This window comes from Daphnia pulicaria, chromosome 6 (assembly GCF_021234035.1).
Source record: "Daphnia pulicaria isolate SC F1-1A chromosome 6, SC_F0-13Bv2, whole genome shotgun sequence".
Classification (NCBI taxonomy): domain Eukaryota; kingdom Metazoa; phylum Arthropoda; class Branchiopoda; order Diplostraca; family Daphniidae; genus Daphnia; species Daphnia pulicaria.
Genome location: NC_060918.1, coordinates 23,885,260 through 24,016,169, shown reverse-complemented (window position 1 = coordinate 24,016,169; position 130,910 = coordinate 23,885,260). Strand labels below are relative to the sequence as shown.

The 130,910-nt window shown below is 39.6% G+C and overlaps 22 protein-coding genes and 3 long non-coding RNA genes across 46 annotated transcripts in view; 7 read left to right on the top strand and 18 right to left on the bottom strand.

Annotated features, from left to right (window-relative positions):
* Nucleotides 1–15,181: 15,181 nt before the first annotated feature.
* Nucleotides 15,182–18,672, bottom strand: LOC124342224 (F-box only protein 21-like). Its single transcript, XM_046795187.1, has 8 exons — nt 18,515–18,672; nt 17,989–18,219; nt 17,751–17,883; nt 16,609–16,692; nt 16,396–16,526; nt 15,923–16,328; nt 15,623–15,854; nt 15,182–15,240 (listed from the first exon to the last, which is right to left on the bottom strand). The coding sequence occupies exons 1-8, from the start codon at nt 18,670–18,672 to the stop codon at nt 15,182–15,184; spliced, it is 1,434 nt and encodes a 477-aa protein (XP_046651143.1).
* A 14,917-nt stretch (nt 18,673–33,589) lies between these two features.
* LOC124344038 lies at nt 33,590–35,483 on the top strand. Of its 5 annotated transcripts, XR_006919518.1 has the most exons (7): nt 33,844–34,120; nt 34,185–34,260; nt 34,330–34,375; nt 34,446–34,571; nt 34,635–34,892; nt 34,971–35,199; nt 35,254–35,483. It is a non-coding gene; the product is annotated as an uncharacterized LOC124344038 (long non-coding RNA). The 5 variants fall into 5 exon arrangements; XR_006919517.1 differs by lacking the exon at nt 35,254–35,483 and having other exon boundaries at nt 33,590–34,120; nt 34,185–34,245; nt 34,314–34,375; nt 34,971–35,115; XR_006919514.1 differs by lacking the exon at nt 35,254–35,483 and having other exon boundaries at nt 33,590–34,120; nt 34,971–35,115.
* Nucleotides 35,484–38,969: 3,486 nt separating this feature from the next.
* On the bottom strand, nt 38,970–42,019 carry LOC124342632. 3 transcript variants are annotated; one of them, XM_046795691.1, is made up of 8 exons: nt 41,598–42,019; nt 41,108–41,450; nt 40,427–41,034; nt 40,218–40,363; nt 39,937–40,160; nt 39,507–39,824; nt 39,438–39,473; nt 38,970–39,361 (listed from the first exon to the last, which is right to left on the bottom strand). In XM_046795691.1, exons 1-8 carry the CDS (start codon nt 41,825–41,827, stop codon nt 39,260–39,262), a joined length of 2,007 nt encoding a protein of 668 aa, XP_046651647.1. In that variant the 5' UTR covers nt 41,828–42,019; the 3' UTR covers nt 38,970–39,259. The 3 variants fall into 3 exon arrangements, with proteins under 3 accessions (XP_046651647.1, XP_046651648.1, XP_046651646.1); XM_046795692.1 differs by having other exon boundaries at nt 39,438–39,824; nt 40,427–40,611; nt 40,861–41,034; nt 41,598–42,016; XM_046795690.1 differs by having other exon boundaries at nt 39,438–39,824; nt 41,108–41,449; nt 41,606–42,017.
* A 179-nt stretch (nt 42,020–42,198) lies between these two features.
* Nucleotides 42,199–51,388, bottom strand: LOC124342544 (transient receptor potential cation channel trpm-like). Of its 8 annotated transcripts, none has more exons than XM_046795519.1 (12): nt 51,040–51,171; nt 50,882–50,976; nt 49,002–49,713; nt 48,354–48,845; nt 48,011–48,274; nt 47,006–47,942; nt 45,600–46,934; nt 44,978–45,537; nt 44,070–44,893; nt 43,559–43,991; nt 43,168–43,493; nt 42,199–43,096 (listed from the first exon to the last, which is right to left on the bottom strand). In XM_046795519.1, exons 3-12 carry the CDS (start codon nt 49,036–49,038, stop codon nt 42,698–42,700), a joined length of 5,607 nt encoding a protein of 1,868 aa, XP_046651475.1. In that variant the 5' UTR covers nt 49,039–49,713; nt 50,882–50,976; nt 51,040–51,171; the 3' UTR covers nt 42,199–42,697. The 8 variants fall into 8 exon arrangements, with proteins under 8 accessions (XP_046651475.1, XP_046651482.1, XP_046651476.1 ...); XM_046795526.1 differs by lacking the exons at nt 50,882–50,976; nt 51,040–51,171 and adding an exon at nt 50,044–50,830 and having other exon boundaries at nt 42,199–42,335; nt 42,691–43,096; XM_046795520.1 differs by lacking the exons at nt 50,882–50,976; nt 51,040–51,171 and adding an exon at nt 50,044–50,830 and having other exon boundaries at nt 49,002–49,186; nt 49,273–49,713.
* A 1,185-nt stretch (nt 51,389–52,573) lies between these two features.
* On the bottom strand, nt 52,574–56,484 carry LOC124342222 (SWI/SNF complex subunit SMARCC2-like). Its single transcript, XM_046795186.1, has 9 exons — nt 56,319–56,484; nt 56,052–56,236; nt 55,811–55,983; nt 55,604–55,754; nt 54,978–55,543; nt 54,809–54,912; nt 54,589–54,732; nt 52,988–54,523; nt 52,574–52,909 (listed from the first exon to the last, which is right to left on the bottom strand). The coding sequence occupies exons 1-9, from the start codon at nt 56,430–56,432 to the stop codon at nt 52,574–52,576; spliced, it is 3,309 nt and encodes a 1,102-aa protein (XP_046651142.1). The 5' UTR covers nt 56,433–56,484.
* Nucleotides 56,485–56,559: 75 nt separating this feature from the next.
* On the top strand, nt 56,560–58,604 carry LOC124342723 (NAD kinase 2, mitochondrial-like). Its single transcript, XM_046795852.1, has 6 exons — nt 56,560–56,826; nt 56,891–57,059; nt 57,122–57,429; nt 57,488–57,694; nt 57,769–58,045; nt 58,114–58,604. The coding sequence occupies exons 1-6, from the start codon at nt 56,743–56,745 to the stop codon at nt 58,347–58,349; spliced, it is 1,281 nt and encodes a 426-aa protein (XP_046651808.1). The 5' UTR covers nt 56,560–56,742; the 3' UTR covers nt 58,350–58,604.
* Nucleotides 58,605–58,887: 283 nt separating this feature from the next.
* Nucleotides 58,888–60,153, bottom strand: LOC124342896 (protein NATD1-like). The gene is made up of 5 exons (XM_046796106.1): nt 60,025–60,153; nt 59,735–59,900; nt 59,600–59,659; nt 59,491–59,537; nt 58,888–59,413 (listed from the first exon to the last, which is right to left on the bottom strand). The coding sequence occupies exons 2-5, from the start codon at nt 59,880–59,882 to the stop codon at nt 59,285–59,287; spliced, it is 384 nt and encodes a 127-aa protein (XP_046652062.1). The 5' UTR covers nt 59,883–59,900; nt 60,025–60,153; the 3' UTR covers nt 58,888–59,284.
* An 8-nt stretch (nt 60,154–60,161) lies between these two features.
* Nucleotides 60,162–62,530, top strand: LOC124342646 (FAST kinase domain-containing protein 4-like). Its single transcript, XM_046795713.1, has 7 exons — nt 60,162–60,675; nt 60,736–61,071; nt 61,138–61,402; nt 61,469–61,753; nt 61,811–61,897; nt 61,957–62,194; nt 62,259–62,530. Exons 1-7 carry the CDS (start codon nt 60,280–60,282, stop codon nt 62,470–62,472), a joined length of 1,821 nt encoding a protein of 606 aa, XP_046651669.1. The 5' UTR covers nt 60,162–60,279; the 3' UTR covers nt 62,473–62,530.
* Nucleotides 62,531–62,693: 163 nt separating this feature from the next.
* LOC124342629 (polyubiquitin-C) lies at nt 62,694–66,608 on the bottom strand. Of its 2 annotated transcripts, XM_046795684.1 has the most exons (9): nt 66,473–66,608; nt 65,718–66,054; nt 65,310–65,537; nt 64,919–65,146; nt 64,537–64,764; nt 64,140–64,367; nt 63,749–63,976; nt 63,357–63,584; nt 62,694–63,188 (listed from the first exon to the last, which is right to left on the bottom strand). In XM_046795684.1, exons 2-9 carry the CDS (start codon nt 66,046–66,048, stop codon nt 62,830–62,832), a joined length of 2,058 nt encoding a protein of 685 aa, XP_046651640.1. In that variant the 5' UTR covers nt 66,049–66,054; nt 66,473–66,608; the 3' UTR covers nt 62,694–62,829. The 2 variants fall into 2 exon arrangements, with proteins under 2 accessions (XP_046651640.1, XP_046651641.1); XM_046795685.1 differs by lacking the exon at nt 63,749–63,976.
* A 498-nt stretch (nt 66,609–67,106) lies between these two features.
* On the bottom strand, nt 67,107–71,509 carry LOC124342562 (probable ATP-dependent RNA helicase DHX34). Its single transcript, XM_046795554.1, has 8 exons — nt 70,727–71,509; nt 70,294–70,661; nt 69,800–70,229; nt 69,659–69,738; nt 69,344–69,601; nt 67,779–69,277; nt 67,569–67,711; nt 67,107–67,494 (listed from the first exon to the last, which is right to left on the bottom strand). Exons 1-8 carry the CDS (start codon nt 71,358–71,360, stop codon nt 67,346–67,348), a joined length of 3,561 nt encoding a protein of 1,186 aa, XP_046651510.1. The 5' UTR covers nt 71,361–71,509; the 3' UTR covers nt 67,107–67,345.
* Nucleotides 71,510–71,650: 141 nt separating this feature from the next.
* Nucleotides 71,651–72,995, top strand: LOC124342858 (protein pygopus-like). Its single transcript, XM_046796051.1, has 4 exons — nt 71,651–71,795; nt 71,875–72,057; nt 72,127–72,652; nt 72,720–72,995. The coding sequence occupies exons 3-4, from the start codon at nt 72,186–72,188 to the stop codon at nt 72,838–72,840; spliced, it is 588 nt and encodes a 195-aa protein (XP_046652007.1). The 5' UTR covers nt 71,651–71,795; nt 71,875–72,057; nt 72,127–72,185; the 3' UTR covers nt 72,841–72,995.
* LOC124342783 (solute carrier family 35 member B1-like) lies at nt 72,965–74,569 on the bottom strand. Its single transcript, XM_046795945.1, has 7 exons — nt 74,332–74,569; nt 74,152–74,255; nt 73,961–74,091; nt 73,704–73,898; nt 73,502–73,628; nt 73,335–73,441; nt 72,965–73,270 (listed from the first exon to the last, which is right to left on the bottom strand). Exons 1-7 carry the CDS (start codon nt 74,412–74,414, stop codon nt 73,064–73,066), a joined length of 954 nt encoding a protein of 317 aa, XP_046651901.1. The 5' UTR covers nt 74,415–74,569; the 3' UTR covers nt 72,965–73,063.
* Nucleotides 74,570–75,180: 611 nt separating this feature from the next.
* Nucleotides 75,181–75,931, bottom strand: LOC124342865. Its single transcript, XM_046796067.1, has 2 exons — nt 75,646–75,931; nt 75,181–75,581 (listed from the first exon to the last, which is right to left on the bottom strand). Exons 1-2 carry the CDS (start codon nt 75,843–75,845, stop codon nt 75,221–75,223), a joined length of 561 nt encoding a protein of 186 aa, XP_046652023.1. The 5' UTR covers nt 75,846–75,931; the 3' UTR covers nt 75,181–75,220.
* Nucleotides 75,932–76,100: 169 nt separating this feature from the next.
* LOC124342818 (putative defense protein) lies at nt 76,101–77,427 on the bottom strand. Of its 4 annotated transcripts, none has more exons than XM_046795998.1 (7): nt 77,200–77,427; nt 77,078–77,141; nt 76,895–77,010; nt 76,735–76,826; nt 76,565–76,667; nt 76,445–76,534; nt 76,101–76,343 (listed from the first exon to the last, which is right to left on the bottom strand). In XM_046795998.1, the coding sequence occupies exons 1-7, from the start codon at nt 77,380–77,382 to the stop codon at nt 76,281–76,283; spliced, it is 711 nt and encodes a 236-aa protein (XP_046651954.1). In that variant the 5' UTR covers nt 77,383–77,427; the 3' UTR covers nt 76,101–76,280. The 4 variants fall into 4 exon arrangements, with proteins under 4 accessions (XP_046651954.1, XP_046651952.1, XP_046651953.1 ...); XM_046795996.1 differs by having other exon boundaries at nt 76,101–76,353; nt 77,200–77,426; XM_046795997.1 differs by having other exon boundaries at nt 76,445–76,667.
* A 440-nt stretch (nt 77,428–77,867) lies between these two features.
* Nucleotides 77,868–79,406, top strand: LOC124342825 (putative defense protein Hdd11-like). The gene is made up of 6 exons (XM_046796007.1): nt 77,868–78,277; nt 78,341–78,455; nt 78,521–78,627; nt 78,682–78,773; nt 78,834–78,957; nt 79,021–79,406. Exons 1-6 carry the CDS (start codon nt 78,122–78,124, stop codon nt 79,192–79,194), a joined length of 768 nt encoding a protein of 255 aa, XP_046651963.1. The 5' UTR covers nt 77,868–78,121; the 3' UTR covers nt 79,195–79,406.
* Nucleotides 79,407–79,525: 119 nt separating this feature from the next.
* Nucleotides 79,526–83,175, bottom strand: LOC124342622 (angiotensin-converting enzyme-like). The gene is made up of 13 exons (XM_046795672.1): nt 82,541–83,175; nt 82,292–82,472; nt 82,062–82,220; nt 81,894–81,990; nt 81,665–81,808; nt 81,304–81,593; nt 80,944–81,238; nt 80,815–80,869; nt 80,547–80,738; nt 80,377–80,475; nt 80,173–80,313; nt 79,930–80,096; nt 79,526–79,841 (listed from the first exon to the last, which is right to left on the bottom strand). Exons 1-13 carry the CDS (start codon nt 82,627–82,629, stop codon nt 79,678–79,680), a joined length of 2,073 nt encoding a protein of 690 aa, XP_046651628.1. The 5' UTR covers nt 82,630–83,175; the 3' UTR covers nt 79,526–79,677.
* Nucleotides 83,176–84,073: 898 nt separating this feature from the next.
* Nucleotides 84,074–85,513, bottom strand: LOC124342788 (protein slit-like). Of its 2 annotated transcripts, XM_046795950.1 has the most exons (4): nt 84,802–85,513; nt 84,603–84,737; nt 84,387–84,541; nt 84,074–84,298 (listed from the first exon to the last, which is right to left on the bottom strand). In XM_046795950.1, the coding sequence occupies exons 1-3, from the start codon at nt 85,460–85,462 to the stop codon at nt 84,402–84,404; spliced, it is 936 nt and encodes a 311-aa protein (XP_046651906.1). In that variant the 5' UTR covers nt 85,463–85,513; the 3' UTR covers nt 84,074–84,298; nt 84,387–84,401. The 2 variants fall into 2 exon arrangements, with proteins under 2 accessions (XP_046651906.1, XP_046651905.1); XM_046795949.1 differs by lacking the exon at nt 84,074–84,298 and having other exon boundaries at nt 84,367–84,541.
* A 6-nt stretch (nt 85,514–85,519) lies between these two features.
* LOC124342952 lies at nt 85,520–86,178 on the bottom strand. Its single transcript, XR_006919019.1, has 3 exons — nt 85,956–86,178; nt 85,793–85,890; nt 85,520–85,723 (listed from the first exon to the last, which is right to left on the bottom strand). It is a non-coding gene; the product is annotated as an uncharacterized LOC124342952 (long non-coding RNA).
* A 618-nt stretch (nt 86,179–86,796) lies between these two features.
* On the bottom strand, nt 86,797–88,487 carry LOC124342719. The gene is made up of 4 exons (XM_046795847.1): nt 88,374–88,487; nt 87,410–88,295; nt 87,207–87,341; nt 86,797–87,124 (listed from the first exon to the last, which is right to left on the bottom strand). Exons 1-4 carry the CDS (start codon nt 88,479–88,481, stop codon nt 86,985–86,987), a joined length of 1,269 nt encoding a protein of 422 aa, XP_046651803.1. The 5' UTR covers nt 88,482–88,487; the 3' UTR covers nt 86,797–86,984.
* A 491-nt stretch (nt 88,488–88,978) lies between these two features.
* On the bottom strand, nt 88,979–94,132 carry LOC124342722. 2 transcript variants are annotated; one of them, XM_046795850.1, is made up of 6 exons: nt 94,039–94,132; nt 93,017–93,173; nt 90,565–90,658; nt 89,502–90,489; nt 89,291–89,425; nt 88,979–89,226 (listed from the first exon to the last, which is right to left on the bottom strand). In XM_046795850.1, exons 3-6 carry the CDS (start codon nt 90,589–90,591, stop codon nt 89,090–89,092), a joined length of 1,287 nt encoding a protein of 428 aa, XP_046651806.1. In that variant the 5' UTR covers nt 90,592–90,658; nt 93,017–93,173; nt 94,039–94,132; the 3' UTR covers nt 88,979–89,089. The 2 variants fall into 2 exon arrangements, with proteins under 2 accessions (XP_046651806.1, XP_046651805.1); XM_046795849.1 differs by lacking the exon at nt 94,039–94,132 and having other exon boundaries at nt 93,017–93,181.
* A 3,232-nt stretch (nt 94,133–97,364) lies between these two features.
* LOC124342877 lies at nt 97,365–98,659 on the bottom strand. 2 transcript variants are annotated; one of them, XM_046796080.1, is made up of 6 exons: nt 98,433–98,659; nt 98,220–98,370; nt 98,065–98,152; nt 97,809–97,994; nt 97,621–97,736; nt 97,365–97,546 (listed from the first exon to the last, which is right to left on the bottom strand). In XM_046796080.1, the coding sequence occupies exons 2-5, from the start codon at nt 98,366–98,368 to the stop codon at nt 97,686–97,688; spliced, it is 474 nt and encodes a 157-aa protein (XP_046652036.1). In that variant the 5' UTR covers nt 98,369–98,370; nt 98,433–98,659; the 3' UTR covers nt 97,365–97,546; nt 97,621–97,685. The 2 variants fall into 2 exon arrangements, with proteins under 2 accessions (XP_046652036.1, XP_046652037.1); XM_046796081.1 differs by having other exon boundaries at nt 97,625–97,736.
* Nucleotides 98,660–98,770: 111 nt separating this feature from the next.
* LOC124342756 lies at nt 98,771–100,386 on the top strand. Its single transcript, XM_046795895.1, has 5 exons — nt 98,771–99,091; nt 99,182–99,307; nt 99,383–99,652; nt 99,726–99,940; nt 99,996–100,386. Exons 1-5 carry the CDS (start codon nt 98,983–98,985, stop codon nt 100,374–100,376), a joined length of 1,101 nt encoding a protein of 366 aa, XP_046651851.1. The 5' UTR covers nt 98,771–98,982; the 3' UTR covers nt 100,377–100,386.
* A 22-nt stretch (nt 100,387–100,408) lies between these two features.
* On the bottom strand, nt 100,409–102,117 carry LOC124342744 (protein ALP1-like). Its single transcript, XM_046795883.1, has 5 exons — nt 101,695–102,117; nt 101,472–101,619; nt 101,257–101,385; nt 100,883–101,187; nt 100,409–100,820 (listed from the first exon to the last, which is right to left on the bottom strand). The coding sequence occupies exons 1-5, from the start codon at nt 101,947–101,949 to the stop codon at nt 100,509–100,511; spliced, it is 1,149 nt and encodes a 382-aa protein (XP_046651839.1). The 5' UTR covers nt 101,950–102,117; the 3' UTR covers nt 100,409–100,508.
* A 687-nt stretch (nt 102,118–102,804) lies between these two features.
* On the top strand, nt 102,805–105,785 carry LOC124342998. 2 transcript variants are annotated; one of them, XR_006919077.1, is made up of 5 exons: nt 102,805–102,938; nt 102,991–103,080; nt 103,183–103,295; nt 104,342–104,685; nt 105,717–105,785. It is a non-coding gene; the product is annotated as an uncharacterized LOC124342998 (long non-coding RNA). The 2 variants fall into 2 exon arrangements; XR_006919078.1 differs by lacking the exon at nt 105,717–105,785 and having other exon boundaries at nt 102,805–103,080; nt 104,342–104,517; nt 104,579–104,716.
* A 24,155-nt stretch (nt 105,786–129,940) lies between these two features.
* The window catches only part of LOC124342836, a 1,415-nt gene continuing 445 nt past the window's right edge, over nt 129,941–130,910 (bottom strand). The window contains exons 1-3 of the mRNA XM_046796020.1: nt 130,492–130,910; nt 130,285–130,419; nt 129,941–130,214 (exon numbers count right to left, since the gene is read on the bottom strand). The exon at nt 130,492–130,910 is cut by the window's right edge and continues 445 nt beyond it. Coding sequence (XP_046651976.1) covers nt 130,416–130,419; nt 130,492–130,910 — 423 coding nt within the window. The 3' untranslated portion in view covers nt 129,941–130,214; nt 130,285–130,415. The remainder of the gene's footprint in view (nt 130,215–130,284; nt 130,420–130,491) is intronic.

Sequence of the window (130,910 nt, the reverse complement as noted above, 5' to 3'; positions counted from 1 at the left end):
AAAACGGAAAGGCCTTAGCTGAACTTATGCGTTCATTAAATGCATATGAAGAACGAAGACTTCTCAAAGAACAACAAGTAGCGGATGAGATTGAAAAGGAGGCTGATCTGCATGTCGTCTCAGACAACAATCCTGCAAGATCAGATGCTTCCATTGGATTTGGACGACTAATGTCGGGAGCCCGGGCAGCAACAAACGGTGAAACTGTTGGAGCACCGGTGGCTGCATTCTGTGCTCTCGGAAATGACCTTTTTGAGATGTCACATGAAACAGCTATTCTTCCACTAACGCAAGCCAGGGCATTCGTCCAAGGAGAACAGCTGACGGCTTCGATTAACAAACACGGGACTGTGTTTGCTACGATTCATGATTACGTTTACCGTAGTTCAACCGACCCCTACATTGATGGAATGAATTATTGGCAATTTGTTGGTAGTCAGGAAACGTGCAAGCTGAAGTCGGTATGTACAACAATATTGCCTTAAAATAACGGGTCATCCATTACCTTCTATTTTTTTCTGTTTCTTTTGCAGTTTTTCCAGGAAGTCGAAGAATCGGATATAGAAAACACAGAATGTGTCCAACGAGGCAGATTGCAACATAGATTTCAACAAGACCATCCTCGCTTTGAAACTCACGGACACTGGGAACGGACGCATTTGCACTGGCCTCAATACACTGCTCAGCGATTGCCCGATGTACTGGATTTGCGTGACGACAGCGAAGTTAGTGCTGATGAGCGGACGTCAAAACGAGAACGTTATGCCGAAGATGTGTTGATAATGTTTTTCCCGTTCCGAAAATTGATAGGTAAATTTCCACATCATTATAAAAATTGGATTGAATAACATAAACTAATTCCAACTTATTGGAAATAATTTATAGATATATTTGACGTAGACACCACTTGGTGGTCCAGTTACTTGAAACGGAAACCATTGTTGGATTCCAACGATAGCACTGTCGAAACGTTGAGCAATATTCAAAATTACTACGAATCTTTCTGTAGAAAGAATTGTCTTTCTGAGGATCATCCATTTTGTCAAGGAGATCCAATTACTGCAGTGCCAAAAGACGATAACAACGATGACATCGTCAACTTGATGGAAGTCGACGGTGACCACTTAAACACAGCCAGCGCCCAAGACGCCACAGCAAACAATGCGACCGATCCGTTCGTAAAGCTGCTGACAACTTTCACCGATAATCCAGTTCGCTTGAAATTGGTATCTGGATACGTTTCTGTAACTCAAGAACAGGCACGGTTGGCTATTAATGTCTTGCCAAAACCAAATAACAGCAAGAAAACCACTTTTACCCTTCCCGGGAGATCGCAGGTTGGCCCATTGGTGGAAGATCCCAGTGCAGATGCGATAAACGGTAAAGTGCGCTTGGATGCACCTGTCGGCACCCGCACCGAATTACTGGAACATATTGAAGAGGCCTTGTCCAATAGAACTGCTCAATCTTCCCCAATTACGTCACGACAACCAGAAAAATTGGAACCTAATTTCCCGACTTTGCAAAAGCATTCCGAGCACTGGGGTTTGAATGAAAAGCAACACTTGGCGTTTGTATTAATTGGCGCAGCTCTATTGCAACACGTTGCCTTAGCCAACAGTAGTAGCACCGATAATCCATCGACCCGCATGGCCCTTCTTACTTCAAATATCCAAGCTCTGGTGAAGAAAATATTGCCAACACCCCAGCTTATGCTTTTTCTTGGTGGATCTGGTGGCACTGGAAAATCAAGAGTCATTCAAGCATTTGTAGATTTTGCTCGCCGATGGCATTCGACTGCCTCTGTAGTGGTATGTGCATCTTCCGGCGTGGCAGCCGTATTGATTGGAGGCTGCACTCTTCATTCAGCTCTTGGAATTTCCGCAAGATTGGTGGATTCTGAACCAAGCAGCGATCAAATCATAGCTTGGTCTGAAATTGGCTTGTTGATACTGGACGAATTCAGCATGATCCAACCGGCTTTATTCGACTTTCTCAAAAGACGATTAGAGAAGCTTAAAGGCAACTCAAAACCATATGGTGCAATACATCTGGTGCTAGTGGGTGACTTTTTCCAACTTCCTCCGGTCGGCGTCACCATTTACAAACTTCCTACCCGGCGAGAAGACGACATGGACGAACATTCACTAGCATCCATGCGTGCTCGCGTGGCATGGAAAGAGTGTCTTACAGATGTAATTGAATTAACCGAAAATCTGCGCCAGACGGACACGCGATGGTCAGAGTCACAAAAACGATGGCGCGTCAATCAGCCAACTAAGCAGGATATCGATGACGTCAACGGTAGATTCATGAACCCAACGAGTACAACCACATTGCTGCCTCCTTTGGGCACTGTTATCGCTGTTCCAGAAAACAAATCGAGAGAAGAGGCACTAAAATTCTGCGAAACAAAGATGCGGTCGAGTTTAGCTCCCGTTCAACCCAACAGCAGCGACTGGCGTAACAGAGGATCACTGCTTATAGAAGCGTCGGTCTCCAAATCAACTGGCCACCAGACGGTTGACCCAAAGCAAGAAAAGTACATCCGATCTTTAGGATCGAAACGACTGAAAGCACCAGGAGAACTTTGCTGCTTCATTGGCGCCCCCTATATGATCACTACCAATACTGATGTGTCTAAAGGAGTAGCCAATGGAACGAATGCAACATTGGAAGACATTTGTTTGCGTGATTCAGCGACAATTCGTATTACTAAACTCGATGATGGAAGTTTCACTCACGCCGTTTACGCCGAGGATGTACTCTGTCTAGTCTTCAAGCATACAGCTCCTGGGTGGAATGAAGTTTCACTTTATCCAGGCCTAGAAAAAGGTTGTTTTCCAATCATCGCATCGAAAAACGGTGTGAAATGCCGGCTAGGAACATCCGCAACCTTTCAGGTTCAGGTAACTCAATTCCCTTGCGTCTTGTCAGTGGTCCTAACCGGTCACAAAGTGCAAGGCAAAACTCTTGGAGCTATCATACTTGGCTATTTGTCAAAACACCATTTGCACGGAACATCAGGATGGATTTACGTCATTTTATCCCGTGTTAGGAAGTTATCCGATTTTTATACGTTAACTCGATTGGATGCCGATGTACGAAAGTATAAACCAAGATCCCATGTAATTCGCGAAATGAAACGTTTGTTGGTCATTGAAAAAGTTACCATTCAAAGACTTCAAACTGTTTTGAATGATTTTGCATAATGTTCATCCACTGCTGTGTCTCATTTAAAATGGAGAATAAAACGAATAATTGTTGATTGTTAATAACAAATAAAAGATAGGTTGAAGTCGAAAAAATGGAATACGTTTTTTAATTTACAAGATACCAGTTGGCTTATTCCCAATCTAAAACACGTTGTTTCTTCTTAGGGATTTTAATACAAATAAAACTTTTCTGTGGCTTCCCCTGATTTTTCGTGTTAAATAGGCTACTTATGTTACAAAAATGTTTATTACCCTTTCTTATTGCTCGATTTTTTGTTAAAAAAAGAGAACCCATTTTTTTAGAGAATAATCAATATTTAAAAAAATTTAAAAACGCTACCATTTAGAATTCAATTAAAATAAAATTAGCAAGATTCTTAAGATTCCTCTTTCTTATCTTTAACAAATGGAGTAATCGAATGGATAACATTTTTCATTTAGCTAAAAAGTTTTAAGAAGTATCAAAACACAAAAAAAAGACAAAACAAAAAGTCCTGAACTATCCTATATAAGAAAAACACATCAACAATATAGCAAATCAACAAATAAAAACCGCATCAAACCATTCAACAAATAAAATAAAAGGAAACTCAATCGCTAACCTGAAAGTAGAGATCAGACATGGAAAAAAAGAATAATAACAATGTTTTAGACAAAACAACCATACTATTCCACTTTGTATTCATTTTTTTAGGTATGTAAGGCAACAATTTAATGTTATACAAGACTGACATATAAATCAATTATTCAGTTCACGAATCCATTTATTAATATTCATCTACACTGAACAGGATTTGAGTTCATCATCATTCACCTGAATAAATTTCAATCAATAAAGTGAGAATAAGTCATTATTACAGATATATTACTAATTTATGCTTAATAATATTACCATTATGATAGAATCTTATAAAAAAAATAACATGCATGCTTTTTCATCACATCCTTTCATCTCCTGTCCAAAAGACAGACAGGGTTTTTTGTGGATTGATGAGACCCCAAGTAAGAGGAATATATTTGGGATTTATGGTTTGATGGAACCTCACGTAAAGAGCAGTATTTGTGAGATTTAGGATTTGATGGGACCTCACGTAAAGAGGAGTAAATTTGGGATTTTGGATTGATGGGACCTCACGTAAAGAGGAGTAAATTTGGAATTTAGGATTTGATGGGACCTCACGTAAAGAGGAGTAAATTTGGAATTTAGGATTTGATGGGACCTCACATAAAGAGGAGTAAAATTGGGATTTAGGGTTGATGGGACCTCACGTAATGAGGAGTAAAATTGGGATTAAGGATTGATGGGACCTCACGTAAAGAGGAGTAAAATTGGGATTTAGGGTTGATGGGACCTCACGTAAAGAGGAGTTAAATTGGAATTAAGAATTTGATTGGAACTCACGTAAAGAGGAGTAAAATTGGGATTAAGGATTGATGGGACCTCACGTAAAGAGGAGTAAATTTGAGATTTAGGATTTTGATGGGACCTCACGTAAAGAGGAGTAAATTCAGGATAAGAAATGGGGTTGTTTTGTGAGATCGTAAGAGAACCTCTTTCCAAGGGGGTAACCACGCTACTGACTTGAAAGAAATAATTCAAACGTTGATATCCTCTAGTCTTCAGCACCCTCCAAGAACAGAACGTTTGAACACGTTTGACCTTCAAATAGTCGCAGGGAATTTACCAACACTAGTTTTAAAATGTTACCAAAAGATGGAACACTGCAATAAAATAAATTTTTAGAATAATTAAAAAAAATTGTGTCAGTTTGATTAAAATAATGTTGGTAGATGAAAATAGGTTTTTTGGTAAAAAGGCACCCCAAAAAGACGGAATCCGATACATACTTTCTTATATTCAAAAAAATTAGGAATAGGTATTTAGTTTAGTTTTGTTTGAGTCTTTTTTGGAAGAGATGGAATAATTATGGTATTTTTATTGAATTCTTTGTTTATTTAAAAGGACATAATTTAAGTCATAATTATTGAATATTCCAACTTAATCCTTTGTGAATGTGGAAATTATCACTTGTGAAAAGATCTGAGTTTAAAAAAGGAAAAATAAACAAAATTTTTTAAAATTTCCATCTTTTGGGAAATAATGAGTAGTAAAAAAGATTTAAATGACGAAAAAATAACAAATGGTTTTTGAATCATTTGCAAATAACCACTTGGGAGAAGGAGTGAATTTAAATTAAGAGAAAATAAAAATGATTTTTGAAATCTTCATCCTCTGGATATTTTTCTTGTTTTTTTTTATTTGCAGTGTAATATGTGCCGTTGAATGTGTTGAAATCAATTCCGATTTTGATGTTGTTGGTTATTGTTGGAGTGAGGTCTGGTCCAATGATTTGTCCTGGTAAAATAATGGAAGTATGTTTTTTTTTAAGTATGAATTTTTTGGAGTTTATGAGTGTTTTACCTTGTGGAATGTATGCTGTGGTGCCGTCTTCTTTGATGACGGAATAAAAAGGATCGTTTAATTTAAAGCGACCGATGTTTTCTTGCCAGACGTTGTCTTTAGTACAGAAAGGGTCCCAATCTGTAATGATGCCAATGCCCATGTCGTTGTCTTGAGGATTAGTTTCCACCATCACGCACATTCCAACTGCATATTGAACGGCTTCACTTCGAGATTTCGTTGTGTTGTCTTCCTGGAGGTTGAAGAAAATTTGATTATTGTGAGTTTGGAATTTCTAAACATGGTGTGTAAGGTTCTTACCAAGAACATATTTTTTTGATTCCGTATTTGTTGATTCAGAAGAAGCGTTAATGTGGCATTTGCATAAGTGTTAGGGATGAATCTGCGGGCTTCATCCAAATGTTCTTTGTATGTCATGCACGCAATGGCGTATTTGAAAGGCTGTAAGAAGTCCGGTTCCCAACAACAGGCGAACCTGGAAAAGTTCAGGTGGAAATTTGACAGCTGTTCCTTTGAGATTGTTGCCAGAGCCTCTTTTTTGATGAAATTGGTGTCGTGGACTTCACTTGCGATGTTATATAGCGGCAGAATGATGTCGAAAAAAATAGCGTGATCTTCTGCTGGATATTCGTCCGGAAATAGTTGTCTACTTGGAAAGACGGAATGGTTGGAAATATCGATGAAAATCCATTCTGTATCGGTTGTTCTGAGCAGCAAATGGAAGCAATCGATAACTAATTTTTTAGTTGTAACTGTTAAAGTATGAAATTTACTTGTTCAAAGGAACCCGGACGTAAAACTGGTTTTCATGACTGAGGATTTCGCTTTTTAAGTCGATGCGATTCAGTATGTCGTCGAGAATGATGGCGATTATAATCGGTTTTCCTCTTCGGTTTTTCAATACCTGTAGTGATAGTTGAGCAAATATGGGAAGTTATAGTAATTTTGTTAATGAATATGATCGGTAAAGTTAATTGAATTCTTACCTCTGTGATGTAGTATGCTTGTAAAATTTCGTTCCAATCTTCTTTGTCTGAATCGGCTAGCAGATCACAATGGAAATTGCATTCCTGGAATAACATGTGTACTGTGATTTCGACTTTTTCTTTTGTTTGTTCCTTTTCGGAGAGGGTGCGACGGGGGCGTTTAGAGTTTTTTCTCGTTTGTAAAATATTTTGAATTCGGGTTGTCGTGTCCTCCAAAATGCATGATACATCTTCCCATTGTGGGATGATGTTTTCCGCTACGTGTTGCCATTTTGATACCAAAAACGCTCCTTTAGCGAATCCAATTTTCTCCTTTTCCTTGTATTCCTGAATTTCTATATCTAATCGCTGACAACGCAAAAATCGTAGAAGATATTTTGCGTAATATGTTTTCGTCAAGGATGTTGTTGATCTGGAATACAGTTTGGATTTAATGTTTAGGTGAGTACATTCCGTTATAAATTTTAAGATCAACGCGGAAATTTCTTATTAAGTCCTGGTTAAATTGAGCTTACTGTTGTTTGCTGTTGGCAACTTTGAGGACAGCATCTTCAAGGAATTCGAATGGTACCTTCAAATTCAAGACAGCCATGGATTCACTTGTTGGTGGCCGATGAATGGAGGAATTTTCAATCATGGCATTAATACTGGTATGTATTTGTTGTTCAATGTGGTATTGAAATCGAGTACATGTTAGCCAGTTTTCTTTACCGCCGTGTTCCAAGATGTGGACCAGCTTGGGCCATCTGCATTAATAATAAATGTACGGTAATGAGTAATGAGTACAGTAATTAATAGGTTAAGTAAAAAATACAAAAATCAATACAAAAATTTAAGAAAAAAAGGACTCTATTTTTTTAATTCAGCCGAAAAAAAGCTGAATATTTTAAAATACAACAGAAAAAAAACGCAAAATATAAGAAAATTTTACGACATAGGTTTGCTTTGTATACCCTAAGTTTTTTGTGGTGAACCAATCGGAATAATATGTACGATTTGTTTAGGGAAGTAGCTACATTTTTTAATAACATAAATTCTTACCTTTGATGGAATTTCTTTTTCCAAAGCAAGTTTCCGTGTTTGGTAACTACTTGGTTGAGGGAAGTTGATGTTTTGGAAACACTGCAAATGTCGGATATGCTCAAATTAGGGAGGATGTATCCTAATAGGATTTCCTGGGAAATCAATTCTAAAGTCATTTTAAATGAGATAGAGTGTATGTAGTTCCTTTGTCTTGTAGTTCTTTTGAGCAACTGATGATACCATGTATATGTCGATTGCATTGAGAAATGGCGCCTTAAGAACGTTTTCATACGTTTGTTTTCCACGTAGGATTTCCACGTCTACCGACGATTTGAAACCAGTCAATTTAATACCATCAACTGAACCCAACAAACTAAACGTTATCGTTGTTGAACCCTTCAACGGAATTGCCAATGGAGGTTGTTTCAATTAACATCTACTCTGACCAAACGGATTTTTTCAGCTAATTATGCTGGAACAGGGAAATCATTTCGATTCTTTAATTCCTCCAACTATCACTTTCTCAATTGTGTGCTATTTTTTTTAAGGATAACTTCGTGCTTTTTATCGAAACCATGAATTATGGTTGAATAGGGGATCATTTTACTCCGCTTAAAGAAAAAAAAATGTGAACCACGACCACGCTCTTTCAAGGGGTATCTCAATCTTTGATTAATATGGCGTCAAACCCAACAATAATATACTTTTATAACATGTAACGGGGCCATATACTTTTGTAACATGAAACGAAGCCTAGTGGCCTGTAAGTCCGATAATTTAACAGCTAAAGTGATTATTGTAACATATATAATGTATAATTTGGCTATTGTCTTACCTTAATTGTCTTGTAAGAAGTGAGGATGGTTGTTGAAAAAATACAACTAGATAATTTCAAGTGGAATCAGATCCGCTTTATATAGTGACCACCAATTCCAACTGCTATACGTTAAAAGGAGAATTGACAAACCTGATAACCACAGGTTTGTATTCCATATATAGGAGTTAACTATTAGCTCGAGCCATTTAAGTGGAGATTTTGTGATCTGATGGGCCCAAAAGACTAAATGTGAAAAGGTTTTTTTTTGTTTTGTTGAAATTAATAAAGCTATAAGGCCTTCTAATTAAGTTATAATTCATAGAGGATGAAAGAAATTGAAAGAATGGAAAAGACAAAAGTGGTTTATTAATTTCATCTGTCTGTTCTTTCTATAATAAAAAATGAACAGAAAATTCATTACTTTTAACTTTTTTTCTCCTTTGCAAAAATCCTAATACAATTTTTTTAAAGGAATGAAACAAAGAATTTTGCGTTTAATCTGCTTCCGTTTAAAAAAAAAATGTAATTACCCTTTCTTATCGATCGATCTTGAGTTAAAAAAAAATGTTTTTCAGGGAAATATCACTATTTAAATGACTTTCAAAACACCACAATTTAGAGTTCAATTAAAATAAAATTAGCAAGATTCTTGCTTATCTTCAACAAATGTAGGAATCGAATGGAAAAAAAATTAGATTTAGCTAATTAGATTTTAACAAGCACCAAAACATAAAAAAACGACAAAACAACAACGTGATTCTTAAAGTCCTGAACTAACATATCAGGAAACACATCAACAATAAAGTAAATAAAAAAATAAAAAACGCATAAAAAAATTCAAAAAATAAAATAAATGGAATCTTAATCGCTAACCTGAAAGTTAAGATCATACAAAAAATAATAATAACAACGTTTAAGACAAATGATTTCACTTTGTATTCATTTTTCTAGGTAGGTAAAGCAACAATTTAATGTTACACAAGACTGACAATTCAATTTATCAATTATTCAGTTCACGAATCCATCCATTCTTCAAAAATGACAATTCAAATAATTATTCATTTAGTTCACGAATCCATTCTTCAACATTCACATACTCTGAGCAGGATTTGATTTCATCATCATTCACCTTAATAAATTTCAATCCATAAATAAATAAGTGAGAATTAGTCATTATTACTCATTATATTACTCATTATATGGTTGATAGTCTTACCATTATGATGGAATCTGAAAAAAAAGAACAAGTTAGGGGGAAATTCTCCACCGCGCGTATGACCTTGATCCCTTTGATCGCGACGATTGCAGAGTTAACAATTAAATTATTTTTTATAGGTAGAATCTGATGTTTGATTCTTTCTACATCATGAATTACCAACTATTTAAAATAAAAAATTAATAATTAATACAATATGGAGTGTATTGATAATTGAATATGTGTAAATTCTTACTTGCTCAGTATCACGATTCATCAAAATGAGCAATTTCTCATTGCCTTTTTCCTTAAAATCAAGATCGCAAACTTCTGTCAGCAAACCGATTACATCTGAAAATAAACAATACAATAGCATGAGACAGCCATAATAACACTGAAATTTCCACTTACCAATAACGTCTCCCAATTTCGAATCGGTAATCAAAGAATTAAAATCTTTGAAATTGAACTGCAAGCGTGGAATATCGTGTTGAGCCAGGTCGGATTCCGAAATAAAAATACACTAACATCCAAAAGGAAAAGAATGAATTTTAAATAACATTGCATTTGCACGGCAAGAAATATTTTACCTGAGTATAGTTGTTAAATTTAGCCTCCACAACACCAGGAGAAGTTCTAGTGTATTTACGGTCTGCTTTGACGAAAACCAATCCAGATAGCAAGTAAACGTCATTTTTCTAAAAGCAGTTAAGAAAATAGTATCAATAAATAAATCGTTACAAAGTAATTAAAAATTCAGTTTCAAAAGATTACCTTCAGAACTCCTGACCATTTTGCAATCAGATTGCTCCACACAGTAACTTTTATTTCTCCAGAACGATCCAGAAAAGTTAATTCCATGATTTGCTGTAGCCTCCCACAAAAAAAAACGTCCTTGACAACAATGAGAACTAATCTTGCCGCTAACTTGCAACTAAATTAAATAAAAAAACACAGAAATAAACTAAAAATTCAACACATGAAAAATAAAAATTTACCTTGGATTTTGTAGAAACAATGATGCAATATCAACTACTTGATTAGTTAGCCCTGCGTTCGGACATTTTTTCTTCATAGCCTCCATTTTCTTCTTAGCAGGAGATGATTCAGTGCCTGAACTACCTCCAGACGTTTTAGAAACCGTGCTCATTTCACCCATTTCAGTTGAACTCCGTTTTCTTTCTAATGACTCAAGAGTTGTCTCTGCTTCTTTCTTCACAGGAGATAACTCAATAACGTGATTACCACCAGGCAATAACACACCGTTATTTTCCATTCCAGGACACTCAACAACATCACCCTCACTTTCTGATTTCTGCGCTGAGCTCATCGTATACCTTTCTTGTGCGGGGTTCAAAAGCAACTGATGATCCATCTTCTGTAGGGAGAAAACTATGACGGCTAACGAAATAAAAACGTCGCAGTTTTTTTTTCGTGAGAAGAGGAATATGGAACGTTTCAAAGTAATGACAATCGCCGTTCTTAGAAATTGTTTCAAAGGCAACCGATGATCCATCTTCTGTAAGGAGAAATTTATAACGGCTAACGAAATAAAGACGTCAAAGTTTTGCTTCATGAGAAGAGGAATACCCAAGATTTGAAAGTAAAGATTATTGATGTTCCCAGAAGTCGTCCTTGGAGATTTGCTGTTATTTACTTCAAATCTTAGTAATATCATCAGTACTTCCAACGTTTTCATCAAACATTTCTTGATGTAGAAAGAATCAAACATCAGATTCTACCTATAAAAAAGAAAAAAATTGTTAACTCTGTAACCGTCGCGAAAAAAGGGACGCGCGGTGGAGAATTTCCCCCTACAGCCACAAGACTATTGTTGTTCCCAGAAGTCGTCCTTGGAGATTTGCTGTTATTTACTTCAAATCTCAGTAATATCATCAGTACTTCCAACGTTTTCATCAAACATTTCTATGAAGTACATGAAACACATCCCCCTCTTTTAAAGAATTTATGAATTTAAATCTTCAAGAGTAACTAAAAAAATTTTATTACTTCGTGGTTACATATTATTTATTTATTAATGGAGTATGAAACACAATAAAAATGTTTATTATTTGATAAAAAATCATGCAACTTAAAAATGGCATGAGATAAAATACAATAGAGTGTAAGGGGAAATAAATACCAAACAACAAAGATAAAATAGCTGTTTACTTGTTTTCATCTATCGATTGACAAATTATTTAATCCAGCTAGGTTAGTTCTCACAGGGGCATCATTGGTGCTTTTTTTTTGGCGCGGAGTTCAACTGAAATGGGTGAAATAAGCACGGTTTCTAAAACGTCTGGAGGTAATTCAGGCACTGAATCATCTCCTGCCAAGAAGAAAATGGAGGCTATGAAGAAAAACTGTCCGAACGCAGGGCTAACTAATCAAGTAGTTGATATTGCATCATTGTTTCTACCAAAACTAAGGTAAATTTTTTTTTTCATATGTTGAATGTTTAGTTTATTTCTGTGTTTTTTTATTTAATTTAGTTGCAAGTTAGCGGCAAGATTAGTTTTCATTGTTGTCAAGGACTTTTTTTTTTGGTGGGAGGCTACAGCAAATCATGGAATTAACTTTTCTGGATCGTTCTGGAGAAATTAAAGTGCTGTGTGGAGCAATCTGATTGCAAAATGGTCAGAAGTTCTGAAGGTAATCTTTTGAACTGAATATTAAATTACTTTGTAACGATTTATTTATTGATACTTTTTTTTTAACTGCTTTTAGAAACGTTTACTTGCTATCTGGATTGGTTTTCGTCAAAGCAGACCGTAAATACACTAGAACTTCTCCTGGTGTTGTGGAGGCTAAATTTAACAACTATATACTCAGGTAAAATATTTCTTGCCGTGCAAATGCAACGTTATTTAAAATGTATTCTTTTCCTTTTGGATGTTAGTGTATTTTTATTTCGGAATCCAACCTGGCTCAACATGATATTCCACGCTTGCAGTTCCATTTCAAAGATTTTAATTCTTTGATTACCGATTCGAAATTGGGAGACATTATTGGTAAGTGGAAATTCAGTGTAATCATGGCTGTCTCATGCTATTGTTTTGTTTATTTTCAGATGTCGGTTTGCTGACAGAAGTTTGCGATCTTGATTTTAAGGAAAAAGGCAATGAGAAATTGCTCATTTTGATGAATGTGATACTGAGCAAGTAAGAGTTTACACATATTCAATTATCAATACACTCCATATTGTATTAATTATTATTTTTTTATTTTAAATAGTTGGTAATTCATGATGTAGAAAGAATCAAACATCAGATTCTACCTATAAAAAAGGAATAAATTGTTAACTCTGTAATCTTCGCGAAAAAAGGGATCAAGGTCATACGCTTGGTGGAGAATTTCCCCCTACAGCCACAAGACTATTGTTGTTCCCAGAAGTCGTCCTTGGAGATTTTCTGTTATTTACTTCAAATCTCAGTAAAATCATCAGTACTTCCAACGTTTTCATCAATCATTTTCTATGAAGTACATGAAACACATCCCCCTCTTTTAAAGAATTTATGAATTTAAATCTTCAATAGTAAATCAAACAATTTTATTATTTCTTATTCGCCAATGATGAACCTGTGAGAACTTACCTAGCTGGATTAAATAATTTGTCAATCGATAGATGAAAACAAGTTAAACAGCTAATATATCTTTGTTGTTTGGTATTTATTTCCCCTTACACTCTATGGTGATGTATTTTATCTCATGCCATTTTTAAGTTGCATGATTTTTTATCAAATAATACACATTTTATTGCGTTTCATACACCATTAATATATAGATAACCTGTAACCACGAAAAAATGGAAGACGTTTTTTAATTTACAAGACACAAGTTGGCTTATTCCCAATCTAAAACACGCCTTTTGGTCATTGAAAGAATTTGATGATGAAGCATTAAAAAAAGAAAACCCATTCTTTTAGAGAATAATCACTATTTAAATAAATTTGAAAACGCAACCATTTATTATTCAATTAAAATAAAATTAGCAAGATTCTCAAGATTCCTCTTTCTTATCTTTAACAAATAGAGTAATCGAATGGATAACATTTTTCATTTGGCTAAAAAGTTTTAACAAGTATCAAAACACAAAAAAACGACAAAACAAAAAGTCCTGAACTATCCTATATAAGGAAAACACATCAACAATATAGCAAATCAACAAATTAAAACCGCATCAAACCATTCAACAAATAAAATAAAAGGAAACTCAATCGCTAACCTGAAAGTAGAGATCAGACATGGAAAAAAAGAATAATAACAATGTTTTAGACAAAACAACCATACTATTCCACTTTGTATTCATTTTTTTAGGTATGTAAGGCAAAAATTTAATGTTATACAAGACTGACATATCAATCAATTTTTCAGTTCACGAATCCATTTATGAATTTTCATCTACACTGAACAGGATTTGAGTTCATCATCTTTCACCTGAATAAATTTAAATCAATAAAGTGAGAAAAAGTCATTATTACAGATATATTACTAATTTTATGCTTAATAATATAACCATTATGATAGAATCTTATAAAAAAAGAACATACATGCTTTATCATCACATCCTTTCACCTCCTGTCCAAAAGACAGACAGGGTCATTTTGTGGATTGATGAGACCCCAAGTAAGAGGAATATATTTGGGAATGATGGTTTGATGGGACCTCACGTAAAGAGCAGTATTTGTGGGATTTAGGATTTGATGGGACCTCACGTAAAGAGGAGTAAATTTGGGATTTTGGTTTGATGGGACCTCACGTAAAGAGGAGTAAATTTTGAATTTAGGATTTGATGGGACCTCACATAAAGAGGAGTAAAATTGGGATTTAGGGTTGATGGGACCTCACGTAAAGAGGAGTTAAATTGGAATTAAGAATTTGATTGGAACTCACGTAAAGAGGAGTAAAATCGGGATTAAGGATTGATGGGACCTCACGCAAAGAGGAGTAAATTTGAGATTTAGGATTTGATGGGACCCCACGTAAAGAGGATTAAATTTGAGATTTAGGATTTGATGAGACCTCACGTAAAGAGGAGTAAATTCAGGATAAGAAATGGGGTTGTTTTGTGAGATCGTAAGAGAACCTTTTTCCAAGGGGGTAACCACGCTACTGACTTGAAAGAAATAATTCAAACGTTGATATCCTCTAGTCTTCAGCACCCTCCAAGAACAGAACGTTTGAACACGTTTGACCTTCAACTAGTCGCAGGGAATTTACCAACACTAGTTTTAAAATGTTACCAAAAGATGGAACACTGCAATAAAATAAATTTTGAGAATAAATAAAAAAATTTGTGTCAGTTTGATTAAAATAATGTTGGTAGATGAAAATAGGTTTTTTGGTAAAAAGGCACCCCAAAAAGACGGAACCCATCACTTACATACTTCTTATATTCAAAAAATTTAGGAATAGGTATTTAGTTTAGTTTTGTTTGAGTCTTTTTTGGAAGAGATGGAATAATTATGGTATTTTTATTGAATTCTTTGTTTATTTAAAAGGATATCATTTAAGTCATAATTATTGAATATTCCAACTTAATCCTTTGTGAATGTGGAAATTATCACTTGTGAAAAGATCTGAGTTAGAAAAAGGAACAATAAACAAATTTTTTTAAAATTTCCATCTTTTGGGAAATAATGAGTAGCAAAAAAGATTTAAATGACGAAAAAATAACAAATGGTTTTTGAATCATTTGCAAATAACCACTTATGAGAAGGAGTGAATTTAAATTAAGAGAAAATAAAAATGATTTTTGAAATCTTCATCTTCTGGATATTTTTCTTGTTTTTTTTTATTTGCAGTGTAATATGTGCCGTTGAATGTGTTGAAATCAATTCCGATTTTGATGTTGTTGGTTATTGTTGGAGTGAGGTCTGGTCCAATGATTTGTTCTGGTAAAATAATGGAAGTATGTTTTTTTTGAAAGTATGAATTTTTTGGAGTTGATGAGTGTTTTACCTTGTGGAATGTATGCTGTGGTGCCGTCTTCTTTGATGACGGAATAAAAAGGATCGTTTAATTTAAAGCGACCGATGTTTTCTTGCCAGACGTTGTCTTTAGTACAGAAAGGGTCCCAATCTGTAATGATGCCAATGCCCATGTCGTTGTCTTGAGGATTAGTTTCCACCATCACGCACATTCCAACTGCATATTGAACGGCTTCACTTCGTGATTTCGTTGTGTTGTCTTCCTGGAGGTTGAAGAAAATTTGATTATTGTGAGTTTGGAATTTCTAAACATGGTGTGTAAGGTTCTTACCAAGAACATATTTTTTTGATGCCGTATTTGTTGATTCAGAAGAAGCGTTAATGTGGCATTTGCATAAGTGTTAGGGATGAATCTGCGGGCTTCATCCAAATGTTCTTTGTATGTCATACACGCAATGGCGTATTTGAAAGGCTGTAAGAAGTCCGGTTCCCAACAACAGGCGAACCTGGAAAAGTTCAGGTGGAAATTTGACAGCTGTTCCTTTGAGATTGTTGCCAGAGCCTCTTTTTTGATGAAATTGGTGTCGTGAACTTCACTTGCGATGTTATATAGCGGCAGAATGATGTCGAAAAAAATAGCGTGATCCACTGCTGGATATTCGTCCGGAAATAGTTGTCTACTTGGAAAGACGGAATGGTTGGAAACATCGATGAAAATCCATTCTGTATCGGTTGTTCTGAGCAACAAATGGAAGCAATCGATAATTAATTTTTTAGTTGTAACTGTTAAAGTATGAAATTTACTTGTTCAAAGGAACGCGGACGTAAAACTGGTTTTCATGACTGAGGATTTCGCTTTTTAAGTCTAGCCGATTCAGTATGTCGTCGAGAATGATGGCGATTATAATCGGTTTTCCTCTTCGGTTTTTCAATACCTGTAGTGATAGTTGAGCATATATTGGAAGTTATAGTAATTTTGTTAATGCATATAATCGGTAAAGTTAATTGAATTCTTACCTCTGTGATGTAGTATGCTTGTAAAATTTCGTTCCAATCTTCTTTGTCTGAATCGGCTAGCAGATCACAATGGAAATTGCATTCCTGGAATAACATGTGTAGGGGAGAACGGGGTCATCTTGGACAAAATTTTTATTTTTCTATTATTTCTTTTTGTATTTCTTTTTTATGAAATATTTTTTACATGCATTGTAAAGTATCCTCTTGTCTACCTATTGTATTTTTTATTTATTTTACCGTTAGAAAATAAAGAAGTTGTAACGATTTTTACAAAGTCAATTTTTTGTACCTTCGCGAAAAAACGTGGGGTCAAACTGGACAGGCTATGTATGAGATTGGACAGTGCTAATTAAAGGCACAATGATCCATGACAAAAATTTTAAAAAAATATTTTCGAATTCTCCGTCCATTCTTTAGTCATCCACGTTAAAATGGATAAAATCGTATAAAAAACTTAAGAGTTATGAGTGTTTCTGTAAAGAGGGGGCTAGATTGGACATTTTACGGGAATTTGGGCCCTAAGGCTACTAAGCTCCTCCCACTGCTATAGTTAGCGTTGTCCAAATACACCCCTAAAACTGCTGTCCAATCTGACCCGACCCTTCACTTTTTTGTATTTTGCTTATATCTTTTAATGTACTTGACATTAAAATGTAATTTTTACGGTAAACATAAAGGAATGAATGCTCTAGTTATATCTATAATTTGTTTTTTAAGGTATCACGTTTTTATGTTATTTTATAGCTATTGAAATCGAAAAAAAATTACATCAAACGCCCCTATTTTATTTAATTTGGGATAACATCCAAAATAATCACGCGATCTCAATGAAAAGTTTATCCCTGATGTAAAACACTAAATTCTACATAAAAAATAAAAAAATTTAATTTTATCTTCTAAACTGAGGGAATAATTACATTTGTCCAATATGACCCGTGTCCATCATGACCCCGTTCTCCCCTACTGTGAATTTCTACTTTTTCTTTTGTTTGTTCCTTTTCGGAGAGGGTGCGACGGGGGCGTTTAGAGTTTTTTCTTGTTTGTAAAATATTTTGAATTCGGGTTGTCGTGTCCTCCAAAATGCATGATACATCTTCCCATTGTGGGATGATGTTTTCCGCTACGTGTTGCCATTTTGATACCAAAAACGCTCCTTTAGCGAATCCAATTTTCTCCTTTTCCTTGTATTCCTGAATTTCTATATCTAATCGCTGACAACGCAAAAATCGTAGAAGATATTTTGCGTAATATGTTTTCGTCAAGGATGTTGTTGATCTGGAATACAATTTGGATTTAATGTTTAGGTGAGTATACATTCCGTTATAAATTGTAAGATAAACACGGAAATATCTATTTAAGTCCTGGTTAAATTGAGCTTACTGTTGTTGGCTGTTGGCAACTTTGAGGACAGCATCTTCAAGGAATTCGAATGGTACCTTCAAATTCAAGACAGCCATGGATTCACTTGTTGGTGGCCGATGAATGGAGGAATTTTCAATCATGGCATTAATACTGGTATGTATTTGTTGTTCAATGTGGAATTGAAATCGAGTACATGTTAGCCAGTTTTCTTTACCGCCGTGTTCCAAGATGTGGACCAGCTTGGGCCATCTGCATTAATTATAAATGTACGATAATGAGTAATGAGTACAGTAATTAATAGGTTAAGTAAAAAATACAAAAATCAATACAAAAATTTAAGAAAATAGGACTCTATTTTTTTAATTCAGCCGAAAAAAAAGCTGAATATTTTAAAATACAACAGAAAAAAAACGCAAAATATAAGAAAATTTTACGACATAGGTTTGCTTTGTATACCCTAAGTTTTTTGTGGTGAACCAATCGGAATAATATGTACGATTTGTTTAGGGAAGTAGCTACATTTTTTAATAACATAAATTCTTACCTTTGATGGAATTTCTTTTTCCAAAGCAAGTTTCCGTGTTTGGTAACTACTTGGTTGAGGGAAGTTGATGTTTTGGAAACACTGCAAATGTCGGATATGCTCAAATTAGGGAGGATGTATCCTAATAGGATTTCCTGGGAAATCAATTCTAAAGTCATTTTAAATGAGATAGAGTGTATGTAGTTCCTTTGTCTTGTAGTTCTTTTGAGCAACTGATGATACCATGTATATGTCGATTGCATTGAGAAATGGCGCCTTAAGAACGTTTTCATACGTTTGTTTTCCACGTAGGATTTCCACGTCTACCGACGATTTGAAACCAGTCAATTTAATACCATCAACTGAACCCAACAAACTAAACGTTATCGTTGTTGAACCCTTCAACGGAATTGCCAATGGAGGTTGTTTCGATTAACATCTACTCTGACCAAACGGATTTTTTCAGCTAATTATGCTGGAACAGGGAAATCATTTCGATTCTTTAATTCCTCCAACTATCACTTTCTCAATTGTGTGCTATTTTTTTTAAGGATAACTTCGTGCTTTTTATCGAAACCATGAATTATGGTTGAATAGGGGATCATTTTACTCCGCTTAAAGAAAAAAAAATGTGAACCACGACCACGCTCTTTCAAGGGGTATCTCAATCTTTGATTAATATGGCGTCAAACCCAACAATAATATACTTTTATAACATGTAACGGGGCCATATACTTTTGTAACATGAAACGAAGCCTAGTGGCCTGTAAGTCCGATAATTTAACAGCTAAAGTGATTATTGTAACATATATAATGTATAATTTGGCTATTGTCTTACCTTAATTGTCTTGTAAGAAGTGAGGATGGTTGTTGAAAAAATACAACTAGATAATTTCAAGTGGAATCAGATCCGCTTTATATAGTGACCACCAATTCCAACTGCTATACGTTAAAAGGAGAATTGACAAACCTGATAACCACAGGTTTGTATTCCATATATAGGAGTTAACTATTAGCTCGAGCCATTTAAGTGGAGATTTTGTGATCTGATGGGCCCAAAAGACTAAATGTGAAAAGGTTTTTTTTTGTTTTGTTGAAATTAATAAAGCTATAAGGCCTTCTAATTAAGTTATAATTCATAGAGGATGAAAGAAATTGAAAGAATGGAAAAGACAAAAGTGGTTTATTAATTTCATCTGTCTGTTCTTTCTATAATAAAAAATGAACAGAAAATTCATTACTTTTAACTTTTTTTCTCCTTTGCAAAAATCCTAATACAATTTTTTTAAAGGAATGAAACAAAGAATTTTGCGTTTAATCTGCTTCCGTTTAAAAAAAAAATGTAATTACCCTTTCTTATCGATCGATCTTGAGTTAAAAAAAATGTTTTTCAGGGAAATATCACTATTTAAATGACTTTCAAAACACCACAATTTAGAGTTCAATTAAAATAAAATTAGCAAGATTCTTGCTTATCTTCAACAAATGTAGGAATCGAATGGAAAAAAAATTAGATTTAGCTAATTAGATTTTAACAAGCACCAAAACATAAAAAAACGACAAAACAACAACGTGATTCTTAAAGTCCTGAACTAACATATCAGGAAACACATCAACAATAAAGTAAATAAAAAAATAAAAAACGCATAAAAAAATTCAAAAAATAAAATAAATGGAATCTTAATCGCTAACCTGAAAGTTAAGATCATACAAAAAATAATAATAACAACGTTTAAGACAAATGATTTCACTTTGTATTCATTTTTCTAGGTAGGTAAAGCAACAATTTAATGTTACACAAGACTGACAATTCAATTTATCAATTATTCAGTTCACGAATCCATCCATTCTTCAAAAATGACAATTCAAATAATTATTCATTTAGTTCACGAATCCATTCTTCAACATTCACATACTCTGAGCAGGATTTGATTTCATCATCATTCACCTTAATAAATTTCAATCCATAAATAAATAAGTGAGAATTAGTCATTATAACTCATTATATTACTCATTATATGGTTGATAGTCTTACCATTATGATGGAATCTGAAAAAAAAGAACAAGTTAGGGGGAAATTCTCCACCGCGCGTATGACCTTGATCCCTTTGATCGCGACGATTGCAGAGTTAACAATTAAATTATTTTTTATAGGTAGAATCTGATGTTTGATTCTTTCTACATCATGAATTACCAACTATTTAAAATAAAAAATTAATAATTAATACAATATGGAGTGTATTGATAATTGAATATGTGTAAATTCTTACTTGCTCAGTATCACGATTCATCAAAATGAGCAATTTCTCATTGCCTTTTTCCTTAAAATCAAGATCGCAAACTTCTGTCAGCAAACCGATTACATCTGAAAATAAACAATACAATAGCATGAGACAGCCATAATAACACTGAAATTTCCACTTACCAATAACGTCTCCCAATTTCGAATCGGTAATCAAAGAATTAAAATCTTTGAAATTGAACTGCAAGCGTGGAATATCGTGTTGAGCCAGGTCGGATTCCGAAATAAAAATACACTAACATCCAAAAGGAAAAGAATGAATTTTAAATAACATTGCATTTGCACGGCAAGAAATATTTTACCTGAGTATAGTTGTTAAATTTAGCCTCCACAACACCAGGAGAAGTTCTAGTGTATTTACGGTCTGCTTTGACGAAAACCAATCCAGATAGCAAGTAAACGTCATTTTTCTAAAAGCAGTTAAGAAAATAGTATCAATAAATAAATCGTTACAAAGTAATTAAAAATTCAGTTTCAAAAGATTACCTTCAGAACTCCTGACCATTTTGCAATCAGATTGCTCCACACAGTAACTTTTATTTCTCCAGAACGATCCAGAAAAGTTAATTCCATGATTTGCTGTAGCTTCCCACCAAAAAAAACGTCCTTGACAACAATGAGAACTAATCTTGCCGCTAACTTGCAACTAAATTAAATAAAAAAACACAGAAATAAACTAAAAATTCAACACATGAAAAATAAAAATTTACCTTGGATTTTGTAGAAACAATGATGCAATATCAACTACTTGATTAGTTAGCCCTGCGTTCGGACATTTTTTCTTCATAGCCTCCATTTTCTTCTTAGCAGGAGATGATTCAGTGCCTGAACTACCTCCAGACGTTTTAGAAACCGTGCTCATTTCACCCATTTCAGTTGAACTCCGTTTTCTTTCCAATGACTCAAGAGTTGTCTCTGCTTCTTTCTTCACAGGAGATAACTCAATAACGTGATTACCACCAGGCAATAACACACCGTTATTTTCCATTCCAGGACACTCAACAACATCACCCTCACTTTCTGATTTCTGCGCTGAGCTCATCGTATACCTTTCTTGTGCGGGGTTCAAAAGCATCTGATGATCCATCTTCTGTAGGGAGAAAACTATGACGGCTAACGAAATAAAAACGTCGCAGTTTTTTTTTCGTGAGAAGAGGAATATGGAACGTTTCAAAGTAATGACAATCGCCGTTCTTAGAAATTGTTTCAAAGGCAACCGATGATCCATCTTCTGTAAGGAGAAATTTATAACGGCTAACGAAATAAAGACGTCAAAGTTTTGCTTCATGAGAAGAGGAATACCCAAGATTTGAAAGTAAAGATTATTGATGTTCCCAGAAGTCGTCCTTGGAGATTTGCTGTTATTTACTTCAAATCTCAGTAAAATCATCAGTACTTCCAAGGTTTTCATCAAACATTTCCATGAAGTACATGAAACACAGCCCCCTCTTTTAAAGAATTTATGAATTTAAATCTTCAAGAGTAACTCAAAAAATTTTATTACTTCGTGGTTACATATTATTTATTTATTAATGGAGTATGAAACACAATAAAAATGTTTATTATTTGATAAAAAAACATGCAACTTAAAAATGGCATGAGATAAAATACAATAGAGTGTAAAGGGAAATAAATACCAAACAACAAAGATAAATTAGCTGTTTAACTTGTTTTCATCTATCGATTGACAAATTATTTAATTCAGCTAGATTAGTTCTCACAGGGGCATCATTGGTGCTTTTTTTTTGTGCGGAGTTCAACTGAAATGGGTGAAATAAATATTACTTATTTGCATGGTTTCTAAAACGGTAGTTCAGGCACTGAATCATCTCCTGCCAAGAAGAAAATGGAGGCTATGTAGAAGAAATGTCCGAACGCAGGGCTAACTAATCAAGTAGTTGATATTGCATCATTGTTTCTACAAAATCCAAGGTAAATTTTTATTTTTCATGTGTTGAATTTTTAGTTTATTTCTGTGTTTTTTTATTTAATTTAGTTGCAAGTTAGCGGCAAGATTAGTTCTCATTGTTGTCAAGGACTTTTTATTTGGTGGGAGGCTACAGCAAATCATGGAATTAACTTTTCTGGATCGTTCTGGAGAAATTAAAGTTACTGTGTGGAGCAATCTGATTGCAAAATGGTCAGGAGTTCTGAAGGTAATCTTTTGAAACTGAATTTTTAATTACTTTGTAACGATTTATTTATTGATACTATTTTCTTAACTGCTTTTAGAAAAATGACGTTTACTTGCTATCTGGATTGGTTTTCGTCAAAGCAGACCGTAAATACACTAGAACTTCTCCTGGTGTTGTGGAGGCTAAATTTAACAACTATATACTCAGGTAAAATATTTTTTGCCGTGCAAATGCAACGTTATTTAAAATGTATTCTTTTCCTTTTGGATGTTAGTGTATTTTTATTTCGGAATCCAACCTGGCTCAATATGATATTCCACGCTTGCAGTTCCATTTCAAAGATTTTAATTCTTTGATTACCGATTCGAAATTGGGAGACATTATTGGTAAGTGGAAATTCAGTGTAATCATGGCTGTCTCATGCTATTGTTTTGTTTATTTTCAGATGTCAGTTTGCTGACAGAAGTTTGCGATCTTGATTTTAAGGAAAAAGGCAATGAGAAATTGCTCATTTTGATGAATGTGATACTGAGCAAGTAAGAGTTTACACATATTCAATTATCATTACACTCCATATTGTATTAATTATTAATTTTTTATTTTAAATAGTTGGTAATTCATGATGTAGAAAGAATCAAACATCAGGTTCGACCTATAAAAAAGAAATAAATTGTTAACTCTTTAATCGTCGCGAAAAAAAGGGATCAAGGTCATACGCTTGGTGGAGAATTTCCCCCTACAGCCACAAGACTATTGTTGTTCCCAGAAGTCGTCCTTGGAGATTTTCTGTTATTTACTTCAAATCTCAGTAAAATCATCAGTACTTCCAACGTTTTCATCAAACATTTCTATGAAGTACATGAAACACATCCCCCTCTTTTAAAGAATTTATGAATTTACATCTTCAAGAGTAACTCAAAATAATTTATTACATCGTGGTTACATATTTTTTATTTATTAATGGAGTATGAAACACAATAAAAATGTTTATAATTTGATAAAAAATCATGCAACTTAAAAATGGCATGAGATAAAATACATCACCTTAGAGTGTAAGGGGATATAAATACCAAACAACAAAGATAAATTAGCTGTTTAACTTGTTTTCATCTATCGATTGACAAATTATTTAATCCAGCTACGTAAGTTCTCACAGGTTCATCATTGGTGCTTCATCATCAAATTCTTTCAATGACCAAAAGGGGAACGAAATTGATACTAAATTCTCACTTCGCTCTAACTGTGTCATTAACTTATTAACTATTCAATGCTGAGGTTTGATTGAGAATATTTATTTCTTTGATTGGCGTCTATAAGTTAGAAAAGCAATCTATCAGCTCGCCGCGAAGGGATAGTCATAAGCCAGTTGAAAACTGTCTGAAATGACAAATTCAGGGCCTATTGTTAAGTCGGACTTATTCACAATTCACACTTTTCTTCACAGACTTTTTGGTTTTAAAACTGGATTTTTCTGTCACAGTTCAATATCCTTGCAAGTTATTTACGTTTACTTTGCTCAACTCATATTTTCCCATTTTTACACATAAAGTTCAATAATTGAATTTAAAAATAACCACCTTTAAGTTTAATAACTGCAAAACTTAAATACAAATCAAATCTAGTTATTGCTTCATGGTTGGGTCATCAAAGATTGGGTCATCACGGCGATGCTATGGACATCTGGTGGTTTTTAATCATTTTTAACCATCCATAACGAATATATTTCAATAAAAAATATTTGACAAGAAAGAATTAATTTTAAACTTAACACGTTAAGTAAATGAAAAGCACGTTAAGAATGGAAAGTGGAATTTAAACCTAAGGTGAAAAAGTTGTAGTCGCCACCGCAAGATGTCACCAGTCATTAAGTGAAAAAGTTGTAGTCGCCACCGCAAGATGTCACCAGTCGTTAAACAATTATTTTAGCAGTTTTTCATTATTTATGGGAGAACTAATTAAGTAAAAAAATTATTTTTGTTCTGGTCGCACCGCATATTTTTTGTGTAATTTTTAAGACCAAAAAGTCCGAAATCTGTCGTGAAACACCCGAGTTATGGAGCGGGACATACATACATACAAAGTGACATGGCTTTTTTTCTGCGTATGCGATTAAGATAGAAAAGCAAGCTATCAGCTCGCCGCCAAGGGATAGTCGTAAGCCAGTTGAAACTGTCTTAAATGAAAAATGCAGGGCCTATTGTTAAGTCGGACTTTTTGCTAAATGCCTTCCTTTTTTTTGAAAATTTTTCTGTAAATTCTATGTTTTTTCTCTGAAATTTTTTGAAAAAAAATTCTATCGCAAAATTTTGATTTGTCTAAGTTATGGTTAACAAAGGGCATGGGTCAAAACAATATTTTAATTCTAAAAAAAGTAAATCTATAATGAGACTTGAACCATGGCCCTCTTCATTGTCATGCCAGCGCTATGTCTGTCTGTATATATGTATGTATGTCCCGCTCCATAGCTCGGGTGTTTTACGACAGATTTCGTACTTTATGGTCTTAAAAATTAGACAAAAAATATGCGGTGCGACAAGAACAAAAATAATTTCATTTACTTAATTAGTTTTCCCGTAATTAATGAAAAACTGCTAAAGTAATTGTTTTACGACTAGTGACATCTGGTGGTTGCGACTACAACATTTTCATTTTAGATCAAAATAAATCACCACCAAATGTCCATAGCTTCGCCGTGATGACGCAATCTTTGATTTCCAAACCATGACGCAACAATCAGATTTGCATTTATGTTTTGCAATAATTAAATTAAACGATGGTTATTTTTAAATTCAATTATTGAACTTTATGTGTAAAAATTTGAAAATATGAGTTAAGCAAACTAAACGTAAATAACTTGCAAGGATATTGAACTGTGAATGAAAAATCCCACAGGATTTCAGTCGCGAAAGGGAAGTGTTTGTACAAGGTTATATAAGGGCACTTTAGACTCGAGGTGATTTTTAAAGGGTGCCAAACACACGCCGTTTCCGTATGTTTTTTTACCACACAAAAAAACAAGAAAGGACTTTGCTCAATCAACAACCTTAAAGCTAGACCCAAGAACTCCTAGCTTCAAAGGTAAAACTTTGATGATTATCTATTCCCAGAATATCGATTGTTTTTACCATACAAAAAAACAAAGATAGACAGACACAGACACAGACAGACAGAAACAATATTAAAATTAGCTTCGCCCTTTGGGCTCGCAATAAAATGTAAATCCATATATAATAAAAGAACAAGCTTTTGGGGGAGGAGCCTGTGTCTGTCACGGATAATGTGTCAACACAGGCTCCTCCCCCAAAATGAAACATGCCCAAACATGCCCAACACCAGATGTCGTCGCCGTGATGACGCAATCTTCAACAACCAGCATCACCACCAGATGTCTCGCCGTGATGACGAAATCTTCAAGTACTGGGCAGATTTTCCACGATAAAATCTATTACGGGCAGATGATTAAGGTACAGAAAAGCGAATAGCAAAACAGTCCGACTTTATGCTAGACCAAAGTTCCCCGGATTTGAACGGGGCTGAGGTTACTCGTATTATTAATATTGTTAATATTGACCATTGCTTTCGATAAATAAAAAACATTTTAATTTGAAAATCCATACGCTCTCTTCTCCAATTACGAGTCCACTAACTGATAAAAGAACTGGACGTTGAGTAGCTCTATGTACTACAGCAGTTACAAATAGTAATGAAGGATGTTTAATTGAAATTGAAGTATTATCCCCCACCTACAGTTGAGGAACTAGATTTCAAAGCGGATCATTATCCTTTATTATCATCTAAACGATAATCTTTCAAGATCTCCATCATCATTCCCTTTTTAAACGATCTTCAAAAAACCGTCCCGTGCTTAAGTCGGCAAGCCTTTCTTCGTGAAAATCAACCACACTTGGAACGAAGCATTTTTGTCACCTAACAATAATTATAATTGCGAGCCCGAAGGGCGAAGCTAATAATAATAATTATAAATAAACTTCAATTCTAATCATATCCGTTTATATACGCATCCACAATCAATCTGAGTAGGCCTACTCCAAGCCTCATCTGAGTTTGTCTCTCTTCAAGCAACAATACAAAGCAACAATACAACAATATGAAGAATTAACGATGCCACGGAAACTCTACCGATAAGATACAGCATCTCTGCCGTCAAATGCCAACAATACGACAATATGTAGAACTCAAGCAGCCATAATTTAAAAAAAAAAGCTGGAGAGAAAGACATAAAAATTTCAAAATCCATGGAACTTCGACTACTTCTTGCCCCTGTTGGCACGACACGGATTCATTCTTGCTGTTCGGGTCACTGCAGCAGCCGGTACTGATGGGCGAAGCTGTGGCTGCGACAATCCGATGAGTCGAGGAGGTATCTGATTTCCGCCGGAAGAGTGAGCTGCAAGTGCAGTTGGCATGAAAGAGGGAGCCGATTGTCCTCGGCGATATCCTGATGGACCTGATAAAGCTATAAATAAAAATTTATTATTTATAAAATATTTCATCTTTTAACAAATTAATTTAATACCATCAGAAGGAACTGGAACAAGTTCAGGCTGTGAACTTCCTTCGCTGGTAGACCCCTCCATCGCCTTCTCCTCCGTTGGTTTGGGGAAATTGAAGTGTGAACCGAGTTCATCAATATCTTTTCTCAGCTCACAGTTGCAAATGATTTCTTTTTGGCTGAATTTTTCGGTCCATTCCGGATCCGCAAAATTGATTGCTTCCGCAATATTTTTACCAGCATTTATAACCATGTGATAAGCCCCGGGATAGGTAACCACACATTTTCCAGGTAATTGTCTAATCCAATGGAATGGGATCGGAGGATTGCTTGTTTGCAATATGTGAGGAAATATCAAAAAATTTTTGTGCCTGTAAAGATAAAAACAAATAAAAATATATGTTTAGAACAACAAATTTCTTATACTTACATGTGTGCAGCCTTGCATAATTTGTAGCTCTCCGGAAACAATTTTTCACACAGCTTTTCGAATAAATGGGCATATTCGGCTGGTATGCTACATTAACAATATGGGAAAAAAAGGTTAAGAAGGAAAAAATTACATTTGTTAGAAAAATGATTACATTATCCAATCTTTAATGTCTCCAGAGTGATTAAAGTTCGCGCTTGGGAAGTTGCGATCTTCCACGTGAAAACAAGTGAAGCTTGCAACTTGTCCAAGCAAGAGTTGAGTTGCGTTCACTCCTGGTATCACTATGTCGACATTATGCAGAATGGAAAAAATGTCCTTTTTAATGATGATAGATGCCTAATAAAAGAAAAAAAAAATAATTTACATCATTTTATAGTCACAGTGATAAAAAAATCTAGAAAAAATCTACTAACCAGTCGTTATTGCTGCCTGGCGGAAACATCGTGCCGCTATCGTGATCAATAACATACTTAGGCCAGTCTTTTTTTTCCCACATTTTTTCAAACATACCAAGGTATGTATTCCAAACGTCTTTATCATGATTTAAATCATGATGACCAGATTTCTCCAGTTTTGCCTGGGCGGAATGTTTTTCAAAAATAGACATCTTACTTGATGTTTCTTTCCAGTTTTCTGCAAGGTAAACGCCTGGGCGAATCTTTTTGAAACCTTGTGTCTTCACCGCGATTTTTTCATTTTTCCACTTGGGTACGTAACGATCAGGGAAAATCCAATCGGGGCTAATCAGCACACCCCCACAGTACTTAGAAATGTGAGAATATGATTTCTTGACGAAACCCAAAAAATCCGAAAAATCATCATTCCTGGCTCGCCATTCAACCACCATCTTGTGATCAAATTCTGAAAAAAAAATTAATAAAATTAAGTTATTTTGAAATTCTGCTGATAAAAAAAATCAAATTAGTGCGAACTTCACATACTGAGGAGTAAATTAAGATTTAGCAATGATTGGAACCTCACATACTGAGGAGTAAATTTGGGATAAAGGATTGATTGGAACCTCACTTACTGAGGAGTAAATTTAGCATTTGGAATTGATTGGAACCTCACTTGCTGAGGATTAAATTTGGGATTTAGCAATGATTGGAACCTCACATACTGAGGAGTAAATTTGGGATAAAGGATTGATTGGAACCTCACTTACTGAGGAGTAAATTTAGCATTTGGAATTGATTGGAACCTCACTTGCTGAGGATTAAATTTGGGATTTAGCAATGATTGGAACCTCACATACTGAGGAGTAAATTAGGAATTTAAGATTGATTGGAACCTCACTTACTGAGGAATAAATTTAGGATTAAGAATTGATTGGAACCTCACTTACTGAGGAGTAAATTTGGAATATATAGGAATCACATTTACTGAGGAGTACATTTGGGATAGTGTGATGAATTGAAAATAAGTTTTTTTTTATCACTTACTAAGACAGTACAATTGTCCTAATGAAGTTTTGTGATATGTCTTGTCGAACATCCACTTAAAAAAATATGGGCAATTGGCGTTTTTGTGTCCTTGACCGTTGCAAATATGGCATCGCATTTTTACAACTCGGTGTTTTGGCTGCGGACAATCCCGTGAATGATGGCCAATTTTTGAGCAATTGTAGCACTCCATACCTAAAAATAGAAAAATAGAAGCAACATTAAACAACGTTACCATGAAACATTGATGAAATTAACTAAATACCTAAATAATTGGGAAATTTCTTTTCCTTCCCATCAACAATAATTTTTGATCGTGGAGGCCTGCCAACTGGTATTGGATTCTCTCCTAACAAATAAAAAAATGAATTAGTAAAAAAAAATTAATTAACAAAAGTTGATTGAGAGCAAACCAACTAGCCGTGTGTTATGTATTTCACACAAACCCACAATCACCCAAAAACAGAGAGAATTAAAAATTTAAAAACATACCGTCCAATGGCCAAGTAATTTGACTCATTTCGCCTACTGGAAATTAGCGAATTCGGAAAATGGACAAACGCGACGACAATGATTGCTGAATAATGTTAAATGATGGCAATCGCGACTATCACAGAGCTGAAATGAAATGAAACAGCTGATGGGCAATGCATCAAGTCACAACTGAAATGCTAATGACTTATAGTGACAAAAGAACCATTCTTTTATCAGAAGTTTCCGGACGCTCCGGAGTTCAAACAGAAAGTCGCGCTGTCATTGGCTGGCTGAGTTTTCCACCTCTGGCCCGCCCCTTTTCCGGTGGCCGGGAAGAGCAGGTTGCTGGTAGCCAAGGCGCGCTAAGCGGCTTAACTCCCGCCCAGCAAAAGGGTCCCCTTTTATTTTACACCCTCCAAAGGGAGTTAGCTGAGGGACCAGTGGTTCAGACCGCTTGATCGCACGGTCCTACTAACCCGCTCACACTAGGCATGGACGTGCTAACTTTAAACCAAGTTCAGAACATGGGTTAAAGATAAAACATTGAAATCAAAAAGTGAAAATGAATAATTAGAAAAGAGGACAGACAAATTAACAATATAAATATAAACAGTTGAAGAAAATAATGAACCGTAAATAAGTAATCAATGGAGAAAAATGTAGGTTAAAAAATTAAAATTTAGTAATCAATGAATGAAAGTGAGCAATTAGAATAGAGAATAAGACAAGAAACCAGATGATTATAAACGTTAGAAGGAAATAATTAACCAGAAAGGAATTATCACTTCACTCGTCCAAATCTAAAATTAATTTATTAAATTAGTTATAAAACGAGTAACCTGAGCCCCGTTCAAATCCGGGGAACTTTTGTCTAGCGTAAAGTCGGACTCTTTTGCAATTGGCTTTTCTGTAGCTTAATCATCTGCCCGTAATAGATTTTATCGTGGGAAATCTGCCCGAACCTTACTTGAAGAAATTGAGAATCGAGACCTCTTCTATACTAAGGAAAACCACTAATGTTCCGCCGCATAATGTCTCCGTTTTCCGGCTCATTTTTAGCGATTGGACGGGGACATTGCCCCATCCAACCGCCAGCCGACTTTCAGGAACCGTCGATTTCAAAGTTGGGACTTAGAAAATTTTCGACGAGTGGGAATTTTTTACGGTCGCAAGTCATCACGACACGCCCGACCAACCCATTTGAGAGCCGCCACGCCTCGACGGTGTGACGGCTTTTTTTCGAATCGACGGGTCTCGCTCACTCCTCTCTCGCGCCGACCAGCAGCCGGGCGAGAGAGTCGTTGCCAAACACCGTCGTCGGAAATCGGAGAATTTGAGTGGGAATTTTTTACGGTCGCAAGTCATCACGACACGCCCGACCAACCCACTTGAGAGCCGCCACGCCTCGACGGTGTGGCGGCTTCTTTTTTCGAATCGACGGGTCTCGCTCACTCCTCTCTCGCGCCGACCAGTGGCCGGGCGAGAGAGTCGTTGCCAAACACCGTCGTCGGAAATCGAGAAATTTTCATTTCCATTTCCATTTTTTTCATCCGCCTTTATACGTCCAAGTCCCGCCAACCACGTCACTACCACGTCGTCGGGACTTAGAAAATTTTTTCAATTTTTCGGACTTAGAAAATTTTTCAACTTTTTCTTTCTCGACAACCTCTTCCCTATATAGGAAAGTAGTGGATGTTCCGGGCAGTAACTGTACGAAAAAGTTGATTTCCGAAATTTTGCCGGACTTTCACCTGAGCTCAGGCCGGGCCGCCCTCTCAACTCCCGCCCGGTCACCACCAAAAACCGGTCTTGGAAATTTTCGGACTTAGAAAATTTTTCAACTTTTTCTTTCTCGACAACCTCTTCCCTATATAGGAAAGTAGTGGATGTTCCGGGCAGTAACTGTACGAAAAGGTTGATTTCCGAAATTTTGCCGGACTTTCACCTGAGCTCAGGCCGGGCCGCCCTCTCAACTCCCGCCCGGTCACCACCAAAAACCGGTCTTGGAAATTTTCGGACTTAGAAAATTTTTCAACTTTTTCTTTCTCGACAACCTCTTCCCTATATAGGAAAGTAGTGGATGTTCCGGGCAGTAACTGTACGAAAAAGTTGATTTCCGAAATTTTGCCGGACTTTCACCTGAGCTCAGGCCGGGCCGCCCTCTCAACTCCCGCCCGGTCACCACCAAAAACCGGTCTTGGAAATTTTCGGACTTAGAAAATTTTTCAACTTTTTCTTTCTCGACAACCTCTTCCCTATATAGGAAAGTAGTGGATGTTCCGGGCAGTAACTGTACGAAAAAGTTGATTTCCGAAATTTTGCCGGACTTTCACCAGAGCTCAGGCCGGGCCGCCCGCTCAACTGCCGACCGGTCACCACCAAAAACCGGTCTTGGAAATTTTCGGACTTAGAAATTTTTTCCAACTTTTTTTCTTTCGCTCTTTCTCTCTTTTTCAGCCGTCTTTACTCGTCCCAGTGCCGCCTATAGCTTCACTATCCATCGTCGGGACTTCGAGAAAATTGTACTAAACTAAATATTTTTGCTGATGATTTTTTATTTTAGTCAAGGTCTTTTATATAACCTATTGCCTTAGGATAGGCAGCCGCAATGATAACTTTAAGCTCTCTTTCGCACTTTTTACATATAATTACAATTAGCAACAGTTTTATTTGGTGATAAACGTATTCTAAATAATATTTCGAACATAATTCTATATTTAAAAATTATATAAAGTTGATTTATAGTTACAATTTTTGAATTCTATTCCCGATACGGATACGGATTTCCTGATTAAAATCCATGGCTATTGTAAATTCTGATGTCACTTTAAAATCCACGATTATTTGTTATTTGTTTAACGGAAAGGGTCAAGAAAGATTTAATAAGTAAAAAAATAAAAATAAATAAAAAAAGGTCGGACCTAGAGGAAAAACTCGCAAGCAAAGCGAGAGGTCTTAATTGAGTGAATGTAAAAAAAAAGCGAGATCATTTGGCGTTCGAATGGTTAGATAATAAGAAATGAAAAATATTACAAATTTTTTAATTTCACTTCACATTTGTTTTGATTATTTTTATTTCCTATTTCCTACGGGAACCTCGCAAACCGGAACGGGATGCCAGCATAGTTATACTGCACATCAAGGTTCAACATGAACATCTAAAAAAATTATTCCTTTTCCAGGTATTCTTATTTCTTACTATTCTAATAAGAAATTAAAACACTTAGCAGCTTCTCGGCCACAACTCCATTATTTGACAGACAAGTATTAATCTTGGACCTAAAAATTTTTTTAACTTTTATTTGATACCATCAACTGTATTTCCTGTCATAGACAAAGCTGTGGGAACATAATCAAGGCCATGGGTAATCTTCAGGTTTATTGCAGTAACTTTGGGGAAGTCACAAGAAAAGATGCAGCGCACATACCAACATGTGTTGTATTTATCTGAATTTTTTACTCAAGCAGTAGGTAGTAATTAACTTTAGTTTATTGCATTACGTTGAGATATTTATTGGAATATCTCCTTTAGATTCAACATGGCTGTTTGATGCCAAAGTGAGTTGGAAGTCTAATTCAAACACAGAAAACCGTTGCTGCTACTGCCTTTGCCTTACAGCCACAGGCAGGAAAATTATTCTTTTCTTCCGAAAATTGCAAGTTTTATTTTTTGTCTGTACCCCCCCTTAGATAGGGTATCTCATTAGATTTATTTGTATTTGATGTGTATCTAATTATTCATTTATCTTTCTCGTGAATCGTGATGTTAAGCTTCGGAAACAGAGTTCGGAAAGTTTCCCGTAGGGATTCTGTACAGGTTTTTTTGTATACGGGAGGAATTTTGCACACACGGAGGGTTAGTTCGAAATTTCAACAAAAGATGGCTTTGTGATTTACTTTTTCGGCAAAAGATGGTGGGTCGGTCGAATGTTTCACAAATGTCACCAATAGGTGGCTCTGATTTCAAATTTCACCAATAGATGGCGGCTTTGATTGGGGTGAGTTTGAACTACGCGCTTAGAAGTTTCCCCCTCTATGCTACCTAGTCGAGTCGAGTTCGAGCATGTATCTTGCTTGAATCGGCTAAAACCGGTAAATGTTATTAGCAAATAGCCAAATAGCTTTTGTTTATATCATGGTTTATATACTGCCACTCCAGCCACCAGCCAACTATACTCTCCAGCCAGTCCAGCGTCCAGCCATTAACATTTATCCAGAAATACAGTGAATCACAAGAAGAGTGGCTCACAGAATTTGCATTTCAGGGAAGTGTACTAAATTTGAAAAACTATCCGTCACATCCAGATTCCTTCAAGGAGGAGAAAAATGTAATGTAAAACTGAATCAAATAGTTTTTTTAAAATCAGAAGTTGATCAAAATTTGTTTCGTAGTGGTCGTTAAATTGGACAAATCAAACACAGGCTACAACAGCTGGATGAATTTTAAGAGCATGTGAGTGAACACAAGGTACTTCTGAGTTTTGATGGTTATGACTTTGTCTCATGAGTTACACAAATTAGTCATGAACTCCAACAGGCCTGGGATTTAGATCAAAGAGTCAAAGCCCTAAAAACTAATTCAGGTATTTGTCTGTTGAAAATGTTTAAGTTAATTTATCGCTCATCAATATTTATGTTTTTATTCTTTTTCAGTGCTCTATTATTCTGTTTTAAACTCACCCCTTTGCTTTTTATCTGAGCAAATTTGTCCTCATTACATATATTCTTCATAATTTTGGTTAACTGGTTGTTTGAAGGCATTGCTGATAAAGATATTAGGTAAAATTAAGCCATGATATTCTTCTCGGAAACAAGTCTAATTGTCTCATTTATCATCTATAGGCTTGTTGGTTTAGGAAATTGGATACATCTACACTGGTTTCTCCCAGTATTGGCAGTGAGAAAATGTCTGGGAAACCACTAAGGGCAAGATCAACAACTGTGAAGGAATGGATCAAGGCGTTGGCCCATCATCTATGGCATGTCATTTCCCCGGTTGGGACCATCACCTTGCTCGAGTACGAGGCCTCTTGTGGAATATCGTCAAATCTCTGCCAATGAGCCATCTCCTTCCTATTCATCAACATGTACTTCGTTGAGGTAAGCCGTTTATCTCGCCGTTTATTCGTTGATTAACAATTGGAACGGCCATTTAGATTTTAAAATTTCATTTTTCAGAGACTTGGAGAGTTGGAAAATTGTAGCCTCTGGCATTAGGCCATTTTTGTCGCGATGCATTTGAAATCGTCACCATCTTTTGCGTTTGTCGCGTAGCGTTTGTGGAAGACATCCTCGGCCGTCATATCGGACAAGAAAAATACGAGCAGTGCGAGCGTTTCCTCGTCGAAAAACTTTGCGTTCCGTCTCAGTGGATTGATAAATGTCGGGCAGTTAAGGCGCTCTATGCGTTTCATCCGAAACTTCAGGCCACGTCCCTGCTTGCCGACCTTGAACTTTACAGCCAAGCACACGACGTAATTTGTGATGAACTTGCTCCGGAAGCTATCCTGTCTGAAACCTATCTGGAGTTAGAGGAACTCTTGGCTCTCTTGGCTGACCCGGAACGATTCAGTACGATTGCCGATTGGTACCCAATAGGGGCAAAGTTCATTGGAATTATATCGCAGTCGTAAAACACGTAGATGGAATTTAAAAGCAGGTAAGAGAATACTTTTGTTTTTTTCTTTCTTTGATTATGGCCATATCTGTAAATTGAAATTCGTTTCACGCAGTATAATTCCAGTGAAAAGGAAATGCAGCTATAGAATCTCTGCAAGTTGGTGTCCTCTCTTCTCGTATTCTCCACCAAGCATAGGCTTGTTCGCGCGGAAATAGCCCAGAAAGCGGCTTAAATTTTTAAAAACATTATTGGATTCCAGTTAAAGTTGCTTATTGAAGTAAAAAATTCCTGGTCATTTTAGCTCAAATTTATTTGATCTCTATTAGTCGGTCAGCGCATCAGAGGAAATTGTAGTTCACCCTCGTTCTGTCCTAATTTCATAACTCCGTCAGCTTCCTGTGACGCAGGATTACTCGCTCTAAGAGCTTAACAACGTTGTTCGTGCGTACTTTCTCGAAAGTTTTGAATGTTCAAAAGGTGCCAAGTTAAAAAGATCCTGTATTTTTTTCTTTTATTTTAAAATTGTCCTCGGGATCGACTGTGAATTTGCGTCTTATACTCTTATGTAAACTAAACATTACTAACCCAAATCTAGAGCAAATGTCATAGGTAACACTTCAACCCTCGCCTTATCGTGTCATAGTGGATGTATTAAAAAAGGACTGAATAACGCGTGAATAAAACTGTGTTAATTTTATTTTTTTGTTTTTGCTTATTTTTATTTTTGGCCGCTCGGCGCAACCAACGGCTGGTGGCTTTTTCAAATCTTAATTAGAATCAGAACAAAAACAAAGATATATGTTAAAGTCAAATATCTTCTAATTCCATATTGCTAATAATAAATTTTGCTGTAACTTAAGCCTTAAGCTTTAGAAAAGTGCGACGCGGGGTGGCGACTAAAACTCGCACACCTAATGATTCACAGATATTCATTGAATGTTCCGATATGTTTGATTGATATCTATACTAAAAAAGTTAAAGTATCACGTTAATTTAAGCGATAAACGAAGCACGAAGGGGGGGAGGGCGGGGTTGGCGGGCGAAGCCCGCCACCCAAGCCCCCCCCCTCCCACTCCTGATTCACTATACCGAATCAGATTCAATTGCATTTCATGTTTACTTTTGCTTTTTTAATGTTTTAATTGATATTTCCTACGGGAACCTCGCAAACCGGAACGGGGTGCCAGCATCCAAAATCCATCTTCCATGTTCCATCCGTTCCGTACAGTCAAACGTGGTAATCGTGAGGGAATCTTTTGACTGTCGGTAGGTGGCTAAAATGGTGGTTTGTCCCCCAGCCACCAGGTGACGCAAGATCGTGAGGACGAAATATTTGCTATTTGTTTCCGAGTCGCTGACTGAAGGTGTATTCCAAATGTATTATCATAGTGGATGAGAAGAATGGTGGAGTCACGCCATACAATGAAACTGAAGCGTATGCTGAGGTAGGCCACTACGGCGCCACCGTCGTTTCTCCCGGTTTCAAGAGCTCTTATGGCACATTTACATGTAAGGGGATTTGAAACATTTATTTTCAATACTTATACAGGTATGATCATAAATCTACTTAACAAAAAGTAAGTTTATTTATAGTACAATATTTTAAAATTATCACGGAAGATAATTCTCCAAGTCATAATGTAGAAATTTAAGTTTGAAACGTCGATGTTCGAGGCAGTAATTGAAGGGATGCTGTTTAGAAACAAGAGAAACTGACAGCTGATGAAACAAAAAAGGGGCAGAGAAAACCAAAACATAGGTGATGAAATGGTTTCTAAACAGCATCCCTTCAATTACTGCTTCGAACGTCGACGTTTCAAACTTAAATTTCTACATTATGACTTGCAGAATATCTTTCCGTGATAATTTTAAAATATTGTACGATAAATAAACTTACTTTTTGTTAAGTAAATTTACCATCATACCTGTCTAAGTATTAAAAATAAATGTTTCAAATCCCGTTACATGTAAATGACCCATAAGAGCTCTTGAGACCGGGAGAAACGACGGTGGCGCCGTAGTGGCCTGCCTCAGCATACGCTTCAGTTTGACAGGCCAAATCCCTATCCCGTGGCTCCACCATTCATCTCTTCCACCATGGTATTATGGAATTGCGGTGTCGATCTACATTTTCAGCCATGAAATGGTAATAATAGTTTGGATTTCTTAAATTTAATTAATCTTAGACATTTCTGTTTGAATTTTACAGGCAATCTGGCATATAACTTCACTTGGCCAAATAATGTGACGACTTGGGTCGAAACTGCTGTCCATTTTGCCGAAATGTCGGCCATTGTTAGCTGTACCTAAACGGCTGTACGTCTCATCTCGTGCAGAAACACTTCAGAGCTAGTAAAGTAATGTTGATGAATTTCCCCGCTTTAATGCAATAGGTTTTATTAGTTAATGTTCAGGTTGGAGATGGAGATCCCTTTGCTCAACTGTTGCAGAAATTGAGAACACGACAAAGTCTGAGCTTCATGGCTGTTGAGTCATTAACATGGTTTTGTTGCAGCCAGCTGGTGAAAGGTGTTATCGATTCAAGTTGAGCTGCAGCTGCTGCATGCAGTTTATCGAGCTGGTGTTGGAAGACTTCTTGAATTGGTAATTTGATTGATTTTATGGGTTGTAACCTGGGAAGTCTTGTTTTTTAAATTTTATATTCAATTGTCAAGTTAACCTCTGATGTGATGTGGTAAATTAGGGGTAATATTTCTTTCTTCCAAATATTGTTTCAATTCCAAGATAGCCACATTGTTGGTCAGCTTCCACAGAGTTTTTTTTCCAATTTTCTCCCAATTAAACTAGAACAATCTTTCCCACTCAGTATTACCAAGTTTTTATAACATATTGAAAGTAGACGTACAAAATTCTTTCCTGGTTTCTTTTTCAATTTAAATCAATTATTACTTCTAAATGAAGTAAATTTTATTATCAGTACCCTTTTTCACATTTCAAAATGTTATTGGTTCATAAATGTTCTTTTGCTTTGTAGGAGTTCATGGTCAGTGTGATGTTTGAGCTGTTTATGGTGTTGCTGTTTGGTATACAGTGGTTTTGCAGTTCCTTTCCAGCTGAGAGATGCTCTGAAATGGAGCTTGTGCAGACTTGCAGTTCAACATCACACTAAAAATGTGTCGTTTGCCTATGTTGGTGTCCATGCATATTCCGTGTTGAAAAGTTGGGTTAAATAGTCAATGTTGCCTGATGGCTGTCGGTCTTGTTTTATCGGCTGCATTTTGTCGATATGTCGTCTTTTGTTACCTGTACAGGCGTTGAGGTAATGCTTGAAGTTTCGTTCGTTTCGCCGAGTGACGTCATTACAGCAGCAGCAACGGATATCTGTGTTTGCAACAGTCATGTTGAATCTAAAGGAAATATTCCAATAAGTATTCCAACGTAATGCAATCAAATTGTGACTAAGCTATTATGGGTTGTACCTGTATTAACAGGATGAAGCATTCAGCAGAACGACGATGTTTAATGAAATAATTGATGATAGGCTACTTGTAGGCTAGTTGCCTTTCGCGTTCCTTCGTACACATTTTTACATTTTCACTTATTTAACCTTTATTCAGTGAACTTGTTTAGAAAATGTACACATTTGCTTTGTGGTTACCTCCCATAGTTTACACTGCACACAAAAAAGTTTTATGAAACAGAATATATGAACTAAAGAATGAATATTTTCTCTATGAGGGTTAACTTTAACCATGTAAAACAACGACTCAAAACTAACTTAGGCAATGTGTGAGCAAAATTCGGAAGGTATTGTAAAAGACATAGGTTTGATTAGTTAGAACTGGCCAGTACGTCAGAACTGGGGAGTTTGGGGAGAGAATTATTTTTAAAAATTCTCGCCTTTGTCGAATTCGGTTTTGATGTTTTCAATAAATATCTCTTCAAGATCAATTTCTATTTCGTGCGGCTGTACGATTCGTCGCTTTTTCTGCATAACAATTTAACAAAATACAATTTCGGATTGTTCACAACAGTTAAATTTGTAATATTTTGATTTGACTTACAGAAATAGTTTTGTGGCGGCGCTGGTCACGAGTTCTAACAGTTGTTGCCATTTGAGTTTTTCCAAGGATTTTCTCATATTTGCTGGGCGATTTAAGTTTTCTTGAAGTAGACGCAGGAACAAATCTTTTCTGACGAACCTCAGGACCGTTAAGGGCGATTCTCGCAATGTGTGCCTCAGAGGATGTATTTGGACTTGGAGGGATGCGACTGATATTTTGTTCTGGCTGATTTTGTAAACTATCAACCGTGTTGCTGAAGCTAAAAAATTCTCGCCAACGGCTAGGCAATAAAAACGACGGGATTTCACTCAGTTTTCTTGTTGAGTAGCGATCAAACGGCTGGATAACGTGGTGTACAGATGGGGCCTCTTGGTTTTCCAGGTAATACTAAAACCCAGAACAGAAACAATACAGAAATAAAAATACATCCATCTTCAGATATTTCAAAAGCCTTAAATTTTTGTTTAAATTAAAAAAAAAAAAATAAAACTATTCCTACTTTGATGGGGTTATCAGGTGATGTGGGAAGGCACTTGGATTTAATACGAGCTTCAATCTCTTTAGCCGTCCGGTGGGGAAGAATGGATTGAGAAATCATGGAGCATATTGAAAGGCTCATCGACTTCTGAGAACCTGAAAAATAATCTTCATTAAAAGGAGTAAATCGTTCGATCCCCATTGCAATGAGCTGATCTTCGTGCGGTGACATCCTGCATGATGGACCTGTTCGAATATCAAAATAAAATTCATGTGTAATAAAGAACCACTTAAATTACCAACCTCGTTCTGCTTGAAAGATGGCAAGTGTAGGAAGGAGTTCAGGGTAAATGAAGATTCGACTTTCAGCCATCATTTCTACCATTTTTGGGTTGAATGGGAAACGTTCCAGATTTTTTCCTGAACACTTCAAAAATTTCTTCTTTTCTCTGTGGTAAAAGGGTGAAAAATTAATACATTTAAAAGCAAACTTTTTTGTATGCAAATCGTACCCGTAGTTGACGACTTGTCTCTGATATTTACGGAGTTCTTCAGACGAGGCTTTTGTCACGACAGTCTCCCAACGTTTGACTAAATCAAGAGCTTCATCTAGATTGGCGATTTCCATTCGTTGCTTTAGGGGAACTAGTTCTTGAAGCATAGAATGGCAACCTTCCGTTACAGGTTTCAAATCTGACTGTTGAGCAGTGATCAAATGCATTTGCGTAAGAAGTTGAACATGTTTCCGCATCTGCTCGCTGAGCATTATCTGGGCTTCTGGAGAAAGAACTACTTGAGTAGATGATTCCAACGAGTTATCCTCAATTGGGATGTTTGCGGGGTAGGGCTGGTAAAATATTTCAACTGGGGCATAATCCGTGGGGAAGGACGCTTCTTGGAATGATTCATATATTGGTACGAGGGGTGGAACATCTTGAATTCTTACTCCATTGGGAATTTCGTTGGCTTCAGGATGATTCGGTTCCAGTAGGACTGTTGTATCTGACTTGGCTTTGAAAGAGCTGCATGGACTGGGTTGTGGAATCGTAGCAGAACTGATTGAATTATTGTTTGTTTCACTGAATAAGTTATCATTCAAATCTGAGATTCTGTTGGTTTCCTGGCTCCCCCAAATCACAAGCAAGGATATTAGAGGCAACAGATAAATGAACTACGAATGAATTAATCTTTACCTGCCAGTTTGGGTAAACAGTTAATTGATTTTGTTGGGAATCCAGAGCAGCGGGTTGTAGTTGCATTTGAGAATTTTTCTCTAAAGTCATTGGAATCGGACAAACAGGATCCAGATTGGTAGCATGTAACTGTTGCACTGAAAGTCCCTCGATTAACGACGTCGGATCACAAACAGCTCTAGATGAATTCTTAAGTTTGTCTTCTGTTTGTTTTTTATTTAACTTTATTCTTTCTCTGTATGCTTTGGAATATAATCTGGCCTTTTCCTTATTTCGTTCACGGTTAGTTGCTGGTTTTTCTTTAACAACCTTTTCGCAATAAGACCTCAGTTGCATTCCTTCCTAAAAAAAGATTACATATATACGGCTTACATATAAATCAATACAAGAAACATTACAATAATTTCATGTATCCTGCTTTCTTCACTGTTAAAAGGACACGCTAGTTTTAAAAGAATACATTAGTTTTAACTAATCGGAATTCAGTAGGCTACTCACAGTCTTTTTAGTGTTTGGTAGAGCCTTGTTTTTATTGTGCACTGCCATCAAATGAACATATTCTTCCAAGTGTTTCTTTTCTGCATGTCGTATTAGATTGGTTGTATTTTTGCCTTTCAATGAATCTCGGCAGCCGCTGACCATACATTTGCTTTCTCTACTTTCAGCATTGAACTTGAAAAGACTGTGAATCGGGTGTAATTTGAATTTTGGGTTGGACATTTCTTTGTCTAAAAAAGACTTGCAGTAAGCCAAAGCTTTTGTTCAATAACCACAGAATATTTCATCGAAAATTAAAGAGAGAGCAGAGAAAAAAAGACGTGTTTACTCGTTGACAATAAAAATATAATGCTGGAACTGGAAGTTTCCAAAACAATCGCAGGTGGCGCTAGTGATTCGTGATAACTGTTGACGTCACGTGACAAAAAACTTGTGCGAACGATTACGCCATACGCCTAACTTTTGATCCGTCGTCTGTCGTTTATTTGTGATTTGTGGTTCAGCGAATAAATTCAGGCATGATTCACGTATGTTTTTTTTAATTGAATAATTATTTGCAAACAAGAGAGAACTAGAGAAAACACGAAGAAATATGAAACCAGCAAGATAAGTTTATTTGCGCGCGCACCGGGAACCTACAGTCAATAAAATACTGCTTCTTTTTTTCCGTTTCTTTTTCTAACAAAATCGTTCCAATGGAAAATACACCTAGAGGAATCTAAAAATTGACCTAAACACCATTTGTTAATTAATTTTTTTTTTGTCATTTTTTTGATTGGTTCTTCACGCTCTCTAACATTGATTATCCTAATAAATGAAAATATAACACTGCCCGTACGGTGACAAAATAAAAACGCCCGTACATATAACACAACGGCGACACAACAATTTCACTAATTCATTAATAAGCAAAAAGGGGCGGGGGGGATTGTCCACACAAATATTGGGAATTGGCACGCAAGGGAAACAATTGAAGCTAAAAAGGACTTGGCGAACTCTGGTTAGGTGGGAAAACAACGTTTCTCGAAGCAACACAAACGCGCGCGCCCCATTTATAGTCAATTTAAAAATAATTTGAATCAAACCTTTCCTTCAACACTCGTCTTCGACGATGATTGTGACGTCTTCCTCCGGCCTCAAATGACCATGCGACAAGGCGCGAATGTTACCGACAGATCGGGTGAGGTTAGACTGGGCTGTTTCGTGTTCGTCTGTCAATGGATTGCTGACGGTCATCTTTAAAAGGGGCCGTGAAGGCGTCAGGATCCTTAGTTTGGCGTGACCATCGGGCGGTGGTTCGCTGCTCGCTTTCGCCAACACCTTTGAAGTCAATAGTTTTTTGGGTGACTGATCTCGTATCCCTTCGTCTTCTTCTTTGCGTTCCAGCAGCTTTTCTCCAACCAGGAAATTGACGGCATCTTGTTCGATTTCTGGAGACTCGTCGAAACTGTCCAGGGCCTCTTCTAGCGGAATCGGCACGTTACACAAGTCCTGAAGAGAAAAGCCAATCATTTAAAAATTATTTAAGGCACGAAAAGTATTACAACGTCATAATATTTCACCTCTAAAGAATTATCCAAGTCTTCAGAGTCACGATGAAGTCGACGACGGGTAATTCCTTCCATCATTTGATAATCTTGTCTTTCGATTTCCCGCAAATGTTCGGCTTCGGCTTCCACTTTGGCAGCGGCCGGCGGATGTATGGTGGTAGATAGCCGAGGGGCAGCGCCACCCGACTTGCTACGCGGAAGACCTTGCCCAGCCGGAATGATGTTGATCTTGGGCGGAGGTTGTTGCTGATCCACAACGGCCGTCATGGTCGTGGCTGGAGGGGAATACGAGTGCATCGACTGCAAACGCGTCCGACGTACCGGTTGGTCCGATTGATCTGTCGACAATAAACCAAGAAAATGGTTAGCCAAGAAATTCCGGCCACGTGTCATTTGAAATTACCTGGACCCAATTTTTTGTCATCTTCAAAAGGCGGAGGACTTTTATGTCTTTGACGTCGACTGCTACGAGGACTGAAACCGACGTCTGTGCCGGACCAATTGCGGAACCGTTTGATGCCAATGGCTTCTCCTCCGGCAGAAACTGCACCGGACTGGGGGATGACTCCCGCTCCGACGCTGTACGATCGGTGATAATGAGGAGGTGAGCTGCTGGTTTCTGGTCCTAGTAGAAGAACGTTGCTGCTGGCATCGACTATCGTGTCGTCCAGCAAATCATTCGAATGTTGTTCAAAGACTTCCGTCAACTCTTCATCTCCGTCGTCAATGGGCGTGCTCAACATCTGACTGATGGAGCGCTCGCTGGAATTGTAGGACGCTATAGCCAGGCTGGTGGTGCCCAGCTCGTCATCTTCCTCTTTGATCCGGCCGACCCGCTTAAAGTGGCAATCAAATAGAAAAATTACAATTAAATCATGTCTTCGTTAATGAACAACTGATGAATGTGTGTCTACCTTGGGGGACGGTGGGACCTCTGGCCAAGGTGAGCTAGATGCACGACCAAGTGCTACATGTCGCCCAACCGATGCTTCAAAGATGCTGGGCCCTTCCCGGCCAAGGGCGTCCGTTTCCATCGACTGGAGAATGTTGACGCCGTCTTTAGACGTCTCACTGACTGAGCGACGTCGAAGATGGCTGATACTGCCCCCTACAACAGCGCTGCCCAGCGATCGGAGCATGGCCAGATCTTGGGGCTCAACTACTTGATGGATCTGCACCGGCATCATGACATCAGACGGGCAATCATCATCAGGGTCGAAAGCTGCACAGCTGGACCGCCTACCACCCAAATGGCTGCGCTCCACTGATGGATCGACAGTCGTCAAATGGCGTCGAAAGTCTTCGACCGTCAGTGGCTGAGGAGGAACGGCCACGTTGGGCGACGACTTGAAGGAGCGCCTGTTTCTGGTAGGGGACAATTGCAGGTTGTCTCCGTCGGTCGATCGGACGCTCCGTTGGAAAGACATGAACCGATGGATGACGGCCAGGGAAGCATTCGTTTGCTCCGCCACTTCTTCCAGCCGCATCAGACGGAAATCCAGCGATTGCAGGCCGTCAGTGTGTTGGGCGGATTTCTGATACGAGTCTTCAATCTTGGATCCCATGGCGTCCAATCGTTCGCCAATCAGCCGGACCCTTTCGTCCGTACTTTGATGCTGTTTGGCTTCTCTCTCACGGACCAAACCTTCCATCGACTCTTCTTCGAAATCGTACAATCTTTCCAGGTCGTCCTTGTCCAAAAAGAGTTTCAATCCGTAGTCGTAGGAATCCTTCATTCCTGTTTCAATGAAAAGAGATGAAACATTTCAAGTTACAATTGGAAAAATTTCGCTTAAATAGATTGTCAGTTATAAATTTGTACCTTTGGAACATCTTCGGCACCACTTGACGAGTAGATACAAATGGGAGAAGATGATGAGGGGCGGCGGGAGGGCCGGCTTCTGCTCGTACTCCATGACGACGTTGAATCGGTTGAATTTCCAAATTTGGTGGGAGAAGACGTTGGTGCGCAGGAAAATGGAATTGAAAACGGCGATGAGCAAATTGAGAAGCAAAATGTTGGCCACCAGCAAGTAGCACGTCATCAGGAGCGGGTTGAGCCAGCGTCCCGTCTCGCAAGGAGGCATTTCCGGATCGTAGGAGCCGTCCGCTTTGGTTCCGTTGCCGCAAGGCGGGTCAATGTCGCCGGCGAACAATTCTCCGTAGATCATGAAATAAGGTTTGAAGAAGATGTCGCGGACCGAGAACCAGGAAAATTCCTCGTGCGGGAACAGGACCGACTGGCGGAAGACGCCGTACGACATGAGCACCACCAACATCAACGTGATGTAATAAATCATCTTCTCCAACATGCGACCAATCATCGTCACGAAAGGGCCGAGGAACTTGGAAACTTGAAGAATCCGCAAAATTCTTATGTACCTGAATAAATGATGCAAATGTTATTTTGAGCCGGAAAATTGACATGAAGCCGGACATCATACCAAAAGACAATGTTGAGACAGTAGAGGACACGACCAATTTCCAGCGTGTCTTCCTGCAGGCGAAACACCATGGCGATGAAGAATTCAATGACGAAAAAGGCGTCGCAGCAATTCCACACGCCCGACGCCCAGACGGATATCTTGTGACTGAGTTTGACCGGCTCACTGGACATGATCTCGCGCACTTTCTCACCGCCAAAGCTGGCCATGTGCAGGATGACGTAGTACTCGTTCCACTCGGGCGTCGCAGGCGTCCGGATCAGCATCGTGTACGTGTAAACAATCAGGAAGAAGAAATAGGCCATGGACCAGGACCAGAATTTCGTGATGGGCGCCGCGTAGAATTCGTAGAATTTCCTCTTGATCCGCAACTGACGCATCCGGCGACGCTCGTAAATGACACCCGGATCAACCACTTCGTAGACGATCTGTTCCTTGCTCGTGTTGTTCTCTCCGTTCAGCTCGTCCTTCTCGATGATGGGCAGGGTACTGGCGGCCAGGGCCAGGGTCGACGAGCCGGAATGAAGCCGTTGGCGGACGCCGCTTCCGGTGCCACCTCCCGCGTTCATCTCGACCCCTTCGTTGACGCTGCGCCTCGATCTGGCACTGGCACTCCGCTCGGATCTCGGCGAACTGGACGGAGAGGAGGAAGCGGATGAAGAATTGGACGAGGAATGGTCGCTGCTCGTGTTGTTGTCTCGCCCTTCGTCTTTCAGGTCGATCATGTGCTCCTCTTCCGTCTGCGGCATCAGTTGGAGCTCTTCTTTCGATTTGAATTCCAAACGAAGAATCAGTGGCGGACACAGGATGGCCAGGACAATTTTCAAGTTGGTGGAGCGACGAGTCCGCAATCCTCCCAGCCACAAGTCGCCCAGGATGAGCTGAGAACATGGATGGGCCAGCAGTTCCCGGTGGTGACAGGCAAAGGCCAACCTCAGGCAGGTCTGCCTGGACCAATTAGACAATTCGCAGGTCAGCAATTGCATGGCGAGGTCGTCGTCTTGTCTGTAACAATAGTCGAGCAACTCTAGAGCCTCGCGATCGAATTCGGCCGCATAACTGCGCAACTCGTCGTAGATTTCCACCTCCAAATCGTCGTCGGCCGCTTCACTGGCCATGGCCCGGTAGAGTTTGCTGGCAATCAAGGCTTTGGCCAGTGCCTCCTCGCCGTGGTGCCACATCAATTTGGCCATGTCTTGGCGTTTGGTCAACACAGACCAGATGAGAAGTTCGTTGAACGGCTGCTGGGAAAACAAAGTGAACGAAGCCTCGGCGTGACATTGGCTCTCGTCCATTAGACTCTGATTGTTGCCTCCGTTGCGCAGGACGTGATTGCTACACCAGACAAGTAAAAAATGTGTTAAATGGCGTTCACAAACTTGAAACCCAGGAAAAACCGGAAATACCTGTAGACGCGGGCCAAGGCACTCTGGACGATGGGCGTCGGTTTCTTCATCAGGACGGTGTAGTTGTGGCGGAATTTTCGCCGGGTGTAGGAAGATCGATAGGCACCGCCCATCAACTTGTTGATGACCAGTCCGATATCGATCAGAGTGAAGGAATAATTGCGCGGCATGTGTGGACGGACGTCACGAACGATGTACCTCAGCGTGTTGGCCGGCCCTTGTTTCGAGTTGTAGAGCTCCTCCAGTCGGGCGATGGTTAGAAATCTGGCCATTTGCACTCCCGTCTCCAACAGCAATTTGACAAAGTCCACCCGATTCTTCACCAGGGCTTCCATCATGGCTTCTTCCAGGGCTCCATCGGCCCATTCTTGGCCGTAGACGAAGATCTCGGAACGGGCAATGTCGACTCGATTCCAGGCCAAGGCCAAACAAAGTTGCTCGGCTGCCGACAAGTGACGGGCGCGGAAAAGGGCACTCAGGATCGAGTGGTCCAATTCGTGGCCGTCGCCGATGACGTCCGAAGTGGCCGTGTTGTCCGACGGCCGGAAAATGGTGATGAGGTTCTTCTTCTTGACGCATTGCAGGAGCTCGGCCAACAACTTGTCGGCCTGAGACTGATGGACGTGGAATGTGCGCTGGATGGCGGCCAAGAGTTGCTCTCGCATCCCGTCCAGCACAGTCGACGATTCGCCCGTCTCTGTCGCGTATTTGTGCGCAAAGGCAATCAGATCGGCGGCCCGGCCTGACCCTTCCACCACAACAACCGGAACAGGTGGCGAATCCGTCACGTATTCCAGCACCGTCCTGATGGTGTGCATCCCTCCTTCGACGACCAAACAGACGACGGGAATAGAACAATTAGTTCGAGCCGGAAGCCGTTGGCTGGATATGTATTTCTCCAGTTTCCTCCGCAGGGCAATCTCCGCTCCATACCGACCTGTCAGATTTCAAAAGACAATTTTCAAATCCAATAAAAACCCGGGGGAGTAAATGTGTTTAACCGACCGACTGTCCCGTTATCGGCCAGCAGAAAATAGGCGTGTCGGTTGTTGAGGGCAGCGAATTTTGAACGCGGATGATCGATGGATTGATAGGCGACATCCTTCTTCCGGCCGATCAATGACGCTCGATTTTCCACCACACCCCAGGGAGCGACGCCGATACTGACGACGCGGCCACCTCTCAGTCGAGGCGACCGTTCCGATATCAAAGCGTCGCCAACATGTCGAGTCACTCCCGTACTAGTCCCACCCGTCAGGATCCAAGCACCTATTATTTTATAGGGAAAAGATAAACTTTTAAAAACAGATATGCGCATCAAATCTAATTAGGAATAAATATGACATACCGGTGGTTTTGGCGGCCCTCAAAAGTCCCTTGCGGAGGATGCGCTTGAGACGCGGATTGAGTTCGAAATTGGCTTTGCCTCCGTGGACTGAGATGATGAGTTTGGGCAATTCCAGTCCCCACTCGCGAGTCAGGAGCTGGAGAATGAGGTCGGATCGCGAGTCAAATCCCAGTCGGATGAACTGGGCCTTGTTGGGATGAGGGCCTCCCAGGAAGTCGATGGTGCCGTAGGCATCGGTGGGGCTGCTGGTCGTGTGGAAAGCCGGTGCCCAGGCTTCGCCCGGCTCTCCGACGCTGTCGACGCCGTGAGTCTTGTGGTAGGCCCACGTTTGGCCGCAAGCGCACAGGGAAACTTCTTTGGTGCTGGTGACGAAACGGGAGCAATCCCGTTTGCTAAACGACTGCTCCACCCAGAGGGGATCACCCGGCCGCAGCAAAGGTGGAGGCATGGCAGGGCCACCACCGACGCCCAGCGGCTGCACTCCTTTCACATCTGAATCCAACAACAACAACAACAAGGAAGAAATGCCGTGAGCATGACACACTCTCATTTATGCAGAAACACGTGTGTGCGCTTTCTTTCTCATCTTCTTTTCTAAAGTGAGATAATAATAATGGGGGGATAGTGCGAACGTGATAAATAACAAACCTGGCGTATGAGCGGCCGAAGGGCTGGATGACGCCATCACGGCCTGGCTGGAATGACTAGAACTTTGTTGCACGAGGCCGGACCACCGACGTCTGTCCCGCTGACAGTGGCCGAGAGATGAGGGGGGGGGGGCGGTCCGTCGGGCGGAAGAGCACAGCAACGGTTTCAGAATTCAGATTCTTCTTCTTGATCAAAGAAAATGGAGAAAACCAAAAGTTTGGCTCAAGTTAAAAGCGCAAAGGAAGAAGAAGAGAAAAAAGGAGGGACGAACAGAATAGAAGATGAGGCCGGTGGGTAGGGTAGTAGCAGCAAAATAATAAAAGACGCTGTCGGGTAGCGAAAGGGATGGAAGAATCTGCGGATGGATCGATAGCGTCCGTCGCAAGTTTTCTTTTTTCTTCTTCTTCTTCTCTATGGGGGTTTCTCCCTGCTGCTCAAAGTGCAAAGACAGCAGGATCCTGGCACGGATTGGTTTTCTGGTGTGGTGGTAGCGGTGGCGGTGGTGGTGGTGGACGCCTGTTCTGGCAAAGACGTCGTCCAGTAGCGGCGGAAGCCCATCAGCATTCTTTCACTTCTCTTCTCTTCTTCTTCTTTTGTCTGCTCTGATCATCCACTTGGACTGACCATAAAAACGACAGCAGCCAACAACAAAGAGCAGCAACTTTCTCTCGAGCACCAGACAGCACCAACAACAGCAACAACTCCTACTAGACTAATACAAAATGAATAAGCAAATAGATGAGATAGATATTAAGGCGACTGCCGAGTGGCTCGGTCCGACTACTACAGCAGCGACTCGATTTCCAAACGCAAAAGTTTCCCAATTAAAAACGAAAACTGAGTAGACAGAGAAAATCAGAGGGGAAATCTGTTCCCCATCACCACAGTAGTAGTAACGTGATCGATCGAGCGAATGTGTTTCTTTTCGGTCTCAACCTTCAAAACTTCTTTGCACAGCGCCATGACCCGATGGATCAGTCGAAATCGAACGTTCAAATAGAGGCAGAACGAAATGTACAAACAAAATAAAAATAAAACTCACGTGAGAAAGTCGTTGATTTAGGTCACACTAGATAGACAAAAAGATTCGGGTCAAATTGAGAAGCTTTTTAAACACAGAAAAACGTTTCATAGAACCTCGAGAATACGAAAAAATCGTTAACAAAACTGTTGCTCTCGGCTACTTATTAGACGCGGCCCAAACTCAAAACGAAAATGCCGCACAACAGACTCGATCGTGAGCCAAGAGCCTTGTGAGCTACGGTCGCGACTCAACGTTCCTCTTTTATGATGCACACATCCCTTACAGCTCGTTTCTTTCCTTTTTTCCCCTTTTGGGTTTTCGCTCCGTTCAAAAGGGTCGGCACGGCGCAAGGTGGAAAGAATGAAAGGTGGAAAAAGAAGTGGATAATAATGTGTATGGCCATGTGATACGTACGAGCGTAATCTCGTCATGACGGTTGCTGCTGCTACAGTTCTAAAAAAAGGAACAAACGACGAAGTCCTACCAAAATTTCTAGACGGACCCCAGCAACCAGTTACGGTGGCAATATAATCCCTTTCACTTGAAGGAGCATTTCAATAGCACGCCAAAGTCGGTGGAAAGAACAAAATTGAACATTTCCAGAACAATCACCAACAATTCTAATAAAGCACTTGCATTTCCAATCCTTTTTCCTTCTGAAAGTTGCAATCAATGCAATTTGAACAAGTGGAGCTGCTCAAACTAGTTGCCAAAGTATATATCTCCTGTTCGTAATTGGATCATACACAGTAGGGGGTCCTACCTTAATTGAGTACACATTAGTGCACAACCTAGGACTTTCGAAGAGCTCCTGCTATCTATTGCAAGTCTAATCGAATCAAATAGAGTTAGTTACCTTGCTGAATGCACTCAACATTGACCCTCAGAAAAGTGAAACAGACACGTATAAACTATAAAGCTTTGGGGCTACATAGGATTGTGAATAATAATCTAGATAAAAAAAAAACTAGATAAAAGAATTGGCCAGACAAAAAACAAACACAATTTACATACTTTTTTGTTGGTGTATCTGAATATAAACCTTTAAGCTAAAGTTCTAGTCGTCACAGTAACGCCGGCAAGAAAAGCATCACAACAAAGGATCGCCAAAGCGTCTCATGAATGAGCGACTGGAAAAGAATTGATAACAAGATAATCACTAACCTAGGCACAAAATCGAGTCGGGAATTTTCAAAGGGACAGTTGCAAGAAGCCACACAACTTCCGCACGCTCCAGCTCGCCTGACGTCACCCACACACACGACCAAAGTTTCGAAACTTTCGGGGAAAACAACGCAACCGACTAGTGAAAAGCGTCTGCAGCATAAACAGGCCGACCAATGCCTAGGCCATCTAAAGTTGCTCTATGCCGCCAATTGGTCCATTGCCAGCAAAATTCCTCAATTTCTGTTTGTTTCTTTCGGTTCGAAACAAAGCAACAAGGGCTGAACTCAAAGTCGCAAATATTTATTTCGATTCCAAACTGCGCACTTGGCATCCTTTTGAAAATGAGGAATTTCAGCAGCCCCAGTTGTTCATTGTCTTTTCTTGATACACAATATCTGTACTAGCTCGAGCGACCTCGAGCTTGTGTTTAGAGCCAAGACGAGTTGATTAACCGTTGCGAAAGAGCTGAAACATTATGAGATGTAGGGTTCAATAATCCGGAGGTCGACTCGACTGGACTGTAGCTAAAATGATACGTGCAGTCAAGAAAAGTCTGGAAGAGTCGAATTGTTTTCTGCACGTACAGAGAGAGAGTGGCCAGGCAAATAGAAGAAACAGCAGCTAGTGTATTGTTCGGTTTTTATCGGAGCCTTGAATACGCGATTGATTACTGCTGAGCAATTTCCCACCGACTGCGACGGCTCTCGCATGGGTTGTTGACGTTGATCCCACGGAAGTTTGCAAAGGGATTCTTCGCTCTCTGCTCGTGTGTCGTTCCAGTTTATCAAGCACACGATCGTGATGTTCTATAGCCAATAAATAGCGGTCGACTATAGCCGGATCGGACATTGGATACAATTTGTGGAACGGCAAGGCATCACGGGTTTCTTCAATCCAGTTCGGTTTCCCCTGGACACACGAAACCTCATTTCCTATCAAGCACAAAAGTCGAGTCTCATTAATTAAGAGGCGTCGTGTTATTCTTCTCCTTTTCTTTATTCGATTCTGAATCGACGATGACTCCATCGGCTAGACCCCCGCATCCACTCAGATCACCTAACCTTAAAAAGTTAAACATGACACGCGACCACCACCAACTAGCCCCAGATAAATCAGCAGCCGAGTAACCGGGGGGTTGGTTGTTGCTAGTGTGGTCGAATGACACCGTCCTCTTTTCCCTTTTCAAACATGGCAACCAGGCGAACGCAGTTTCAAATGATTCCTGATTTCTATTATTATTATTGAAAATTAGAAATAAAAAAAGGAATGAAAAATCGATGATGAAAATGAGTGGGCAAGGAAAAAATAAAGAAAACATGGCGATTGAAATGACGACGAAAAAATAGCGGACGACAATTAAATGTGTGTGCTGGATGATGTTTTAAACTGATAGAGTTGTCGGGATTTCGGATGATGGGACAGGTGTTGTTGGCGGTGGCAAATGCGGTTGCGGACTGGGTTGGATTTGTGGGGGAAGCGGCGAGCTGCCCGTGTAGCCGGCAGTGGCTACCGAAGGAGGTGGACCGATGGGCAATTGCACGGGCGGGATCATGGGGATCGGTTGAATGTGTTGCTGTTGTTGTTGCTGCTGTTGTTGTTGCATCTGAGCCTGCTGCATCTGCTGCTGCTGCAATTGCACTTGAGCTTGTTGACGAGCTCGGGCCTCGGCTGCCCGCAGCTGCTCCAAGTGGAAAGCCTGACGCTCTTGCAGCAATGCCTAAAAATGATGAATGAAAAAGGAGGAAAAAATGTCGGTCAAGTGACCCAAAATAAAAGAGACGAGAAAACAATGTACCTGTCGTTGGTATTCCAAAGTTTCTCTTTCGCGATCCATCATGGCTTCGAGTTCTTCAAAATGCCTCAATTTGATTTCCAATTTCTTCATTTGCGTCTCGACCAAAAGGGCAACCAGAGATTTGATTTTGCGTTCCTCGGCCGCGGCCAGGTGGCGGGCCTTGACGGCGGCCGCGGAAAGCGAAGCCGCAGCAGCCGCTTGCAACTGAGCGTCTTTGACCAACTTTTGTTTCTCATTGGCGGCGGCCAGAGCGGCTGCAGCCTCGGCGGATTTCTCCTTGTCTTCTTCGGTGATTTCCTTGTCTTTCTTGGTTTCGTCAACGTCCATCTTCTCCTCCTTGATTTCGGGCTCCTTAGTTTCAGATTCTTTTGCAGCCAATTCTTTGGCTCCTTCACCGTCTTCCTTGGCATCTTTGGCGGTCGCGTTGTCCACGTCCATTTTCTCAGCTTTGTCCTCCTCACTTTCAGTGGCCGGCTTTTCTTTCTCTGGCTCCTTGCTGCCTTCAGCGCTAGTCGACTCCTCTTTCTCTCCTTCCTTCTTCTCTGCCTCTTTCTTTTCTTCCACCTTTTTATCAGCCTCCTTCTTCTCTTCACTCTTCTCCAAGGCTTCCTTCTCTTCGGCCAATTTGTCCGCTTTCTCCTTCTCCCTCTCGGCCTCCTCCTTGTCTTGAACTGTTCCAGCAATTCCAGATTGCGCCAAAGCGGCCACCGAGGCGTCCGATTTGCCTTCGCTCAGAGCATTTTCGACGTTCTTCAAGTGCGTTTCCAGCAGGGCCGATGGAACTTCGTCCTTGATCTTGGCGAATTCTTCCATCGCAGCTTTGGCAGCAGCGGCAGCAACTCGTGGGTCCACAACCGAGGCCAAAAACGCCACCGTCGACATGATGGGGTTGCCGGCCTGGCTGAACGGAATGGGCTGATAGGCCAAAGGTCCAACAGCTCCGCCGCCACCCAATTCAACGTCTTCAAAAAATGGATCCTCGATAGGAAGGCGAAGAAAGTGGAGAATACATTCATCCTGGGTGCGAGTACCAACGTGTTCGCAGACTTTGTTCCAATCGTCCTTGTACAGTTCCAAGCCCTCGAGCAGGAGCAGCGTCTCCTGTTCCGTCCACTCTCTGGTTGCCTTGTTCTTCAACACGGACGAGCTCTTACGGCTGTACTGGTCCAGTTTCAGGCCGAAATTATTGGCCACGGGAGCTGTTTCGGATTGGCGAGCTGCCGTCTTTTTATCCATGTCGATCAGAGTCTTGGCCGCTGATGGCTGCGTTGTCCGAGGAGGATTGACGGGCTGCAGACCTGACGGCGTGTCAGAGAGGATGTGAAAGTGCGATGTGGGTGGTGGACCGACAGGCATCGGGCGTGAATCCCCATCCACCTGGTAATTGACGAGTCCCCACTGCTCCAAAAAGGCGTGAACGCGCATAATGGCGCAAACGTCACCGGCCAAATTGCGTCGACACGCAGTGCTGGTCAAATATTCGGTAGGATTCAAGCGATAGGTGTCGATCATAAAATTACGATACGCCAAATAAACCTGAAAATAAAAAAAGACTAAATGGTTATGACTTGAACAAAAGAAAAACAAAAATTTCATTCTACCTCTGGAGTCTTTGAACGGTTTTTGCCATTGAAAAATTCGGGCAAGGCGCGACGTTCGATCGAGTGAATCGAATTGTAATCAAACCAGGCAGCGTAGCTGGGAATAATGATGTGGTGAGTCTGGTCGGTGACATTATCGTCATGCTAAAATGGGGGAGGCGAATAAATAACACGGCTGGTTACTCGAAACAGTTCTGGAAATTCCCGACCAAATAATAACCTGTTGTAGCAGTACCTGCTGCCCGTGCGGATCATCTTGTGGTGTGACTAATGTGATATCTGCCAACTTTTCACCTTCTTCATCTAAATCAGTCAATGCAGCTCCTAATTTCAATCAAAAATCCACCAATGACACTACAATTAACAAAAGAATAAATAATCTATAATACCTTTAGTGGGCATCCAATCGGCATCTTTCTTAATAGCCGTCGGAGGAGGTCCGCCCGGAACGGGATGAGTCTTTGGCACTTCGACTTCGCGGAGATTAGTGTCTGAGGGAGGATCGTCCATGTCTCGTGTAAGATCGTCGCTGTCTTCTTCGCCACCTTTGAATTTTTTACCCAAGGCAGGACGGACACTCTTGCGCTTGTTTCCAGCACCACCAGCAGTTGTGGGAGTTGCAGCTGCTTTGGTCGATCCACTGCCAGCCGGTGAAGGAGACCTTCTCCGTTTCAAAGTGGAAGGAGTTTTCCCTTTTTGTTTACTGTCACCGCCACTCATCAAATCCTCAACGGACAATCGAAGCTTGTGCACTTTCTTCTTTCCACTAGCATCGACTTCGTAATCCTCCTCATTCATCCACTCGTTGTATTGATCCAAATCCAGCAACCAGTTGGCGGCAACTCGATATGTTTTGTGAGGTTCATTCAAAGATTCGAGATAGTCTGAGAGCTCTGGAGGATCGACAGGTAATTCGATCGTATCCCACTTGTCGTACGAGTCTGGGAAGTAATACCTAAGAAATGACACGTTGTATATTCATGGGTTCAGAACTGTTGCTTTAACTGGGCTATACCAATGAAGCAAAGTGTTGCGATCGCGACGAAACAGTGGACGGGCGTACTCTTCTTCGAGTGGATCAGCAGCCGAATGAACAAGATGTGTTGCTTCAGCTTCAGTCTCTGCAATTAACCCTTGATGTCTTTTGACAATTTCTTTCAGTTTACCTAGTGAGGCATTCAAAGGTCATGAAACTGTTAACACTGCATTATTATATGACAACAGCACTTACCGACAAGTCCTTTATCAACATCTGGCATGATATAAATATTAGGCTGAACAAGACATTTGGCTTGAATCAGTGCTTTCTCTATCGCAACCATCATTTCAATGTGACGTTCCATTCTGGAAGGAGAAGCAAAATCCATGCGCCTCCATCCATGGTCAGTACGATACCTATTATAAAGATCAATATGAAAAATGTTAATAACACTGAAGCATGCTACAAATAAAGAGTTACATACTTGTAAACAGTAGCCAAAATCTGGCAGATGCCGCCATTAGGCCTGAAGTCTAGGAAACATTTTGTAGGGATCCTTGTCAAAGGTGGTTTAGCCACATTTTTGCCATAAGTGTCTTCTTGGAACTGGATTACTTGAGTAATGGAAGTTGAAAGACTTTTTGCTGTTGGAGGGTCTGTTTGAACATACTGAAACAAGAGGGAATGAACCGGTCAAATGACAGCGAAGAATTAACATGACAAACGGTGATTGCTGCCGGTGAATATTTACCTTTTTGCAATTTTTTAAAAGCCATGTTTTCACTCCTTCGAAAAGCAACAAAGTTTCGTGAGACTCGTAGAATTTTAAATTTGGTCCTCCGTCTTTTTTCGGTGCGAAAGCCATCTTTGATGATGCTTTTGATGCGTCTTCTTTCACATTCAAGGGAGGGAAGTCGTTTAGTTTCAAACGCCGTCACTATTCATACAGCGCCATCTATCGTTGAAAAGTTGAATAGTTTTTTGTCTGCTAGGCGATTTCGGTGTTTCTGCGTACGATGGTTCCCAATCCAATGTTTTGAAATCACGTAACAGATTATTGGTGAACAGATAATATGGCAGAGATAATGTTATAGAACTATAACGTGACTGATTGACACGTAATTTTTCTTTCTCTTACTGACCATTTTTCTGGTGACCCATACGGTTGTGCTGCTATGTTTCTGAGAAAAATCGCATCTCAAGGTTCGCCGACAAGGAGCTTATCCTTCATAGGAAATTTACAGCTGTATAGAAAACTAGTAGGGATACACCAACTTCAGTCTGAATTTTTTTTAAACCTACATTTTTTATTAATTTTTTCAGTCAAGAAACTCAGTAGGAAGTTGGAGCCCATCAGAGGCATCCACATTTTCTCCAAAAAAAGCCTTGGTATTGACAAAACTATCTCGCTATGAATTTGAGAAGCTCAGGCACAAGAATCTTGATGAAAATCAATTGGAGGACGCTTTACGAAAGCGAGGATCTGATTACAGTAATTCTTTCTTTACTTTAGTTGTTAATTTAATACATACTTATAGTGTTTATTCTCTTTAGATATGTTACTCTACCATCATACTCTCCATAAAAACTGTGAAGCCATGGTGAAGAGTATCTTGGAGGAAAAGAACATTGAAACAAAAGTTGTGACTCGCTTTGATTACAATGAAAGTAACATTAACTGGGCTGATGTTATCTTTACTGCTGGAGGAGATGGTACATTTTTACTTGGTGCAAGTAAAATCCACGATCCTACGAAGACGATAATTGGTTTTAATAGCGATCCTACAAGATCCGAAGGCTACCTCTGCCTCCCGAAGAAATACTCGAATAACATCAAGAATGCCATTGACAAGCTACTTCAGGTTAATTCCTCGTCCTTTTTATCTCTTCCAAACAAATAGTAAATTTTGTTGTTCGTAGGGAAAGTTCCGTTGGCTTTTTCGCAAGCGTATCCGCGTGACACTCATTGGCGATAAAATTTATGATGTACCTGTTGAGCTGCATGATCAGCAGCTTAATCAATTAGAAAACCGATTTTTAGAGATTTCCGAGGACCGTGACGAGGTCCCTAAGTCAGAAGAAAGCATAAAGAACAAACGAATTTTGCCTGTGAAAGCTCTCAACGAAGTACAGTATAAAATTTGAAAACACTATTTCAATCAAATCAAAACTAACTTTAAATTTTCGTTTTACTTGTACAGGTGTTTATAGGCGAAGCTCTCTCCGCTCGAGTGTCTTACTATGAGCTTGCAGTGGATGGAAGTGAGCGTACTAAAGTCAAAAGTTCAGGACTGTGTGTATCGACTGGAACAGGATCAACCTCCTGGACTTTTAATATCAACAAGCTTCCCCATCAAAGTGTCAGTGATTTAATGCAACTGATTCAAGAAGAAACGCGCTTACCAATTGACTATAAGGATCAACGGCTCATTGATAGGATTACTGCAAAATTTAACAATAACCTCATTTTTGGACCTGGTACTATTTGATTGTTGAGTTATTCAAACAAACAAAAGCCCTTTTAATTGTGAGATTTTCTTTTACAGAGATAGCTTTAATGGGCTACACAATTCGAGACTCATTATTGGATGGGACATTACCAGTACCGGGGGAGCGGAAACCTCGAGGATTCGCTAAGCAACTCAACATTCGCTCCCGCTGTTTTGACGCTTCCCTAGTCATCGATGGTGGACTGTCGTATTCTTTTAATGACGGAACAGTCGCTATTCTTGATATTGTAGATGAGGATGCGTTGAGAACCGTCGTTTTAAATGAACCTTAAAAACTCTAGTTCAAGTGACTTGTGTTCTAGCAATTCCCTATGTTCCACATGTGTAAAGATAAGCTAATTTGTGTCAATGCCATCCAATAGATTTGTTTCATATATTTAAACCAATTAATAAGGAGTAAACAATTTTATTTTTCATGTGTTTCTTTGAACCATTACACATAATGTACCAAACTTTTGGAATTCTTCAGATTAGTCAGTGACCGTACTAGGATCCAACAATGATGTTGTTGATGGGGATGTGGATGAGCTTAACGAAAAATCCAATGAAACCCATGATGGCAAAGCCAATAGCTGTGGCCATAGCAATCTTTTGGAATTCTAAAAGACAAAAAAAAAACATTACTTTTACTGCTTGTTCTGAAATGACCGGCAATTTGCAATGGAAAATTAAACTGAAGACAAGTAGAATGTACAAAAAACACATTTTTACCTTTGCGGTCGGGTTTTGTGCACCTCTTAACCAAACGAAGAGAATCTTTGGCGAATTGACGCCCAGGTTCAACAAAAGTCATAACCTGATCCATTTTTACTTGGTTCTGGTAACTTTTTTAAGTTTCAAGCAACTATAACCAAGAATAAAGGAACGAGAAACGTTATGTCCTGCTTTAAATCAGTCGTAGAAAGCTCTGTTGCTTCCTTCCAACTCACCCTGAAGAAGCTGCTTGTCAAATTGTTCTACGCAGTGGGACGTGAAACGTCATCAACATTTTCCAACTGCATTTTTTTATTTCAGAAAATACCCAAATAATGACTTCAATACATAAAAAAATGTAGCAGTATTTTAATTAACAATTGTTTATATATTAATAAAGCTATTAAAACGATTTATTGATTTCAAAGAAAATAAAGTGTATTTTTCTTGATTTCGAGGTTGAAAGATGTGCGGAACATTCGCAGTAAGAGCCATCTATCAACGAAACTGAGAACTACTGAATAACAAATTTCAAGTACTTTTCTTTTGTGTCGTCTTTCAAAGAATTATGCAAATAGTTATGCAAATACGTGCAAGACAACTTCATTTTCATTTCCTTCTCAACTGCATGATCAAAAGCAGCCTTAGACACATAACAAAATAATGGTAAAATATAGGGCATAGCTTTTAAAAGAAACCATTAAAAAAATAAATAAATACCTTGGCTAGCAATCCAGCTATCCCTCTACCAGTGTAACCCATTGGAACTAAAGAAATTTAAATTTTAAATTTATTTGTTCAAAGAGATCCTATTAATGTATTTACATACCTTCAGTGTGATACATGTCTATCATACCGTGCTTCTTTTCATACACCAACACAGCCTCATCTACATAAAAAAGACAGAATAAACAATAAATCTTTTGTTGTTATCATTTTACATAGAAAATTGCTTGGGTTTTACTTTCGTCATCAAGCTTGATGCAGAATTTAGAGTTTTCATGGTCATGATACACCTCAAGTTCTTCCATAACAAATTCTCGATGTGATGAACAATTCATAGCAAGCACCCGTTTGCTCGCAACCAATCGTGGAAAAATTGATCTCAGCATTAGTTCTTCCAAATTTATCTATTTAAAAAATATATATCACCGCGTAAGCCACTATTACAAATAAACACAGTGCCATCACTCAAATTTCATTCATCCTATACATTATTATCATCGTGTAAACGATATATAACTGTAAACCTACCTCAATGTTAGACTTTGATGGTCATCTCCCGATTGTATACAACGTTTTCAAAGCGTCGAAAAGAGATGAGAGCAAATTCAGCAGATGTTGTTTACTTGTTTTTCTTCAACGCTGCTGCCAAAACTTTGCAGATTTCGTCGTCTGCTACTGTGCTCCTTCCAGCCTGCACTGCCATTGGCTATTCACGTTGAAAACGCGTGATGAACTAGTAAATTTGACAAGTAAAACAATTTATCGGTTTTTAAGAAAATTAAAATGTTTCGCACTGGATTACTTGTGAAGTTCGGTATTGTTCGTATAACTGGTTCCTGCTCATTGGTTCAAACTTCCGTAAAACGGTGTTCTACCTCAGCAAATCCGTCTTTAAAGCAGACCAAAGCTGAAGAGCAGTTATTAAACGAACCGGCTTGGGTCAAAACTGCTCTTGATAAACAAATTTCGTCGGCAACTGATGCCAAATCATTGTTGTTGGCTATTAAAGACCCAACTTTTAATGGGAAATGTGCCATCAATGTGATGAATATCCTCAGTCGATGGGTGTCAGAAGGCAGGTTCACTTCGTCAGATTTTGAGAAATTGGATGATAAAAAGAAATTAGAAGATCTTATTGTCCAAGGTAACTTTCAAGTAGGGATGTTTGCCATTCTGCAGGTAATAGCCATTTTTCCAGTTATACTTTTATGATTACATAACAGGTATTCTGTTCTGTAGGCTCTAAAAAGTGTGTTGGTGCTAGGGTTCAGCCCTAGTTCAAATACTGTTATATCTCTTGAAAATGAAATTCTCTGGAATTTGAGAAAGCGAAGTGTGTCTCAACACTTTTCAGTTCTCTATTTCTATGATGACATTAAAGACACAGCTATGCATACAAAAGTTGTGGCAAACATAGTATCCAATATTGAAAGACGATGGGTTGAAATTGTTGAAGTCAAAGATTTTGTTTCCTTGTTGAAACATGCCAACCATTTCAATCCAAAATTCATTGACAAAATGGAAGATGTCCTTGTTGAGTTGATAGAAGGCTACAACCAAGAAGATCAAACAAAGGTCTAAATCAAACAACTGCATCTTTTGATTATTATTTTTAAATTTCTTATTCTTTCTTATTCAAAGATCCTGACCGTACTGGGTGCTACTCAGAGGAGATCGACTCCATTGTTACGTGCTCTTTCTTATCACCTTAACAAGAGTTCCGATAAATTTTCTATTCACCTCTCCTCCGATATCCTTTTTGCCCTACACCGCCTTTCTTTTCACGATCAGGTGTTGATTGAGCGTATATGCGATGATGTCGTAACCCAGCTTAATTCTGAAGTGAAGTCATCTTTGGTAGGATCTCTACTCACTAGCCTTGGTCAACTCAAATATCGACATGAAGGTTGTTTTAGTTTCTATTTACAATTTATTTTTTTCTGTAATTTCATTAAAATCTCTCTCCTCCCAGGTTGTTTGGACGCTATCTGTGATTGGATTAATCATAATTGGACCAATGTTCGTTATCAGGACATCCTCTCGCTGACTTTGTGTCTCGCAGCTTTAGATTTCCTACCATCAAACTGGGAACCACTTTGGGAGAAAATGTCAAGTCTACTAAAAGATAAAAAGGCATTTTCTGGTTTGAATAAATCTGTTCAATTGGATTTGGTGTGGTCCTTGGCCATACTTAATCATTTAGATTCCGAATTGTGTCAATCCGTGTTGAATGACGTATTTATTCACGAAATATTTGGTAAGATGATCTTTTACGTAAACATAATCATGTGTTGACCGCTTTGTGTCATCCTAGTGTCTGCTTCATCGAACAACAAAGGAATTCAAATGAAAATCAACCAGATCTGGGCAATGGCCATCTTGAAGAAATGGAAACTGAGTGGTATAACTTTATCCCGATTTCGCCATCCATAAATTGCAATAATCCTTTCCCACTTGTAGGTTTAACAACGAGTTTGCCATTCAGGTTCCCCGTGGTTCCGCTAAACAGTCCTAAATCTACTTTGAATCAAAAAATTCTCAATACGCTGTCGAATTTCATTCCAGCCGAGAAACACTTTCGCACAGGCCAAACTGATTTAGGTATCGAAGTCGATGCCGAGTTCATTATGAACGACAAGGGAATTCCGTTACCTTTGGCAGACTATATTGGGAAGGCATTACCGGACAATAGCAAAAGGTGAACACCAGAAAAAACTTAAGACTTTGATCCAATTATTATTAATATGTTTTGCTTACATCAGGGTTGCGGTAATAGTGCTTAACTACAATCATTTGTGCAAAGGAAAGTCTTTCAGTACAGGACCTCAAGGATTGCGTGAGAGACTTCTTACCCAGTCAGGCTATCGAGTGGTCACAGTCAAACACACAGAGTTCGACCCTAAAGCTGATCTAGTTAAAAATGTCAAATACCTACAGAATTTAATTAACAATGCAATGGCAGCCGCAAGGAATTAAACATGTAAAACGCGTTTGTAGTATAACAGTTTTGAATGAATACAGTGTTGGCCTTGTACATTTTCAGTGAAAAAAAAAAATTATTGGAGTAGTAATTAAGTTTGATGACAAATGCAAATTGAGTTATAATTGAATTTTTGAATTTTTTATAATTCAAAATTATATTGTTCGTTACCGATTTAATTATTATAACGTATTATAATTAAGTAATATAGAACCAATGATTAATGCAATTTCGATTTGTATTTCAATTTAAATCAACTTAAAAAACGAAACACGCCAAAGCGAGGACAAAACATTTCCAGATATCAGTTCATACGTTAGAACTTGCGATAAAGCTTCAAATTATTTCGGTATTTAAATACCACCGCGAAGACGAAGGACCAAATGAAGAGTAGATTCCTTCTGGATGTTGTAATCCGAAAGAGTACGTCCATCTTCAAGTTGCTTTCCAGCAAAAATGAGACGCTGCTGGTCAGGAGGGATTCCTTCCTTGTCTTGGATCTTAGCTTTGACATTCTCAATGGTGTCTGACGGCTCAACTTCGAGAGTGATGGTTTTTCCTGTCAGGGTCTTGACGAAGATCTGCATACCTCCTCTCAAACGCAGAACCAAGTGGAGAGTGGACTCCTTTTGGATGTTGTAATCTGACAAGGTACGACCATCTTCCAGCTGTTTACCGGCAAAGATGAGACGCTGCTGATCAGGTGGGATACCTGAGTAAGAGAGTGGATTAGATTTTTTACTCCGTGAAAAGTTGTTTAAATCTTAGAATTTATATCAGTACACGTTGGAAAATAAGTAATCAGGGTACATATTAAAGAGCTAATGAAGTGTCATCATAATAGATGGAATAAAAAATAAAAACTGCTCCAAATTATTACCTTCTTTGTCTTGAATTTTGGCCTTGACGTTCTCAATTGTATCCGATGGCTCAACTTCAAGGGTGATGGTTTTTCCTGTCAGGGTCTTGACGAAGATCTGCATACCTCCTCTCAAACGCAGAACCAAGTGGAGAGTGGACTCCTTTTGGATGTTGTAATCTGACAAGGTACGACCATCTTCCAATTGCTTACCAGCGAAAATTAAACGCTGCTGATCGGGAGGAATACCTAGGGGAGAAAATAAGCTAATTAAACACACGTTCGTAACACACAATACGAATAATGTTTTAAAAGCGTCAGATAAAATCGTAATCAGGGTGCATATTTAGGTGTCCTAAGAATATCATCAAAAACCAATTTTCCAAATTATATCAAAATCGAAGCGCGCATACCTTCTTTATCTTGAATTTTCGCTTTAACGTTCTCGATGGTGTCGGATGGTTCAACTTCAAGAGTGATGGTCTTTCCAGTCAGGGTCTTCACAAAGATCTGCATACCACCGCGGAGGCGAAGAACCAAGTGGAGGGTTGACTCCTTTTGAATGTTGTAGTCGGACAGTGTACGACCATCTTCCAACTGCTTACCAGCGAAAATCAGACGCTGCTGATCGGGAGGAATACCTGTAGGTTAAATAACTAATTAATACTAGAACGGGAAAAATGTTTCAATAATCTTAATATTGCTCATCAGACCAATTAAGTAATCAGGGTACATATTTAGGTGTCCTAAGTGTGTCATCACATAAATATTGAACTTAAGCAAGTATTCCTTTTCTTTTCTTACCTTCTTTGTCTTGGATCTTAGCCTTGACGTTCTCAATGGTGTCCGATGGTTCGACTTCGAGCGTAATAGTCTTTCCAGTCAAGGTCTTGACGAAAATCTGCATACCACCTCGGAGGCGAAGAACCAAGTGAAGAGTCGACTCCTTTTGGATGTTGTAATCGGACAAGGTACGACCATCCTCGAGCTGCTTTCCGGCAAAGATGAGACGCTGCTGGTCGGGTGGGATACCTGAGTAAAGAATGGCGATTATATATTTGCGTTTCCGAGTTTTTGCCGAGTATTCCATGATGTACATCAGTACACGTTGGAAAAAATGTAATCAGGGTACATATTATAGAGCTAATAAATTGTCATCATTATAGTAAGCAAACAAGGAAAATCCCCCCAATAATGTTACCTTCTTTGTCTTGGATTTTAGCCTTGACGTTCTCAATCGTGTCGGAAGGTTCAACTTCAAGGGTGATGGTCTTTCCAGTGAGAGTCTTGACGAAGATCTGCATACCTCCTCTCAAACGCAAGACCAAGTGAAGGGTAGACTCCTTCTGGATGTTGTAATCTGACAAGGTACGTCCATCTTCCAACTGCTTACCAGCGAAGATCAGACGTTGCTGGTCTGGGGGGATACCTAAGGAAAAAGCAATAACATTGAAATTTCTACCTAAACATTCTGCCATTTACCACGATACCACATCAGATTTAATTGTAATCATGTGGTTGATATTAGCGTATATAAAAGTATCATCATTGCAGAACAACCGAACTTTCAAAAACTAACGTACCTTCTTTGTCTTGAATTTTAGCCTTGACATTTTCAATAGTGTCAGAAGGCTCAACTTCAAGAGTGATGGTCTTGCCAGTCAAAGTCTTGACGAAAATCTGCATACCACCACGGAGGCGGAGAACCAAGTGAAGAGTCGACTCCTTTTGGATGTTGTAATCAGACAAAGTACGGCCATCTTCGAGCTGCTTTCCAGCGAAAATTAGACGTTGCTGATCGGGGGGAATACCTGTAGACAATTCAAATCGTTAATATTATCTAGTAGATTAATGCTACCAAAATCATTTAACATTTAAATTTCAGATTATTTAGTAATCAGGGTCCATATTTAGGTGTCCTAAGAGTGTCATCAGCAACTACAATAAATTTCTTTTCTCATTTTTTTCCATTACCTTCTTTGTCTTGAATCTTGGCTTTAACGTTCTCGATAGTGTCAGAAGGTTCAACTTCGAGAGTGATGGTCTTTCCAGTAAGAGTTTTAACGAAAATCTGCATGCCTCCGCGTAAACGTAACACCAAATGTAATGTTGACTCCTTCTGAATGTTGTAGTCGGACAGAGTACGACCATCCTCCAATTGTTTGCCGGCGAAGATGAGACGTTGCTGATCGGGTGGGATGCCTGAACAAAGAAACATTTTGTAATTTCAATCAGACAACTATGGAAATTAAAATCTATTGAATACTTCAGGTTATTGCGATATAATTGTAATCATGAAGAAATTTAGACATTCTAAATGTCATTGTAATCCTAATACTCATCAGGTTAATTAAGAACAGTAGGCAAAGGTTAGATAGTTACCTTCTTTATCTTGGATCTTTGCTTTGACATTCTCAATGGTATCAGAAGGTTCAACTTCCAGAGTAATGGTCTTTCCAGTTAGTGTTTTGACAAAGATTTGCATTCCTCCTCTCAGACGGAGGACTAAATGTAGGGTAGATTCCTTCTGGATGTTATAATCAGACAGGGTACGACCATCTTCCAACTGCTTGCCAGCGAAGATCAAACGCTGCTGATCTGGTGGAATGCCCTCCTTATCTTGAATCTTGGCCTTAACATTCTCGATAGTATCAGAAGGCTCAACCTCAAGGGTGATGGTCTTGCCAGTCAATGTCTTGACAAAGATCTGCATCTTGTTCTGTAGAAGCAAAAATTAAACTCACTATAGTATCATTTACAAAACCAGTTTATCATAAGTTTCATCATAACCAATCGTCATCATTACGTCACGTCGAACAAAGGAAAGCTACGCCCATGCATAAATTTTGTTACTAGCCAATTATTTTCAAAGAAGTTGCAATCAAAACTAATGTAATACAAAATGTTTCTAGTAAATTTCAATAACTGTCTCATCTTACACCATGAAATATTTTCCAACTAGTTGTTACTAAGAGCTGAAACGAGGAAAGAAAATGGCGGACACAATCGAACAAAGGGACAACTTGCCACGGCGTAAATGTTTCGTTTCCCCCAAAAATTCTTAGTTAATTATACTAGTTACACACAAGAACAATGGATATCTATTCAGAACAAAGAAAATCAAAGGTTTAACTTACTAAATTTGATCAATCAGATGATAAAGTTGAATTAAAATATGTGTTCGACGAAGCAACTGCTAAGACGTTCTGTTCGAGTTGGGTGCTGGACGCGAATTGATTTTTAAAATGGCTGACGTCGACTTATATAGACGCGACAGAAGCGCCTGGGGAGGTTCGTACCAAGTCCCCTGCGGCTTTCCCTAGCTTTTTCTAGAAGGATTATTTCGTATTTTCGTTTGTCGTTAGATAACGTAACGATGAAACGTCACCTTCTCAAACGTGACTATAACGACAGAGAAACAATATGTGACGTAGAATATTCCGTGATTATGAAATTTGAGCTAATTCTGGAAGTTTCCACATTTTTATCAAAGTGACGTTAATTTAGTACGGATTTGCCTCAGCCTTGAAATAATCGCGGATATCCTTTATTTCTTTATTTCTCATACTTTCTATTTCTTTTCCACCAAACTTTTTGGGTCCAATATTTTTATTCCAAGTAGGTTGCGAACCTTTACGAGATAATATTTACACGTGGCAGAATTTTGAAAGTAGTAACACGTATGAGGTTGCTGGCGAAACTTGTATATACAAATAGAAAGTGACGAAGAAAAAAACAACTAATAAGGAGAAATTTCTTAATTAGACCGAACAAGATAAAAACCGTTATGTATTTACGCTTCCATGACTCTGAATAAAACTATAATTCATTGCAAATAAATTCCAATTCAGCGTCGTATTACAGAGGTCTTTATTCAACCTTGAGTTTAGGGGGATTATAATGTGATGATGTTCGCAAAAATGCGCAGCGGAAATGAGTGCTGGTGTCGACGTGTCCCACGTGTTTAATTTGAAGGACTTTGGGCAAGGCTTCTTTCTGCGTGTATAGGACTAATCTGCCTCAGGTTTGCTGGACTTTTCCTGTTGGTGCTTCCTTTGATGACGCAGTAAATCAATGCCGGTCAGCTCCACAGTGGTGCGACAATCGGGACAGAAATAACCCGTTTTCGACTCGGAAGCTTCTGCTGGTTCACCCTGACCTAAATAATAACCCAACAAAACGGAAAATTAAACTGGATAGAGGGCAGACAGATTGTTAAAAAACATTTCATACCTCCTTCCATCAACTCTTTTGTCTTCTGGCACTGGACCTGGTGCCTCAATCGTCCTAGACCAGTCAGGTAGAAATTGAGTTCGCATATAGGACAAGCCCATGGTGTGCTGAGATAATCTTGGGTGAAATCGGGTTCTTCCAAACTAGAAAAATCGGAAATTTTCTTATAATAATTTTTGAGTTGTTCTTTACAATGATAAAGTTTCATACCATCCGTAAACAAGAAAGTCGGCCATTTGCAGCCCACCTTTCCTTGGATGGGCGACTGCTTGGAATTCTGGCCAGAACGGGTTAATCTCATTTGGCATTTCTTCATTTGGAGTTTCAGATTCTAGAGCATGGCCCCGGTAAATAACCTTCAAATCAGCTGCTAAAAGTCGTTTAATGGTGTACAAAATTTGAGTTTGCGTGAAGGCAATCAGGTCGTAGTGCAAATCTCTCTGCATTCGTTTCATTTTCTGTTCCAGTTTCTGGACGTCTTTCTCCTTTAGTGGACGATTAGGATCCAGTCGCAGCATAAGGAGGTCGTTCCAGCGGTAACGCAACTGGCACGCTTTCAACAGGAGACTCTGAGCTGCCGCTGCGTCCACAAAATAAAGTTCCAACCAAGAGTCGCAAACCAGCCGGGCGAAATCGCCATTGGTATCGATGGACTGTGAGAACAGAAGGAGAGTCTGGGCTGCCGGCATGCGGAAAGCGTTCATGAGATACAATTTGTTGGTCTCCAGCAAAGTCACATACATCAGCAATTGGTGCTTGCTGGAAACGGGCAACTTTGTGGGGAAATCCGGCACTTGGATAATGTCTTGTTCCAGCAACTGGAGAGGCTCTGGGTGGTTGGCAAAGACGCCCATAGGATGAAGGGCTGTGAAAGGCTTGGCTCGAGTGTGGAACAATTGGTCGGATGTTGACTTGTAGTTGTTAAATTCATCTGCTAGCGCCACTTGAGGGCTCAGGCCACTGGCCAGGATCAATTTTAAGAGCATAAGATCTTGAAGGGACGTGGCGGCCGAGGTGACGCCACTCAAAAGTGATCGCACCGTTGACTGGTCGTGTTGCAATCGAAATTCAACATCTTTGATATCGATTTTGCCCCCAGTTGGCATCTCCGCTTGTTCGCCGTTTTCATCTTCATCGTCGTCGTCGTCCATGTCCTCTATGTCTTCGCCGAGTTTCAGGACTTTCCGTTTCCGCTGGCCGGAGCGAATAAAGTCGCGCTTGAGAGACCTCAGGTGTTGCAGTTGGCCGTGCCGGACAGCTCGTTGGGACGAGCTGGTATTCTGTTTGGAATCCTGCCCAGGAAGGAGTCCCGCGTCGGAAAGGATGTGTCGAAACTGCTGTCTGAGCTTTGTCATTTCGTAAAAGCGTTGCTCTTCCAACCCTCGTTTCTTGCACCATTTCCGACTGGTGTGACCCTGGTTGCTAGCCTTGATCTCGAGCCAAGCTTTGTAGGCATTAAGGAGCGTCAGGGGATCCCCGTGATCAGAATCCAACTCTTTACGCGCCGATTCGCAGTCTGTGTCACGGTAGGCTCGATTGGTAAATGGTGTCTGGACGCTCAAGGCTGCAGCCAGGGCCAGCACGGCCTCCACTTGACCGAAAATCGAACCCATTAACAGCATTTTGCCCAAGGTGATGTCAACTGGTAATCCTGCAAGGCATTTCCCAATGGTCGTCAGTTTCTCGTCAATCGTTAACGCCTCTTTTTCCTAATAAAACAATTGTACATTTTAGTGTTAAACTGAACACGGATAAAGTCATCAAGTCAACGGTACTTTTAGCGTTGTAATGGAGTTTTCCACCGCATCCCCGGATGGCGGTTCGATAAAAGGAAAAAGTCGAGCATCTGGCAAGCCCATTGAGATCATTTGAAGAATCATCGAATCGAGAGGAACCCGTTGGATTTCGGGCGTTGCGTAAGCGGCGAAATCTCCGTACTCTTTTTCAGAATAAAGGCGGAAGCAAACACCGGGACCCGTTCGTCCGGCTCGCCCTTTACGCTGTTCTGCACTCGCTCGGCTGATCCAAAATTCCTAAGCGTTCACCGCTATTAAACATTTGGGTTTTCAATAGATTAGAAATGATCATACCTGTAAACGCTGGAGCTTGGAAATTGGATCGTGACTCATTTCTTTGACTTTACCGGAATCCACCACGAATCGAACTCCATCTAAAATGTATAACAATGATTATTAGACTGCAGATTATATCAAAATTAGCAAGTTTGATACCTAAAGTGATGGATGTTTCGGCTATATTTGTGGCGATGATACATTTGCGGACGCCTTCCGGTGGATAATCAAAGACTTTGTCTTGTTCGGCGATGGATAGAGTACTGTGCAGTGGCAAGACAATCCATCGCTGGTTCTGTTGGGCGTATTCTTTAACCACTTCTTCCACGGAAGTGATTTCATTCAACCCGCTGAGGAACATGAGCAAGTCTCCTCGTTCCTCTACTTTGTATTTGCCATCAATTAACTGCAGAATTCTTAAATAAGGTGAAGGATTCATTTTGCCCGTTTTAGTTACTCTCTCCTCCGGCACGATGGGAAGATACTGCACTTGAATAGGAAACAAGCGACCAGGAACTTGAATTACAGGAGCCTGACCTTGGAAATATTGTTGGAACAGACCAATATTAATTGTGGCAGACATGAGGATCTAGAAAATAAAATAAATTAATAGTTTCCTTCTTAATTATATCTTAATTCATAATTTTTATTACCAGTTTAAGATCTTTTCGTGACTGGACTAGACATTTCATCACTCCTAACAGGAAATCACCGGCAAGATGTCGTTCATGTACTTCGTCCAGTACAATAATGTCATAATCAGACAATGTGGGATCGGATGAAATTTGCCTAAGTACAAGCCCTTCAGTGACAAACACGATCCGTGTGGCTTGGGTTTTACTTTTCTCGAAACGAATTTGATAGCCAACTGTTGAACCAAACTCATTCAACGTTTCGTAAGCAACTCTTTTCGAAAGAGAGATGCAAGCAATTCGTCTGGGCTGTGTGCAAGCGATCCTGGAAAAACCAGCCTGAAGCAAGTATTGGGGTACTTGAGTCGATTTTCCGCAACCAGTATCACCTTCATTGAATTCAAGCGTTTTAGAATTTATAGAATATAATGCAATATTAATCAAACAAACATACCAGCAATAATTATAACTTGCTTTTCTAAAACAGTCTTGATAATTTCATCTTTGAATTGAGCAATGGGTAATTTGTCTTGACTTTCTCTCAACTTCTTCAATTTTACCATTTTTTCTCTCTGTAAGAATTCCAAATAGAGAAGAATTATCTGGTGAAACTCCATCAACTGCTCCCTAGTCAGCCTTGGACGTGCAGACTTTCTTTCAGAGTACTCTACTGGAGGTATGCGACAAAGTAACTTGTCTGGGGGTGGAAGGTTTAGACCAAAGTTGAGCATGAATGAACGGTGATAAACTGTGGGGATACCCAGTTCATTCGTTGGATTTGACTTGGGTGGAATCCATTGGGTAACTCCTTGCCGTTTCCTCATAATTTGGTATTTGTTGAAAAACTTCCAAAATTCTTCATACTGTGGTGTAGACTTTTTTATCACATCGCGGTCGGTGAAAAAGAGTGTATCTAAATCTTTTTTATAATCTTCAAAGGAAAATTCTAGGTTGATTTTGGCTGCATGTTTCTTTTCTCGTGGCTCTTTTTCGTCGTATTTCTTGCTATCGTGTTTTCTCGGGCTTCTTGACCTCGATCTCTTTCTACGACTAGGAGAACGTGAGGATCGTCGCTTTTCTTTGGGCATTCTACAGTTCGTTTGGACAATTTTCACAGATAAGTGTTTTGACAAATCAAATTTTCAAGTTCAACAGGAAAACAACAACATGATACAAGTTCATACACGCCGCTAGGAGGCGTGGCTGTTATTCATCCCGATCCCGAGTCCCGACGGGTGCCGACGGCTACGAAAAATAATCTCTACACATTTTAATTTTACATTTGTTCTATAATTACTTCTATAAAAATCTTAATATTTAGAAATAAGCTAAAAGTTTTTCGTAATCTCCATTTCCAACATTTGCGAAATAAATGAAGAATTTGTGCACCGCGGCAACGCCGATTCAGGACGCTACAAACACAGGAGAGTAAAAATTTTCTGACGTGTAAGCCTTGAATAAATGGAATAAATTCAAGTTGATATAAAAACATTTGACTGTTTATTTCGTCAGTTTCTTATCCGGTAAGTAATAACAAACATTTTGATATATTTTTTAAATATTTATACTTAATTGGAACTCTTTTATCGTACCTGTGTAAAGCCCTGTCGAAGCGAAAGCCCATTCAACCCTTGGCTGGGGACTTTCGGTCTCCCGGCCAAGGACCCAACTCAGATGGCCCAGCCAACAACAAGAAAAAGCCAAGAAGAGGGTCCAATAATGCTGCAGCTCAGGCAGCACAGCAATCTCCTGCGATCAATGATCTGGTTCCGCCACCTCTTACTGGTTTGAAATTCAAACAAAATTTGCTACTCAGTATAAACAAATAGTAATATTTCATTTGATTCTTTACAGGTTATGGAGACACAATCATTGCATCAAACCCATTTGATGACACACCAGTACCTCATTCAATGATGCACCAGGGCCCTGGCCCAATGTCTGGTCAAGGACCGGGAGGAATGGGAGGACCTCCTGGCATGATGGGTCATATGGGCATGGGTGGAATGAATGGTATGAATCACGGTGGTCATATGGGTCCAATGGGCCAAATGGGTGGAAACATGAACAACATGGGTGGCATGAACATGGGCCCAGGACCGATGGGGCACGGCGGAATGGGCGGTGGTGGTGGACCCATGGGACCTATGGGAAGTCCGGCGTGCAACGTTTTTGGTCAACCCAACTCGGGAGGCCCACCTGGTCCCAAACCTATGCCGGTTTCGGCCGGAAAGATCTACCCACCCGACCAACCTATGGTTTTTAACCCCCAAAACCCCAACGCTCCTCCCATCTACCCGTGTGGTATTTGTCACAAGGAAGTCCACGACAACGACCAAGCGATACTATGCGAATCGGGATGCAATTTTTGGTTTCACAGGTAATCTGGTTCAATTTCTTATTTTAAACTTTCAATTAAAATCTTTTTGGTTTATTTTTTCGTGCAGAATCTGTACAGGATTGACCGAGGCAGCTTACCACTTGCTAACGGCCGAAGTCTACGCCGAGTGGGTTTGCGACAAGTGCTACCAGTCCAAGAGCATCCCCATGGTCAAGTTTAAGCCTTGAAAAATTAAAAGAAATATCGTTATCCTACCAAAATGCTCGATTGAATTTTTTGTCTCGCCCCCCCATCAGACATCAGAAAACCACTCTTTTTTACTTCTTATTGTCTCCTATCATCGACTGAAAGTGTTGTATTACGTTGTTTATTAGCCGCAAAACATGAAACAAAATAATAATCACAAAAAAAACATGCGATTCCTTGAGCCGCTTAAATGCTAGAAGACAGTCAGGACTTTTTGGGAGCTTTCCTCTTGCCGTAGACCGAGTCCATCGTGAGGCCAGCAAACACCAGGACAGCTCCAGTCCACTGTCTACCGGAGAGCTGATTTCCGAAATAGAGGACGGATGCCATAACTGTAAAGAATTTCCTCGTGGTCGTAACGATGGAGCAGGGCAACGCACCGTAGTCGGCTATCATTCGGAAAATGAAGAACTGAAAATATGAAATAATTATTTCGTAATTTCTGTATTGTTGAAATGGATTAAATATGTATTACCTGGCCGAGTGCGCTGGCGATGGAAAAAGTGGTCAAGTCCCACAAGACGAAAGGGTGCCGGCTGATGAATCCGGCAAAGTCAAATAATTCTCCAGTGATCAAAAGAGCTGAAATAGTCATAAGATTTTCATTTTGGTATGCAAATTAGTTTGCATAAATCATGTTACCAAAGGCGAGGTATCCGACAGACCACAAGTTCATGTACAACATCATGTGGCCGGATTTAGACTGGTATTCAGTTTTCATCCGCTCTTGTATGGCGCCTGTAAGTCCGTCCATGATCAAAGACAAAATCTGTAAGGATTTAATCAATTAGTATACAGGTTAATCATGTGATATTTTTTAAATAGTTGGTTAAAGTAATCTTACCAGAAGAATTTCACCAATACCAATTCCTGAGTCTACTTCTTGCTTTGCAGACACAGGCTTGTCTTTGTACATAAACATGGCTACACCGAGGACAACAGTAAGAATAAATAAGTATTTGGCCATAGGGTAGGACTTATTCCCAAACAGTACACCAAGAATCATAACAGGAATAGGTTTGCATGATTTTCCAACTACCTGTTATTGAATTGTGATTAGTAAAAATAAAATCAAACGTACTTTTTTACTATGTACGATACCTGAGTTGGATAATTGACCCATTGTAGAGCCATGTTACTGCACACCATGGCTAGTAAATAAGTGAGTGCAGATGAAGCATAATACATTCTACTTGTTTTATCTTCTCCTTGTTTCATCAACGTAGACAGCACTGCGAGACAGAAATATGATTTAAGATTACCTGAATTTGATAAATGTGACTGTGACTTACTGATTTTGGCATATGCAAAATTGACCACACACTGTACGAATACGAGGGCCAGTGTGTAAGTAAACTTTTCCTGTGTTTCACCTTCTCCATACTTTCCTCTGGTTCTGTTATTCAAACGGATGAACAAAGTGAGTTTAACCAAACATTATGTTTAAGTTGACATGTACCCATTGAACTTACATTCTTTCCTGAAGAATACCAAAATAAAAGTAACAAATAAATATGCCTGAAGCATAGAGTAAGAATCTCTTGTCCAAAGCCATGATGATTAAAGTAAATCTAATAAATCTATAAATAACTTAAGAAGACTTTCAAATTAAAAAAAGAACCGGGACCAATGCATGTGAACTGCTCAAACTGTACAAACTGAAGCGAGACCGAGAGAACGGGAGGAAAAAAAAAATCAACAATGCCGCTCCTGGCGACGTGTCAAACTCAGTTGCAAGTTGCACGAAACTGTTTCTGATTGGATGTTGGCAAAGTCGTTCCCGCCTTCATTTCAAATACGTTTATACGCCTTTACTCAGAAAAAGTAATACCACCTTTAAATAAGTTTAAGATTTTATTTTGTTTTATTTGTAGCTTGTACTAATGTACTATGTACAAAGGAATGTTTTCAAATAACAAATTACATAATATCGGAAGAAATTCCTAAACTTTTTCAAATAATTAAATCGGAAGCAATAAAGGACAATTAATCAAGCGTGTTTTTCTCATTACTGATTTTCCGTTCAACTGTTGGTAAACGAGAACTTGTGCAAGTGTTGATTGGTTTCCAACAAACTGAGCTACCATATAAACCAGACGTATTTTTAAACATCAACACCAAAAATAAAACACATGTCTTGGCTAGTCACGATATAAATTTAACCCTTTCCTCGCCACTCTTCATTCTTCAATTCTATTCTTGCTGCAGATGTGGACCTCAATTTTAGGTAAACTTAAACGTCGAATAACTTTAAACGTATTGTGTTACGTAACGTATCACTACATTCAATGTGCTGGAAAACTTACTAGACACAAAATAGATATAATTTACAGACTTTTATTGGCTTGACACAATTGAGCTTTACAGAGGTTTAATTGCACTAAGAGGCGCAGGTGTAGATTGAGCAGGTGAGGACGACGGAATTGTCGTAGGTCGAGGTTTGTTTTTCAGAAAAATACTAGACAAGACGTTGAAGGCGGTAGTACCAATTTCGTGCCAATCAGTGGATGTCAGTGCTGATGAAGTGGGGGCCGAACGACCTTCTACTGTGTAGGCATTTTTGTCCATCCGTGCTGAACTGGACTGTCCCAGTCCGACAAATCCGATCCAGGGCTGGATGAACAGCTGGTGCAGGTAATTCAACAAACTCGATACAGCAGAATAGATAAATCCGAAATAGCCAGTTGGTTTCGCTTCAGTCACATGTTGGACAGGTGGATTGCTGTAAACCATTTACAAATTTAATTGCAATTCAATTAAAATTTAAGCAGTATCCAAACATTTACCTTAGCATATTGATGAGGAAGCTGCCCGATTGACTAGTACAATTTCCGATACATTGGCCATCAACCGACATACTTTGCGTTGGCCGAGTGAAGAAACTTGCGTCTCCATTTTTCATATCGTCCAAGTTAAACGAATCGACTTGCAACCAAACCGGGTGAATAACAGCAAACAATGCGACAAATACCAGTGCCAACTTCATTTTTTTCCAACACAATTACAGACTAGAATTAATGGACTACCTCACCCGGATGATTCGCTGCGACTGAATGAATAATACCCGTCGTGCGCTCTGATTTAAAGACGGGATTTGATGAAATTGTTACGCCATCAGAGCCCTCTGTTATTACAAGGCCACCAATTAAATCTCACCCTACCTTTTCACCCCCCAGCACGTGCGCCACGCCCCACTACCCATCCTTCCCTAGACGATTTGAAATCAATTATAACAACTCAATTAACCTTCATAAAGGTATATTTGCATTCGAATCCAAACGCCCCCCAAACACCACCACAAAAAAGAAAAGCCCCAATCATAAAATATATTACAACGAGAGAATTTGGAATATTAAAAATGAGACGAGAAACTAAAAAAGATCTACAAATCAGGCTATAAAAGCGATGGTGACACCGATGATTATAACACTGTAAAAAGCCAAGATACCAATCGGCGAAGCAGCGTCTGCAATCTCTGGCTGGGCTGTGGTCGTCTTAGGCAATTTGAGAAGAAAAAGGGAAAAACAAATCGAATTAAAGTCTATATGCCAACCAAAAATTTAAATTTCCAGTTAAATCTCATACCCGTGTCGAAGTGGAATCATCGCTAACATCATCTGACTCTTGAACATCGGGCTTCTTGGTGGTAGACACGGTGGGTTTCTTGGTGGTGGACACGGTGGGTTTCTTGGTGGTGGCATCAAAAGAATCTTCTTTGACATTATCAGAGATGACAGCCCGCTTAACTATCAAGGTGGGAGATGATTGTTTCACCCAGTACTTGTCAAACGACTTGACGAAGGTGGCCCTAATTAAAGAAAGTTACAATCAACTCTCCCTCTCAAGAATTGAAAAACGAAAAGATTAAAACTAACTTGAAAACGACAGTTCCATCAAAGTCCTCTGGGGGTGTCCAGGTAGCAACGACCGAGTTCTTGAGTGACTTGTCCTTGTGGGTCACGGCATTCTGGTGGGCAAAAGAGATAAATGGTTAAAGTCTTTTAAGATACGGTGGAGATAAATGGGGTTAGTTACCTTGGTACCGTCTCTCCTGCAGTCAATGGCCTTTCCCTTGCCCTTGAGATCGGAACTGAAGGTCCCGATGGGTGAAGAATCGGAACCGGTGCCGTCAAACGCCATCATGAAGAATCCTGACACATACACCATACCAAGAATTACACATTTGACCCCATCAATTTTAAAAATTGAAATCTTTACCTTTGAATTCATCGCTGTCGTGTTCTAGCGTCACTTCAACGGTCCCGTTCGACCACATTTCCTCCTGCGCAAATTACGTAATATTATTAACATTAAGACGCAATATGTAAAATAATATTTACCCTGGCGAGTTTTGAAGTGAATGGACACACGGACTCTTGCGGCATCACGAAATGTTCAGGAGTCATGTCTTCACATGCTGCAATTGGGGCGCCATCCTGTTTGGAAAATGCGACTTGAGCGAAAATCAAAGTCGCCAGACACAAGACAAAGAATCGACGAGCTACACACTGAACGGAATACATTGTAACAGAGAGAAGATCGACGAAAGACTAGCACAATTAACAGTTGTGTTACCTGGGTTTTTATACCTTGGCCCCAACTTCCAGGGGGAGGGTAAAAAATGGGAGGGACAGATGAATATCTCTGTCTCCGCACCTTTTCATTTCAACATACGGGAAATCGAGATTTTTTTTTTTTTTCATCTACAAGGTCGAACGTCTTTAAACCCCGCCATCCCTTTTGTTTATTATAACCTTTCCCCCTCACAGCATTCGCATTAACTTTAAATCATTCAAGTTAAGTCTTAAGGACTGGCAGCTGCTTCAACGTTAAACATTTCGATGTATTTTTTTAAAAGTTTCTTGAATTTCCAATCTACATGAAAAATTTCAATCGTAATTTTACTTCATTTTGGTTTTTAGATATTATTTTGAAAATTGCGGTTCGCCGCACAACGACGTTCATTTGTTTGCGGAAACTAATCATTTTTTCGTCTGCTATATTGTTATGATTTGGATTTTGGGTCACGTTCACGTTTCAGTATCGACTGTGACCGCGTCTAACGTTCAATCCAAAGTCCACTGTGATTGTAAGAAAAGACCATCGAGCTGTTTTTTTCTGATTCTCTGTCTTATATAAAAACTTATATAAATACTCAGATCTAACTGTGTGACGGGGGTGGTGTTTCGAGCAACTTTAGGGGTCTCCGTTGTAGCATCTTCTAAAACGTTTAACAATCGGTTAAGATTTCTTTGAAAGAAGATGCAGGGTCTATTAGTAATAATGATGGCATTGATCACCGGTCAAGTAACCGGACACCCCCATGGAGCCCCTACTACAGCTTGCAACACCATGTTTCCGTTGCACAAACATCATCCGCAGACTTCAGCTTGTCCTTTTGAAACACGACCATATCAGGTACTAGTCGATTAGAAATCATATAAAGATACAGATGAGGATTACATTAGTTTGTTTTCTTAGACTGAGATTTTCTCAAATTCAAGTGTGAGGATTGCCCTCCACAACTTGGGAATGCTGTCTGGTTCATCAAGCGGCTCAAGTTCATCATCAGAAAATACTACAGACTCTTTCAAAGGTGTGATAAACATTTAAAAATTGATTTTTAATTTAATCTAAACCATCCAATTTATTTATTTGCAGGCTACATGATAATGGCATTTGAAGTGCCTTCAGAAAATGCAGTAGCACTAGGAACATTTCAAGTTAGCAGCGATTCCCACACTATCAACTGTCATGGCATGCAGCAGGTATAACCATTTGAATTTCTGTTGAAATTTCTGATGTAAACATTTTCAATTCAGAATGCAGCCACACATTCAAGCAAATCTCACAAGAGCATTGTCCACTTGACTTGGACTCCTCCAGAGGACTTTGAAGGCGACGTGATTTTCAAGTAAACAAACTCAGTTCATTATTGTTCAACAAATGATTATGTTTGTTGCTTTTCAAATAGGACAACTTATGTGGCGTCCAAAAAGCTCTTTTGGATGAACCAAGTTTCTGCTCCTGTGCGTGTCAGGTTGGCAGTTGCGGATGAGGAAAGCGACACCGATGATGACAATGCTATTTTAATCCAAGTATACGAACGTTTAGCTTTGACAAAATTTAGCAATTGACTTATTTTATCTGATTCATTGTAGAATGACGTCTTGGAAGGGAAATTAATCGAACAAGTGGCCTATCTGGAATCACGCGAGTACATCAGTCTGTGGGCCATCTGCAGTTTGTTTATTGTTGGATTCACTTGTGCGGTTCTAGCCAAATTGATCCTGGCTGCCCGTGCCAAGAAATATTCCACCCTCGAATCTATATAAATAAGTTCCTTCTCATTTGACTGACCTCGCCTTACTACGTAGATTCGTAGTTTCTGCTGACTGCTGCACAATTTTGAGCTCAAAAAATCTTTTTTATAGTTCCTCTCCCTTTTGGACACCCCTCAGTTATTCTTCTTCGAAGAGTTAAAGCTTTTTTTAATTGCCTGTAGATGAATCATTTGGATTATGAATACACCTGTATTTTTAGATTACGTACCGGATACTGTGTAAACTCAAGGGACTTTGGCAAAAGACCTATTCGATTGACTGTGAATAAAATGTAATAGTCAAATGTGTTATGGACAAATCAAACTTTGACAAGAGATAGGCCTCGCTGTAACCGACTGTATTCGTTGTATGATCACAAAAACAGCCAACTTGCCATTACTTTGCAAAATACTTAAGAGAAAAATAAAACTAATCGACGTAACTACAGCTCTCATTTTCGAGAATGAAAACAAATATAGAAAAATTTACTCTTTTTTAGACAACGAGATTGAGGAGGGAATAAAAGACGACTAAAATCCAGGCGTAATGAGGCAAGAAAACCGTTTGGCCGCCAGATTTAGGACCGAGTGGTTGGGTCATGGGCGGCGGATGTTGGGTGGTTGAAGTGGGCGGAGGGTTTTTCTGGCAATTTAGTCCACCTAATCAAGAACACACATTTCTTTGAGTAAACCCATTCAACTATCACTATTCAATTATCATAACAAACTGGAAGAAATAAGAACTGACCTGAATTCCATCCGACAGGTTCACCGAGTTCCTTGTTCTTGGCAATCAGCCACACCTCCAGGGGCTTGAAATATTCACGGAAGGCGTTGGCGTCCATCCGATCTTGTCCAGTGACGGCTCGCATCGCTTCCGGCCAAGGTCGCGAAGATCCCATAGCCAACATTGCCCTTATGTATATTTTGTAAATTAATTTCGAGTGATGTATCAGTTGTCAAAGGAATTATTAAAAATAATTGTTAGTACCCCAATTTGGCCCCGGCTTCCTTGTTCCTGTAAAAGTCGCACTCGTGAAGTGATTGGGATGGATTGTGCGGATCATATTGTCCGGCTGTCACGCACATTGATTTGTAAAACTGAAACTGGATGACGAAACTCACAAAATACCTTCACAAAAAAAAAGTTTATAATTTGAACCTAAATCTTGTTAATAATTGCATAACATCATACCGGATGTATTCAACGTTGGCTGCAATGTGATATTTTGCTCCGGGATCGAAATCAACTTCGGATCTTGTAACTGGCGATCTGATGCCTTGGTACTCCTCACTTGATTCAATAATGTTCGAGTCAAATTCAAAATAAGAAACAATAGCAAAGAAATAATTATTTGAACGAACCGAAGTTTCCACCAATGGCAATTGTAATCGGCCGATGTAACGGACCCGTCAAACACATCCCATCGCCACTTGTCCATGATGTAGGCAAACGGGAAAAAGGCGATTTTATCCAATGCTGTCGACAACAGGTAATTGATGGTCGCCTCGTCATCGGTCGGCGTTGATTTGTCTAACAATCCAATTTCCTTCAGACTGTATAATAATAGTCGACGCAATTTGAATATCATTAATTGACTAATTTGAGACAATTGCATCAAATCTTTTATACTGTTTGGTGGTCTGGACAGAGAGGGCTAGAGTATCGCCTACAGCTTCGTGAAAACCTGTCCAATAATTAATTATAAAATTTAATTCATTCTAGATATGAGAAATCTATATGAAAATGAGAAAATGGTACCAGAATTGGCCCCTTCCCGGTAGACTAGCGGCAGATTTTTGTACTGTAAAAAGTACTGGATGTGTCCCATTTCGTGATGGACGGTAATAAAATCCTCCATGTTGACTTTGGTGCATTGCTTGATCCTGAAATCCTTGCCGTTGCAAAAATCCCAAGCAGAAGCGTGACACACCATCTCCTTGCCCGCCAGTTTCTCGATGATGGATCCGCTCCAAAATTCCGGCGGAGTCGGCAGCAAACCCATCGAGGTGAAGAATTCCTCCGACATTTCAAACATTTTCTTCGGAGTGTAGCCCTAAGTCAGAACAATTTGTAACTTTTAATTTTCCTATTAGAATATTCAATAAGAACAATTCTTACTTGCTTCAACATTTCAGGAGTGACATCGATGGAAGTTTTCCCTGGATAGGGCGTGACCAAGTCGTCGATATTGCCCCACGTTTGGGCCCACATGTTGCCCAGGAGGTGGGCAGGTATGGGCTGATCCTTGGGCACCTTGTCTTCACCGTAATGGGCCCGCAGTTTGGCTCGGACGTAGGCGTGAAGTTGAAGGTAAAACGGTTTGATGGTCTGCCACAGGCCCTCGATATCTTCCTTGAAGGTGTCTGACTCGTAATTACGCAGCCAATAAGCTCCCGTGTCGCTGAAATCTTGTAACCCAAAAAGTAAATTTAAAATACAGTGGCGACAGTAGCAAATGGCATTTGAAAAGTGAATCAACTGTTCATCTGAGCGGCTTCGTTGCTGAGTTGGACGAATTTCTCGTAATGTTGACGCATTTTGCCGCCACTCTGTTCGTGCCACTGTTGCCAAACGTGTTTCAACTCGTCAAAGTTGCGACTATTGCTCATTTTCTCCGTAATTTCTATTGAGAACAAATAAGGGAAAGTGCGGATTGTATAATCGCCTCGTGTTCCACTTTAATTGTTCTTTAATAATATGTTATATACCCGGGTCGAGATTCATTCCGCAATCGCCCGGATTGGCGAAGGAACAGATTTTGGCCGTGCTGTAAATCTTCTCCATGGCGTCAATTGATTTGCGGTACTATAGTCAAACAAAGTTAAGAGTTAAGACCTCTCCAATCACGTTCATGGCTCGTGATGTCAATTTTTCACCTGCGTGAGTTTGGCCTCTGGCAGGGCAGACGGGCCCAAAACGGACAAGAGTTTGAATTTGCGTTTCAAATCGGGGTCAGTGAAGGGCTCCCAATTGAAACTGGTGATATTCTTCCAGGCATCTTTCTCGAAACGAGCGGCCACCAAACTCTGCTCCAACTGGATACATTTGCCATCAAGAGAAATTAAGTCAGACTGTCGGGATTGGGTTAAATGAATTAAAGACCAACTTTAAGTCGTTGGTTCTCGTCGGTTATGTCCGAGGCGTATTGCCACTCGGCAATGTTGGATTTGTAACACATGTCGGAGGATTTCACGTCAAGAGTGGACAGGTACTCGCGGGCATGGGCCTCATCTTGCACGATCGACCTCTTCCACCGGGGCTCAGCACCGGCCGCATAGCCGCCGGTCCTTACACAACGGGAAAATTATGTCGTCCACTATTCGGTTATTTAATAAATTAAATCCATTCAACTTACAGTTGGTCCGGGTGGGACGAAACATCCTGGGCGACATTGAAATCGGCACAGCAACAAATCACGAACACGACGAACGCAGGTAAACGCATCCCGACTGATTGACTGACCACCAGCCCAAACGAAACGAAAATGGAACACAAGTGGCGAATGTTGTTTTCTTTCACTCTCCCGCGGTCGGGTAAACGTGAACCAGCACAACAACAGACAAGTTTTCAAATGAGCAGTATAGAGGCGGTCGTCGCCGTGATGACGTTGGGAAAAGAACAAAAAACTATTTGACTATTCCGAGGGGGGGACCCTCGAGCGATTTCAAAAGCGGCGCCTATATCAAACAACGGGAATACATTTTACCAAGATAACCTTGGGGAGTCGTTCATATTATCCCCGCGGTTCAGCAACCCCTCTCAGACTATATTTCCCCCAACTTGTTTTTTAATGACACTCACGCGGACGAAATCGACTTTGTTGTTGTTGTTGTATCACGTGAATAAGCAACCGGCGGATACAGGACTAAGGCGACGACGGACAGACTGTATATAATAATACACGTGTACCGACTAGTAATAAGTCAAAGTAGTTTTTACAAGAGCTGTGGTAAAAACTCAAACATGGCTGCTGCAGTAGTTGTTTGAGTAGCCCACCAACTGCTGAATGACACCCACCTTTTGTTTTGACACCTGTCTGGGTGGGGCGGAATTGACGTACCTTACCTCCAAATTCAATGTGAGGGGGGCGGTTAGTTTCGCCAACAATGAAAAAGTGCTGGTATAGTTTGTTATGGTATTAACATTGATGGAGATTTGGCTTTTGAATTTCCCCCAAATTACAATACAATTTGCTACCGGAGAAAGTGAGCGTGAGTCGGCATACAATTAAGCCAATGACGAGATGATGAAGGGAAGATGTGAGGCTGAACAACCCGGATATTTTACACAACAGCAGCCTGTGATGTGGCCTCATTCTCTGATCAAATTGAGTTAAGACATAATTATTTATCCGGCAACAGCAGCATCAGGCGGGTCATTTGAAATTCAGTCGATCAACAAATCAAAGTGACAAAAACAGGAAGTGAAACTTATACACAGTCGACTTCCTATAAACGGAAATTGGAAATTTGAAATGGGGTCTGAGAAATGGGAATTTGAAATTCAAATATGAATAGAGAAGAGTCGCTCTCCCCTCGGGGCTCTATGTTATATAATAATGAGGCATTGGGTATTTTTGGTCTTGCTGGAAAACCCAGCGACGGATTTCAGTCGTTATTTCTTTGGTGTATATTCTTCTTATTTGAAATCCTCGTTGAAATGAGAATTCCCTATGGATTTTAATCGCCACTGTCGTGGGAAATCTGATAACAAACATCTGTCGACGGATCAAACCATTTCCCTTTTTATTGACCACCTTTTGCTTAGTAACTGCGCAGTCAACAATAAATCAACGTGACATTTTTACAACCCAACGTGGCCGAGCAATAAACCTTTGGGGTGTCGACCCCACCGAAATTTAAACGAACAATTAAAAGTCGAGCGTCTAATTCCAAGTCTAAATGGAGTTCACGAACTTGTACAACAATGAATGGGACTAAATTACACAGGAACGTGAGTGGCGCTTATTAACGACGTGCTGAGAGCAGAGGCTGAAATGGCAACAAAAAAATTTAACGGGGCAGAGAATAAAATTAAAAAAAGGCTGTGTGACCGTGACCTTATGTAATACCCAACACAACATTAAGAGACCGGAAAAAGGGGGGCATAGCACCTGCGGGTTAATTATTATGAACGAGAAGGAAATTTGTATTTTCTTTTGCCTTTTTTATTTTAACAAAGAATCAACTTATTTTATTTACTTTTGATGGACGATATTACAAGCAATCTGTAAACGAATCGGGACTCAGATCCTCGAACCGGAAGAATCCGCCGCAAACTCCGTTCCTGACACTGGGCAGAAGAGCTGGATTGTCGCGGATCAGCCAAGCCAAACCGCAATCGCAATTAAAAGGATCTGTAATAAAACACAGAGCGTGAAATAGAATGTCATTTGTTTGAAAATGATGATTCATTACTTCCGGTCACGAGAACTTGGCCGCCTGATCCGCTGGATGGCGTCGCCATCTGTTGGAGCATCGACAGGAAAACGTCCGATCGGAATTCGTTCAAATTGTTATTCTCCAAATTGACTTGGGCATAAGTGAAATCGCCTTTTTAAAGATAATTAATTCATACCAGTAGAAATTATTCAATTTGTATTTTTAACTTAAATACCTTGAAATGCTCCGCTTTCGACGGCTGTTAGTGAATTACTTTTGAGACTGACGAGAGTGACGACGGCACCAAAGTCCAAAGTCAATTGGCTCATGAACGGCACGACGTTGTAACTGACGTCGTAGACGGACAATTTGGAAAATGAGCCAATCCGCGGGATTCGGGTGAGTCCGTCGTTGGCCAGGATCAGCTCCTGCAAGGAGCTGGCCGACGACGAACTGCCCACCGACACCAAAATGCCGTTGGCCGTTTCGTCGCTCAATCCGTTGCCGTTGAGGTAGAGCCGCTGCAACCGGGCCGGAGTCAAATCGGGAAAGGCCGCCGTTTCCAGCCCAGTGCAGCCGGAAATGATGAGCTTCTTGAGGGCCGGCAAACTGGGCAGATTTTCAATGACTTGAAGATTCAACGTGTTCTCGAAGCGGAGGGTATTGAGCACCGAAAAGTCCGTCAGGAATTGCATGTCCGTCTGTCCGGCCAGATCGCAGTTGAATATGCCAAAGACGGTCGTGTTGAACCGCGTGAATTCAAAGGCCGCTGGATCGATCGTCAGTCCGATGCTGGGCGAGGCGTTGGGTGGGCAAATGAGGAAAATGTTTTCGGCTCGTTTGTCCTGCAAAAGATCGGCGGGTAAACTGATGGAGGATCCGGAAGGAGACAACATGACCAAATAGAGTCGAAAGGTTTGAGTGCGGAAGAAGACGTCCTGGATGTCCTGGACGGACACGTCTGTGCAGGTGACTTCCAGCCCGTAAGCGGTTAAATCGCAAGTGCAAGGGGAATAATCTTCCGGACAGACAGACCGTTGCTGGAGTAAAGTTTCATTCCAGGATGAAAATGATAATAATTCCGTCCTTATTACGTCATTGTGTTTAGTCGTTGCTAAAACTGTTGCCGATAGACCCCAGAGGGCAGCAACAACAACCTTTTTTGGTATACAGAAAAGAATGTGAATGGGGTGTAATTGCGATACGAATATTGAATCAAGTCTCACCTGAAACATGACTTTAAATGATGATGGCATTTCGGAAATGAATTGGCTGATAGTGGCTATACACACGCGCCAGTGCGTTTATGGTAATGGGACGACAACTATGGAAGTGATTTCATGACAACAACAACACATCGATACCATTCGTGGCTTATTAGAGGCTCACCCATCAAGATTGAACGTTATCTGCAATGAAATAGTCCCGCCATCACGCCGAGGTACAATAACACGGATATTACACCACCATTGGGATGCTGGTGTTGTTGTTGGGGGAATTTCGTATTCAAATTTTGACTCAAACGCGCAGTAGTGACATAATAATAAGTACAAGTGTTGTTTGTTGTTGTCACATTTGATGCGGTGTCGTCGGGCACAATTGTTGAGCTGTATGCAGATCAACAAACAAGAAATAACTAATATGCTGGGGGAATTTGAATTCGTTGTTGCTGTATTGACTTAAAGGAGAGATTAGAGGGGAATTTTTTTCTACAGGTAATCCAAGCGCTGTGCTATTGAGTTATATAATACGCGGCTGTGTCTTATGGTTATTTCTTATCTTGTCAACTATGAGTTGAGTGCGGTTGATGAGTGACGTTTGTAATTCCCCTCGGATTTCATTATATTTCTCTGTGCTGCTGCTGTCGCAATGTGGGAAATCAATTGTTTGTCCAGTTTCGATTGCCAACGGATGTAGGCCAGCAGCGTCCATTACACTGGGGGGCGACATTCCAGGACGATAAGCTGATTGCACGTGCGCCTTTATCGACTGTCGGATTGGTTAACAACAGCCAATATAATTAAATGAACGGTCACCTTTTAGACTTTTGGCCGCGGACCAAATCTCAAAAATGACGTAACGTGTGACATTTTTACCAGCCACTAATAATATAAGAAGAAGGCGGAAACCGATTATTATTGAATTATCTCCCAATTCATTTTCTTTCGCACGTCGTTTTTCATTTCATTTTACTCATTTCTTTATTTAAGTCAAACTGAATTATGTTGGGCACTGCACAACAAGTTTATTCACTTTTGGCTTTTTAAACTCAACCGGCAACACCCAAAAATGAAATAAGATAAACGTGAAAAAGGGAATTAATAATAACATTCGTTTCTTTTCTATTTTAATAAGGTAGTAATACAATTTGAATAATAGTTGGGTTTTGGCGCATCAGGTCTGGAATGAAGGACTAACTTAAGGACAGTCGGCGTACGAATCGGGATTGAGATCCTCGAATCTAAAGAATCCGCCGCACACTCCGTTCTTGACACTGGGGATGAGAAAGGCGTTGTCGCGGATCAGCCAGGCCAGAGGACAGCCGCAATCAAAATTATCTGAAAGAAAAACCAAACGATGAATAACTACTCATTCAAAAGAGAATTGAATTAAAAGAATTTCAAATTTGATTATTATTACTTCCAGTGACGACGACTTGGCCTCCAGAGCCGGCCGGTTGGGCGGCCATCTGTTGCAGCATCGATTTGAAGACATCCGCTCTGAATTCCGTCAATTTGTTGCCCTCCACTTCGACTTGGGCGAAAGTAAAGTCACCTAATTCAATCAAATCGAGTTAGCTAATAGAATTTGATTGGCGAACTGTTTTTGTTAGCGGCTATTACCTGAGAAAGCGCCGCCTTCGATGGCCGTCAGGGCGATGTTGGTGAGGTTGAGGGAGACGACGCGGGAGCTGAACAGGAGCGCCGATTGGCTGATGAAAGGGATGACGTTGTCGCTGACGTCATAGGAAACCAATTTGGAGAAAGAAGCGATCCTGGGCACTTTGGTCAGGGCGTTGGAGGCCAAGGAGAAATGGACCAGGGTGTTGGCCGACGAAGAACTGCCCACCGAGATCAGAATGCTGTTGGCCGCAGCGTCGGTCAAGGCGTTGCCGCTGAGAAAGAGCCGCTCCAGTCGGGCGGGAGTCAAGTCCGGGAAGGCCGCCGTCTCCAGCCCAGTGCATCGTTCGATGGAGAGCTCCTTAAGGAGCGTCAAGGTGTTGGCCGGAAGGGTGGCGATGGAGGCCACGTTCAACGTGTCGACGATGCGCAGCGAGTCCAGGACGGTGAACCCAGTCAGAAAGGAGAGGCTCGTTTGGGCGACCAGATCGCAGTCGTGAATCTCGAAAATGGTCGTGTTGAACCGCGTGAATTCAAAAGAGGCTGGATCGATGGTCAGACCCAATTTGGGCGAGGCGGCCGCCGGACAGTTGAGGTAAATGCGCTCGGCCCGTTTGTCCTTCAGGAGATCGGCCGGAAGGTCGATGGAGGCGGTGGCCGAAGTGGCCGTCAGCGCAACTGAGTAAATGTCCAGCGTTCGCGTCCGGTAAAAGACGTCGACTATTTGAGCGACGGTCACGTCCACGCAGGAAATTTCCAGGCCGTTGGCTGTCAGGTCGCAAACGCACGGCGAATAATCTTCCGGGCAGACGGCCCGCTGGAGACCACCAAGCCGGACATGGGGTGGATTAGCCGCAACGGCCGTCAGGAGGAACCCAGCCACCAAAACCTTTTTGCCATTAATACATAATAACCGAATTAGTACATTTAAAACACAAAAATAAAAATTTTAAAATTTGTAACTCACCTGGAAAAGGTTGCTGAAGGATGACATGATGCTGCTATGAAAAATTGAGTGTGTGCAGGTCGGTACAGCACAATTGACTATAAACGACATGGGCGTGATTGAGCTCATTATAAAGTCTTTGACCGCGGCCACTCGCATTGGGGCGGCTATTGTTGGGCAATATTGCGGCACAGATCTTAAACTGGCCCTTATCTTCTATCCAGCAGCTTCAATTGTGTCACGTCTCAGCAATGTGATTTACAAACCGCTGGGCATCATCAGACGTTGCGTTGGCTAATGCCACCAACGCCTGCACTCACCTTTTTCGTTATCGCCGGATTTAGTTCGTCACATTTTGACATTTGCTGTGCACCGGTTAGCCAAAGGGAAAGTACATCCGTCAATCGGTCGCTTATCATCATTCTTATCTGCTCTAATATTTGGTTGATTATTACGACGGATTTATGGGATACAACTGCATCCATCTAGGTGATTCTATTGCTGTTAAATTTCAACAGGAGTTATTTTAATGATGAAATGATGGTTAATATGTACAGCGTCTTATCTCTCCACTAAAATCACCGATATTTACTATATAATTGAGCAATGAATAATATTGAAGGAAATCGTGCTGGATTGTTTATTCAACTTTCATCATCGATGCAATAGAAGTAGTGGATAACGTCTAACGTCAATGAAAAGAAGAAAGTCAAATTCAATCACCGGTCCTATCCGTTTTAGCAGTCAACGTAGGAATCAGGATTGAGGTCCTCGAACCTAAAGAATCCGCCGCAAACTCCGTTCTTTACACTGGGCAGAAGAGCTGGATTGTCGCGGATCAACCAGGCCAGAGGACAGCCGCAATCAAAAGGATCTGATAGAAACAAATAATAATTAAGTATACATCTATCAAAATTAAATCATTGATTCAAATTTACTTCCAGTGAGGATCACTTGGCCTCCAGAGCCGGCCGGCTGGGCGGCCATCTGTTGCAGCATCGATTTGAAGACATCCTCTCTAAACTCGGTCAATTTGTTATCTTCCAAATTGACCTCTGCATTTGCATAGTTACCTGTAAATAAATAGGAGTTTACAGAAAATTCCGTTACATAATAACCTTAGACACAAAATGAACATGTATAATATACCCAAGAAAGCCCCGCCTTCGATGGCGGTCAATTCGATATTCTTGAGGCCGACCAAGTTAACAGGTACGTTGAAAACCAAATTGGATTGGCTGATAAAAGGAATGGCGTTGGAACTGACGTCGTACCAACCCAATTTGGAGAAAGCGCCAATCCTGGGCACTTTGGTCATCGTGTACTCGTTGGCCAGGATCAGTTCCTGCAATGAACTGGACGACGAGGAACTGGCAACGGAAATCAAAATGGCATTGACGGCCGCATCGGTCAACCCGTTGCCTTGCAGGTGCAAACGAACTAGCCGGGCGGGAGTCAAATCGGGAAAGGCAACATTTTCCAGTCCTGTGCAGTTGACAATAAACAATCTCTTCAATGCCGGCATAGTCGAGGTGGGCAGAGTGGCAATAGCTTCGATATTATTGGAATCGTCAACTCTCAAAGTGTTGAGGACTGAGAAATCGTTCAGGTATTGCATGTCCGTCTGTCCGGCCAGATCGCAGTTCAAAATCCCGAAGACGGTCGTGTTGAACCGCGTGAATTCAAAAGTCGAAGACGCAATAGTGAGGCCGAGTTTGGGGGAAGCGTTGGCCGGGCAGCCCAGGTAAATGTGTTCAACGCGTTTGTCTTTCAGGAGGTCGGCGGGCAAATCGACAGTCCCAGTGGCGGAAGCCGAGGCCGTCAGGACGACCTGGTAGAGGTCGATGTTACGGGTGCGGTAAAAGACGTTGGTAATATCGGCGACAGGAATGTCTACGCAAGTGACTTCGATCCCGTTGGTCGTCAATTCGCAAAGGCATGGAGAATAATCTTCCGGGCAGGCAGCTCGTTGTTTAGTATTAGTTTCAAGTCGATGGATCCCCTTTGGAAAATGGCGACTGGCGCCTTTGTTATTCGAAAAAGTCATTCCCGGCCTGACGTCATCGACGTTGGTGTCGTATTTCCTCTGCTGTCCATCGGCTAGGACAGCCGTCAGCAGAAGCCCGAGGGCTAATACCTATGTACGAATTATTTATTTAAATAAGCAATAGCGAATGGGAAAATGTTTACGTAATGGATAATATTAGCTGACCTGAAAAATGGATTGAAACGCTTGCATGTTGGGACTGAGAAATGTTGTTCACTGCTGAAGCTCAGTGCGCACTTGACGACGACGGCCCAAATGCCTTTATTTTATAAAGATCTTTTAAGTCAATATAAGATAGTGAGTTATTTTGGACTCTTTATTTATTCCGTTATCTGCTGTGAGACATTGGACAATTCGTCGTGTTGATACCAGCATAAATGTTTCGCTCCACTATCAAATTGTGCCAGCCTCTGTTTTCTTTGCCTTCCTTGTTGAAGATACCAAGTTACGAATCTTAAAAATCAATGGGACCCCATACTGCCTTCTTACGACGTCCTCCCTCTATGACAATTACTCCGCCTAGATCAGTATTTGAAAAATTTAAACGGCTAAATTGTCAGTGAAATAAAAATAATTATTTACTCAACCTCGACTTCACTTTAATACACAACATGAACATTAATCACAGCTTACACTATGATTTGTGACTAAATATTTTTTTCTTTAAGCTTCAAATCTATAATATTACGAAATTAATAATATGTAACTGGTGTTTTTTTCTCCTATCTTAATAAATTTCTACTTTTATGTTGATCAATCAACCATCGGGGATGACATGAAAATTCGTTTAGAATAGAACTCGAATAGAGAGGGGTTGAATTCAGGACTGCTCAACGTAAGAGTAGAAATTCTTAATTAAGGAGAAACAATATCAGTATCATAATAATTGATCATTGTTTGTAATTATGTGGTTATTTCATTAGCAGTAATCATTTAAAGTCAATAGAATTTAAATCAAATCAAATTATGCAAAAACAAGCCCAATTGGCGGTTGCTAACAACCTACGACACACCCAAACCTTGATAAAGACCGGCAGTTAATGGAAAGTTCAGTTATACGATTGATTTTCATCATCTTTGAAATACAAAAATGGCACGAGGACAGCAAAACCGAAATGGAACCCACACGAGAAAATTGACGAAAAAGCAGAAGCTGGCGCTTGCATCGAAAAGGCTTACCCACGGTCAGGAAAAAAAGGCTATCCTTATCACAAAAATCTTGGCAAGAGCTCTCTTCCTTTTCAAACGAGAATTGACACAGTTTCTCAAGTCATGGGGATTGGCCCCTCGCAAATATCAAGACACGCCCACCCTTCTCAAGAAAATGATTGACTATAATCAACAGATACCGAATTTCTTTGGAACCACCAAACGTCGAGTGGAAGTCGTTACCGCAACGCTACTTAAGGCCACTTATGGCAGAAACGCCGTCTTCCACGGTGTTTTACCCGTTGTCTGGAGGGAATGGAAAAAGTTTCTCCGAGCTTGGATTACAGTGGCGAACATGATTGGGGCCAAGTCGCTAGCCCAAAAGTTACGAAAAATGATGACGCGTCTACTTTCCTCGCACGGACGACGACCCTACACCGTGTCGAAAAACACTATTTTCATGAGTATGGCTTCGGAAGAGACGACTAAATGGACATCCTCCAAACGATCGGCCGCCATCGCGATTGGGCACATAGTTTTCGACACTTTTCTTCAAAATGTGGCACCGAACCTTCGCACATTCATCGATTCAAATAACATCAGACCGAATTGGACTTCCGTGTTGGACGCATATGAGCTGAGTAAGCTCATTTTGGACAAATGCAGCGCCGACTGCTTTTTCGTTCCGCCCGGGACGCAAGATGAAGATGAATTGATAACAAGACTGGAAGGAGCGATGGAGGGGCGGCATGCGGTAAGTCACGATAAGCAAGAGAACGTCTTCTATAATTGGGAACCATACTTAAAGGATTGTGTTTATATACTGACAGCGATTCACTGTCCAGACGCAGCCGCACGCGTCCAGAAACGCCTTGATCGCCTCACTGCATCCAGAGACCAGGCCAAAAAACAATTTTCTGCATTAACAGCTCGCCGCGTCACTACCGTCCATCGCAGCTTCCTGCAAGCCAAAAAATCGCCCCAACTCAAAGGTAAGCCAGGAAAGTGGCCGAGGCCTAATAGTCGATGGTTGAAAGGAATGTGTCCGTCCCAAACGATCGGGGACGCCTTTAGATTCCGACTCAAGAACAAGGTTCACAAGATTCTTCATTAACCGAATTTCGATTCTCTAAATTCTCTTGATTGTTGCTGCTAAGTCGCTGATACGTTGACCGTAATTCTGAATACAAAAGTTGTCGATTTGAAAATTTTCTATCTAGTCTCGTCTTTCATTCAGTTGCAATTAGTTATGAATAATTAAATGGATAACTCATGACTCATGAGAAGCAAAAATACGAAGCGGTAAAATGATCTGACAATAAAGCCGGTCAAATACCACATATGTCAGAAATTCTATCAATCCTCACTGAACAAATTTGTTTCTCAACTGAGGCTGGTATAACAAAGAGCCAAACAACACACACTTGGCACTTCCAAACGAATACAAGGGAAATTGTCAGATACATACCTGTTAGATATACTGTTGAAGACATAGTGGCATTCTCCATCATGAAATTGCAGTCAGCCAACCGTCTAACTTTACTGCTGTTTGGTCACCAACTGCTTGTTGAAAAGGGTAGACAAATTCACGCGGGATGCGGTGGTGAGCCCCAATGTTGGCACACCTTCAAACCTGGAACACAAAAAGATTGCACAGCAGTTAGGATAACAACTTCGGAAATAAAACAGTAAATTAGTCTCAATTTGAATTTGTTCTTTACGCTTGCATTCTAAAAATACACAAATCTTACTGGATAATAATAAAAGATTGATTTTTAAAAAGTATTTCATAGAAAGTCAGTGATCAGCTGGGTGAGAATGATCAGGTCATCAATTTCAACCCTCTCCTTTGAATCTGGAACGTGTAGGCAAAATTCAGGCTTCCATTAACTTTTACATTTTTCTCATTGGCTACTCACTTTACTTCAGCTGGGATATTTTGTTATACATTGTGAAGCTATGATCCATGACTATCCACATGTAAATTGGAGAAATTGCTATATTAACCATGCATTGTGTCTATAGCTTCAGGAGTAGGCTACAGTGGCTACAGCTAGTTCAACCTTGTTACGAGATATTCTTCTTAAACGGATTCTTCCAAAGGCACAGACAATTCTAAAAGTCAAACAGTAATTGGAAAGTATAGACTTGTCGTGCATCAGCTAAATGATGCTGTAACATTGGCTAAGAATCACACGAAAAATTTCCCAATAGTTCCACCATTTTCAGTATGGAGATATTATAAGTCATATGCAAGAGAAACCATCGACGCCTCACCTCTCGTACCGATGAGATCTTATTCTAAGAGATGTAGAATGCTTAACTGTTTTCTCACATTTTATCGGTTACTATACCTACACATTTTCAACCACGCGTAAGGGGGCGCGATACTTGTGATAACAACACATGAATTTTAGATCAGGCAATGAACAAACAAAAGAATACTTACGTCAATGAACTTTTTAAGCAATTAATTCAATTTCACTCTACTTTGTAAAACTACTCCTCTCCCCACGACTGGTTAACGTAAATTGTAAAGGCCGGTCACTCAGCCACAATCTGTTTCAATCACGCTCTCTTCAGAACAGCATCAGACAGTGTGCCCACTTGCTTGGTAGTCGAAATCCCCAAACAGTTGCCAGATTTTCGGAAAAATCACCATTCGCCAAAGTCAAAATCACCAAAAAAACACCACAATTTTTTTTTAGTTTTTAATACAAAAAAACGTTTTAAAGGTTGAAAAGCGTTAATTCTTATTTAAGTATCAATTAAAACACACTCAAATTAAAATTACAGGTTAAACATTGCTTGTAAGTGTTAAAAACAGTTTCTAAATTTGGTATTCTAGCAATGTTGACATTGGTTAGTTGTGTGGTCTTGCACTTGCAGACAGTGTCGCCAGTGTGCAACTACTCCCTACAAGTCTACAACTCCCTACAAGGTACAAGCTACAACTACCCCATCGGTTGCCAAGTTTGGTTAATTAAAATTTTAAAAATTAAAATCTCAACCTTAAATTTGAGCAACTTAAATAAATTTTTTTTTATATACAAATATTTCCCAAAAAATACAAAAAACACCACAAAAACACCATTATTTTCTGACACCATTTGAACACCATCAGACAGCCAAAAATCACCAAAATGGTGACAAAACACCAAAAGTGGGCACACTGGCATCAGAGTGGCAGACCGGCAGGGTGGAGAATGCAGACGAACTTCCGTTTTAACAGCGATGCCATTTTAGCTCGACGGAGTTTAATCAAATGTTTGATAAGTCAATCAGAGAGTCAATCAAAACAGTCTCAATTAAATTCATTTGTCGTATCAAAGTAGACGCCTCTTTAATAATAATAATTAATTTTTAAAAATATAAATAAACCAATAATATTTTATTTTACCAACATTTTCCGATCGGACAAAAAGTCCGGATTTCGTCTTCTTTATCTCAAAACAAATAAGATTTTCGATAAGAATGACATACAGTCAATCAAGACAGGGCAGGTCCATCTTGATTAGCTTTGCATAGATATTTCCTGGGCAAGGAAGAAGAGAGAAGAGTGCATAGTGAGAATAACCATTTATTGTACATTATGGACTAAACTGATAAAATACGCATTTATAATGACCAAAACTTCGCTTATCTAAGGGGAACAGTTGCGCCAGTGGTATGAGCCTTGTGCCTCGCGCCAAGTGCAAGAGGGCCGTGAGCCAGCTGTTCAATACCCGGGGTAAGACTTTTTTTTAAATTATTTTTAAGGAAGTTTTATGGAGTTGGAAGATATTATATACATAATTTTGTAAATTTAATAAAAAGAGATTTCTTTTCTAAACACAATGTTTTTTTTGTGAAGGTTTAACAGATCTATTTAACTATTGTTTGTTTTCCTCATTTTTTAGCGGATTAGCTACTTAATGCAATTCGCACATACAGTCAATCAAGACAGGGCAGGTCCATCTTGATTAGCTTTGCATAGATATTTCCTGGGCAAGGAAGAAGAGAGAAGAGTGCATAGTGAGAATAACCATTTATTGTACATTATGGACTAAACTGATAAAATACGCATTTATAATGACCAAAACTTCGCTTAACTAAGGGGAACAGTTGCGCCAGTGGTATGAGCCTTGTGCCTCGCGCCAAGTGCAAGAGGACCGTGAGCCAGCTGTTCAATACCCGGGGTAAGACTTTTTTTTTAATTATTTTTAAGGAAGTTTTATGGAGTTGGAAGATATTACATACATAATTTTGTAAATTTAATAAAAAGAGATTTCTTTTCTAAACACAATGTTTTTTTTGTGAAGGTTTAACAGATCTATTTAACTATTGTTTGTTTTCCTCATTTTTTAGCGGATTAGCTACTTAATGTAATTCGCACATACAGTCAATCAAGACAGGGCAGGTCCATCTTGATTAGCTTTGCATAGATATTTCCTGGGCAAGGAAGAAGAGAGAAGAGTGCATAGTGAGAATAACCATTTATTGTACATTATGGACTAAACTGATAAAATACGCATTTATAATGACCAAAACTTCGCTTATCTAAGGGGAACAGTTGCGCCAGTGGTATGAGCCTTGTGCCTCGCGCCAAGTGCAAGAGGGCCGTGAGCCAGCTGTTCAATACCCGGGGTAAGACTTTTTTTTAAATTATTTTTAAGGAAGTTTTATGGAGTTGGAAGATATTATATACATAATTTTGTAAATTTAATAAAAAAAGATTTCTTTTCTAAACACAATTTTTTTTTTGTGAAGGTTTAACAGATCTATTTAACTATTGTTTGTTTTCCTCATTTTTTAGCGGATCTTGTGTTTTGTGTCGGATCTGCATCTTGTGTTTTTTGACAGATCTGCTGACAAGTGACAAGCTCAAACACACAAGAAAAGACTAAACAGCATCCCAGGCTTGGACTTTCTTTAATTTTAATGGGTAAACTAAGCTGAATTATACATTTAAAATTACTCTATAAAAAGCAGAATGTTCTAAACAACGATAATCCTGAACATTTCTAAGATTAGATAAGTAATTCTATGCTTAAAAAATAAAAAACCCGCTTTCTACTATCCCCACAACGTTAAAAGGACTCGTTGGCGCACGATCCTAATTTTGCGGTTGTGCAACTCAGCATCCCGAACTTGTCTATCAAATTATCTAAATCATTTTATGTCAATATACGTACAGCCTCTGAATTTCTTTGTATGCCAACTCTTCACGTTCATTTTCCAGACGGCGATATTCAATTTCTAACTCATGGAATCTGCAGTTGAGTTCAGAGAACTGGCTCTTACGCTAAGCGTTCTCATCTAGTAAAGGAAATATTGTCAGAAAATAACAAGTGAAACTCGGAAAATATGAACTTACCGCCCAATTTCTTGTTTTCACGGGTAAGCTGATCTTTCAGTTGGCGAGTTTTGTCCAGTTCGTGAGTCAAATGGGAAATTTGTCGCCTTGTTACGATTATCTCTCTTGGAAGCGTAGTAAAGGACAGTCAGCTCAATCTCATCCAACTTGAATTTGAATTCAATGTTGATGAGCTCCAGTTGCTTGCGGCGGTGCTATTAGCCTAGATTAATCAAGTTTCAATTATAAAACTTCGCTTTTTTTAGTGTTTTGATTAATTACCTTCTCCAAATCGATAATGAGAACGTCTACCTCACTCTGTAGACGTGACGTCCTCTTCTCCAAACCTGAGCATTTGAAAATCAAAGCGCTGATCTGTTTTTCAGTTATGTAACCTGGATGTGACATTTGCGCCTAACAAACAGGAAATGAATCACGAACCGTTTTCATCAAATCGAAGGGGAAATTTATAAGTCCTACCTGATTTCTTCGATCTCTTCGGTTTGAAAAGTGCAGGCATGTTCGTACTTGGATGCGTTCTTTGTCTTCAAAGCGACGACGCAGATGTTCGAATTGATTTTGCTTGAGGTGAGTTGGTCTTCAAATAGCTGATATTTTCGTAGCTGAATTTCAGCTATCGAACTTCCTTGGTTCAATGTTTTCCTGTTGACCAAATAAATTTATTGTGATAATTTTCCTTTAACAAATTGTAAATTAATCGTTGTCTAAAAGTATACAAACGAGTTTTGTGGCTGCTGATGTCGATAATATGCTGTTGAGCTCTTCCACTTAGAGTGTGTACTCATGAACGTGCAACTCTAACTTTTCGACTTGCTTGGTGTACGTAACTGGCCTGGAAAAATAAACAATGATTTAAGAATAATTATTCCGTCCTGTTCAAGAAGAATCTACAATGGGATCTTACCCTTTCTTTGTAGGCTGACTCAACTTGAGACATAAGCTCGACTGCAGAGACAACAGAAGACAACAGCTCCTTCTGCAACTTTGACTTCTCTTTCTCAGCCCTGAATGAACTACTTGATGAATCTTTGCTGGGAGAATTATCAATTGGGCGTTTCTCAGCTCTGTTCTTGAGATTTAACTTCTTCGCCTAGATATTTTCAAAATAGAGAATTATTCTTCTCGTTGTGTCACATCAAAACTCTTTGACTAAAAATTACCGTTAACTTCTTCACTACTGTATAGTGAATTATTCTTTCCAATGACTTATTCCTTGGCAATGTTAAGGTTATTTCTTTTATTACTCGGCTGAAAGAACAGAAGCAGAATTATATAAAAAACATTTGTTTTCACAGAAAAAACAAACAATTCTTACCTTAGCTGAATGCTATCACTTCCAGAAGCAGCCAATCTTCCCAAACTTCTCGCAAGAAATAACCAGATAGCCAGTTCCATAAGCTCAACTACACAGGGGCTTCCGATATACCCAGCTCCTCCAGTGAAAAACATGTTTTCAGTCAACATACCTATAATAATAAACATAATTATATAAAAATATTTGTTCTAGCACAAAAACAATAATTCTTACCTTCCAAATTAAGGAAAAAACAGATGTCTACAACAAGTTTCTTAGAAAAGAAAACATATTGTCTGCTTCACAAACATAATTATTCATTTGAAAACAAATGACAAACGACAGTCGTTTAGAACATTAAAAGAAACACAACTAACAAATTTACGAAGAAAACTTTCACCATGAAAATAAGCTTGAATAGAATATAATCAAGGATTCCGACAGCTATCAATTGGCGACAACTCTGGGGCGTATCAAGTATTGAAGCCCTCACAAAGGATCACCGGAAAAAGTGAGATCCAAACAAAGTTTTACGTGCAATCTAGCAGACGACGTAGAACGCCAGGGGCGCACCAGGAAAAGACGCAGCGCGTGAGCGCGCTATTCCATTCTTCGAAAGCCTCCGGAAAATATGAATATAAAAAATTTTTAATAAGGCGGGGTAAGAATTTGTATGAAAACGGAGAAAATGTGAGAGGCTGAGACAGAAACGCCTTCTCAGGGTGCGCACATTTTCGTTGCTTCTTTTTTAGTTTGTAAGAAGCGTTCACTGAAGAAGGTTAAAATGTCTTCGGAGTTTGGAATGGGATCCAGCGTTATAAAGTATAATTTTCCATGCGGTGGCATTGTATATCTGCGTGTGACAGAGGAGACAAAACTTCGATATCAGACAGGTAAACACATATATATTTTTTTGTGATTATAGTAGTGATTTAATTCATTTTGCTCGTGTTACACACGTGTGCTGTGCATTACATATCTAGATTCATGTTACAAAGCGGAAATTGACGCCAAGGCGTATCAGCATTTTCTCGAAAAAGAAGAACAGAGAAGGAGAACTGAAGAAGAAGAAACAAAGCTGGATGAGGAATTGAAACTAAAAGAGACTAGTAATTATGAATATTTTTTATGTCTTCTACAGATCAATAGTTATTATATCGAGTAAAAATTTTATTTTTCATAAGATTCCCAACCTAATCATACAAGTGAGTCGTCGGAGGAAGATGACGCTGCCACAAACAAGCAAAAATTTCCGATTGGTGCTGCATCGCGAGTGCGGGTGGAAAACGGAGTAATTTCCGTAGCTCCCAAACCAACTGCTTCTCGAAAAAGATCTACATTCACTGGCAAGAAAGTTTCAAAAGGACCAACTCTTTCCGTAAAAAAAAGAAGAGTGGGCCCACTTGTTTCTGATAGAGACGAAGAACCAAAACCTTCGTCATCGACTATCGAAAGTAATTTTTGAATTAATTTGTATCATAGACATTGATTTTATGTTTCTAATAATTTACTCTCCTTTCTTTCCAGACAACTCTGACGAGATTGACGATATGGGCATCGAAAAATGTTTGGAAAAAGAATCGGATCAAGATGTGGCTCTTGAAGATTCGGGATCGGATGAAGGTGGTGGCGATCCTGGCAAGTGGACAACTAAAGAAGTGTCACTTCTTTTGGATATATACCATAAGTATAAGTCGCAATTTGACGAACCGTATGCTGTCAAGTTTCGCATCTGGAATAAGGTGAAATTTCTAATCTTATTCTCTTAATTCTAGTGTTAATTTTTGTTGTCATTAGATTTGTAAAATTCCAGAAATCGCCGCCACTGGAAAGTCATCAGTTCAGCTGTCAAAAAAGATTGACAACTTGAAAAAGACTTGGCGAAAGATGAATCGGCCTGGTGCAAAAGCTAGTCAACAGTGGAAATGGACTGAACAAATGGACCTCATCTTTGGGGATGACCCAACAATCGAGTTGAACCACGTTGCGGAAGTGGGTGATAGAGGTCCCAAGAAAACGGCTACCAGAAGCACCAACTCGTCTAATTGGAAGACTCAATTAATTAATATTGAAAAAGAAAGAGTTGATGTTTTGAAGGACATTGCTCGAAGTCAAGTAAAGAAAAGTGAAACCTTTGATCGCTTGACTTCTCTCATCGAAAAATGGTCCCAAAAATGAGAATTAAATAAACGTGATGAATCAAATGCAAATGTATTTCTATTTTTTTTATTTAATTATTTTTAAAAACTCGGTTCAAAATTATAAAAATAATTATCAATGGATTGCCTTTCTGAATGTTGGTACAATCAATTACATCAACAGATAGGATATTTCAGCGCGTTTCCTTTTCCCTGCAGCTGTACCAATTACAAAATTTTCTCCTTCGCCATCTTCATTCGCAACACCATCTAAATCCTCAACACCAAATTCATCTTCATCCATATCACCAAACTCAATACACAAATTATGAAGGCAGCAGGCTGCAATAATGACGTCGGGAATTCGGTTCAACAGCAACATGTCTAGATAGCGGAGTCGTCTCCATTTTCCTTTTAACAATGCAAACGCTCGTTCAATTGCTGCTCGATTGCTTGATAAAATACGGTTGAAATTCTTCTGTCTCTGTTTAAATTATAGGCAAAATTTAGTTATTGGAAACTGAATATAATCACAAAGTTACTTACATCAGAAAGCCCTCCATTATTTCGATAAGGTTTCATTATTCTGATGGTCAAACCGTATGCAGAATCTGCTAATAACACATAACGCGTGCCAGCAAGCAATCTTGTTAAGTTCTGACTAAGCCTGCTATGTGCATAGACAGATGAATCATGCATTGACGAAGGGTAGCCAGTGGATACATCGATAAATTCCAGGTTTGGTTTGCAAACCGCCTGAAGCGTAATTGCACAGAATTTTTTCCTATTTGTATACGCGCGACATTGGTGGAGTGGCTGGCGAATTCTGATATACGTGCCGTCAATGCTGCCTACAAATGTATCGAAATAAGAAGTATAAGTATAATGAAAAAACAAAAAATATACTTGATACTTCATACCTATAGCAAACGGAAACGTGAATTGCTGTGTAACGTTAGGATATTCATGTCTGGCTGGCCATTTAATAAACTTTCCTGAGTTTAACCGGAAAGCTCTAGCGACTGACAAAAAAATGAAGTGTGCATTTCCTGCGAATGATAAATTAATTTGATATTTAAATAATGAAACTCTTAACATAAACTTCAGTTGTTTTCAATTAAAAAAATAGGCCTACCCATTTGCAGTCCGAATCTATCTCCTATGCCTCTGAAAGATTCTAAATTTCCAAGTGTCCACAAAGTCAACAATAATTTTGTTTCAACTGGTACACATGCTCGTTTTTCAATTCCATTGATGTGTGGTGCCATGATACGACACAAGTTCTGCAATACAAATACATTTTATTTAATTTAAAACATCACATTAGACATAATTTATTAAAGGTCTGCCGGTTTTACCTCAAAGCTTCCTCGAAACATTCTAAAATGCTTTTTAAAGTAAGGGTCGGAGTATCCTGTAACTGTATATTCTACATAACCCACGATTCCCGAAAATTTTCTGGGACCTTCTCTGTTGTCTGAGTGGAGAACATGTTTGGCAGAATTAGAAGCAGATATTTCTTGAAAAATAATGTCGTCGTCGTCAACATCTTGTTGGATGATTTCATTCAGTATCGCGAGAGCGATGACAGTCCCTTGATCGGGAATCGCCATATAAATGGTATTCTTATTTTAAGTATTTTACTGAAAGATGTAGATTGAATTGTAGATAGAATAATTTACTTTCACTGCTCACTTTATTTTTGTAAACACTTCACAGTGTTGGACACTGACGTCTGCTATTGCTTCAAACGGCACCAGATGGCATACGAAAGAGTACGAAAGAGGGATCCAAATCATCTAGTGAAAATTTCGTCTAAGCCGACGAAATCCAAGGTGAGGGCTTCAATACTTGATACGCCCCTGGTTGATTTGATTTGAGACCTTAGGTGTCTCTGGCCATGGCGCGTATGCGCCACTGGTTGCAGATTACGGGATTCCGGAGGAAACCCTTACACACCGTTTTTCTTTTGTGGTTGTTTGGGGGCATGGATTTAATTATTTAAAGGAGGAGAGGGGGGGGATTACTGGTTTACAGTCGATTAATCAGTTTAGTTTTTGTGAGGTATGTGATAAGGTGTTTTGCTATTTGTTTTTGTGTGTGTTTAGGGATGGAGTAGTTGAGTCCTGTTATTGTTGGAACGTCCAGGGGGAGCTTCTGTGATACAAGGAAGTCTATCAGTGGGTTTCTCGCGCTCGCGTGGTGTGGACACTCGATGAGGATGTGATTGTTGTTTTCAATTTCTTGGCAGCCACTTGAACAGTACGGTGAGATTTCAGAGTTCCATTTGTTGGTGAAGTAGTTGAGTTTGTTGTGACCACATCTAAGCCTTAGAAGGGCTACTTGGATATATCTTTTCTTGTGGGTGAGCCAAGGTAATATTTTCATATCTGTTCGGTTTGTCACCGCCAGGTTCGTTGATAGTGCCTTTATTTTGATAAATGTTTCTTGTTTGTGTCTGTCTTTGAGTTTTGAGAGGTTTTCTTTAATGTTGGAGGTGTAGGCCATCGTCAAGCCATCTGGATCAGTTCTGGTCTTATTTGCTAGTTCGTCGGCAATTTCGTTACCATATATTCCTGAGTGGCTTGGGATCCAGAGAAAGGTGACTTGCGTTCCTGCTGATTTTAAGTTTTTTATTAATTCAATGATTTCAGGAATTAGTGAGCTGGCTTCCCATTTAAAGTGTGTGACGGCTTGAATTGCTGACTTGGAGTCAGTTATGATTATAATATCTTGCCAGTCGAGTGGGTACACAAATTTGAGTGATTGTTGGATTGCTGCTAGTTCAGCGTTGAAGCTAGTAGTGTAGTTTTCTAATACCCATGCTTTTCTTTCTTGTAATTTAGGGATGAAAAAAGCGCAGGATGAAACTTTTTCGAGTTGGTGACACGATCCATCTGTGAATACGGAGAGGGCTGAGTCTGCTGCATTTTCAGTGAATCTCCTGAATAATTCTTGAGTAAGTTGTGGGTTGTTTCTTGCCACTTTTTTTGATGTTGGGAGCAGTTGAGTTTTTATTTCAAATAGCTGCCAGGGTGGGAGGGGTTCTATCCACGGTATTTCACTGGGGGCGGTGTTGAAGGCTTCTTCTGTGTTTGTTTGGATCATTTTTAGGTGTGGGATCACTGCCGGTGTGCTTCGTAGTTTCCAGCCAGTTGAGTTTAGTGTAAGGTTGTGTAGTGTTGTGTAGGCCGGGTTCCCGGGTCTCTCGTTCAGTTTCATGAGGTATCTGGAGCTGAGCAGGTCCCACCTGTGTTTTATTGGTGTGAGTCCGGATTCGATGTAAATAAGGGCAGTGGGGGTGGATTTAAGACATCCAAGGATGTTGCGTAGTATAGTGTTTTGGGTTTGTTCTAGTTTCAGGAGCTTGGATTTATTCATGGATGACAGGACGATAGAGCCATAGTCGATTTTGCTGCGTATAAGGGCTTTATAAATTCTGATTAATAATCCTGTATTGAGAGTAGATTTGCCGGACGTCAGGAGTTTTAGTAGGTTGGCTTTCCTATTGATGCTGTGTAGGATATGGTTGGTGTGGGCCTCCCAGTTTAGTTTGGAATCTAGGATTATACCTAGATATTTGTATTGGTCGACAGGGGTAATCCGGGTTCCGTTGAGGTAGATAACTGGGTCTGTTTCATTTGATCTTTTTCTTGAGAAAGTAATGATGGCGCATTTTGGGACAGAGAATTTAAATTTCCAGGTAGTTGCCCAATGTTCAATTTTGTTTAGGTACCTTTGGAGAATGGGTTGGGCTTCCGGTTTTGAAGGTGTTGTTGTGTAGATAGCAATGTCATCAGCAAAAAGGGAAAGTTTGTCTCGTGGTCCAGGCTGTGGAATGTCGGACATCATGATGTTAAAGAGAAGGGGGCTGAGGACACTTCCTTGGGGGACTCCTTTGTGTAGAGTACGGGTGTTTGATATGGCATTTTCTACTTTAACGTTTATTGATCTATCCGTGAGGAAGTTGTTGAGCCATTTTAACGTTGTGCCTCTGATTTTCAGTTTGGCGATTTTGTAGAGCAGGCCCGTGATCCAGGTGTCGTCATACGCTTTGGCGAGGTCGAGGAAGATAGCTGTTGTGGTGTGGTTTTGGTTGAATCCACTTTTAATGGCTGCTTCTAATTGGATGAGGTTGTCTGAAGTGGTGCATCCCCGTCGGAATCCAGTCTGGTGTTTGGGTAGGAATGAGTGTTTGTCTAAGTACCATTTTATTCTATTGTTGATCATTTTTTCCATAAGTTTTGCCAGGCAGGAGGTCAGGGAAATCGGACGGTACGAGTCGGCGTTTTCTGGTGCTTTCCCAGGCTTTAGGATTGGGGTTACTGTCGCGTTCTTCCATGCATTCGGTATGTATCCTGATTGAAAGGTGTAGTTTAACGTAAATAGTAGAGCGTTTAGATTTTCTTCAGATAGGTGTGAGAGCATTTTGTTGTGGATCCTATTGACGCCCATGGCTTTATTTGGAAGTCCTCTTGTGCAATTTTTTAGTTCGATAATATTGAACCTAGTATTGAGTGGATGCGGGTCTTCATTAACGATTGCGTCTTGAATTATTTGTTGGTAGAGGATGTCTCTGTCATCTACTATCTGTGCTGTGTTGGGGCAGAATTGGTCCAGCAGGGCGTTTGCTTTCTCCATGGGGGTTGTTAGATGGTGGTTTGATGCATCGATTAGATTAGGCCATACGTATTGAGTTTTTTTCCTGTTGATCATCGACTTAGCAAATTCCAAAATACGGAGGTGTTCCCAGGGTGGTCTAAGGAGTCGATGTACTTCGTCCATGAATCGTTCTTTGCTTTCATTATTGTTTTCCTTTTGATGGCTTCTAGTATGTTTAGTTCAATTTTGTCTGTTTGTAGTAAAGTTGATCACCACTTGTTGTACGCTCTTCTTGCGGCGCTTGTTGCTTTTTTGCATTGGGGGTTCCACCACGATTTGGGGCTTTCTTTTGGGAGCGGATTTTTGTTGGGCGTGAAGAGTTCTTGGCTGGCATTTATAATGGAGGTGTAGAAGGTGTTGTAGGCTTCTTCCGGGGAGCTTGCATCCCTGAGGTTGTTATTCGTGAGTGATTTTGACACGATTTCATTCCATTCGTCCCATTTTTCATCTGTAAATTTCCAGTTAGGGTTTGGTATGTTCGGGGGGGATATGTCGAGGTTGACATTGATAATGACGGGTAGGTGGTCACTACTCCAGTAGGGGCCGGTGTGGATAGTCATTGATGGGGCTAGTTCGGGTGATGCTATAGTGAGGTCGATTGTTGAGTTTACGGGGCTGTTGTTGCTGGGTCGGGTTCCTAGGTTTTTCGGTGTAATAAGAATGCGGTTGGGTTCACTTATTAAGTATTCACTAATTGTTTTTCCATTTCTATTTTCAGGTCTTCCTTCTTCCCATAGTTCCGAGTGTGCGTTCATGTCACCGCCTATGATCGTCTCGTTGCGTGGGGTGGAAGATTGACTCAATCTCTTCTGCTGTGCATGCATTGCCGTTTGGGCAGTAAATGGACAGGATATCGATGGGTTGGTTATTCCTAGTCCTAAATGTTATTCCTATTGCTTCGATGTTCCTTGATGGTGGGAGTGGTAGGGGGGCCGCCGGGATATTCTTCTTAACTAGTATGGCTACTCCGCCACCTAGTGTTGGACGGTTAAGTGTAAAGGATTTGTATGCTGAGAATTTGGCTGTGTAGTTATCTCTCCAATGGGTTTCGCTGAGGAGGACGATATGGGGGTTGGTTAACTTAAGATTGTATTTAAACTCCTGTAACTTAGATTTGTAGAGGCTTCTTGCGTTCCATTGGATAACTTTTAGTGGTTTGGTCATTTTTTTGGTGTGTTTTGGTTGGTGCTAGTAACGGGGTTTGGTTTTCCTTGGGGTCGGAGGTTTGGGCTTATTACTCTCTCGAGGAGGGAATGAAGTTTCGCTAGTTGTTCTTGGGTGTTGGTGAATCCCTTACGCATTTCCTTATTATTTTGGTCTACTATTGTGGGTAGGGCGACGAGGGGTTCAATTTGTTCCTTCACTGTTGCCAATTCTGATTCCAGGTTAGCTACTCTGGTTGTCAGTTCCGTGATGGGTGGGGATAATAAGAGGTTGTCCATCTGCTGTTTCAGTTGTTTGACTTCGCGGCGCAGCGCCAGGATTTCAGGATTCTCTTGTTCAATGGAGGGTAGGTGGATTGGTTTCGCTTGGTGGTCTCTTCTATCTAGGAGTTTTCCTGCTTCACTAATCGGGATATTGTTCTCATAAGCGAATCTTATTACTTTCTGTTTATTGGCAAAGAGGGGGCAAGCATTTGAGCCCGCGGCGTGACCTGTCTTATGGCATGTTGGGCATAGTAGTGGATTCGGGCAAGAGGGGGATGGGGGGTGTTGTTGGGCGCAGTATCTACATATTGCAGCGATTTGGCAAGTATCTTCTTGGTGTTGGAGTGACCAACATTTACGGCATTGAGAGGGGCGTGGGATGAATTTTTTAACTCTGAAGATTTCGTGGGCTACGATAACTTCACTAGGGAGGATTTTAGAGTTAAAGAATAAAGCTACTGTCGTCAATGGTGATTTTCCTCCTTCTGGGCCTGAGTGGAATCGTTTAACTTTTATGACTCCTTGGTTAGACAATAGTTCTAGTAGGTCGTTGTCGGAATTGTTAATGGGCACATTGTAGATTATACCTTTTAGTTCAGTCTCTGATTTACTTAGTGAACAGGTGATTTGGAATTCTTTTACCGCATGTAGCTCTAGTAGATTTTTCTTTTGCCGGTTTGACGTGGGGTAGATGTAGAGTTGTCCATGCTTTGTCCACTTAGTGCCATCTTTTACGGTGCCAATAGTGTCGATTAGTCCGTTGATGAAGTGTTTTTTCTCCAGTAGACTTAGCTTGTCGAATGATTGGGGTTCACTAACAAGGTTCACAATCACAGGGGCTCCATTTTCAGGGGGAGAATTAAGAGTGTCAATCAGCCGGGCGTGTTGGGGGCGAGGCGCGTGAGGGTAGTTTAGTCTTCGTTTGGCATTGCCTTCTTCGATTCCATCCATGGTGTGGTCGATGGGCTCAGATAAAGAGATTGGATTTTGTTCGTCGGTCATAGTCGCGTGGGCGAGGTGTAGAATGGGGGTGGGGGAGGAGGTGAGATACAGATGTGACTGATTTGGCGCACCGATTGTTTTACGTCTATCCACGGTGACGTCTGGCACGTAACTTGATACGCCCCTGGTTAAACTGACAAAAACTACAGCAGACGACTGTTGAAAATTGCCAAAACGTCAACAACAAGCACGCCGAATGTGACTAATCAGCATATAACTATAGAGCGCACTAAACCAAAAATATGAAAAAAACAAATCATTTGACAGATATATTCTTCAAAATAAATAATTAGTTTAAAAAGTTAGATTCAGTTATGAACATTGTTATCATTGCGGCTTATGAGGCGATGAGGCAAAATAAAAACAAAAATACTTCTAAATATCCTAAATGTACATATAGGTAAGCCCTGTTTCTTTTTGTTGATTGATGCTATTTCCCTACTAACACGGCCCATCCTCTTTATGTAAGATGTAGATAAATATGGGATGGATAGATCCAGGTCGCAATTGTGGGGCGGTAGTATAGCGTAGGTATAAATTTATTCGGATCTAGGATGGGATAAAATAAAGAATATTCATCGTAGATCCACCAGCGTATATTCATTAACATACTGATTGTACATCAAAGTAATATACTCGGGGGTATGATTTTGTTGTGATACCATTTGGTACGTACACAGAATGTGCATCACAGTATAACCATATTAGGTACACAGTGGACGAAAAAGCTAAAAAATATCTCAATTTCCATTACTCCCAAACGTTTGTTCCTAAATTGTACGAACAGTTGGTCAAATGGTTAGAGAGGTGAGCTACGGAATTGAAGGTCAGTAGTTCAAGTCTCGGGGTAGTCTTTTATCTTTTAATTTCTGACAGAAATCATATCCAAAGATGGATGTTATTTAAGGATACTGTGTATACACAAACCGGTATATTCAAGGGACATACAAATGGTACGTGCGGGGAAGGGGAAATAAGGATAAACATGAAGCATTCCATGGATATGCTGTTTGTATCTCCCTTATCCTTGGGAGTACGCTTCAGTCATATCCATGGTACATCGCTGTGTTAGTAGGGTTAGCTTATTATACCAAAGTATTGCTTTTTTAGCTACCATTCGTTTCAAATCGCAGTTTTCTTTCTTTTCTTGTACTTTACTGTGACTTATTTTCTAGAAGGATCTTTGGCTTAGAGGTATAGCAGTGGCTTACGAGGTCAATGAATTAGTGTTCGGACCCAGAAGAAGGTGTGTTCTATCAAAATAGTTGATACATCATAATTATTTTCAGCAATGTCACATCCCAAACATTATGGGTTAAAATGTTAACGTAATACGAAAAAGTGAACAAAGATTTATTGCTTGTAAAAAATTCGATTGGAACTAATTTATATCAAAATAAAAAACGGCAAAAGTAAGTTTGTTAAAAATTTCATAATAGATCCGATTATTTCGTGACCAAAAAATAGAAAGTTGAGAATTCTGCTGAAAAAGCAAAAGCAACAGAAAAACTCTAGTAAAACTCTTTCAAGACGCGTTTACTTTGAGTGCAGCCGAACGGAATGGTCCTGTGACGCTAAAATTCTTCTCGGGAGTTGGCCGAGTGGCTGGAGACTTGTGCCTTGTGCCTTGTGCTACGGTGCCGCACGCCATCTGTTCAATACCCGGGTAAAATTTTTTTATTTTTTATTTTTAAGGAAGTTTTATGGAGTTGGAAGATATTATATACATGATTTTGTAAATTTAATAAAAAAAGGTTTCTTTTCTAAACACAATTTTTTTTTGTGAAGGTTTAACAGATCTATTTAACTATTGTTTGTTTTCCTCATTTTTTAGCGGATTAGCTACTTAATGCAATTCGCACATACAGTCAATCAAGACAGGGCAGGTCCATCTTGATTAGCTTTGCATAGATATTTCCTGGGCAAGGAAGAAGAGAGAAGAGTGCATAGTGAGAATAACCATTTATTGTACATTATGGACTAAACTGATAAAATACGCATTTATAATGACCAAAACTTCGCTTATCTAAGGGGAACAGTTGCGCCAGTGGTATGAGCCTTGTGCCTCGCGCCAAGTGCAAGAGGGCCGTGAGCCAGCTGTTCAATACCCGGGGTAAGACTTTTTTTTTAATTATTTTTAAGGAAGTTTTATGGAGTTAGAAGATATTATATACATAATTTTGTAAATTTAATAAAAAAAGATTTCTTTTCTAAACACAATTTTTTTTTGTGAAGGTTTAACAGATCTATTTAACTATTGTTTGTTTTCCTCATTTTTTAGCGGATTAGCTACTTAATGTAATTCGCACATACAGTCAATCAAGACAGTGCAGGTCCATCTTGATTAGCTTTGCATAGATATTTCCTGGGCAAGGAAGAAGAGAGAAGAGTGCATAGTGAGAATAACCATTTATTGTACATTATGGACTAAACTGATAAAATACGCATGTATAATGACCAAAACTTCGCTTATCTAGGGGGAACAGTTGCGCCAGTGGTATGAGCCTTGTGCCTCGCGCCAAGTGCAAGAGTGCCGTGAGCCAGCTGTTCAATACCCGGGGTAAGACTTTTTTTTATTATTTTTAAGGAAGTTTTATGGAGTTGGAATATATTATATACATAATTTTGTAAATTTAATAAAAAGAGATTTCTGTTCGAAAAACAATTTTTTTTAAGGTTTAACAGATCTATTTAACTATTGTTTGTTTTCCTCATTTTTTAGCGGATTAGCTACTTAATGCAATTCGCACATACAGTCAATCAAGACAGGGCAGGTCCATCTTGATTAGCTTTGCATAGATATTTCCTGGGCAAGGAAGAAGAGAGAAGAGTGCATAGTGAGAATAACCATTTATTGTACATTATGGACTAAACTGATAAAATACGCATTTATAATGACCAAAACTTCGCTTATCTAAGGGGAACAGTTGCGCCAGTGGTATGAGCCTTGTGCCTCGCGCCAAGTGCAAGAGGGCCGTGAGCCAGCTGTTCAATACCCGGGGTAAGACTTTTTTTTTAATTATTTTTAAGGAAGTTTTATGGAGTTAGAAGATATTATATACATAATTTTGTAAATTTAATAAAAAAAGATTTCTTTTCTAAACACAATTTTTTTTTGTGAAGGTTTAACAGATCTATTTAACTATTGTTTGTTTTCCTCATTTTTTAGCGGATTAGCTACTTAATGTAATTCGCACATACAGTCAATCAAGACAGTGCAGGTCCATCTTGATTAGCTTTGCATAGATATTTCCTGGGCAAGGAAGAAGAGAGAAGAGTGCATAGTGAGAATAACCATTTATTGTACATTATGGACTAAACTGATAAAATACGCATGTATAATGACCAAAACTTCGCTTATCTAGGGGGAACAGTTGCGCCAGTGGTATGAGCCTTGTGCCTCGCGCCAAGTGCAAGAGTGCCGTGAGCCAGCTGTTCAATACCCGGGGTAAGACTTTTTTTTATTATTTTTAAGGAAGTTTTATGGAGTTGGAATATATTATATACATAATTTTGTAAATTTAATAAAAAGAGATTTCTGTTCGAAAAACAATTTTTTTTAAGGTTTAACAGATCTATTTAACTATTGTTTGTTTTCCTCATTTTTTAGCGGATTAGCTACTTAATGCAATTCGCACATACAGTCAATCAAGACAGGGCAGGTCCATCTTGATTAGCTTTGCATAGATATTTCCTGGGCAAGGAAGAAGAGAGAAGAGTGCATAGTGAGAATAACCATTTATTGTACATTATGGACTAAACTGATAAAATACGCATTTATAATGACCAAAACTTCGCTTATCTAAGGGGAACAGTTGCGCCAGTGGTATGAGCCTTGTGCCTCGCGCCAAGTGCAAGAGGGCCGTGAGCCAGCTGTTCAATACCCGGGGTAAGACTTTTTTTTAAATTATTTTTAAGGAAGTTTTATGGAGTTGGAAGATATTATATACATGATTTTGTAAATTTAATAAAAAAAGATTTCTTTTCTAAACACAATTTTTTTTTGTGAAGGTTTAACAGATCTATTTAACTATTGTTTGTTTTCCTCATTTTTTAGCGGATTAGCTACTTAATGTAATTCGCAAATACAGTCAATCAAGACAGGGCGGGTCCATCTTGGTTAGCTTTGCATAGATATTTCCTGGGCAAGGAAGAAGGGAGAAGAGTGCATAGTGAGAATAACCATTTATTGTACATTATGGACTAAACTGATAAAATACGCATTTATAATGACCAAAACTTCGCTTATCTAAGGGGAACAGTTGCGCCAGTGGTATGAGCCTTGTGCCTCGCGCCAAGTGCAAGAGGGCCGTGAGCCAGCTGTTCAATACCCGGGGTAAGACTTTTTTTTATATTATTTTTAAGGAAGTTTTATGGAGTTGGAAGATATTATATACATAATTTTGTAAATTTTAAAAAAAGAGATTTCTGTTCTAAACACAATTTTTTTTTGTGAAGGTTTAACAGATCTATTTAACTATTGTTTGTTTTCCTCATTTTTTAGCGGATTAGCTACTTAATGTAATTCGCACATACAGTCAATCAAGACAGGGCAGGTCCATCTTGATTAGCTTTGCATAGATATTTCCTGGGCAAGGAAGAAGAGAGAAGAGTGCATAGTGAGAATAACCATTTATTGTACATTATGGACTAAACTGATAAAATACGCATTTATAATGACCAAAACTTCGCTTATCTAAGGGGAACAGTTGCGCCAGTGGTATGAGCCTTGTGCCTCGCGCCAAGTGCAAGAGGGCCGTGAGCCAGCTGTTCAATACCCGGGGTAAGACTTTTTTTTTAATTATTTTTAAGGAAGTTTTATGGAGTTGGAAGATATTCCATATATAATAAAAGAACAAGCTTTTGGGGGAAGAGCCTGTGTCTGTCACGGACATTTTTGGGGGAGGAGCCTGTGTCTGTGTCAACACAGGCTCCTCCCCCAAAATGGAACATGCCCAAACATGTCAATCACCACTAGATGTCGTCGCCGTGATGACGCAATCTTTGATGACGTAACAACCAGCATCACCACCAGATGTCTCGCCGTGATGACGAAATCTTCAAGTAAGGTACTGGGCAGATTTCTCACGATAAATTCTTTTACGGGCAGATCGTGCTACAGAAAAGCGAAAAGCAAAACAGTCCAACTTAACGCTAAACCAAAATTCCCCGGATTCAAACGGGGCTCAGGTTACTCGTATATACATAATTTTGTAAATTTAATAAAAAGAGATTTCTTTTCTAAACACAATTTTTTTTTGTGAAGGTTTAACAGATCTATTTAACTATTGTTTGTTTTCCTCATTTTTTAGCGGATTAGCTACTTAATGTAATTCGCACATACAGTCAATCAAGACAGGGCAGGTCCATCTTGATAAGCTTTGCATAGATATTTCCTGGGCAAGGAAGAAGAGTGCATAGTGAGAATAACCATTTATTGTACATTATGGACTAAACTGATAAAATACGCATTTATAATGACCAAAACTTCGCTTATCTAAGGGGAACAGTTGCGCCAGTGGTATGAGCCTTGTGCCTCGCGCCAAGTGCAAGAGGGCCGTGAGCCAGCTGTTCAATACCCGGGGTAAGACTTTTTTTTATTATTTTTAAGGAAGTTTTATGGAGTTGGAAGATATTATATACATGATTTTGTAAATTTAATAAAAAAAGATTTCTTTTCTAAACACAATTTTTTTTTGTGAAGGTTTAACAGATCTATTTAACTTTTGTTTGTTTCCCTCATTTTTTAGCGGATTAGCTACTTAATGCAATTCGCACATACAGTCAATCAAGACAGGGCAGGTCCATCTTGATTAGCTTTGCATAGATATTTCCTGGGCAAGGAAGAAGAGAGAAGAGTGCATAGTGAGAATAACCATTTATTGTACATTATGGACTAAACTGATAAAATACGCATTTATAATGACCAAAACTTCGCTTATCTAAGGGGAACAGTTGCGCCAGTGGTATGAGCCTTGTGCCTCGCGCCAAGTGCAAGAGGGCCGTGAGCCAGCTGTTCAATACCCGGGGTAAGACTTTTTTTTTTATTATTTTTAAGGAAGTTTTATGGAGTTGGAAGATATTATATACATAATTTTGTAAATTTAATAAAAAAGATTTCTTTTCTAAACACAATTTTTTTTTGTGAAGGTTTAACAGATCTATTTAACTATTGTTTGTTTTCCTCATTTTTTAGAGGATTAGCTACTGAATGTAATTCGCACATACAGTCAATCAAGACAGGGCAGGTCCATCTTGATTAGCTTTGCATAGATATTTCCTGGGCAAGGAAGAAGAGAGAAGAGTGCATAGTGAGAATAAACATTTATTGTACATTATGGACTAAACTGATAAAATACGCATTTATAATGACCAAAACTTCGCTTATCTAAGGGGAACAGTTGCGCCAGTGGTATGAGCCTTGTGCCTCGCGCCAAGTGCAAGAGGGCCGTGAGCCAGCTGTTCATTACCCGGGGTAAGACTTTTTTTTTATTATTTTTAAGGAAGTTTTATGGAGTTGGAAGATATCATATACATAATTTTGTAAATTTAATAAAAAAAGATTTCTTTTCTAAACACAATTTTTTTTTGTGAAGGTTTAACAGATCTATTTAACTATTGTTTGTTTTCCTCATTTTTTAGCGGATTAGCTACTTAATGCAATTCGCACATACAGTCAATCAAGACAGGGCAGGTCCATCTTGATTAGCTTTGCATAGATATTTCCTGGGCAAGGAAGAAGAGAGAAGAGTGCATAGTGAGAATAACCATTTATTGTACATTATGGACTAAACTGATAAAATACGCATTTATAATGACCAAAACTTCGCTTATCTAAGGGGAACAGTTGCGCCAGTGGTATGAGCCTTGTGCCTCGCGCCAAGTGCAAGAGGGCCGTGAGCCAGCTGTTCAATACCCGGGGTAAGACTTTTTTTTATATTATTTTTAAGGAAGTTTTATGGAGTTGGAAGGTATTATATACATAATTTTGTAAATTTAATAAAAAAAGATTTCTTTTCTAAACACAGTTTTTTTTGTGAAGGTTTAACAGATCTATTTAACTATTGTTTGTTTTCCTCATTTTTTAGCGGATTAGCTACTTAATGCAATTCGCACATACAGTCAATCAAGACAGTGCAGGTCCATCTTGATTAGCTTTGCATAGATATTTCCTGGGCAAGGAAGAAGAGAGAAGAGTGCATAGTGAGAATAACCATTTATTGTACATTATGGACTAAACTGATAAAATACGCATGTATAATGACCAAAACTTCGCTTATCTAGGGGGAACAGTTGCGCCAGTGGTATGAGCCTTGTGCCTCGCGCCAAGTGCAAGAGTGCCGTGAGCCAGCTGTTCAATACCCGGGGTAAGACTTTTTTTTATTATTTTTAAGGAAGTTTTATGGAGTTGGAATATATTATATACATAATTTTGTAAATTTAATAAAAAGAGATTTCTGTTCGAAAAACAATTTTTTTTAAGGTTTAACAGATCTATTTAACTATTGTTTGTTTTCCTCATTTTTTAGCGGATTAGCTACTTAATGCAATTCGCACATACAGTCAATCAAGACAGGGCAGGTCCATCTTGATTAGCTTTGCATAGATATTTCCTGGGCAAGGAAGAAGAGAGAAGAGTGCATAGTGAGAATAACCATTTATTGTACATTATGGACTAAACTGATAAAATACGCATTTATAATGACCAAAACTTCGCTTATCTAAGGGGAACAGTTGCGCCAGTGGTATGAGCCTTGTGCCTCGCGCCAAGTGCAAGAGGGCCGTGAGCCAGCTGTTCAATACCCGGGGTAAGACTTTTTTTTAAATTATTTTTAAGGAAGTTTTATGGAGTTGGAAGATATTATATACATGATTTTGTAAATTTAATAAAAAAAGATTTCTTTTCTAAACACAATTTTTTTTTGTGAAGGTTTAACAGATCTATTTAACTATTGTTTGTTTTCCTCATTTTTTAGCGGATTAGCTACTTAATGTAATTCGCAAATACAGTCAATCAAGACAGGGCGGGTCCATCTTGGTTAGCTTTGCATAGATATTTCCTGGGCAAGGAAGAAGGGAGAAGAGTGCATAGTGAGAATAACCATTTATTGTACATTATGGACTAAACTGATAAAATACGCATTTATAATGACCAAAACTTCGCTTATCTAAGGGGAACAGTTGCGCCAGTGGTATGAGCCTTGTGCCTCGCGCCAAGTGCAAGAGGGCCGTGAGCCAGCTGTTCAATACCCGGGGTAAGACTTTTTTTTATATTATTTTTAAGGAAGTTTTCTGGAGTTGGAAGATATTATATACATAATTTTGTAAATTTTAAAAAAAGAGATTTCTGTTCTAAACACAATTTTTTTTTGTGAAGGTTTAACAGATCTATTTAACTATTGTTTGTTTTCCTCATTTTTTAGCGGATTAGCTACTTAATGTAATTCGCACATACAGTCAATCAAGACAGGGCAGGTCCATCTTGATTAGCTTTGCATAGATATTTCCTGGGCAAGGAAGAAGAGAGAAGAGTGCATAGTGAGAATAACCATTTATTGTACATTATGGACTAAACTGATAAAATACGCATTTATAATGACCAAAACTTCGCTTATCTAAGGGGAACAGTTGCGCCAGTGGTATGAGCCTTGTGCCTCGCGCCAAGTGCAAGAGGGCCGTGAGCCAGCTGTTCAATACCCGGGGTAAGACTTTTTTTTTAATTATTTTTAAGGAAGTTTTATGGAGTTGGAAGATATTCCATATATAATAAAAGAACAAGCTTTTGGGGGAAGAGCCTGTGTCTGTCACGGACATTTTTGGGGGAGGAGCCTGTGTCTGTGTCAACACAGGCTCCTCCCCCAAAATGGAACATGCCCAAACATGTCAATCACCACTAGATGTCGTCGCCGTGATGACGCAATCTTTGATGACGTAACAACCAGCATCACCACCAGATGTCTCGCCGTGATGACGAAATCTTCAAGTAAGGTACTGGGCAGATTTCTCACGATAAATTCTTTTACGGGCAGATCGTGCTACAGAAAAGCGAAAAGCAAAACAGTCCAACTTAACGCTAGACCAAAATTCCCCGGATTCAAACGGGGCTCAGGTTACTCGTATATACATAATTTTGTAAATTTAATAAAAAGAGATTTCTTTTCTAAACACAATTTTTTTTTGTGAAGGTTTAACAGATCTATTTAACTATTGTTTGTTTTCCTCATTTTTTAGCGGATTAGCTACTTAATGTAATTCGCACATACAGTCAATCAAGACAGGGCAGGTCCATCTTGATTAGCTTTGCATAGATATTTCCTGGGCAAGGAAGAAGAGTGCATAGTGAGAATAACCATTTATTGTACATTATGGACTAAACTGATAAAATACGCATTTATAATGACCAAAACTTCGCTTATCTAAGGGGAACAGTTGCGCCAGTGGTATGAGCCTTGTGCCTCGCGCCAAGTGCAAGAGGGCCGTGAGCCAGCTGTTCAATACCCGGGGTAAGACTTTTTTTTTAATTATTTTTAAGGAAGTTTTATGGAGTTGGAAGATATTATATACATAATTTTGTAAATTTAATAAAAAAAGATTTCTTTTCTAAACACAATTTTTTTTTGTGAAGGTTTAACAGATCTATTTAACTATTGTTTGTTTTCCTCATTTTTTAGAGGATTAGCTACTGAATGTAATTCGCACATACAGTCAATCAAGACAGGGCAGGTCCATCTTGATTAGCTTTGCATAGATATTTCCTGGGCAAGGAAGAAGAGAGAAGAGTGCATAGTGAGAATAAACATTTATTGTACATTATGGACTAAACTGATAAAATACGCATTTATAATGACCAAAACTTCGCTTATCTAAGGGGAACAGTTGCGCCAGTGGTATGAGCCTTGTGCCTCGCGCCAAGTGCAAGAGGGCCGTGAGCCAGCTGTTCAATACCCGGGGTAAGACTTTTTTTTTTATTATTTTTAAGGAAGTTTTATGGAGTTGGAAGATATTATATACATAATTTTGTAAATTTAATAAAAAAAGATTTCTTTTCTTAACACAATTTTTTTTTTGTGAAGGTTTAACAGATCTATTTAACTATTGTTTGTTTTCCTCATTTTTTAGCGGATTAGCTACTTAATGTAATTCGCACATACAGTCAATCAAGACAGGGCAGGTCCATCTTGATTAGCTTTGCATAGATATTTCCTGGGCAAGGAAGAAGAGAGTAGAGTGCATAGTGAGAATATCCATTTATTGTGCATTATGGACTAAACTGATAAAATACGCATTTATAATGACCAAAACTTCGCTTATCTAAGGGGAACAGTTGCGCCAGTAGTATGAGCCTTGTGCCTCGCGCCAAGTGCAAGAGGGCCGTGAGCCAGCTGTTCAATACCCGGGGTAAGACTTTTTTTTTATTATTTTTAAGGAAGTTTTATGGAGTTGGAAGATATCATATACATAATTTTGTAAATTTAATAAAAAAAGATTTCTTTTCTAAACACAATTTTTTTTTGTGAAGGTTTAACAGATCTATTTAACTATTGTTTGTTTTCCTCATTTTTTAGCGGATTAGCTACTTAATGCAATTCGCACATACAGTCAATCAAGACAGGGCAGGTCCATCTTGATTAGCTTTGCATAGATATTTCCTGGGCAAGGAAGAAGAGAGAAGAGTGCATAGTGAGAATAACCATTTATTGTACATTATGGACTAAACTGATAAAATACGCATTTATAATGACCAAAACTTCGCTTATCTAAGGGGAACAGTTGCGCCAGTGGTATGAGCCTTGTGCCTCGCGCCAAGTGCAAGAGGGCCGTGAGCCAGCTGTTCAATACCCGGGGTAAGACTTTTTTTTATATTATTTTTAAGGAAGTTTTATGGAGTTGGAAGATATTATATACATAATTTTGTAAATTTAATAAAAAAAGATTTCTTTTCTAAACACAGTTTTTTTTGTGAAGGTTTAACAGATCTATTTAACTATTGTTTGTTTTCCTCATTTTTTAGCGGATTAGCTACTTAATGCAATTCGCACATACAGTCAATCAAGACAGGGCAGGTCCATCTTGATTAGCTTTGCATAGATATTTCCTGGGCAAGGAAGAAGAGAGAAGAGTGCATAGTGAGAATAACCATTTATTGTACATTATGGACTAAACTGATAAAATACGCATTTATAATGACCAAAACTTCGCTTATCTAAGGGGAACAGTTGCGCCAGTGGTATGAGCCTTGTGCCTCGCGCCAAGTGCAAGAGGGCCGTGAGCCAGCTGTTCAATACCCGGGGTAAGACTTTTTTTTTTATTATTTTTAAGGAAGTTTTATGGAGTTGGAAGATATTATATACATAATTTTGTAAATTTAATAAAAAAAGATTTCTTTTCTAAACACAATTTTTTTTTGTGAAGGTTTAACAGATCTATTTAACTATTGTTTGTTTTCCTCATTTTTTAGCGGATTAGCTACTGAATGTAATTCGCACATACAGTCAATCAAGACAGGGCAGGTCCATCTTGATTAGCTTTGCATAGATATTTCCTGGGCAAGGAAGAAGAGAGAAGAGTGCATAGTGAGAATAAACATTTATTGTACATTATGGACTAAACTGATAAAATACGCATTTATAATGACCAAAACTTCGCTTATCTAAGGGGAACAGTTGCGCCAGTGGTATGAGCCTTGTGCCTCGCGCCAAGTGCAAGAGGGCCGTGAGCCAGCTGTTCAATACCCGGGGTAAGACTTTTTTTTTATTATTTTTAAGGAAGTTTTATGGAGTTGGAAGATATTATATACATAATTTTGTAAATTTAATAAAAAAAGATTTCTTTTCTAAACACAATTTTTTTTTGTGAAGGTTTAACAGATCTATTTAACTATTGTTTGTTTTCCTCATTTTTTAGCGGATTAGCTACTTAATGTAATTCGCACATACAGTCAATCAAGACAGGGCAGGTCCATCTTGATTAGCTTTGCATAGATATTTCCTGGGCAAGGAAGAAGAGAGTAGAGTGCATAGTGAGAATAACCATTTATTGTACATTATGGACTAAACTGATAAAATACGCATTTATAATGACCAAAACTTCGCTTATCTAAGGGGAACAGTTGCGCCAGTAGTATGAGCCTTGTGCCTCGCGCCAAGTGCAAGAGGGCCGTGAGCCAGCTGTTCAATACCCGGGGTAAGACTTTTTTTTTATTATTTTTAAGGAAGTTTTATGGAGTTGGAAGATATCATATACATAATTTTGTAAATTTAATAAAAAAAGATTTCTTTTCTAAACACAATTTTTTTTTGTGAAGGTTTAACAGATCTATTTAACTATTGTTTGTTTTCCTCATTTTTTAGCGGATTAGCTACTTAATGTAATTCGCACATACAGTCAATCAAGACAGGGCAGGTCCATCTTGATTAGCTTTGCATAGATATTTCCTGGGCAAGGAAGAAGAGAGTAGAGTGCATAGTGAGAATAACCATTTATTGTACATTATGGACTAAACTGATAAAATACGCATTTATAATGACCAAAACTTCGCTTATCTAAGGGGAACAGTTGCGCCAGTAGTATGAGCCTTGTGCCTCGCGCCAAGTGCAAGAGGGCCGTGAGCCAGCTGTTCAATACCCGGGGTAAGACTTTTTTTTTATTATTTTTAAGGAAGTTTTATGGAGTTGGAAGATATCATATACATAATTTTGTAAATTTAATAAAAAAAGATTTCTTTTCTAAACACAATTTTTTTTTGTGAAGGTTTAACAGATCTATTTAACTATTGTTTGTTTTCCTCATTTTTTAGCGGATTAGCTACTTAATGCAATTCGCACATACAGCCAATCAAGACAGGGCAGGTCCATCTTGATTAGCTTTGCATAGATATTTCCTGGGCAAGGAAGAAGAGAGAAGAGTGCATAGTGAGAATAACCATTTATTGTACATTATGGACTAAACTGATAAAATACGCATTTATAATGACCAAAACTTCGCTTATCTAAGGGGAACAGTTGCGCCAGTGGTATGAGCCTTGTGCCTCGCGCCAAGTGCAAGAGGGCCGTGAGCCAGCTGTTCAATACCCGGGGTAAGACTTTTTTTTTTATTATTTTTAAGGAAGTTTTATGGAGTTGGAATATATTATTGCGAGCCCGAAGGGCGAAGCTAATAATCGCATACGCAGAAAAAAAAAAGCCATGTCACTTTGTCTGTATGTATGTATGTAACGCTCCATAGCTCGGGCCTTTTACGACACATTTCAGACTTTTTGGTCTTAAAAATTAGACAAAAAATATGCGGTGCGACCAGAACAAAAATAATTTCATTTACTTAATTAGTTCTCCTGTAATTAATGAAAAACTGTTAAAATAATTGGTTAACGACTAGTGACATCTGGCGGTGGCGACTACAACTTTTTCACCTTAGGTTTAAATTTCACTTTCCACTACATATATAAGTGTCATTTATTTAACGTGTTAAGTTTAAAATTCATCCTTCTCGTCGATTAATTTTTATTGAAATATATTCGTAATGGATTGTGAAACATGAGTAAAATAATTTTACCGCCCAAACAAATCACCACCAGATGTCCGTAGTATCGCCGTGATGACGCAATCTTTGATGTCCCATCCATGACGCAACAACCAGATTTGCATTTATGTTTTGCAGTTATTTGACTAAAAATTGGTTATTTTTAAATTCAATTATTGAACTTTATTTGTAAAAATAGGAACATTTGAGTTGAGCAAACTAAACGAAAATAACTTGCAAGGATATTGAACTGTGACAGAAAAATCCCACAGGATTGCAATTGCGAAAGAAAGTGTTGATACGAGGTTATATAAGGGTGATTCGACTCGAGTTGATTTTAATAGGGTGCCAAACACACACCGTTTCTGTCAGACTGTTTTTACCACACAAAAACACCGTTTCTGCCTGATTGTTTTTTTACCACACAAAGAAAACAATAAATCACATTGCTCCATCACTTTGATGATTTCTATTCCCAGAATATCGATTGTTTTTACCATACAATAAAACAAATTGATTTTAAAGGGTGCCAAACACACACCGTTTCTGCAGACTGTTTTTACCACACAAAAATACCGTTTCTGCCTGATTGTTTTTTTTACCACACAAAGAAAACAAGAAATCACTTTGCTCCATCACTTTGATGATTTCTATTCCCAGAATATCGATTGTTTTTACCATACAATAAAACAAATTGATTTTAAAGGGTGCCAAACACACACCGTTTCTGTCAGACTGTTTTTACCACACAAAAATACCGTTTCTGCCTGATTGTTTTTTTACCACACCAAAAGCAAGAGTCAAATCTATTCCCAGATTATCGAACGTCAAAATGTCTTCTAAGAGAAAACGAAAGGATGAACTTGCAGCTAGGCAAGCCAAACGTAGAGCAACGGAATCTGAAGAACAGCGGTTTGCTCGACTTGAAGCAAATGCTGTCAGGAATGCTGCAGCGAGATCAGCCGAGTCTGAAGTACAGCGGTGTGCTCGACTTGAAGCAAATGCTGTCAGGAATGCTTCAGCACGATCAGCCGAGTCTGAAGTACAGCTTTGTGCTCGACTTGAAGCAAATGCTGTTAGGAATGCTGCAGCACGATCAGCCGAGTCTGAACAACAGACTGTTAATCGCCGTGCTGAAGATGCTCTGAGGCATACATTCGACAGAGAAGCCGAGTGTCCTCAACAAACTGCTGCTAGACTTGCTGCTTGCGCTGCTCGATTTTCCGCCACTATATCCAACGAAACCCAAGATGAAGCTACCGTCAGGCGACAAAGTAATGCAAGTATTCAGCGACGATCTAGGGAAACCCGTCAAACCTCCAAAGCAGAATATCTAGATGCTTTTGATGCTTCCGTCAATGGACCGCTTCATAAGCAACCTTTCGTCTACAATCATATGAAAAAATTCCATTCTGAATTGCATCAATTAAATCAGCAGCATTGCCTCCACTGTCGAGAATTGTGGCCAACAAGAGATGCAATTGTCGATCCCTACATTTGCTGCCGTTGCAAGAAACTTACGGAATTCAACCCTTTTGGCATTCAAAATGATATGGTGCGTGATTTTTCATCTATTCCACTAGCAATTCAGAAGCACCTTCGGGAACTTACTCCTCTTGAAGAAATGCTTCTCTCGCCAGTAACTTCCATCATGTCTGTCTTCCGGCTACCTTCTGGTGGACATGTTTCTCGTGGCTACGTGGCAAATTTCAAACAAGACGTAGCCGGATTCATCAGAGAGATTCCTCTCACAGCAGAGCAACTCCCGTGCCTTGTCATAAGAAGGAGAGGTGTGGACAACACCTGTGCCGAATTCAAAGTTTGCCGTAAACGTGTTGAAGCAGTTGGCCGATTTCTCATTCAGAACCATCCAGGCTTTGCTTCACATCGCATCACTTTTAGCCAGACCAACTGTGATTTGCTGCCCGAAGATGGACCTATGTTAAATATCCCGACGATGGACAGTGACAACGATGAATTGAATGTCACTGACGAAGGAGCCATGACAAGGGATGTTCCACCAGAAGACATTCTTGATCAGCCACAACCTCCTGATGTCGCTTTCGTCATTTCTAACAACATCAGGCCTCCTCAACAAAATGAAATATTAAATGCGCTCGATCCGATTAATTGGCCAACAATTTCAACTGAGCCTATCAACGAATTTGAGGTCATGTCTGGTCTTGCATCTCTGGCTTTCATCAAGTTGTTTCCTCTTGGGCAAGCTGACCCAACAAGGAAAGGTCGCAGACAAGACCTATCCGAACTCGTTGCTTCTAACCACTTAATGAAATATGCCGAGATTGATTGTACAAAGGAACCCGACGAATCTCATCCAAACGGGTATTTGTATTATCCGTTTGCTGAACATGAGCGCTTCTGTTTTTGGTCGGTTGATCGCATACGACGCCATCGAGCCCTTGGGCAGTGTTCCGTTTTTCTGAGACAAAATCCCGAAGAAGCTGCATTGTCTATGGAGGAACTTAAGGCCATGGCTGCCAACGGTCAACTTGACTCGGTCATCAGCAAAATGTACTCCTGTACAGCTAATGTCACTGGCAGTGACGCCTACTGGAGCAAGCGGCGGAGAGAATTAGAGGCTATAATGCAACAGAAAGGTCTTGGCACGGCTTTTTTTACTGTTAGCTTTGCTGACAATCACTGGTACGACCTCCATCGTCTCATGCCCAACGGTGCAGCTGAACCAAAACTTCGCTACCAGAGTACAAATGCAAATTTACATCTAGCAGACTGGTACTTTTCCGAAAAATTACGTCTTTTTATGAAGCATTTTTTCGGTGGTGTCTTGGATCACGAATGGTTTTGGTATCGTTTCGAGTGGCAATCAAGAACAGCCATTCATGCCCACGGTGTTGTAAAGCTCAAAAACGACCCGGGGATTGCCGACCTAGTGATTAAAGTCTATGCTGGCCGACTTATGGCGCAAAAACTAGCTGATCCACAGTACACAGCAAACCTTAGCGAACAAGACGTCCTAGAAAAGCAAGATCTGGTTGAAGCCGGCATCCTTGCAGAACTCAAGGTTCTAAAGTATGCCGATACTCTGTTGTGTGCCTGTAATACTCGGTCTGATCCAGTCAACCCGTTCAATGCTGAAGTACCAGTTCCCCATCCGTGTTCAAGCAATGTCTCGTCAATTTTGAACGATGGAGCAGCCATGGACGACTTTTACGAAAGATTGGCAAACTGTGTTCAACGTCACGTCTGTCGACCAGACGGTTACTGTAAATCGAAGGATGGCAAATGTCGTTTTCACTTTCCTTTTGATCTAGTTAGTGAATCAAGAATAGTTTTTGAAAAAATCGGAAACACAGACTCTGTTCGTGCTAAAATTGTTCTCAAAAGAAACGACAAGTTCATGAATGTCCACAACAGATCAATGTTGGAACATTGGTGTGCCAATGTAGATCTTCAGCTCATTCTTGATCATCACGCTGCAATGAACTACATGGTCAAATATGCCAGCAAACAAGAGCGATCTGGAAACACTTTACAGCAAGTGATCAAAACGATTATCAACAAGGCTGATGTCACCGACAATGCTGGCTCCGCATTTCGCTCCTCAATAATTCGTTCCATTGGCCATCGTGACATCGGGAAAGGTGAAGCGTCGCGCATTTTGTCTTCCGGCCACCACTGTGTATCATCCTTCAATTACGTCAACGTTTCTTTGGACCTGACTGTTAACGAAGTCTACAGAAATCCAACGACTGGTGAGTTGGAAACTCGACCAACTCTGCTTACCTACTTTGCCAAACGTCATGTCTACATTGAACAAAACACCTACCCCAATTGGAATCTTGATCAACCCAATTTTATGGAGTTTTGTCGTCACTTCACTGTCGTCAAAGGGAATCTTAGAAATAACCCCAATCCGGACTTGACCATTGTTTTGACATTCCCGGTGCATCGAAATTCTCCTACGTCAGCTACCTACCATCTGTTCTGCCGATATTCGCTAATCAAGTTTTTCCCATGGACGGAATCATCTATTCCAATGCTTTTGGATGACAACCTTGTCGTACGCCAATGGCAAGACTTTCGATTGACTGCAGCTCAGGAACTGCGTCAATATTTCAACTTAGACGAAGAATTACAAAGTCGATTAGATCAGGCAGCTGATGACCTCCAGGAAGAAGACAACATTGAAAACGACAACTTTAATCAACTTGAATGGCAGCAAGTGGTCGGTATGCGACCTGCTGGCGAACAAGAAGTTCGTTCTGATCTACCTGTGATTGACCGTTCTTTCCCTTGGCTGACTAGTCTTCAGCTTCATTACACTCCACATGAATTGGCCTGTGGAAGCACTTGGGTGGTTAATCATCTAACCAACGGAAGAGATCTCGGCACTGATTCTACAGATTTACCCTTTGTCAGTCCCAGTCAACTGAATCGTTCACAACGAATGTGGTTCGATATGGTTGTTGAGGCTCTGCAATCTCGGAAACAGTTGTTATTGATCGTCAATGGCACAGCTGGTACTGGCAAAACCTTCACTATTTCAGCAATTTCCAGTGCTGTCCCTAAAGAACACATCGTCCGTTCGGCCTACACCGCGAAAGCTGCCCATCTCATCCGCGGTGAAACTTTGCACAAGATATTTCAAATTCCAGTAGAAAAAGGCCAAGGCACAAAGTTTGGCCCTCTTAATGGAGCGAAACTGGCAGCTCTTCAAGAGAAATTTCGTCATGTTAAAATTATCATAATTGACGAATATTCAATGTTGAGCTTGACCATGCTTGGAAAAATTGACGCTCGTCTTCGTGAAGCCAAAGGCAACAACCTTTTTTGTGGTGGGCTGACTGTTATTTTGGTTGGAGATCCAGCTCAGCTTCCTCCTGTGGCTGCTCCTTCCCTCTATTCCCAATCAACAGCACCGTTTGCCAACGAGGGTCGGGCTGCTTACTTGGCTTTCCAATCCGTCATCAAGTTGACAGAAGTTCGACGACAACAAGTAGAAGATGGCGACATTGACCAGCAAACATTCCTGGACACACTCAACTCTTTGAGAGAGGGAAACTGTTCCATAGACCAGTGGAAATTCCTTCAAGCAAGGAATCCGGAAGCCATTGCCAACTTTGGCACTGATTTTGAAGATGCGACCTACTTGTTTGCCACCAACGAAGCTGTAAATCGCAGGAATTACTTTAAATTACCACAACTTCAAATGCCAATCACCCTACTACGGTCGGTAAATGTGCCTTCAAGTGGCAAGTCAAAGCCATCTGATCAGTTTCGAGGGCTTGAAGTTGAACTGTACCTTGCGATTGGAGCCCAAGTAACGTTGACATCCAACATCAACACGGCTGTGGGTCTCACTAATGGTGCCAGAGGTACCGTGGTTGACATCGTCTATTCCAAACAGCCCAATGTTGATCTGCCTGATTTCATCGTTGTTAGATGGCATGATTATACTGGTCCTCAATTCTTCTCTACAACCATGAATAACGGCATTTCAACTCACAACTGTATACCAATCCCGGCCATATCCATACGGTCTGATGACACGAGAGCCGTCCGGACTCAGTTTCCCCTTCGCCTGGCTTATGCGATGACCGTATGGAAATCTCAAGGAGAAACTCTAGGCAAAACTGTTGTAGACATCGGTCCCAAAGAAACCGCCGGCCTGACTTTCGTCGCTCTTTCAAGGGTAAGACACATTAGAGATTTGGCCGTCTTGCCATTTGACTATCAAAGAGCATTGAAAATTTCGACTGGTGATGGGTTATTTGCTAGGAAGATGGAAGAAAGACGGCTAAATATGTTGTGTCAGGCTACACAAGATCAATGGTTTGCAAATAACCATCCACCAGATGTCCATAGCATCGCCGCTATGACGCAACCATGACGCAACAACCATATGAAGATTTAAGATGAAGATTTAAGTTTTGCAGTTATTTGACTAAAAGATGGTTATTTTTAAATTCAATTATTGAACTTTATGTGTAAAAATTGGAAAATATGAGTTGAGCAAACTAAACGTAAATAACTTGCAAGGACATTGAACTGTGAATTAAAAATCCCACAGGATTGCAATTGCGAAAGGGAAGTGTGAATACGAGGTTATATAAGGGCGTTCGACTCGAGGTGATTTTAAAAGCATTGTTTGATGTCAATTGAACCTCCGCAATTAAGACCGAATGCTTCAAACAATGGATCTGGATGAAATGATGTACGAGGATTGGATTTCTTCTACCATCGAAGATTTGCAAAACGAAGTGGATATCGAATTGGTGAATCAGGATCAAGAAATGCAGATTGAAATGGAAGAAGAAGAAAAGGAGCGAAAAGAAGAAAAATAGTACTTATTATGGCTGGAGACAACTGTAAACGAATTTCAAAAACCTGTCCTAGACGCAGCTAAAGAGAGATGGATGCTGGAACTTGGTATTCCTCTAAATTTTCGTATTCCACCCTATCCTTTTGATTCATTTCCAACTCTTGCTAGGCTTGCATTTCAGAGTATCCCGCATCAACTTCTGATGGAAATTTGGAAATTACAAGGCATTATTGATGATGGATGTTTGTTTTATTGCCTGTACCCGGATGCACTGTAGTGCATGATAAATCATGCATTTTTTTTATAAATGTAATCGTCAACTTTCGTTAATACAAATAACTGCGACTTAAGAATAAAATATTGTTTTGACCGATTGATTTTTAGCCATGACTCAGACAAGTCAAAATTTCGCGAAAAATTTTTTTAAAAATAAAAATAGGCTCCGAATTTGTCATTTAAGACAGTTTTCAACTGGCTTACGACTATCCATTCGGCGAGCTGATAAGCTTGCTTTTCTATCTTATACATAATTTTGTAAGTTTAATAAAAAAATTCCTGTTCTAAACGCAATTTTTTTTCTGTGAGAGTTTTAACAGATCCATATTTAAGTGATTTTACTATTGTTTGTTTTCCTCATTATATAGCGGACGAGTAACCTGAGCCCCGTTCAAATCCGGGGAACTTTGGTCTAGCGTAAAGCTGGACTCTTTTGCTATTCGCTTTTCTGTAGCACGATCTGCCCGTAAAAGAATTTATCGTGAGAAATCTGCCCAGTACCTTACTTGAAGATTTCGTCATCACGGCGAGACATCTGGTGGTGATGCTGGTTGTTACGTCATCAAAGATTGCGTCATCACGGCGACGACATCTAGTGGTGATTGGCATGTTTGGGCATGTTCCATTTTGGGGGAGGAGCCTGTGTTGACACAGACACAGGCTCCTCCCCCCAAAATGTCCGTGACAGACACAGGCTCCTCCCCCAAAAGCTTGTTCTTTTATTATATATGGATTTTGTAAATTTAATAAAGAAATTTCTGTCCTAAACGCAATTTATTTTTCTGTGCGAGTTTTAACAGGTCCATTTAAGTGATTTAACTATTGTTTGGTTTTCCCAGTATTTAGCGGATTACTTGCTGTAATTCGCACATACAGTCAATCAAGACAGGCCAAGTCCATCTTGATTTACTTTGCATAGGCAAGGCACAAGAGATAAGAGTGCGTAGTGAGTATTAACATATCATGTACGTAGGACGTCACAAAATACGCATAAATTACCAAAAATCGTAAAAATAATAAGAACAGTTGGCCGAAAAGTGGAAGCCAGGTGCTACGGAACCGTAAGTCAGCTGTTCGATCCTCGGTGACATCTTATTTATTTTATTTTTTTATGAAGTTATTAAGAGTTGAAAAATAATATATACATGATTTTGTAAATTTAATAAACAGAGCGTCCTGTTCTAAGCGCATTTTTTTCTGTTTAAGATTAAACACATCCATTTAACTATCGTTTTTTTTTCCTCATTAGGCCTACGTAGCGGTTTACTAGCTAAAATTTGAACATACAGTAAATTAAGACAGGGAAAGTCCATGTTGATTGACCTTTCCTAGAGATTACCTGGGCAAGGAAGAAGAGAGAAGAGTACGTAGTGAGAATAACATTATTATTTACATAATGGACGAAACTGATGAAATGCCGTAAAATGCGCATATATTACCAAAAATTCGTATAAATAATAGGAACAGTTGGCCGAAAAGTGGAAGCCATGTGCTACGGAACCGTAAGTCAGCTGTTCGATCCTCGGGACAACTTTTTAATTTTATTTTTTAAGAGAGTTATTTAGAGTTTGAAAATAATAAATACATGATTTTGTAAATTTAATAAACAGAGATTCCTGTTCTAAACGCAATTGATTTTTTCTGTGCAAGTTTTAACAGATCCATATAACTATTGTTTGTTTTCCTCATTACTTAGCGGATTACTTGTAATTCGCACATACAGTCAATCAAGACAGGGCAAATCTATCTTGATTGACTTTGCATAGGGAGATTACCTTGGAAAGGAAGAAGAGAGAAGAGTGCGTAGTGAGAATAACCATATTTTGTACATTACAGACTAAACTGATAAAATACGCATTTATAATGACCAAAAATTCGCTAATCTAAGGGGAACAGTTGCGCCAGTGGTTGGAGCCTTGTGCCTTGTGCCTTGTGCTACGGTACCGTGAGCCAGCTGTTCAATACCCGGGGTAAGATTTTTTTTTTTTTAATTTTTAAGGGAGTTTTATGAAGTTGGAAAATATTACATACATGATTTTGTAAATTTAATAAAGAAATTTCTGTTCTAAACGCATTTTTTTCCATCTGAAAAATTTGATTTTAGACTACTCACTATTTTTTTACAAAAATCTCCTAAACTATTAAACGTAAACAATCGCAATGTGTACCAGTAGAATTGATGCAAAATTCCACATGAGTGGAATGGAGTTAATGAGAGCTAGGTAATTAACAACGGTATTCAGAAAAGGTTGAATACAGAGTCCATCAACTTTTCTTAATTTTTCCGCTTAAACTACTAATTTTTATTTTTATGAAACGAAAATGAAGCCGCAAAGAGTGGGGGTGGGGGGTCAACTCCAACTCGTAAAAAACTAAATTCATCGAACTGATACGGGAACAATAGTGTCGATAAATAATCAAAGACAATAATTTTGATGTTGACAGGAATGAATCGTATATTGCTTACCATAATGTTTAAGTAATTAATAAAGCAAGACGCTGAAGGGGATTACCAAATTCTATAAAAATAAATTTCAGCAGTTTGACCCAAGTTAACAGTTTGCATAGGAATCAGGATTAAGGTCCTCGAATCTAAAGAATCCGCCGCAAACTCCGTCCTGGACACTGGGTAGAAGAGCTGGATTGTCTCGGATCAACCAGGCCAAACCGCAACCGCAATCAAAAGGATCTGTAGAAAAATGCGAGTCAGTATATCATGTCAGCAACATACGGCCATGTCTCAATCAATTTTGAATTACTTCCAGTGACGAAAACTTGACCTCCAGAACCGACAGGCTGAGCGGCCATCTGCTGCAGCATCGATTTGAAGACGTCCTCCCTAAACTCGGTCAGTTTATTGTTCTCCAAGTAGACAAATGCCTTTGAGTAGTCACCTGCCCAAAAAGATGTAAAAAAAGATAAACAGAGAAAGACATTTTATTTGCGTTACTTAAACACAGGCTTACCCAAGAAAGCCCCTCCTTCGATCCCTGGCGGGCAATCCGATATTTTTGAGGCCGACCAAGTTAACAGGTGCGTTGAAAATCAAATTTGATTGGCTCATGAAAGGGATGGCGTTGAAACTGACGTCATACAAAGCCAATTTAGAGAAAGAGGCGATCCTTGGGACTTTGGTCATCGTGTACTCATTCGACAAAACCAATTTCTGCAATGAACTGGACGACGAGGAACTGGCAACGGAAACTAAAATGCTGTTGACGGCCGCATCGGTCAACCCGTTGCCTTCCAATTGCAACAGCTCCAATCTGGCCGGAGTCAAATCGGGAAAGGTGACATTTTCCAGTCCTGTGCAGTTGACGACAATCATTTCCTTGAGGGCGGGTAAGGTAGAAGTGGGTAGGCTTTCGATGGCTTCCATTTTATC

Excerpts from the sequence above, each read along its gene's own strand:
- LOC124342877 (XM_046796080.1), bottom strand. The coding sequence starts at position 98,368 with ATGTTGACTGAAAACATGTTTTTCACTGGAGGAGCTGGGTATATCGGA. Across the intron at positions 98,153-98,219 it reads AGTGATAGCATTCAGCTAAG|CCGAGTAATAAAAGAAATAA; the intron begins GTAAGAATTGTT and ends CTGTTCTTTCAG. Across the intron at positions 97,737-97,808 it reads AGTCAGCCTACAAAGAAAGG|GCCAGTTACGTACACCAAGC; the intron begins GTAAGATCCCAT and ends TTATTTTTCCAG.
- LOC124342896 (XM_046796106.1), bottom strand. The coding sequence starts at position 59,882 with ATGCTGAGATCAATTTTTCCACGATTGGTTGCGAGCAAACGGGTGCTT. Across the intron at positions 59,538-59,599 it reads AGACATGTATCACACTGAAG|TTCCAATGGGTTACACTGGT; the intron begins GTATGTAAATAC and ends AAATTTCTTTAG. Across the intron at positions 59,414-59,490 it reads TAGCTGGATTGCTAGCCAAG|GCTGCTTTTGATCATGCAGT; the intron begins GTATTTATTTAT and ends TATGTGTCTAAG.
- LOC124342744 (XM_046795883.1), bottom strand. The coding sequence starts at position 101,949 with ATGGCGATTCCCGATCAAGGGACTGTCATCGCTCTCGCGATACTGAAT. Across the intron at positions 101,620-101,694 it reads TGTTTCGAGGAAGCTTTGAG|AACTTGTGTCGTATCATGGC; the intron begins GTAAAACCGGCA and ends TTTGTATTGCAG. Across the intron at positions 101,386-101,471 it reads TAGATTCGGACTGCAAATGG|GAAATGCACACTTCATTTTT; the intron begins GTAGGCCTATTT and ends TATCATTCGCAG.
- LOC124342825 (XM_046796007.1), top strand. The coding sequence starts at position 78,122 with ATGCAGGGTCTATTAGTAATAATGATGGCATTGATCACCGGTCAAGTA. Across the intron at positions 78,774-78,833 it reads GAAGGCGACGTGATTTTCAA|GACAACTTATGTGGCGTCCA; the intron begins GTAAACAAACTC and ends CTTTTCAAATAG. Across the intron at positions 78,958-79,020 it reads ACAATGCTATTTTAATCCAA|AATGACGTCTTGGAAGGGAA; the intron begins GTATACGAACGT and ends GATTCATTGTAG.
- LOC124342224 (XM_046795187.1), bottom strand. The coding sequence starts at position 18,672 with ATGACTTTAGAATTGATTTCCCAGGAAATCCTATTAGGATACATCCTC. Across the intron at positions 17,884-17,988 it reads GTTGCCAACAGCCAACAACA|ATCAACAACATCCTTGACGA; the intron begins GTAAGCTCAATT and ends ATTGTATTCCAG. Across the intron at positions 16,693-17,750 it reads TCGCTAAAGGAGCGTTTTTG|GAATGCAATTTCCATTGTGA; the intron begins GTATCAAAATGG and ends ATGTTATTCCAG.
- LOC124342646 (XM_046795713.1), top strand. The coding sequence starts at position 60,280 with ATGTTTCGCACTGGATTACTTGTGAAGTTCGGTATTGTTCGTATAACT. Across the intron at positions 60,676-60,735 it reads GGATGTTTGCCATTCTGCAG|GCTCTAAAAAGTGTGTTGGT; the intron begins GTAATAGCCATT and ends TCTGTTCTGTAG. Across the intron at positions 61,754-61,810 it reads ATTTATTCACGAAATATTTG|TGTCTGCTTCATCGAACAAC; the intron begins GTAAGATGATCT and ends GTGTCATCCTAG.
- LOC124342222 (XM_046795186.1), bottom strand. The coding sequence starts at position 56,432 with ATGGCTTTCGCACCGAAAAAAGACGGAGGACCAAATTTAAAATTCTAC. Across the intron at positions 55,755-55,810 it reads AGGACTTGTCGGTAAGTGCT|GTAAACTGAAAGAAATTGTC; the intron begins GTTGTCATATAA and ends ATGCCTCACTAG. Across the intron at positions 54,524-54,588 it reads ACCGTTCAAAGACTCCAGAG|GTTTATTTGGCGTATCGTAA; the intron begins GTAGAATGAAAT and ends TTTTATTTTCAG.
- LOC124342544 (XM_046795518.1), bottom strand. The coding sequence starts at position 49,038 with ATGGCGTCATCCAGCCCTTCGGCCGCTCATACGCCAG. Across the intron at positions 47,943-48,010 it reads GGCCGATAACGGGACAGTCG|GTCGGTATGGAGCGGAGATT; the intron begins GTCGGTTAAACA and ends GAAATCTGACAG. Across the intron at positions 46,935-47,005 it reads GCCTTGGCCCGCGTCTACAG|CAATCACGTCCTGCGCAACG; the intron begins GTATTTCCGGTT and ends TGTCTGGTGTAG.
- LOC124342756 (XM_046795895.1), top strand. The coding sequence starts at position 98,983 with ATGTCTTCGGAGTTTGGAATGGGATCCAGCGTTATAAAGTATAATTTT. Across the intron at positions 99,092-99,181 it reads AAAACTTCGATATCAGACAG|ATTCATGTTACAAAGCGGAA; the intron begins GTAAACACATAT and ends TTACATATCTAG. Across the intron at positions 99,653-99,725 it reads TTCGTCATCGACTATCGAAA|ACAACTCTGACGAGATTGAC; the intron begins GTAATTTTTGAA and ends CTTTCTTTCCAG.
- LOC124342723 (XM_046795852.1), top strand. The coding sequence starts at position 56,743 with ATGTTTCTGAGAAAAATCGCATCTCAAGGTTCGCCGACAAGGAGCTTA. Across the intron at positions 57,060-57,121 it reads AAAGCGAGGATCTGATTACA|ATATGTTACTCTACCATCAT; the intron begins GTAATTCTTTCT and ends TATTCTCTTTAG. Across the intron at positions 57,430-57,487 it reads CCATTGACAAGCTACTTCAG|GGAAAGTTCCGTTGGCTTTT; the intron begins GTTAATTCCTCG and ends TGTTGTTCGTAG.
- LOC124342719 (XM_046795847.1), bottom strand. The coding sequence starts at position 88,481 with ATGAGCTCAATCACGCCCATGTCGTTTATAGTCAATTGTGCTGTACCG. Across the intron at positions 88,296-88,373 it reads CCTTCAGCAACCTTTTCCAG|GTTTTGGTGGCTGGGTTCCT; the intron begins GTGAGTTACAAA and ends AATGGCAAAAAG. Across the intron at positions 87,342-87,409 it reads CGAAGGCGGCGCTTTCTCAG|GTGACTTTACTTTCGCCCAA; the intron begins GTAATAGCCGCT and ends TGATTGAATTAG.
- LOC124342562 (XM_046795554.1), bottom strand. The coding sequence starts at position 71,360 with ATGCCCAAAGAAAAGCGACGATCCTCACGTTCTCCTAGTCGTAGAAAG. Across the intron at positions 70,230-70,293 it reads CACGAAAAGATCTTAAACTG|ATCCTCATGTCTGCCACAAT; the intron begins GTAATAAAAATT and ends TTTATTTTCTAG. Across the intron at positions 69,278-69,343 it reads ACTCCATTACAACGCTAAAA|GAAAAAGAGGCGTTAACGAT; the intron begins GTACCGTTGACT and ends TTGTTTTATTAG.
- LOC124342788 (XM_046795950.1), bottom strand. The coding sequence starts at position 85,462 with ATGTTGTCTCCTTCCGGATCCTCCATCAGTTTACCCGCCGATCTTTTG. Across the intron at positions 84,738-84,801 it reads CGAAAGCGGAGCATTTCAAG|GCGATTTCACTTATGCCCAA; the intron begins GTATTTAAGTTA and ends ATCTTTAAAAAG. Across the intron at positions 84,542-84,602 it reads CCAAGTTCTCGTGACCGGAA|ATCCTTTTAATTGCGATTGC; the intron begins GTAATGAATCAT and ends GTTTTATTACAG.
- LOC124342783 (XM_046795945.1), bottom strand. The coding sequence starts at position 74,414 with ATGGCTTTGGACAAGAGATTCTTACTCTATGCTTCAGGCATATTTATT. Across the intron at positions 74,092-74,151 it reads TTTTGCATATGCCAAAATCA|TGCTGTCTACGTTGATGAAA; the intron begins GTAAGTCACAGT and ends TCTGTCTCGCAG. Across the intron at positions 73,629-73,703 it reads GTATTGGTGAAATTCTTCTG|ATTTTGTCTTTGATCATGGA; the intron begins GTAAGATTACTT and ends AAATCCTTACAG.
- LOC124342865 (XM_046796067.1), bottom strand. The coding sequence starts at position 75,845 with ATGAAGTTGGCACTGGTATTTGTCGCATTGTTTGCTGTTATTCACCCG. Across the intron at positions 75,582-75,645 it reads TTCCTCATCAATATGCTAAG|CAATCCACCTGTCCAACATG; the intron begins GTAAATGTTTGG and ends AATGGTTTACAG.
- LOC124342722 (XM_046795850.1), bottom strand. The coding sequence starts at position 90,591 with ATGCAAGCGTTTCAATCCATTTTTCAG. Across the intron at positions 90,490-90,564 it reads CGTTTCAATCCATTTTTCAG|GTATTAGCCCTCGGGCTTCT; the intron begins GTCAGCTAATAT and ends ATTCGTACATAG. Across the intron at positions 89,227-89,290 it reads CCAAGTGATCCTCACTGGAA|ATCCTTTTGATTGCGGCTGT; the intron begins GTAAATTTGAAT and ends TGTTTCTATCAG.
- LOC124342858 (XM_046796051.1), top strand. The coding sequence starts at position 72,186 with ATGATGCACCAGGGCCCTGGCCCAATGTCTGGTCAAGGACCGGGAGGA. Across the intron at positions 72,653-72,719 it reads TGCAATTTTTGGTTTCACAG|AATCTGTACAGGATTGACCG; the intron begins GTAATCTGGTTC and ends TTTTTCGTGCAG.
- LOC124342818 (XM_046795995.1), bottom strand. The coding sequence starts at position 77,382 with ATGTATTCCGTTCAGTGTGTAGCTCGTCGATTCTTTGTCTTGTGTCTG. Across the intron at positions 77,142-77,199 it reads TCACTTCAAAACTCGCCAGG|GAGGAAATGTGGTCGAACGG; the intron begins GTAAATATTATT and ends TAATTTGCGCAG. Across the intron at positions 76,354-76,444 it reads ATGATTCCACTTCGACACGG|ACGACCACAGCCCAGCCAGA; the intron begins GTATGAGATTTA and ends AAATTGCCTAAG.
- LOC124342629 (XM_046795684.1), bottom strand. The coding sequence starts at position 66,048 with ATGCAGATCTTTGTCAAGACATTGACTGGCAAGACCATCACCCTTGAG. Across the intron at positions 65,538-65,717 it reads AAAGATCCAAGATAAAGAAG|GCATCCCACCCGATCAGCAA; the intron begins GTAACTATCTAA and ends TTCTTTGTTCAG. Across the intron at positions 63,189-63,356 it reads CAAAATTCAAGACAAAGAAG|GTATCCCACCTGATCAGCAG; the intron begins GTAATAATTTGG and ends TCTCTTACTCAG.
- LOC124342632 (XM_046795690.1), bottom strand. The coding sequence starts at position 41,827 with ATGTCCAACCCAAAATTCAAATTACACCCGATTCACAGTCTTTTCAAG. Across the intron at positions 41,035-41,107 it reads CTGTTTACCCAAACTGGCAG|GAAACCAACAGAATCTCAGA; the intron begins GTAAAGATTAAT and ends TGGGGGAGCCAG. Across the intron at positions 40,161-40,217 it reads CATCTTTCAAGCAGAACGAG|GTCCATCATGCAGGATGTCA; the intron begins GTTGGTAATTTA and ends ATATTCGAACAG.
- LOC124342622 (XM_046795672.1), bottom strand. The coding sequence starts at position 82,629 with ATGCGTTTACCTGCGTTCGTCGTGTTCGTGATTTGTTGCTGTGCCGAT. Across the intron at positions 82,473-82,540 it reads TCGTCCCACCCGGACCAACT|GACCGGCGGCTATGCGGCCG; the intron begins GTAAGTTGAATG and ends CCGTTGTGTAAG. Across the intron at positions 80,097-80,172 it reads GAAGCCGGGGCCAAATTGGG|GGCAATGTTGGCTATGGGAT; the intron begins GTACTAACAATT and ends AATATACATAAG.